At 37.7% G+C, this 138,692-nt stretch overlaps 6 protein-coding genes and 1 pseudogene across 18 annotated transcripts; 2 read left to right on the top strand and 5 right to left on the bottom strand.

The window, feature by feature from the left end:
• The first annotated feature begins 12,614 nt into the window (after positions 1 to 12,614).
• Positions 12,615 to 16,379, top strand: LOC121646123 (annotated as a pseudogene).
• A 1,068-nt stretch (positions 16,380 to 17,447) lies between these two features.
• postnb (periostin, osteoblast specific factor b) lies at positions 17,448 to 28,330 on the bottom strand. 4 transcript variants are annotated; one of them, XM_041993853.1, is made up of 22 exons: positions 27,780 to 28,329; positions 27,188 to 27,283; positions 24,548 to 24,612; positions 24,173 to 24,330; positions 23,918 to 24,082; positions 23,668 to 23,814; positions 23,432 to 23,573; positions 22,586 to 22,798; positions 22,329 to 22,463; positions 21,637 to 21,785; positions 21,355 to 21,491; positions 21,028 to 21,158; positions 20,795 to 20,925; positions 20,436 to 20,538; positions 20,259 to 20,326; positions 19,889 to 19,934; positions 19,754 to 19,783; positions 19,348 to 19,539; positions 19,213 to 19,260; positions 18,858 to 18,938; positions 18,743 to 18,772; positions 17,448 to 18,043 (listed from the first exon to the last, which is right to left on the bottom strand). In XM_041993853.1, exons 1-22 carry the CDS (start codon positions 27,896 to 27,898, stop codon positions 18,015 to 18,017), a joined length of 2,415 nt encoding a protein of 804 aa, XP_041849787.1. In that variant the 5' UTR covers positions 27,899 to 28,329; the 3' UTR covers positions 17,448 to 18,014. The 4 variants fall into 4 exon arrangements, with proteins under 4 accessions (XP_041849787.1, XP_041849788.1, XP_041849789.1 ...); XM_041993854.1 differs by having other exon boundaries at positions 18,858 to 18,935; positions 27,780 to 28,328; XM_041993855.1 differs by lacking the exon at positions 18,743 to 18,772 and having other exon boundaries at positions 27,780 to 28,330.
• Positions 28,331 to 30,125: 1,795 nt separating this feature from the next.
• On the bottom strand, positions 30,126 to 44,588 carry trpc4b (transient receptor potential cation channel, subfamily C, member 4b). 3 transcript variants are annotated; one of them, XM_041993845.1, is made up of 11 exons: positions 44,360 to 44,588; positions 43,630 to 44,032; positions 40,996 to 41,514; positions 34,864 to 35,242; positions 34,488 to 34,627; positions 34,015 to 34,328; positions 33,724 to 33,919; positions 33,407 to 33,601; positions 33,119 to 33,160; positions 32,926 to 33,015; positions 30,126 to 32,821 (listed from the first exon to the last, which is right to left on the bottom strand). In XM_041993845.1, exons 2-11 carry the CDS (start codon positions 44,005 to 44,007, stop codon positions 32,264 to 32,266), a joined length of 2,811 nt encoding a protein of 936 aa, XP_041849779.1. In that variant the 5' UTR covers positions 44,008 to 44,032; positions 44,360 to 44,588; the 3' UTR covers positions 30,126 to 32,263. The 3 variants fall into 3 exon arrangements, with proteins under 3 accessions (XP_041849779.1, XP_041849781.1, XP_041849780.1); XM_041993847.1 differs by having other exon boundaries at positions 44,401 to 44,588; XM_041993846.1 differs by having other exon boundaries at positions 43,630 to 44,588.
• An 11,085-nt stretch (positions 44,589 to 55,673) lies between these two features.
• On the top strand, positions 55,674 to 105,431 carry frem2b (FRAS1 related extracellular matrix 2b). The gene is made up of 24 exons (XM_041993832.1): positions 55,674 to 60,684; positions 61,794 to 61,883; positions 80,753 to 80,899; positions 83,683 to 83,913; positions 85,710 to 85,835; positions 86,400 to 86,651; positions 93,218 to 93,367; positions 94,253 to 94,462; positions 94,571 to 94,768; positions 94,883 to 95,047; positions 95,247 to 95,429; positions 95,526 to 95,656; positions 95,780 to 95,935; positions 96,185 to 96,488; positions 96,654 to 96,785; positions 97,024 to 97,355; positions 99,230 to 99,422; positions 99,547 to 99,651; positions 99,855 to 99,982; positions 100,080 to 100,214; positions 101,639 to 101,765; positions 102,280 to 102,467; positions 102,559 to 102,705; positions 104,803 to 105,431. Exons 1-24 carry the CDS (start codon positions 55,674 to 55,676, stop codon positions 105,304 to 105,306), a joined length of 9,345 nt encoding a protein of 3,114 aa, XP_041849766.1. The 3' UTR covers positions 105,307 to 105,431.
• Positions 105,432 to 107,131: 1,700 nt separating this feature from the next.
• Positions 107,132 to 122,071, bottom strand: LOC121645417 (tripartite motif-containing protein 3-like). Of its 2 annotated transcripts, XM_041993857.1 has the most exons (13): positions 121,926 to 122,070; positions 113,655 to 113,825; positions 113,044 to 113,284; positions 112,748 to 112,899; positions 112,443 to 112,623; positions 111,599 to 112,328; positions 111,202 to 111,305; positions 110,946 to 111,113; positions 110,687 to 110,855; positions 110,108 to 110,167; positions 109,798 to 109,868; positions 109,327 to 109,467; positions 107,132 to 109,230 (listed from the first exon to the last, which is right to left on the bottom strand). In XM_041993857.1, the coding sequence occupies exons 2-13, from the start codon at positions 113,798 to 113,800 to the stop codon at positions 109,078 to 109,080; spliced, it is 2,316 nt and encodes a 771-aa protein (XP_041849791.1). In that variant the 5' UTR covers positions 113,801 to 113,825; positions 121,926 to 122,070; the 3' UTR covers positions 107,132 to 109,077. The 2 variants fall into 2 exon arrangements, with proteins under 2 accessions (XP_041849791.1, XP_041849792.1); XM_041993858.1 differs by lacking the exon at positions 110,108 to 110,167 and having other exon boundaries at positions 121,926 to 122,071.
• LOC121645424 (arfaptin-2-like) lies at positions 120,500 to 138,131 on the bottom strand. Of its 6 annotated transcripts, XR_006011424.1 has the most exons (11): positions 137,675 to 138,047; positions 137,408 to 137,516; positions 136,506 to 136,614; positions 135,998 to 136,060; positions 135,345 to 135,425; positions 135,103 to 135,203; positions 134,190 to 134,411; positions 133,956 to 134,113; positions 133,682 to 133,856; positions 132,289 to 132,730; positions 120,500 to 120,511 (listed from the first exon to the last, which is right to left on the bottom strand). XR_006011424.1 is itself a non-coding variant. In XM_041993872.1 (10 exons), the coding sequence occupies exons 2-10, from the start codon at positions 137,504 to 137,506 to the stop codon at positions 132,575 to 132,577; spliced, it is 1,164 nt and encodes a 387-aa protein (XP_041849806.1). In that variant the 5' UTR covers positions 137,507 to 137,516; positions 138,115 to 138,131; the 3' UTR covers positions 131,437 to 132,574. The 6 variants fall into 6 exon arrangements, 5 of the variants coding, with proteins under 5 accessions (XP_041849806.1, XP_041849805.1, XP_041849803.1 ...); XM_041993872.1 differs by lacking the exons at positions 120,500 to 120,511; positions 137,675 to 138,047 and adding an exon at positions 138,115 to 138,131 and having other exon boundaries at positions 131,437 to 132,730; XM_041993871.1 differs by lacking the exon at positions 120,500 to 120,511 and having other exon boundaries at positions 131,437 to 132,730; positions 137,644 to 138,048.
• Positions 123,459 to 130,254, bottom strand: fhdc4 (FH2 domain containing 4). 2 transcript variants are annotated; one of them, XR_006011421.1, is made up of 13 exons: positions 129,999 to 130,254; positions 129,030 to 129,570; positions 128,135 to 128,196; positions 127,673 to 127,775; positions 127,489 to 127,574; positions 127,296 to 127,396; positions 127,121 to 127,191; positions 126,935 to 127,042; positions 126,764 to 126,834; positions 126,523 to 126,640; positions 126,273 to 126,437; positions 124,763 to 126,180; positions 123,459 to 124,617 (listed from the first exon to the last, which is right to left on the bottom strand). XR_006011421.1 is itself a non-coding variant. In XM_041993850.1 (13 exons), exons 3-13 carry the CDS (start codon positions 129,390 to 129,392, stop codon positions 124,912 to 124,914), a joined length of 2,517 nt encoding a protein of 838 aa, XP_041849784.1. In that variant the 5' UTR covers positions 129,393 to 129,570; positions 129,999 to 130,089; positions 130,174 to 130,246; the 3' UTR covers positions 123,459 to 124,911. The 2 variants fall into 2 exon arrangements, 1 of the variants encoding a protein (XP_041849784.1); XM_041993850.1 differs by having other exon boundaries at positions 123,459 to 126,180; positions 129,999 to 130,089; positions 130,174 to 130,246.
• Positions 138,132 to 138,692: the final 561 nt, after the last annotated feature.

Below are 138,692 nucleotides of genomic sequence, written 5' to 3'. Positions count from 1 at the left end.
AAGTAACCGTTAAAGGCTACTTTAGAAAGAGGGACATTTCCGACAAGTACTTTTCAAAATACAACTTAAAACTCGCCTAAACGGAAATGAATAAATTAATCGCTTATATATGTTTGAAACTGAAATGGGTTAAATTATATTTAGCTGTAATAGACTGGGAAAAAAGTGTTTTCAAATATTTTTGAAAAAGTAAACACAACATAAAAAAATATTTTGAAATAAAATGCAGGCACGTGCACCCGCTATACACACGCGCGCGCGTGTATAGCGCGCGCGCGCACACACACACACACACACACACACACACACACACACACACACACACACACACTCCAACAGATACAGAAGTCATATTTTACACAGAAACTGTGTAGGACCTGAAAACTCAAAAGGTTTGCTATTAGACCTAAAAGATTTCTAAATGTGTGCTGACAGGCAGTACAGCTGATAGTATTCCCACATGATTACTGGGAAAAAAACTCAACACCAGCTTGATTAATGTTCGGGACATGGATTCTTTAATGCATCATGTAAGCTTTGTTGTTTATTGGCCACCCACACCTGTAGCAGAGGAAGAGATGTGCTTAGTGGGACTTTCAATCCCGATGTGACAAGCAGAAAATACAAGACCTTTGTTTGATGGTGTACCCACTGCAGCTGTAAGTGACTGAGAGAACTGAGCATTGCTTGTTCTTTTATTTATTGAAACGTCTTTATATATCTTTTAGGATAAAATGAGATATAACTTTAGAAGCAACACAGGTTTTAAAAAAAAAAAACAGCTTTCAATCCGAGACGTAGTCTAATTTACAGAACATGTAAGTTAAAAAGGTTCACAGCTTTTACAGACACGTTCTGCACTCGGAACTATGATCTCGAGAGGGCGCCAAAACCTTTTTCTAAGACCATCATTAAATTGTGGATTTTATCAAAACCTTTTACGTACCTCGTAATTTAAACATTTTGACCAAGCATGGAAATAATTTGGCCAGCAGTATGGCATACATGTCCCACTAATGACCATTAAATAGACTATTTTTAAAACACACGGTCATCAGAAAGAAAGCTGCATGAAAAGTCAACAGTACAGATCATCAAAAATAATTGCATCATTACTGAAAATATTTGTTTATTCTTCAGATTGCCATCAGATTCTTCTGTGATAGTCGATGTGAGTCTGAAGACAAACATGTGATAAACATCTGTGTCATCTTTTCTCCACTTTAACAGATCTTCAACATTCATCAAGCACAGATGCCACTGTGCTCGGGCCAGACTGAACATGCTCTTCACACACGTGGAGTTAATACGGGGAAGTTTAAGCACACTTCCATATCCTGTTTAACTCTTTCAAACCCAAGGATACCTTTTCATCAAATTCTAATAGAATTTACACAATTTTCCTTAAACTGCAGATACGATATGCACATTACGTAGCACTTCTTCCTCCTATAATTTTAGCTGCACTAAATAAAAGCCAGAGGCAGAAGAAGAGAAACCCTGACCTCTTAGTCTGTTGTTTCTTGACTACTTTTGTACATGAACAGTTGATACATACAAAGAAACCACGTTGATGTTTTAATTTAAACTCAAGCAGCCTGTTTGCGTCCTTTGAGTGAGCAGATGGGAATGTTTTCAGACTTCAGTGCTAGTGAAGGAGGTGACAACACAATGATAAACGAGAAGTGATAACACAACCAGCTTTCAGGTGGCGTATTGCTGATCCTTCAAGTATTTGAAACCCAGTGTTTTATGTTGTTTCAACTTTTAGCATTTTTGTTCTCAGTTTTAATACAAGAATTATAGATAAAATTAAATAGTTGTAAATGTTGGGAATTTACTTATAGAACAATTTATCCACTGAAACCAGACATGAGCCTATAATGAAAGTGCAGCTTTTGCTGACTTTTACAGGCTGCTCTGTGGATCCCTTCCATACAACTACTATTAGCTTTTATAATGTTCAGTGGGCACCTTTAAAAAGAAGTTCATAGTTTCCCTCTGCCTGACCTCACATTTTCCTGTTCTTGGTCTTTATCTTAATTACTGCAGAGATCAAAGCACAACATTACTTTTAATGATGAGTCAGTTAATGTCTTATTCCTGTTTTATGTTTGTTTTGTTTCTCTTTTAGGCCAGATTTCATTATACCAGCTATGCATGCAATTATGTCAGTAATACTTTTATATAATATCCTACTGTTTGCTTCACTGAAAGCCAGACATAGATGATACTGATTTCAGAGCTTCTTGTATCTTGTAATATAATCTTACAGCGTTCATGGAAACAGTTATGTTCAAAAAGTGATTGACGACCATGTTGCCCAGTGGTACAGCTTTATGTTTGGTATTTCTTTGAAACCAGAGTAGGTTGTAGGTCAGATGAAAAATTCTGGATTACAGCATGAGCTGTAACCGATGTAACCAGCTCCAGCTTGTGTGCTAAAATCAAAAGATTTTTTTACACTGACTTACTTTTTAAACACAGCATGAGTAGTTCAAATGTAATAAATCATGAATTGTATTTTCAGGTTCGAAGATCATTCTTATGCAGTTCTGATATCTGTTAGGGTGCCTGTGAGTTAGCAGCGGTAGCTATAAGAGGACATACCTGCATGTGTTGTAATTTAGGTTGTGTTTACTTATTTATGGCTTCTTAGACAACCCCATTAAAAGAGCTAACAGTATATCAAGGAAACTCTGTCACAGCAATGGTGTTTGATTGCAACTAACTAAACATTAACATAGTTTAAAATGTTGATATCAAGAATTATATAGTATGTCATTAAATGTGTTTTTCCTATTTATAAGTAAACAAATAGACTAGATAAGTATGCAAACTGTTCATGCATCATGACTACACTGAACCAGATAGAAGACATGCAACCAGGACTAATGGGAGGACATTAAAAACACAACAATTTATTTAAGGGTCAGATTTATGTTTCTCTTTTCTTTCAGAAGCTGTAAAAACAATACTTTTTTTTAATGAACAGGTGTGTCTGTCGCACATTGTGCCATTTCTGACACTCAGCTATAAAGTATGCTTCTTGTGCACCCACATGAATTTATGGAGTTCTTAACGCACATCACAGTTTCCGCTCAACCCCCCACTGAGGCTCATCATCTGGAAAGTTACAGCTCCCATAGCGCTTGGATATACAGGCTACAAAAGTCACACAACCAAACATACATTTCACTTTCAGGAGAAACCTTAATGTATACCACCGGTGGTCAAATCCATTTTATTAATTAAAACAAAAGTTTTACAGACCAGTTGTTTATTCGGACAATAAAAATCTGCAAGTTAACTCAAGAACCTCCATGACAGGATACAATCAAAAGGATAAAAAAAAAAATTCAAAGAAAAATCAAAGAAATCAATGATGGAATCAAAGAAACATGTTCAAGATATTAAGAGTATAGGTCCTTCACTCTTGTAAGTCATTGTCACTGCACAATCACAAAGTACAGGCAACAGAGAGTTAATAGATGAATGTTCGAACATATGAGGACATTTCTGGAGCCCAGTTTATGAGCAGCTGTGCGGCTCATTAAATTTGAGCACATTAAAACAAAAACATTTGCAATAGAACAAAGTGTGGCTATTCTATTGTATTTTTGAACAATTACCAATTTTTCACTGTTAACATATACATACATTACTAAGAGCTCAATAAAAATGCAAAAATGATGAAGAAGAAGCTGGATCGCACTCTGTTGTAAATCTGTCTCACCCTCTGATTAATAGACGGAGACTCTGTTATTTTCTAACTCCAACAAGCTGCACTCTTAGGCTGTTGTTTCCAAGGCTAAACAAAACTTTTATATTCCTAAGTTTGTTTGAAAGAGTGCTAAATAAGGACTGAGCTTATCTTAAACAATCAGGACAATCAAGTGCATACTGAAGGTTACGTTTTAAGTGCCCCTTTACTTTAAAAAAAGTTTCCAAGTAAATCATCCAGCTGTTAAAAAGTTATCTTTACCAGAGGCTAAAGCAAATCCTTGCAGCAGCCCTACAATCATGAGCACTTTACCTCCGGAGAAACAACTAAGAAAACTGTTAATTTGCTCTAAACTCTGTTTCCTTTAATCACACAGGTAACACCTCAGAGATGTCAGGTCTGAACACTGTTTAGGGTTCAGTCATTTCCAGTTGTAAAACTCCCAAGAAAGATGCTATTGTTTACTTTTTTTTCCTGTCCCTGTTAACATGTTCATAGATTTTTATTTGCATCAGGAAGATTAAAGGGGGTGGTTGTTTGAGTTTTGGCCTAAGTGGTAAATTGTATTTATGTGGTTGAGAAACCTCACGCTTAAACATAACTGCAGCTTGATGGTATTCATAAGTGGAGAAGAACCTTCTTCCTTAGCAACTATTATGATAATGCATATTTTCTATTAGCAGAACTGTACAAACAGACACTGAACCACAGTTCAGTTTGCTGAACCACAGTAACATTTCAAACTAAAAAGCTTTATGAATCATCACAAATAATTGCTGTGCTCCACACTTATTTAGCATCGATCATATTTTAGAGTCATGGCTAAACTAGCAATAACAATGAACCAGATTTTGAAAAGGATCATGTGTGTGAAGCTTAAGTTACTATCCATATTTTAAGAACATTAGTAGAGGATCCACACTAATGTCGAAGCCAGATATGGAAGATTCACAAACACATGCAGACATTACTTGTGCACTTTCCCAAGACAGTAAAATATCATTGGCAGGAAAGTGTAGGAGGAAGGCCAAACATATTGGGTCTGCTGTATCAACACGAGGACAGCCAACAACTGATCTAAGAGAGCGAAATGAAAAACATATTAAGCATTTACTACAATCAGAATTCTCAACTTTACATTGAACATCTTTTTGTAATAGATTCAGAATAAATGTGGAAAACACAAGCCACTTAAAACTGGAGAAATGACAACAGTGTCAAAAATAAAGAAATCATGATTCATGAACTGTGGGGTTTCTGCACTTTGTCATGTCCTGTTTTTGACATTAGATGCATACCACATTGTCAAAGTCAACATCTTTACTTATGCAATATAACCCACAGAGAGGGTAAAAAGCCCATACAATTTTGTGTTGCTACTTGCCATAACACATCACTTAAAACCCTTTTGGCTAAATATCTTAGTGTGGAAAATATAGATGTGCTCAGCATGCCAGCACAGATAGAGGAATTCATCAGCTGCATTTAGGTGTGGCTGCCCTATATTGTCTTATCTCAAGGCGACAACTGAAACAATCAATTCTCACTTCAGAGATTGGAAAATATGATATTTAAAAATGTAATATGTTTTGAGCAACGATGTGTGAGTAACCTGGAAGCCCGTGGTATAAGGGGATTGGGATTTAAGATGTGCCTAATAATGTGTAACATGCCCACTTTAAGGAGAATCATTAATTTTTTCATTATTTCATGCACAGTCTGAAGTTGCTGGATTATCTTGGAAAAGGTTTTAAAATATGTTTGTTCATGGTGAACTCCTTAAACTTTTACATGAATCTTCTCAAACTCCTCTTTCACCCTCCAGCCAAAAAAGTATTAGTCTTTTGTTACTTAACTTGGATGTTTGACCTTTACCATACAGGGGGATGTATGTTCAGAAGCAGACAGAAGACATCTGCTTTCAAATTGGTCTGTTTAAGGGGGAAAGTTTCTTTGTGTTCTCTTTAAGACATGTACTTACAAGTAAGACTTTATGACACCACAACCAGTTTAACAACCACACAAGGTCTAATATGGATCATACAGAGGTAACAATTTAAGTGTTATTTTCTTATATATATATATATATATATGAAAAGATATTTATTATTTTAAGTGACTGCATTTTTTATTTATTTATTTATACAATTTTTAGATTTCATAAGATATATGTAACATGTTTCACAACCATGTTTTTTATTTTGCTTGAGCTCATCACATATTTTATCCTATATTCTCACTTTAACAAAATATTCATCTCCAGGCCACAGCTTTTTATAGACTTCACCACTGCATTACATGGAAATGTCTAAATATCTAGTTACATTTTATATAAGTGTTCCTGTAGTTAAGCATGTCATATTCAGTTTCTCTGAAAACTCTGTTTTAACAGTATAAATATACTTCTATGAGCCTGAAATGTGCTTGAAAACATGACTAATAGGACCTCTGCAGTCCATGTGGCTGGTGAAGAAATGATAGATCAAACATAGCTTTGATGAATTTTGTTTGTCTTTATAAATCAAATTTCTACTGCTCATATGTGCACCTTCCTTTTCATCCAGAGAAAACAACTTACATAGAATTAATAAACGTGACTTGTGTAAGGATATAAAATGAATTATTCTATTCTACATGTAGCTGGCTGCCAAAATATATATTTTTCACATTTTTATGGGTCGGTGTCTCTGTGTTGAGGAAACAGACAGGGCTCTAAGATGTTGGCCACCGCTGTCTGGATAGGAAAAAGGAAAGGAAATAGTAGGGTAGAGCTCTGGACCACAAAAGCACAGGGAATCCCATCTACGTGGCTCATGATTTCCAGAAAATGATTGAGGAGAGGAGGGAGGTGTACAGTAGCTGGCCAACAGCTTATACTGATCGAAGAGGAAAAGAGTAAACTTTTGTTTTCCACTCCTGTGACCAGCAGCACAAACAAAACTTTTATGTGTGTCCTTCTATATAATAAACAATGATTACCTTGTGAATCAAGTCATGCATTAACTTGAAATTGAGTCTTTGGGTTGGAGCCTACCTTATTACAACAAATCTTTTTTTCCATATCCATAATTACATTATAGGCTTTCTTTTGGTTTCCAAAACCAAGATAAGATAACCCTGGTGTCACCACTCAGCTAGTCTTAGCCTAAATAAACTTACACCAAAACCACAATAGATATTATCATTACTCTTCATATTCATCCGTAGTTTGTTGTTGGGGGAAACAAAAGGAAGAAATGAGAATTACTTTATTTATCCCAAAGGGAAATTTAAGAAAGTCAACAGTTTGATATGTACGCTCACAGCATGCTTTGTTTTTCCAGCTGTGACAAGGTGATCTTAATTAATTAATCCCAATCCAAAAAATTATTCTGTTTCTCTTAAGGGATTATGTGAAAATGAGGCTCTTTATATTACTGGGCTGAAATATAAAACTTGAATCTACAAACTGGACATCCTATTTGTCCCACCCATCTCACTCCTGAACAGATGTTAAGTTTCTGAATGTTGAATTTATAATTGTGCTGTGGTTATAAAATCAGGATTTATCAGAGCAAAGTAGCAGTCTGGACTGCCTTGTGCTACTTGACATGTAGGCAGCTTTCATTAACAATTTCTGACATATTTAATTGTTTAAAAAACAAAAAAAAGACAATACTTGAATGAAATTTGCTTTATAGGAAATTGGCAAGAAGTAATAATAAAAAAAAAAAAACAGAAAAGAAGAAAGCTTACGGACTGAAACAAGCAAGACAACTGGTGACAAAACAGGGACTGTCATGTAAACTTGACTAAAACACAATGAACTAAATTAGGAAACAAGTTAACACAGAGGACTCAAAGACAACATAAAAGTAAACTACAACAGAAAGCAAACGAGAGCTGTAACACAACCCATAGACCATGTGTCATGTGTGAATTATCACTTCGAGCTTTTCAGTCATGGCGATGGCAATAAACAGGTCAGACCTAGTGATATGTTTATGGAAATTTTAAAGTTTAAAATGTAGCAATCAAAACAAGCAACGTGGTGGCTTCATCTGGCTTCAGATCAGCTGTTCAGGAGATCCTGTAATTACTTAAATGAATAACTGTGCAAACTTTCCTTCTTCATGCTTTTATCCAACATAAGCTGTACCAACAGGTTGTGTTTTGTGTTGTTTATCCCAGAGGGAAACTCAAATGTTGTAATAAAAGGAACCAATGATAATAATTAATGAACAATTATCAAATCTGGAGAGTGATGGCTGCTGGCAGAAATGATCTCTTGAACCTTTCTGAACTTGAAGTTTCTCACTGAAAACACCGTTGTTTCTTCACTTGGTTGCGTAGAGCAGTGGTTCCCAAACTTTTTTGAGCCACAATCCCAGCCCCCCTTCAAGCATACAGTGAAGATTTCTTTAACAGATATTGACTGTTTTGTCATGTTTTTTTTTTTCTTTTCCAGATTGTGCATGCATTGTACCTCTTTAATATTAGTAGGGTTATTAAAGAGTTAAAATCCTCCTTATGTCATGCAAGCCAGGGCTTATGATATTTCACAGTATTTAGGTTGGCCCACAAAATGAAATGTGTTGAACTTTATATTGCTTCAAACAAGAAAGATATGAATATTGATGTCCTCAGGTCCATGTCTGCTGTCAGATTATAAATCAAATCAAGTTGTCAGGTCAAGTGCACTGCCAAATGTTATACATTGGTTTCCTAATGCTTTAAAGAGAGAGAGAGAGAAAAAAAACCCAGAATGTTCTGATCCCAGAAATAGAGGTTGGAGTTCTTACTCTCAAAAAAACTTCATGCATTTTGCGTAGAAATTGAGCCTCCACCTGTGTTTGTTGGAGACACTCTCTGGGAAGTTGCTGTATGCTGTTGATTGCTCCCATACTTTGACCTTGCCATGGAATTTGGGAAGGCAACGAGACTGCAGCTGCTGGTGGTAAAACTGTCCATGATGTTTTGGTTTTTTTTCACACAGAGATATTAAGTGTTTTAGACAATGTATTAATGTCAGACTCACTATGATATCTATAAAGGACATTTTATGACAGATTAATCTCTAGCTGGAAAGTACAGTTTAGGAGAAAGGTGATGTAGGAAAAAAAAATGACCTGTGAAAAAATTGAGTTTTTTTTTTTTAAAAAAACATTAGTTTCAATGAAGAAGATCTGTCCACAAAGTAATATTTAATACTGCATATTCAGTGATGCAATTTAATTTGCAGGTTATAAAATTTGCAGGTTTAATTAACTAATGATACCAATACGAACTTAGAAATGATATCACCAACAGTGTTCTGAACTAGTGCACCTTGGCTTTTGTTTTAAAAAATAGAAAATTTGTATAAATTTACAATGAATCACAAATGTTAAGTTACAATTAGTATGAAAGTGTGTACCACAAGTGTCTGTAAAATACATGCAGCATAAAATTCAAATATCACTGTGAAAAACACTTTTTTTTTTTTTTTTTTTTTTGGATAGTCATTCAATGCAAGAATTTCCACAACTTGGCAGCTTCCAACTGACATGACAATATTTCCACAAATTCCTGTGCACATACATTCATATGTGTCATTCTAACATGATTTAGATAGACCTTTAATCCAGCACCAGAAAAGAATCCAGGAATAGCTTGTTCTTCAAATATTACTAAATGAGTTATAGGCTCCATGTGGCAGTAGTCCAATAAATTCCCCCATTTGTTAAATATTCTAGGTCCCACTGAACATTTGAAGGTAATTGGGTTAACCAACCATAAGTAGTCAATTCTGTGTACTGGTGTTGTGCCATATTCATCTGTCAGGTGGATGTGCCTGGAAGGGAACTTGTCTTATTTTTTCTTTTTTTTTCTTTTTTAGATTTAAGATAATATTTAATCCACAACTGGATTTTTTTTTATAGCTTTTTATACACAAGAGCCAAAACACTGTAATTGGTACACATGCTGAAATTAATTAAAAACATAACAGAATACAATTTTATTTCTCAAATATTGAGTATAGCACATAATTATGTGTTAAATGACAGCATATGGGTTTGGATCCTGCATGTTTGGGACTTCAGGATCCAACAATCAGGTCATTTCAGAACGTTTTTTTAAATGGTGTAAAATGTCATGGAAATTAGAGTAACTGTGTTTTCAGTTCCTTAAAATGAGCAATTTGCATTAAAAAGCTTTCAGTTTGTAATAATCTCTGACATTTCAAATTAAAAAAAGGAGGACAATATGTAGAAAGAGGCAATATAAAAAAGTAATATTGGTTTATAAAAAGGCAATGAGCATTAAACCTTCATTTACTAAAGTAATGTTTTTTTATATCAGAAAATGAATGAAGAACAGCATTATTTATTATAATCCATTCATTTTTTCAGTTGTGTTTCTCAAACCTGAAAATTTATAGTCAATGACACAGTTTGACTTTGTTTTTGACCTCCAAAAATCTTAAGTATTTCTTTTTTTTTATTTTAATGACTTTAATCTATTTGGCAAGTATTCACCAAATCTTAGGAGCAACCTCCTGAAGTAAAGATTGAACTTCCTGAATGTTGACAATGTACCAAAACAGCAAATGTGATGGAAGGACAGGAAGAATGTGTTTGGAGCTTCAGATAGTGTTGATCACTTTTTCAGTACAAGCAACATAATGTCACACTGGGTCACTGTTTTTTCTTTGATTTGCATAAATATGACCTTGACCTAAATCAGACTTGCATCAAGGATCTTTTCTGAAATGTTGGTGAGTTTCCTTACATGCTATCAGTTCAGATCTTTCTGCAACCCCATCTATTAAGTTGCCACAGCAACCATTAAATTTGAACTTTATTCATCGTAAACCATTCCACTTGATTACCTAAATTCTGACTGATATATCAATGTGTTGTAGTGTCCATGTCCAGCTGGTGAAGGGAAGTAGAGCACTAACCAAATTATTAGGACTTGCAAGTAAGAAATACTAAATATATATAAAAAATAGATTTTATTTTTATTATTATTTCATCCACAAGGTGAAATATAAATGTTTAGGCAAGAAATATTCGATAAATGATCTGATCTGAGCATAGAAAAGATTATTTCTTGGGCTCCAAGTCTGTCCCTCTGGCAGACTGTCAGGATGAGCAGTATGTAACTTCTGAGATTGCTTGTTTTTGTAACCAAAAATGGAAAAATTAAGATTTTTAGGATTTGAGACTGGACACAGGGACAAACCTCAGCTTTAGAAGCCTCAGAAGTGGGTTTTTTAAAGTTAAAGACTTTGATTCCTGTGACTTATTTGTAACTTTCACTTCACGGCTTGGATCACATTAATTCTATAGTAAGTTTAAGTCAGCCTATAAATGCTGAGGAATAATTTTGCTGCCATACAAGGAAAAAAAACATGTCTCTAACATGGACCTCTCAGTCTGCTTTGGAACATAATGTTCAGTTGCACTTCCCGTCTTACGTGGTAAGTTCAGATTTTATTTTATCCTCATTTTATCGTTACTTGTACACATGATGGCACCTCAGTGGAAACTCATGAGTTACTGAGCATGAGGCCACAGTGCCAGAAATATGTCAGTACTTTGTTGCTTTCAAATGATGAGTCATATGCAGCTGCATCCAAAGCAATCACTACAACTCACATTTATTGGACCAGGGTGTGCTTCTGGTATGCGTAGATGGTTAATGTGGGCCATTTAAAAACTAAAGTCTTGCCTCAGTTCCTTCATTTTTAGGTCACATCAAGAACACCTGTATCTAAAGGCAATGGATTTTTTTACATTAAAAAAATAATAATAATTCCTGCATTCATACATACATCAATCTATATTTTTTATCACTAATTGGGTGATATCTCAGCCTCCAGCTACATACTCCAATTTTGTAGGGTGTAAGAGGGTGGACACCAATGCGTTCCCAAGCCAGGAAGAGTTATAATTTCTACAGCAAGCTACAAGTCTGGCCTGAGGACTCTTCTGCGTAAAACATGCCCAAAACACCTCTCTCTGGGACGCATCCATCAATAACATCAACTAACTCTATTGTGATTGCCTTTGTAATTAAAAAAAGGGGGGTGAAAAATCCTTGGAAGCCCATGGAAGAAACTCTTTCTTGTAACTTGTAATTGGGATCTGATTATTCTGGTTACTTCCATTGTTCATGAATAAAAGTTGGAACATAGATATGTAAATTAACGGCTTCACATTTTGGTTCAATTCTGTTTTCACAGCAACAGATGGCGTCACTGCAAGTCCAGCTGCAATCTGCCTGTCAATCGCCCACTCTTTCCGAAATCCACTGGGGAACAAGACCCTGAGACACTTAAGCTCTTCCACATGAGGCTACAACCCATTTCTAACTACCAGAATGGACCTTTCTTTTTTCTTGACTTGGAGGTGCTAATTCTTATTTTGGTTGTTTCCCACACTGCAAACCACCACAGTGCTTTGTAAAGCTCTATGCTTTATAAAACCACTGGTGCTTTAGAAAATGGAAATATCACTCATTATGCAACTAGGTGCAGAAAGTCTCAAGTACAGTAGCCTGACCCTATTCTTCCTGTTCGTGGAAAGCTGACACCCTTACATATGTAAATGCAAACAGGAGATCTTCTGAGTTGTGTAGTGGACTCTTAATTACATAATTTACCGTGCAATAATATAGACTGGTGTTTCATGTTATAGCAAGTTGTTCACTGTTGCCCGGTAACCCCAAGACAGTATCTGGGGTTTCCTGTGGTCTGTCTCCACGGGCGCCTCCATATTGTTTCCAGAAAAGTCTGTTCTTCTGTTTTGAATAAAACGACATGAGTTGTGTAGTTGAAGTGAGAAACTGGCTCTTCGCTTTCTTTCTACAATTTCCACACTGGTGACCCTAACGTGGACGTTTTCCACAAACTCCCCGATCGACGATGACTACGAACGCGGTGCCTCTGAAGCTGCCAGAATTCTGGGAGTCGTCTGCCTCGGTGTGGTTTGCCCAGGCTGAAGCACAGTTCGCCTTACGTGACATTACTGTGGGCGCCACCAAGTACTACTACGTTGTTGCGGGACTCAGCAGTGCTACAGCCACGAGATTGGTCAGTCTTTTAAAGAACCCACCGGCGGACAATAAGTATGCTGCAATCAAAGCTCACCTGCTCAAGACTTTTGAACTCTCCGATGCCGAGCGGGCCAGTCATCTATTCTCGTTGCAAGGTCTGGGTGACAGTAAACCCTCCGAGCTCATGGACAGGATGTTGGATCTCTTGGGGAACCATGCACCCGATTTCCTCTTTGTCCAACTCTTTCTGAGACAGCTGCCTTCCCCGGTACGAGCCGCTTTTGCTAACACCAGCATCATGGACTGCCGTACCCTGGATGAGGAAGCCGATCGATTTTTTCTGGTAAACCGACACCACAGACCGGCTCCTTCTGCACTCTCCACCTTCGCAGCTGCGGCACCGGTCACGGATTTTTCTGCTGCTGCAACGGTCTCCGGCGACATGGCGCTCACTGCAGCGACAGTGCCCCCCCGCCACCACTCCAGACAGAGTTGGTGTTATTATCATGCACGTTTTGGATCCAAGGCCAAGCGCTGCCATGCTCCCTGCGGCTACACGGGGATGGAAAATGCCAGAGCCGGCGCTCAACAGTAGCCATGAGTGCCGGTTCCATTGACAGGCTGCTGTTCATACATGACGTCATCTCAGGACGCCGCTTTCTGTGCGACACCAGCGCGCAGAGAAGCGTCCTGCCCGCATCAAGACTGGACATTCTAGCAGGGGGACAACCCCCCCCCCCCCCCCCCCCCCCCCCCCCCTACAGGCCGCTAACAGTACTCCCATACAAACTTTTGGTACCCGTAAGGTAGAACTGTGTTTTGGCAGACAACGATTCCACTGGGACTTCATTACTGCCAAGGTGGCAGTCCCCATCTTGGGCGCAGACTTTCTGTGTGAGTATGGCCTGCTGGTAGATGTCAAGAACCGTCGTTTGGTTCACGCCACCACCTTCTCTTCTTTTGACTGTGTCCTGAGTGCTGTAGACTTTCAGGGGTGCTCCCACAGGCTGATGTGGAGTGGAGCATTACATTGGCACCACCGGCCCACCAGTCCATGCCCATGCGAGGCGCCTGGACCCAGCTAAGCTAGCCATCGCCAAAGCTGAATTTGGCAGCATGGAGCGCCTTGGTATTATCCGCCGCTCAAACAGCTCTTGGTCTTCACCTCTCCACATAGTTCCTAAGCCCGGTGGTGGGTGGCGCCCATGCGGTGATTACCGCCGGTTGAATGAGGCTACAACACCGGACCGCTACCTGGTGCCTCACATCCAAGACATTTCGTCGCACCTGGCTGGTAAAGTAATTTTTTCCAAGGTGGACCTCGTCCGTGGTTATCACCAGGTCCCAGTACACCCTTCAGATGCACCCAAAACAGCCGTGATTACCCCTTTGGATGAATGCCATTTGGCCTTAAAAATGTGGCCCAGTAGTTCCAACATCTTATGGACTTTGTTCTGTGTGACCTGCCCTTTCTTTTCATGTACCTGGACAACATTTTGGTGGCCAGTACATCAGTTGCCGAACACCTGTCACACCTGCAAACCCTCTTTGACCGTCTCAACCAGCACGGACTGATTGTCAATCCAGCCAAAGTTTGGGTTAACTACCATTGACTTCTTAGGTGATCAGATCACCAAGGATGGGGCTGTCCCACTCCCATCTAAGGTACAAGCGGTGCTGGATTTCCCACGCCCGGCTATGGTGCGGCCCCTTCAGGAGTTCCTGGGTATGGTGAACTTTTATCACCATTTTATTCCCAAAGCTGCAGCTCTCATGCGACCATTACATGCGGTTTTGAAGGGCAGGTCCCCCAAGCAGTTGGTGGACTGGACCACTGAGAGGATGGCTGCTTTCACTGATGCCAAAACCGCTTTGGCCAATGCTACGATGCTCGCTCACCCATCACCCGAGGCCCCAATCGCAATCACTACGGATGCCTCGGACTATGGAGTGGGTGCTGTACATGAGCAGTGGGTGGCCGGCGCTTGACAGCCCCTTTCCTTCTTCAGCCGGCAGCTCCGCCCCAATGAACGCAAATACAGCACTTTTGACTGGGAGTTGCTTGCACTGCACCTCGCTGTCCGACATTTCCGTTCGTTGCTGGAGGGCCGGCGGTTTACTGCTTTTGTCGACCACAAACCTCTCACATTTGCTATGGCTAAGGCGTCTGAACCTTGGTCTGCCTGACAGCAACTATCCTACCATCTCAGAATTCACCACGGACATACAACATGTTTCAGGCAAGACCAACGTTGTCGCAGACTACCTCTCCCGCGCTTTGGCTGGGGCTGTCCACCTGGGGCTCGATTATGCCCGCATGGCAGCCGATCAAACCCCCCGATGGTCCAGTCGCTCAGGACCGAGGCTACTAGCCTTCAGCTGAAGGATGTCCCCTTTGGTGAGGGCAGCTTCACGCTGTTGTGCGATGTTTCCACTGGTGGTCCAAGGCCCACTGTACCGACCACCTGGAGACGGTGTGTTTGATGCGGTACAAGGTCTTTCTCACCCTGGTAGGAAACCCAGCGTTTGGTAGCGTCCAAGTTTGTCTGGCGTGGTCTAAAGAGGGACGTGCAGGACTGGGCGGATACCTGCGTGGGCTGTCAGTGTTCCAAGGTTCACCGCCACACTGCAGCTCCCCTGGCGTTTTTCTTGGTGCCGGAAAGGAGATTCGACCATGTGAATGTGGACCTGGTTGGCCCCCTTCCCCCCTCTCTTGGTTTCGCTTACCTCCTTACCATGGTGGATAGGACGACATGCTGGCCTGAGGTTGCTCCGCTAACATCGGCTACGGCTGTGGAGATGGCAAGGGCATTCATTGGTGTTTGGGTGGCCCGCTTTGGCACCCCATCTGATCTCTCCTCGGATCGGGGCTCACAGTTCACCTCGGAGCTCTGGAACACGGTGGCAAACGGCTTAGGGGTGAAGCTCCACCGTACCACGGCCTATCACCCACAAGTTAATGGTTTGTGTGAACGTTTCCATCGTTGCATGAAGGCCTTTCTCAGGGGCCAGCCTCAGGGACAGCAACTGGGTTGATAAGCTCCCATGGGTCATGTTGGGCCTCAGGACTGCCCCTAAAGAGGACCTCCAGGCTTCGTCTGCGGAGCTGGTGTACGGCCAGCCTCTGAGGGTCCCTGGGGATTTTTTTCCTGACGTTATGACCCCGTGGTCTGCGATCCACCAACGCACGGTCCTCGCGGATAAAGCGCAGCTATTTGCTCCTGTTCCAACCTCCCAGCATGGCCTGCCGCAGTCCTACATTTCCCCTCGTCTACAGTCAGCAGATTTCGTCTTCATTCGCTATGATGCTCATCGCGGGCCACTGCAGCGTCCTTATGACGGCCCTTTCCGGGTATTAGAGGCGGGGGATAAATACTTCGTGGTGGACATGGGCGGTAAGGCAGAGCGCATTTCAGTGGACCGCCTCAAGCCGGCTCACCTGGATTTGAACGGACCTGTCGGGCTTGCCGACCTCCGCGACGGGGGCGTCCTCCGACCGGTCCTGTGTCCCCATGTGACCCCTTGCGGGTTTCCCTGTCCCATACCTGCTCGCCATCTGTTGTTACCTCGGGACCTTTTCCTGCAGAGGTCCCCGTCCCCACTATTGTTCAGCGGAGTCGTTCTGGTCGTGTGATCCGGCCGCCACCTTGTTGATTTTTCTTTCTTTTTCATGGTGGTTCCTGTTTTGTGTCTGTCACGGTGAATTCTGGAGGGACGTGTGTAGTGGACTCTTAATTACATAATTCACCGTGCAATAATATAAACTGGTGTTTCATGTTATAGCAAGTTGTTCACTGTTGCCCGGTAACCCCAAGACAGTATCTGGGGTTTCCTGTGGTCTGTCTCCAAGGGCGTCTCCATATTGTTTCCAAAAAAGTCTGTTCTTCTGTTTTGAACAAAACGACACGAGTTGTGTAGTTGAAGTGAGAAATTGGCTAAAAAAAAGATTAAATATATTGGGTTCTATCTGCAGTTAAATAAAAGAGTAAAGAATTATAAGCATCACTTGTTTGAAATTCATTTCTATATATTTTCAAACTTTTTATGATTTGAAGTTGTTGGCCAAGTTTTGCAGACTATTGACAGGATTTAAAATTGAGTGACCTCTATACTGTATTTTTTATGCAGCCACACAGCAATGTAAGCAGGCTACATTTGCAGGCTACAGGAATCAATGTTTCAATCATATGTGCTAAGTGACTTCAGTGGAATGCTGTAAAGCAAGTAGCTTTTGGCAGCACATATGAAACAGATGTAAACCTAAATGACCTAAATGTCTGTACATAAGAGCTCACTATGATATGATGTTCCAATGATAAACACATCTGCTAACAAACAACCAGAAGTGCTTTCATTATTATTTTCTGACATCTACAAGTTTAATTACTCATGCCAAACTAAAAATTTAAGATGCATTATGATGCAAGTTTTATTTATTTACTTTTATTGTTCTCAAGAAAAGTTCTTCATTTCATCCCAGCTTTATTAATGGTTTCATCTGTCTTTTTCTGATGTTTTCTAAAGGGTACAGCCAATTTCCCTCTTAACATACAGATGAATGACTGGATCACTGAACAGTATGATTTAGAAATTTTGGACAATTATTTAAGGACTTTAAACTTAGAATATGTTGTGACATGAGATATGTGATGTTGTTTTACAAAGGAAAAATGAACTTAAGAACTTTGCAATGGCATTAGAATAACTATTCATTTTGATATTTTAATCTGAACTAAAGCACTTTATTGGAGAATGTCTGAAAAACAGGAGAATGCCAGAATTTGGTTACAACATACCAAATAACATAAGCAGAAAACACATTTGACATGGCATCTTATACAACTTCGAACCAGAGAAATAAAAAAATGTAAAGTGAGAAAATACTCCATTTCTTTTCAATCCTTGAGATTTAGAACTCTTCCCCAATAGCTCCTGAAATCTCATTCACCTCTAGCAAAGCCATAGAGAAGAACTGAACTTAAATGTTTTATGACTAGTCTAAAGGCTTGATAAATTTTCCTGCCTGTTTTTAAATTCATGCAAAAATTTCCATCTGAACTGTAAATATATATTGAATGAAAAAGTCAATATATATACATTTAAAGCACCATTTTGTTTACAAAACAGCTTTTTTGTCAGTTATAATTTTGACATTTTATTTTAAAACTGACACTGTAGGTGTATCCTCAGTATTACAACACTTGTTTCACTCTCAGAGTTTGAAGTCTGTCTCTGCCTTTACAAGGGCGATAGTCTCATCCATCCATGTTTAGTCTCTTCCCCTCCGCCTGTTGCCAGCTGCCGAAAGAAATATGACAATGAACACATGTCATTCACACGGATCTGATTGTTGTCTAAATGTGAGATATGTACTGTGTCAAAGCTTGGTGTCTATGCTCTGATCTCATCTTTCTCCATATGGAAACACCAAGCTCAGCACAGCAGGGAGTGGGAGTGATGATTATAACGTCCCCTACAGGGGAGTGTGTTGACTCCTAGCCTCATGAAAACGTTATATGAACTGCAGCTGCAGAAGCACAGCAAATGTCAGCATAGCATTCAGGTGAGCATTGTAGCAGCAAGCATGACAGTGAAGCGCCCGCAACTGACATCAAGGAAGCAGTGGACTTTTTGGGAAATTTGCTCATGTATTCTTTGATGAGAATTAGATGAGAAGACTGGTATTGCCACAATGGATGGAAAATGTGAAAATATACATCTAGTAATAGTCTGGCTTAACAAGATGAAAACCATATATTTTCTCATCTGACTCTCCGTAAGAAAATGGGCAGTTTGAGCCACTTTTTCAAAATGCCAAACTGTTCCTTTAATTACACCCACCATGATTGATTGGGTGTATTACACATATGATGCAGCGTATGCTATATAAAATGCAGTAAGAAATTTTAATTGAAAGCCAAAATCAGCTCACAGATTGCGTTGATTTTTTACATTGCAGGATTTTTATTTAGGGTGGCTAATATTCTTTTTTTTTACCTATAACTTTCCTGGGGGGAGCTCTTCCTTCTATAAAGGCAAGCAAATTTGCATCACATATCATTCATGGATTTCTTTTCTCAGTTGATGGGATGTACAAAAAAATAAAACTCACTTTGGATCAATTTAGTAAGTCGCTCAGAGTCAAGACTGGCATCCCCTTCAATGGTGGTAATTTTTGAAAGGTCAACTCCTGCTGGAAAAAGAAAATTTCCCTTAAGAGAATCTGCACTATCCACAAGATCACATTTATTATAGTTAATATGTCACACTCTTCTGTGATCTTCTTGTCTGAACATGCACATGGCAATGTCACTATCTCATTTTATAAACAGAGATTTAAAAAAAGAGCAATCAATCAAACAGTGAAACACCTTTGAACATTTTCTCACACAAGCTAGTAAAATCAACTCTTATGCTTGAAATGACAACTTCACTTACCTTGGAGAAATGTTTTTAAATTCACTTACCTTCCAAGTCGATGTTTGTGGTGCCAGTGCTGACTGAGTACTGGGGGCCTGGAAACAAAAGATTTTATGAGCTCTTGAGAGAATTAGTCATGAAAAGCTTCTGACAGGTTAACTGAAGATAAACAATATTTCTACCTGAGACAACCCTGGTAACTTTGGTGATGGTGGGTTCACCTTCAATGACCCTAGTAACCTTGGTAATGGTGGGCTCGCCCTCAATGACCCTGGTAACCTTGGTAATGGTGGGCTCGCCCTCAATGACCCTGGTAACCTTGGTGATAGTAGGCTGCCCCTCAATGACTCTTGTCACTTTGGTTACATCAGGAGCTGTAAAAAGCAGTAAGAGAACATTTCATAACAGTGAATTATCCACAGAAGTGAGATTAAGAAAACTGTTTCACACGGGGTTCATAATATGAATAAGTAAATAGTGTACTACTCATACATTTCATTCACATGAAAAAAAAATGGAAAGATATCAAAGGGAGTGAACATAGTTTTTATTAGACAGTAGAGTGGAAAATCACACAGGAACCATTACCTTCCTCAACAACACGTGTGATGATCCTCTCTAAAAACAATAAGGCATGCAAAACCATTAATGACAGTGAATGATGCCAATGAGGAAATCAAAAACATACAAATATAATAATAGCATAATAATTTCACTACTTACTCATAAATGTTAGGGGTATTTCTTGATATCTAAACCCTGAAATGAACTGTAAAAATGGTTTAAAAAAAACTGTTACAGAAGTGCATTGTATGTGCATTTCTTTTTTGGTCTTTTAGTAATTAATAATTTTGTAAATGCGAGTAATTTAGAAAAATATAATAAACAAAACAGTAAGGACATAAGGTATTCAAGAAGGTACTTGTTGCATATATTCTGTTTTGGCAATCACAGAAGACTACACCTTGCTTATTCAGAAGCACAGGAGCTTTAATAACAACCAGTGATTATTAAAAGCACATTTTTCTATACCTTTACGCTTGAAGATATGGAAAGGCATGAAGACTGAATTTACCTACAAGGCAATCCTCACCTTAATTTGCATATAAGTAATGAGCCTCTGCAGTATCATGAGCAAATCCTGGCTTCCAACAGGGATATCTGGATGAGAGCACAGGGCGTTACGCACAATTAGATTTAAACTGTAATTATAAACGCAAGTGCATGTCTTGACAGATTTATTAATGGGCAAATATGAATAAATTTGTACCTGCAGGGTACAAAACTTGGTTGACAAAGTGAATGACGCCATTTGTGGCCATGATATCAGATTCTGGGAGTTGGACAGAATTCACTTTCACTGTGTTGTTTGCCTGAGGTAGACAGTTAACACAATTATAGACAGAAAATGAGGCGTGAGTGATGGGAATTAAAACTGAGCTGCAGTAAAATCATTAGCTTGTTGAGGTTTTGAACTCAGGAGATTTAATCTGATTAGCTGACTCACTATTTCACAATAATTAATGAAAGTTATTCAAAACACATTTTTAAAAACCGTGCTACTTAAAGATGAGAAAAGTTGTAATGTCTGAATATATCTAGGTAAAACTTTCTGAATTAAATACTTACAAAAATCATTTTTAGGTTGCTGCCCTGGAGCGATTTGAGAAGGTTTGTCACCCCACCCTCCAAACCACCACCAATGAAAACACCATTACTGAAGTGATACAAAAGAATGGTTCTGAGAGCATTTATGTTCCCTGGATTAAAAAAAAGAAAACATATAATCTGTTAATTTATTTTTCAACAATAAATAATTGTGCTTAAAACATTAAAATATAATAACAGTGAAGCAGACAAACCCTTCAACAAGTTCACATCTCTCTGACTTAAACCAGCAAAGGCCTTATCGCTTGGGGCAAACAGAGTGAAATCTCCCTCCTGTTTGAGCAGGTCAGTCAGACCAGCAGTTTCCATAAGAGACAAAAAGATCCTGCAGCACAGAGAAGAAACAAGTAATTTAGCTGCTATAAAACCCACTGAGAACAAGTTATTTCTGCTGACAGCACTTTCTCATTCCCATATGTGCCATATGGATTTAATGAGAAGATACAGGAAGATGTGGTTTGATAATTATGCTACTCTTCAAGACCAAACTCCATATTTTATTAACATAGTCCAGTGCTTACTTGAAACCTCCATTTTCTGTCAGAATCTGAAACATAGTTTTTTCTGCAGGTTTCAACATAGTCCTCATGAGATGAAGGGCCCCATTGCTCCCTTCTTTACTGCCTCTTATCAGACAGGAATTCTCAATGCACACAGCCTGCAGATAAAATGCACAAGTTAAGAAATAGGATCAATGCAATGTCTTAAATATTTTGTAACTGATGAGTAAATGACAGGGTTGTTGCACATAAATTGGGTTTAATCGCATAATTTTGGGTACAAATTTGCAGAAGATGACACACCGTGCGGTAAATGAAGACTCGAAGAATTTTCCCTCCAATGGTCTCCAGCCGCTGGCCATTGTAAAGTTGTCCCAGGCCAATCTTATTCTTTAAGATGTGGTTCTCCAGGATAACCTTGAGGAATCTTTGATCCATGCTCATCACCTCATCTTTAAAGGAAAGGAAAGGAAATTGATGACATATATTTCCAGCTAATGTTTTGGCATTTTTATTATTTTGGCAACAATAACTCATAAGTAGCAGCTGCGATATTATGAACAAAGCTTTCTCTGTTCTTGGTGTGTTGACACTTCTATAGTAATTGTTTTACACCCAGACTCACATTACAAGAATACGCAACTTCTTGTGTTCTTAAGAGCCGCTGCATGTGGCTGTAAACTGGTTTTCATGAACGTATCAGTTGTGTATAAAAATGAATATATTATATCTCTTACTATGATTTCTTTTTTACAAAACTATCCAAGTAGATTTTTAATTTTATTTTATTTATTGCCTTAATATTCAGCATATGTACTGTATGTGAAACAGTACAAAAATACAGGGATGTATGAATCAATATCCAAGCTGAATTAAAAATATTTCCTTTTTCTCTAGACTGCAACTATATGAGAACAAGTCAGCATTCATATTCAGCCACCTGCTGAGCGGAAAACAGATGGTATTCATCATATAATGAGCTGTTTGAGACTCACCAGTGAAGGCAGCGTTGAGAGGGGCCAGCAAAGTGTACTCAGCCTCTTCCCTCATGGCAGCAGAAAGGCCCAGCTCGGACACCATGTCACCAAAAGTTGACTGGGAACTTCCCAACAATTCCATTACCAGCTTAGCTTAAAGGAGGACAGGCATTCCAGATACCGTTAAAATTCGACTAACAGAAAAATACATTAAAGTTTTCAGTAATAAGTGATCTTTGCTGAATTAAAGAAAGAAGAGGAAATGGGAGTCTAACCTGAGTCTGGCATGAGTACTTGATCAATAAGGTGGATGACACCATTGGTGGTGACAATGTCCTTTTTGAGCACCATTTTAATCCCGTTAACTGTTAAACTATCTCCATCACAGCCGATTTCAATGTTGTTTCCCTCCAGAGTCTCATAAGAACTTCCAGCCATGATGGCCTCAGAGCACTGGACTGATTCCAGGAGGTGGAAACTCAGAAGGGCTGAAACCAGATGACATTTTAAATTATCATTGTTAAGTTGTATAGTTAGATATTTATTTGATGCATTGACATTTTTATGTACGTCCCATGTTATATTGCAGCTGAAGAAATAATTGCCAGGAAACCTGCAGACCCCTTGGATCCCTGAGGTCCTTGTGTGAAAAGACTTGAGATGTTGTGTTTAACTTTGTTTAAAGTGGTTCTAATCTCACAGGGCAAGCAAAGAAATGTTGAGATGTTGGCAGTTTTCTTAGCTTGTTCAAAGAGGCAGCTGTTTCTTGCCTTGTAGTGCACATATGAAATAATATCTGATGCTATAAATGTTTATTTATTTTTCAAGGTACACTTTAACTACTTATTTTAAGGCTTTAAGCTTCTGCTTATTAACATGTCATCTGTGCTTTTAACAATGTCCAAAAAGGCAAACCAAACCTGAACATATAATGTGTTGAATTTGTGGTACAGCATTAGCATTTAAAGCTAAATGTGGGTTTCTATTGTAATGTCACACGTTTAAACAAACTAAAAGTGTAAAAAATGGAAAATCCAGTTGTTTCATCATTCAATGGAAAAGTGGATTTGTCACAATTAATTAAAATGTTATGTAAACTTTTGAAGAATAGATGGATTTACCTTTGAGGACCTCCTTGTCGGCCTGAAACCTTTCTAACATATCACCACCAAGCTTATCAAAGGCATCATTGGTGGGGGCAAAGAGAGTGTAATGTCCTGGCTGACCCAGTTTCTCCAACAGTCCAGCTGTTTGAGCCATGTCCTAAAAGATGTTTTCACCAGCTGGGTTATGTTAAGTGAACCTCAACACAAATAAAACAAAGTACAAACATTTGTCTACACTAGTACATACTTACACTGAGAGTTGTCAAGTCATCATTAACCTCAATGTATTCCTGGATGTTGTTTCCAATGGCGCTGATGACACGGTCAATGACATGTACAACTCCGTTGGTGGCAATCTGGTTGCCATAGATAATCCTAGCACAGTTCACAGTCACCACCTGCACGTAACATACACTTAAATGCTGCACCACCCACAAGCTTTTTTTCCTTTAGTACAACTGCAAGGGGACAGCTGTTGTAACACTAAATGGCAATACTCACCCCATTGGAATAATGGTTAATATGTAGACCAAGATCATTGTACATAGAAGTGACTGTCATTCCATTCCTTAAATCTTTGGTCAAGAGGCGTTTGTTGGCCATGTGATAATGCAGGGCATTGTACAGTTCAATGTTGACATTGCTGACCAGTGCATTCCTCACCGTCTGTTAGATAATGAAAATAAAATGTTAAAATGACGCAAACAGAAAAGTCAGAGATTTTTTTTTTTGGTTGTTTGTTTTGTCTTGACTCACCTCATCCAACATGTCCCATGCTTCATTGCTGGGAGCAAAGAAAGTAAAGGATCCTGATCCCTCAATCTCAGGCCTTAGTTTAGAAATGTCAGAATATTTTTGGGTTGACGTAGCCTTCACTATACCCAAACTGCCATAAACATGGTCGATTGGGGCAACTAGAAAACAAGTAAGTGTTATTAGACACAAGCTTGTCTTCAAGTCATTGTTTTAAAAAAATCAAGATAATGTGTCAGCTATTCGGATAGTATGCTATGGCATCGTTCCCTACTTTATTTGCTCTGTTTAAAAAAATACCACACAGCTGGTCTACATATGTAGGGTTTGGCCTCATCTAACCTTCATGCACCCAATACACTGTGGCAGAGACTGTACCTGCAGGACAACCACGCATTCCCTCCAGTTTGATGTAACCTGGGCAGCACTCATACAGCACAGTCCTGCAGTCAACACATAAAAGTCACAAATTGAGTGTTGCACATGCTATTAAAGAAATTATTATTGTTTTATTTATTTAAATTTTTTTTATGGCTGCTACACTGTTAGCCAAGTAATACTTCCTTGGTGTGCAAATTTATTTATTTTTTTCCCAGCTGTTACTCATTATTTACAGGATTTTCTCAGCAAACCATGTGGTCCAGCAGTCTGAGCCAAAACCTAATTGAAGTGGTGCCTTGAGGATTGTGCTACTATTTCAGTAGTCAAACTTTTAGATCTCTCTTTGTTTAAGCCAATCAGTTAGTTTGAATTCTTGTTTACATTTAACAAACTTGAGGAAAAAGTAAGACTTAGAAATGATATTTAGATTTTTGGGGCTTTTTGTTTTTATTTAGCCAACACAACAAACTTTTTTACCTTTTTCTTTTTTCAACAGACTTTTAAAGAAACAGATAATGTTGGGCAAATTATGATTAAATTACATTTTTTTTCTTTTTCTTTTTTGAAAAACGTGCAGTAACCAGTGCTTTATCCTTGTTTTGCCTGACAACATGGCCTGAGGAGAATTGTAAAATTAAAGTGCAGCTGTGAGATGTAAAAATATAACTTGCATCAGCTCGCTTAGTCGTGCTGAAACTACAATACTTTAGCTATGGGAAAACTAGACATGGGGAGATGTACATTTCACCCTAAATAACTAGCAGGTATTCAACTATAAAAACCCACAAGACCTACAGAACAGCCCAGATGTAGCTGTTATGGGTAAATAATACCATATGTTCCTCAGAGCTGGCCACAGGGAGTTCATTTGGATAGATTACTTAGTTTTTATTGTTAGAGAAGTTGCTCCTTCTCCAGTTTTCAGCTCGACATAATTAAAGTTAAAAAAAAAAGACATCATGTGTCTTTTTGTTCTATAAATGAACTTACATTGTGATAAAAAGAAGTAATACATTGTACGTGCAACACTTGTTGGTTTGTGAAACACTGGTTGCCATGGTGCAAATGGTGCAAAAGCTAAGGAGTTCTTTACTGTCAGTTTTGTGCAAGATGTGAATACCAGGAAATCCTCCATGTGTGTTATTTTGTGGAATGTCTATGATTGAAATTGCATGCAAGTAATTATGCAGACAGAAAATATCAAGCAGATTCACCATAAACATAAAATATTATGTTAACAGCCAAACACCATTAGATTACTTTACAATGAGTCAAGACTTCACAAGCAAAGTTAGAGGCCCATTATTCTGTGTCTCATCCATTGCTGATGTTTCTGACAAGGTATAGACTGCTGGTTCTGGGTAAAGGCTAACTGCATGTCTACAACAGCTGTATTTGAATCAAGGTTGAATGGCGTTGCAAGGACTGGAATGAGATCACACAAGGCCTACTGGGGCAGAGTCAGCAAAACCCTTGTTATATTGCTTTCCCACACTGAAGGATTGTCTTTGGCCATGGAAATGGAAACTTCTGACAGTCAGCATCTTTATAAAAGTTTGGTTCCACCACAAAATTTGATAACATTTTATAAAGTATGTTGTATGTAATGTATGTGGTTTTATTCTAATACAACACATTACTAACAGTCAGTCTGGAAGTGTGGTAGAACAACATTTTCTTGGAGACATACCCATTTTAAAAACCAGAAATGTTCACTTGGTAGGTTTGGCTGGCTGCATGAAGTTAGACTTAGTTTATTTTGGAACATCAGGAAAAAAAAATCCTCATTTTGAGCCATACACTGAATAATCTAGGTCAACCAAACAGTTTGAGGTGGTAAAATGGAAGCAATGGAATTTTATTTTCATTTGTTGACTTTTGGTAAGAATTTGTTTTTACAAAAGTAGGATTAAAAAAGACAACCCTCTTAGGAAGGCCTAATATTATCAATTGACAGGTTTAGTGGGCAGAATGTAATAATTATGAATAACTAAGCCTATTTAGAGGGCTATGCATGACTGATAGTGCAGTCTAGCACTCAGGGCTTCACTGTACTGTATGCATATGTGAGGGAGAAAAAGAGTAAGTTACTCAAAAGTAGGCATGGCTTAGAGCCATCTTTAAACTTAAAACTGCTGAGCCAGCTGGAACAATAACAGAAAAAAGAGGTTTTAATGATTGAGCTGAATGTGTTTCCGTTCATGAATACAGTCAACATTTTGCCGCCACATCATATCCTGGAATCAGTGGTTCACCGCTGTGGCATTCAATGATGACCAGTCTTCAAACGCTATGAAAATCCTTTTGCAATTTATGGGATCAAATAGGATTGTCTTCAATACAAAGAGTTAAAGGCTGGGTCTATAAATGTGTTTCTCATTTTATGCTGTAGTGTAATTCAAAGTAAGATAACAGATGTCTATCTGTGTGGAAACATCCAAGTTTCCATGAAAACATTTAAGACAAAGTAGACAAAGAAGCAGACAGAAACTGAGGAAACATTTTCAGACGTTCACAAAAGTGAACCTTGGGTTAGACTTCCTTTTCTTTCTGTCTTTTTTTTTTTTTTTACTGTGCTCTGAATTTGCATGTAATGTCTTTAAGCCAAGTTATCTGATGAGACAAAACAACACTTACGCTTTTCTTCCACAGATGGTCCCTTGATACCAATTACGACAAGTGCTGAAGTACTTCTTGGTTCCCATGACTTGCTGGAGCGCACAGACATTGGGTCTGATGAGATTTGTTGGATGACAAGGGACAACCATTATTCAGCAGGTATAAAATTGGCAGAAATGACATAACTTACATGTAAATGATTATGTCAGAAACAGCCCTGCTGGGTAAGACTTCAGACTGTCAAGTTTGAATAATTATCTGGCAACTATTCTTGTTGCTTCTGAAATCTGGCAGTCAGTTATGAATAATGATCTCTATGCCTGCTGTGCATGAAATGAGTCAATTCTGAGTTATGATTTTGTGAATATTATCTCACTGGTTTATTCCTATTCAAAATATACATTATTTATTTGAAACAGAGGTTACATAGCAAGATAGCAGATTTTCTGCAGAAATAACAAAAACACAAGTGTGCAGAAATGATGGTGAGAACTGATGCTCATTGAGCTCAAGATTCAAGCATGTACAATAAAACAGTATGGCACAAAAAATAAAATACAAAACAAACAAAAACAAAATCTAAAGTAATCATGCATATTGATGGGCTTACCCTTCTTTTTTTGCTCTGATGCGACTGTGGGAAACAATTTTGTCATAAGCTGAGGAGTCAGCATAGTCAAATGTAGAGAGCACAAAGAGTGCAAAGGCAGCTACAAAAAGGAGCTTCATACTTGTTTCCAGCTAGCCCTTCCAGTCCCAGAGTAGTGGGAGCAGACTCACAGCCAGAGTTTATATACCACAAGTCTCACCCTCCACGCTAGGAGGATGGCAAAATTTCTTACTTGCAAGGACCACCCAGAACCTTTGAAATTGCATATTTGTCTTGAATACTGCGCTATATCACCCTTTATGTAATTAAATGCTAACTATGAATTAAATAATGCTTGACAATTTATGCATTTCTGCAAAAACAGAAAGATTTAACATTCTGACTCACCTATTTCTACCATTTGAAGGATAGCCAGCACATTAAATATGTTTTGGGTCAACTTGCAAAGTGTGTTGATATGTTCAGACTTTATAACACATTCATGTACATGATTTTAAATGCCTTCTAAAAGCATTGATAAAGCTAACTTAAATTTGAAAGAAAGAAAGAAAGAAAGAAAGAAAGAAAGAAAGAAAGAAAGAAAGAAAGAAAGAAAGAAAGAAAGAAAGAAAGAAAGAAAGAAAGAAAGAAAGAAAGAACATAACATAACATAACATAACATTTGTTTACTTCTTTTAAAATGCAGTTTGCGCCATCTAGTGGCAAAACAGAGTATAAGCAGGGAGGATCACTGGCGTTAACACATGGATGATGTTATATAATTATTGTTAAATTGGACACAGAATAAGTGATGTAGTAAATAATAAAGAAATACAGCCAGTAACAAAGAAAATCCAAAATAATCTTCCAAGTTTTGAAAATCTGTAAGCATTTTCTGTTCTAAACTAGAAAACATACATCTGTGTCTCTGTTAGATGATCAACACCTCTCAGACCAGCTTCACCACATTTTCAAATGGTCATTAAGTGGGGTCATATTAACTTTTAAAATGCACAACCCAAAGGTCTTCAGTATAGTCATCACGTAAGAGCATTGATACAGAAAGTAAAAGGATCAACACATTTGCATGTTTGTGTAATTGACAGTATCCTGATTGTCTTGCCAGATGTATTATAGCACATAAACAAACTGTCTCAGATATATGCATCTGTGTGTAAGTATGTGTATGTGGTGTAAGGAAATAACGAATGGCAACTTTTAAAAAAATATGAGGACATGTATCAAACATATGTAAGTGGCTAACATAATTTATTTGAGTTCTTTAACATTACAGCTCCTTTGTTCTAAAAAGTAAAACAACTCATTCCATTGCTTGTTTTTGCCCTTAGATAAGTCATATAGTCTACTAGTTGTTAGTCACAGCACACCCAAGTGGCACCAGTTACATTATACAGTTTGCCATATGTTGTTACAGCCAGATGTTCCCAATGTGGCACAAAAATACAGAACCCAGGGTCCATGCGGTACCAATATGGGACTGGAAACTATTTCTGCAAATGTATTGTACTGTCCAAAAATAATGGTATACTTGAGTTAATTTAGGTAATAATAAATGCAGCTTCGCTTCTGCACTTTAGACACAGAATCACACACATTGACACACTGACACAAACATTGTATATGTCACAAAGGGTAAGTCCTAGTTCCCAGTAAGGAATTTTGTAAGCTGTATATAAGAAAGTACTCTTCAAAATATTACTAATGTGCAGTAATATAGTATATGAAATCCTGTACCTCTTGATTACAGGTTAAGTGCAACATGTTCTACCTAAATATAGCGTTTATCTTATTTTCTCACTGCTTCAGAAGTTATCTATAAGCCACTGAACAGTGATGCAGTTGTTTACATATCCTTATAGTTAATTGCGCACACATCAGTGGAGGGTGCTTGAAGCCAGTTAGTTGGAGTACCTTTGGCTGTTTTATTTTCTAACCACAAAAAGCAAAGTTAGCGTAACCTCACAAGGGAGGCAGGATAAAAATCATGCATCAAAGCAGCATTAATTATGTGTGCCTCAGAGCTTCCTAATGCTAATGAGCCACACAGTACGAGAAAAGGGTACATTTAAGCAGCACGTCTCATGCACTATGTTAGCAGATCAGTGGTAAACCATATACATAATTCTTTTCTCTAGTAAAGACAGGAGAGATTTCATAATTGAAGTGAAGTTAAAGTCACTGTGAATTATTTGGAAATTAAAGAGTGTTATAGGTGAGACCAAGAAATGTTAGAAACATTTATTTTTATGAGTGGTTTAAATACATACACTTAACATTTTATATACAAAGATATAACTGCTGTTATGTTAGAGCTAGTTTTATCAGCCTAGAATTTTTGCAAAAGTATTTTCTTTTTTTTCTGATTTGGAGAGTAATTCTCACTTTATTTTCTTCAAGACTTTACTGCAATTGCCTCTGTTCAGGTGTGGTTCAGTCACTTTTGTGCCATCTGCAGTTGGTCTAAAATGCTGCAGCCTGGATGCTTACTAGCACTTGGTACAGACTGCATTACACCAGTTTTGTTCTTTGCACGGGCTCCCTGTTCGTTTTAGAGTTAATTTTAATATTTTATTGTTTGTTTTTAAATCTTTAAACAGGTTGCTCCCCTCATTTTTCTGATCTTTTACTTTCACATGCTCTGTCTAGATGGCTGAGATCTGCTGACCAGTTGCTCTTTGCTGTCCCAAGGTCCATGCTGAAACTAAGAGGGGACAGAACTTCTTCTGTTATTGCCCCCCAATCTGTGGTACAGCCTCCCCCTTCATATTTAAGATCTCACCTACCGTGGACATTTTCAAATCTTGTTTAAAGACTTATTTTTACTCTCTAGCCTTGAAACTAGAATAAGTTTTGGTATTTCCTGCTAAATTATTAATAGTTTGAGGAATGTTTTTTATATTCTTTTGTTGCTTTTATATGTTTTATTGTTGTTAAGTCCCACTTTTATTTGTATTTTTATTTGTATTTTATCTCTTCTCTTGTCCAGCACTTAGGTCAACATGTTTTTAAATGTGCTTATAAATAAAGCTGACTGACATATCACTAGTCCTAGAGTAACAAACTATTTCTAAAAGGCCCATAAGCCTGAAAAATACATCAAATGAAACAAGAGCAAATGGTAAATCAAAGTATTCAAATGAAATATCAAATTAGCTCAAATACTTAGTACAAGGGACATATTTATCTTTTTCTATTAAGCATTTTGATTATCCTGATCTCCCGTTTAATTAATTTCAACAAAAATAACAGCAACAAATGATAAGCAATACTGCTGCAAAGGGAAGAAGCTTGAGGTACAACAGTATTTTTGCATATCACTGTAAAAGGACAGGTCAGTGTGGAAGAGGTATACAAAGCACCAGGGTGTTGGAACTCTTTGGAATTATTATCAAGGTAAAGTATAAATAATAAACAAGTTTCACAATTCCCTGAGCACCAAGTGAGCACAACATATTAAGAGACAAAAAGAAGAAAAGTTGCCACGTGGATTTAACTAAGCAAATCAGTACAAGCCTTCTCTTGGACAATTACTGCATAGGCGATTATCGTTCAGCTGGAAACAAGTTATTTAACTTCAAATGATGCAACGTGAAGCTTCTCATTTATTAAATAACCATGTTGAAAGAGTAATACGTTCTCACTCTGAGGGGATATTTGTAGAGCCAAAAGAATGGCCTGAGGCATTCTAAACTAAAGTTCTGGGTCAGAGAGCCATGCAAGGCTTAAGGCAAGCAATCTAAACCATATATAGAGGTGATTAAACTCTCAGTTGCTAGCATTATATTCACAACCAATTACCAGATCTTTAATACATTTGATGTATGCATCTGATGTTCTTGAGTTTATTTATATTTCATACTGCCCTTGCAATAACAATATTAATGCACACTGTACAATCGGAAATTTGCTTTAAGGGTCAAGAATTATTGATATCAATATCAGTATTGAGGAAAAATAACTATAAACTAATGATATCGTATCACCAGAAAAAATGTTGGTATCGCCCATCCCTAGTTCAGGGAGTATGAGGCATCATTTTCACACACAAATTGGCCACTGAAGGGTCCAGACATGAAAACCATTGAGAATCTTTGAGATGTGCTGGAGAAGGCTTTTTGCAGTAGTCTGACTTTCCCATCATCAATACAAGATCTTGGTGAAAAATAAATATGGAAATAAATCTTGTGACATTGAAGACTCTTATCAAAACAATGCCACAGCGAATGCATGCTGTAATCAAAGCTAAACTTGGTAAAGAAAATATTAGTGTGATCTTCTATTTTTCTTGGCAACTTTTCTTTGGTCCCGCAGGGAATAACTGACAGTTACACCCTGCGTAACTGAAGTGTAAATATTGTACTGCTCATCATAACTGACTTGGGGTTCAATTAAAACATTAGCAATGGTAGATGTAGTAATGGATGTGTATAAACTGAAGCAGAAATGTTTCTTTAGCATGACTGAAAATTTCAGTCATTAACAGATTAATTTTTATATATTTTTGGCCCATTGTTCACTTCCTTAGAATGGAGAGTGCAAGGAAGATCCATCTCCTTAATGTCCATCTGTACTTTTTCTGAGACTTCCACATTAATTTTGTTAGTTTCAGGCCGGTCTTGGTTTTGACCATCAGATTCAAACATATCTGCTTCTGAAAAGGAATATTTTTCATCATAATTCTGAAAGGTGACTTTTCGCTGTCTCTTAGAAGATCCAGCATTTAAAGCGCCTGACATTTTGCTGGGAGGGTTTTCAGTAGTAGATGAATCATAAGAGCCATTAGCTGGTATATCAAAGCAAATAGAGCTGGAGGTGTGTGCGGCTTCACTTTGCAGGGTCGTTGTAGAGGTGCTGGTGATCACATGATGCTTGTTCAGCTTTTCTTGAGGCTCATCAGCAGAGACTTTGGGACAATATTTGAATGGGTTTCCAGGGTAAGCCAAAGTAGAGCTTGCGACTTGACTTGCTACTCCACAATAAGGTTTACCCTTCATCATACCCAGAACTTCATAGCGGAAGCTGGAGATATCTTGCTTAAGTTCCTAATGATTATAGAAAATCAGAGATTAAACATAAGTAAGGATTACATTGGTAAGAAAATTAAATTATTACATATAGGTTTAGATGTTGCATCATTACACACTACCTTGAAATTTTCCTCCGTCAACCCCTCCTCTGTCTTCGCATCTCTGATCATTGCAGCCACATACCGCTTCACAAGGCTCTTTAAAACCTCCTATAACAAAACAGTTGTATTATTTTAAGACAAATGTACAGAGTTACACATCTAAATAAGTTAAAACAGAACATGTCATTTTAGCACTTTATTGATAACAAACCTGATACTCGTGGCTTAATCTGACATTTTCTGCTGCACGTATCTACAGTTAAAGGAAAAAACACAAGTGACTTTATGTCTACAGCAGGATGGTAACTGTTTTCTTGACTTGCCCTTTCTCAGCAGAAAATCTTATGACACACATTAACATAGCCTATTCAATTTCTAAGGAGAAAAACCAATCTAATTTACATGTAATTCTTTGGAGCAAAGCACTCTGAGACATTGAGTACTAATGAAATGCTGCAATGGGAAGACAGATCAGTGAAAATTGCTGGAAACTGCGTACCCCCAAAGTCTGGAAGTTTTCAAGTGTTTTTTTGTTTGGTCTTTTAAACACATGTGTTTTTATCCATCCAAACAGATAGTAAACTGACTTTGGACTTGGTATTATATTAAATGGAGATGGTAAAGTTCCCCCTTCTTCGAAATAGCTCATCCATAATTTTGTTCTTGCAAATTTCCATTCAATATCTGCATGATCCTGAAAAGAAAAAACAAAAACAATGATTAGTACAGTATCAATAACCCCCCTGAAAAAAAGAATTTAAAAAAGAACTATACAAATCAAAACTCTAATAGAAATGGATTGTCCACATCACTCACAGCGATGTGCTGGTAGGAGTTGTTCATCATTGCAATTAACATGTTTAGAAGCACCACCAGGGAGATGATATTATAGGTGCCAAACATAGTAGAGCCTACAAACTCAGTAAATTCATGATGAGGTTTCACATTGGTCACATAGAGGTTAATCAGGCCAAATATAGACCAGAATAATGACTGTAGTGTTTCGAACAATCTGAAATGCAAACAAAAATGCATAAATTTAGTAGATTAAAAAGACTTATTAGTTGAACAAATTTGTCAAGAACTAATCGAAAAACTTTCACTTGCGTTGAAAAGGCGTTGTTTTGGATATTGCAGCGGATACCCGTGCAATTATTTTCACCCGGTGTTGCATAGTAATAGTAGAGCTGATTGAGGCCATTAGCAAATGCTAACAGCACTAGACAGTAGATAAAGAGGAATTTGAGGATGTCGAGAAGCATGCGGCCCAGTGAAATCTGTAAGGGACCCAAGTGGGAGTTGGCAGTGAAGAGACTGATGAGGCGCAATGAGCTAAAGATGTTGGCGATGGCAAACAATGCCTCTGCCACCAAAGTTGGGTGCCATGATCCCCAGCTCTCCCTGGATTTGTAACCATGGTACTGTTCAAAATAAGAATAATTAACAAATAGTACATATGAGTGTAGTTTCTCCAAAAAGTTCCTAATTATCCTAATGTGCTGTTACTGATGTGATATTTCTGTATTAGTTGCAACACCTTAAATGTCAAATATCTAGTCAAATGTCTCGATATACATTACCTTTACATATGCAACAATCTTCAGAGAGATAGTTGCAAGATACAAGGAATTCATTATGAAGTCCATTATGTTCCACCAGTCATCCATATAGTCCTCAAAACCACTATCCCACATTTGTTTGATCTCAGTCCATATAAAGCCTTGGAGAGATAAAGAACAAAAGCAATGTGACACTGTAACATTAACACGCATGTAAGGTTCCATGTTAAATAATTAAATGAGAAGCCACCTGTCGTAGCATACCGTATATATCCATATATTCATACGCAAAAGTTTCACTTTTCATTTAAATATGTGCTTTTATGCAGAGCACAGATGTACATAGTGTATGCTAACGAGAGAGTAAACAACAGGCTGTGTCTGTGGGAATTGTTACCAATCACCCAGGGGAGGATCATCCATTCCACAGTGGTGGGTGGTGGGCCATGTAAGTCCGGGTGTGCTGTAAGGTGCTGTAAGTCCGGGGCTTGACAGCCAGGGTGAGTAGAGTCAATATGTTGTGAGGCCAAGAAGAGCAGTAAAAGGAAGGTCAGGTAAGAAGCAGTGTGACAGATGAACTTGACAAAGGGCTTACGGATAAACAGGCCATAACGAGTTTTTGGCATAATCAAGTAGCAGATGGATAACAGTGGAAAAAGGAGACCAATGAAGATACAGGTGATGAGCTTTCCTGCCCAGTGTCGCCTCCTCCAGCTTGGGAATTCATCGTACCACCGAGATGCCAACAGCTGCTGGCAGTTGGGCTGAGCAACAAACTGAGAGAAAGAGACACACACACACACACACACACACACACACACACACACACACAAAAATCAACTTTAACTAATATCAGTGTAAATTAAACTCTCTTTAATCTTTATGTTCAAAATATATTTGTAAAAGAACAATAAATGCAGCCAAATTTCATACCAGAATCATTACAATTTGCATCCCATATCTAATGCTGGCATGTGACATTTAAGTTGCTCCACCCACAACAAGGTAAATATCTGAAGGTGGGGAAAAAAGTTCCTGCTTCAACATTCTTCACCTCACTGGCAATAAAAAAGCACCATAAAATTAAGAAAAGAAAGTCCAGAGAACAGTACAACAGTTTGTGCTGTTTATATTATTTTTTTATCATAAATATCCAGTTGTAAGAGCTGTAACTGCACATGGTGTGCAGAAACATATGTCGTAAGTATCCATGCAAGAAATGTTCCCTTTCAGAAATGATGTCAAATCAGCTTCCCACACTCATTTTTTCTGCCCACTGAAATTTGATATAAACATCTGATGGACACTGGTAGATGGAGATGGATGTTAATTTCAGTTTAACAGAGTTATAACCAAATGGATCCCCACAATGGCTCTACAGTATATAGGATTAAATTATGGCTGATGAGGTCATACATTTTAATCTGTAATTTATCTTGGCTTTTCATGTGAGATTTTGACAAGACATACTATGACTGAAGGCAAAACATGGCATCTGAAAGGAACAGGCTTTGAAAATCTCCCTTATACTGTCAGAGCACCCTCCATAAGTATTCATTTAGTTTTGATGCCTGTTCAGAAGGAGTTGGTGGAACCATCACTGGAAGAAAAACCCTTGCATGGGATGTACCGCCAACAGATAGCTGAAGTGGGGGATATGAACTAATCCTACCAATGGCTAGAGAGGGCTGGACTGAAGAACAGCACAAAGGTGCTAATCATGGTGGCACAGGATCAAACCTTGAGCACCAGAGCAATCAAGGCCCACATCTACCACACCAGGCAGGATCCCAGGTTCAGGCTGTGCAAAGAGGCCTTTGGAACAATCCAGCACCTCACAGCAGGCTGTAAGATACTGGTAGGAATAGAATACATGGAACCCAATAACCAAGTAACCAGCATAGTGTACATAAACTTCTTTGCAGAATATGTACTGGAGACCCCTAGGTCACAACAGGAAGCATCTTCCAAGGTGGTGGAGAATGAAAAAGCTAAGATCCTGTTGGACTTCCAGATACAGACTAACAAAATGGTAATGGCCAACCAACCGGACATTGTAAACATGGATAAGCAGCAAGGGAAAGCAGCTGTGATCGATATAGCCATCCCTAACGACAGCAATATTGTATAAAAAGGAACACGAGAAACTGGAGAAATACCAAGGACATAAGAAGGAGCTGGAGAAAACCTGGAAGGTGAGGGCAACTGCAGTACCCGTGGTTATCGGAGCACTGGGGTTTAACAACTACAAAAAGCAGCAAATCAAGTGGTGTCTGGGTGGCTCATGACACACAACAAACTAACAAAGCTACTGTCCATGGTGACAAAAGAAACTGCAAGGATAAAATTAATATTATATATTAAATGTATAAACACACAACACTAATGCTAATCTTTGCATTTAAGAAACAATAGGAACCTTATAAACCTTATGAACCTTATCAAAACTATAACCTTAAAGTGGATTATTTTCAGAGATCCCTTAGTGTCCCAGGTGAGTGTTTTCAGGGGATCTGAACCCCCCTTAGCGCCACTGTGATTCAAAGCCTGCTGTCCACAAAGAACCAAAAAGCATCATCCTTGAGAGCCTTGTGTTAGTTCTGTCAGGATGATGACCAACAGCCGGATGTTCTCCTACAACATGAGTGGACATGGCTATGAAAGGGCATTCCGGGCAACTATGTACTTCGTAATTTTTGATGTGTAATTTTAATGTTTTTATGTATCTCAAAGGAATAACTTCTCACTTTTAGAATACTCCAGGATACCACTGTGAAATTGGTATGATAACACCTAACAATTTTATTTAAAACTTTTTTTCTCTTTGTCACTACAGCAGCAGTCAGACAATGGGATGGTTAGATCAGAGATCATCATATTAAATAGTCAAAGATGGTCATCTTAAACACGGCCCTGGATGTTCTGGAGGTGGTAGCTATGCAGCAAATAAATTGTTTTTTAGTTTTAAAAAACTTTTTTTTTTTTGCAGTTTCAGATGTACTATATTTCATCAACTGCTTATTTTCTGATCATTGTTTCTTTGTGGCTGCATGGTGGTGCAGTGGTTAGCGCTTTCTCATAGGTGGAGTCGCTGGTTTGAACCTAGACTGGGTTGTGCATTCCTGGGTTAATTGGGGGTTGTAAAGTTCCCTTCTCCCTCTGTGATGGAATGGTGACCACTTTAGAGTATAGCTGCCCTCTCCCCTAGTAGCTGGATGGATAGGGTCTACCCACTTGCATTGGAATACATGGGGGTAATAAAAAAAAGGTGTCTTTACACCTTTCACTTTTTAATAAAATATAGACATCTGTGGATGTCCTTGGACAAACCTCTTTTGTACATATACGTCTTTTCACCTTTTACTTCTTCAACCAAATCACAATGTTGAATAGACACTGGGTAAAGCTGTCTTGTAAACGTCTGTTTAGCGGACTTGAGGTGGGAGGGTTTGGAATGGGTGATTTCTTATTCCAAATATCAATCCCAACTTGTCACATGCTGATCGGGTGCCCACTCTGTTTTCAACATGCATTGTTCCCCAAAGTGTAGTTTTTCAACATGCAGTGCCTTGAGAGCATGTAAGATTATAGCTGTAGAAATGCATCACAATGGTAATGCAGAATATGTCAAAAAGGCAAGCAAACCAGTCCAGTAACAGTACTCCTCTACTATGAAGCCATGCTGTTGTAACAGATTAAGTATGCTTATGTAGGTCATAAAATAATCCTGGAGTCTATAATTACACCAACCATAATAACACAAAATGTTCTTTTGGGTAAATTCAGTGTTTGGGATCTGTCCCCTAACAAGCATACAGCAGGAGTCAGACGGACTATTGTGACTGACTGGTTATTCAAGAAATCTACTACTTGAGCTCAGTATGGATTAATAAACTGGAAGTCCCAGTCCCACAAGTTCCTAATTCTAATTTGCATTTCCAGTACATATTCTCTTTTATCAGTTTTATTCTATATAATCTCACAGGAATATGACAGTACCTGTGTATGATTTTGTATTGTGTAAACCTCCCGCTAGCCCCTATAACACACTTTCCACAATCTGCCAAGATCGCCAGACACTTTTCTTGTCCTATATTAATTCCCCGGTCTTTCTGCCATAGCAGTTTAATACTTGTGAATTCGTCACTAGTTGAAAGTTTTATTAGTTTATAAAAATTGGAGGCTGTGCAATGTTCCTCTGGTAATTTCAGGTAGTCTAGATGGGGTTTTCTAAGCAAATATGGATTCTAGATTTCACACTGTTTCTGATCTGTAAATATTTCCAAAAGTGTAGTTTCCCCTCTAATTTGTATTGACTCCTTATGTCTTCATATGAATTAAATTGTCCATTTTTGTATAAGTCTCCTATGGTAGATATACCACTTGATTGCTACTACTTCTAATATACTTCTATGAATGATGTGTTAATTTATACACTTGATATACCTTGGCCAAAATGCTTTACTTTCAACATCTAACGTGTTTCGTTTTGCAGTTTATTTTCTTTCTCTTTTTTAAATTTCCTTCTATTGTGTTTTATTAAGCTCACTTAAACACTAAAAATTTCTGATGTTTTAACTAATTTTTTAGATGCTAAGCTGAGATTAAAGGTCTCAAATGGTGCTAAACAATGATAACCTCATCAATGTTTATCTTGTTACAATGTTTTGCAGAGAATTCCTTTGCATTCTTGTGGTCGTAGCTTTGCCTACCACAAGACCATTTGCACACACATCCTGCTAGCAAAAGCACTCCCCAGCTGGCCAAACAAATCCTCCAACTGAGATGATCGCATAGGTTGTATATTTATTCCCTCACAGCCCAGTACAGATCTTTTACAATGTAAGAATCACCCTTGTTTGCTTGTTGCATTAATAATATGTACGTGCAACATGTTACAGCAAATTTAGTGACTGCCTATTTGGATTAAGCTGGTATCTTAGTTTGAGTCGGGTTAAATGTCAAACGAACTTAGTTAAGCTTGAAAAACCACCAATGTTAGGACTAAAATATATTATATTTACAATATGTCACATTTATGGATACCATATTATACTTCACAAGCAGCTGCTCTGACAACCACTAGAGGTGACATATTCTTGAGTATAACATGAGTATAGAGTAATGTACAGTAAAGCTATAATATTTCTCTTAAATAACCGTTTACAGACTGTTCTTGCTGAAAGTCTGACTACACTGTCATTTAACTTTCTCAATTACTTGAGGAAGAATAACTCTACTGTTTTCCCTGTATTGTACATTGCAGTAAGGTATGAGTACTGGCATCTTGAGGTGTATATTAGGACTCCCTAGAAAACAGAAGCTGTTCTGTTTTGGTGGAAAATGGATTAGGAGAGAAAAGAAATCACAGAATGAGGCAGCCTTGGAGCTAGCTATTAAAACTAAACTGCAGTCACAAACAAAGCATTATTTGTGTAGGCCTTAATTAATTATTTTAGCCGTGTATCAATGTTTTTTGTTTCTGTGCCCAGGGTAAATGTGTAGTGTTACCACTTGATACCTCACCGGACTTAGATATTAAGCACCTAGGAAGAGTTAAAAGAAAAAAGGAGTGATGAAAAATGAGTCACAACAAATAGAAATTGCTGATGAGACAGAAAAATACTATTTCATAACTTTTCTTGCTGAGTTTGTGCATGACCCATGCACCCATGAGAATGAAATATTTAGCATTTAGCTCAGCATTATATTTACCTGCCACAGATGCATGATTGGATGTTAATACCTTATGTGTCACTTATTCTTCATTCATTGTGTTTCTCCACTTATTTATTCTAAAGCTGATTTTGAAGGCAGTAAAAGGCTCTCTCCCTAATTAAAATATTATGAGAAAAACATTCCAAGGAAGTGGCCATTACTTCTTCCATCATTATATCCAATTATCTAATCATCATGGGACTGCCAAAGAGGTTCTCTGTAATGCATTGCTAAAAGCCAGCCTGGCAATTATATGTTGTTCTACACTCCCCAAGGACGTCTCCACCCATCTCTGGCCATTTACAGCTCATTTTGGCACTGTCCTTATCATTCAATCTACGGTATGTTGTTCCAATCTTGTAACACCCGTCTCTTATTTTTAATTGTTAAAATTGTACCGCTGTCATTGGATTTCTCTGCCACTGGACATAAAATATTTTGATTCTTTCACCTCCTTCAAATCCCATCTTAAAACGCACATTTTTGAACAGGCATATTCCCTTTAGTACTGAGACTGTTACTGGAATGATGCCACTCTTGCACCTTATTGCTGTTTTAACTATGTTCACTGTATTTTATTAGATGTTATAGGGTTTTTTGTTTTTTACTTCTTTTCCTGTACTTCTATCTTGTTTTTTGTATAGTGACCCTGAGTCACCAGAAATGCACTTATTAATAAATGGTTTGCATATGAAAGTGTTACCACATCTTATTTCCATTGTTTGTGTAACATTTTCACATTTAACTAAGGAAAAATACTGTTGCTGTACAGCTACATGCCACAGCATTCAAAAAAAGAGAACGAGCTTACCTCTTTCTGGCAATATTTGATAGCCAGCTTCAGTCGGGCCAGATCATTGGTGTTCTCATCCAGTAGGGGGTTAATGTCATCACGGTAGTTGAGGATAATTTCGAGCTCTTTGGAGCTCCTGGTCTGGTCCAAGAGGTCCTTGGCAAACTGTTTACACATTTGAGACAGCTCCTCATACTCTGACTTAAACTCGTTTTCCACTGTGCTGAGCTCTTTCAGCTCCCAGCTGAGTTGAAAAGCAGTGAGAAAGGGGTCCTCACTGGACAGGGCAATGAGAGACGGGCTGGAAAGGGCCTTATAGATATTAAGACGAGAGCGTGAGAGGCGCAGGCCGTCCACGTCTGTACTGGACACACATTCCACACAGTTGCAATGCACAGCGTGTGGCTGAGGTATTGAAACACCATGCTGCAGAAGAAGTTTGATGATCTCATAGTTGTTGGTGTGAGCTGCAAGAATGATTGGAGTAATGTCTGGAGTGAAGTCTGAAAACTGCTTGTCCAGCAGAATTGGTGGGATCTTATTAGGGAGCAGAAAAAAAGGGAAAGGGAAAGAGAAAACACAAATATACAGTCATGAGACAGAATCATTTATAGGAAACAAATATTTTATCTGATAGTTTCCAAAGAAGATTTCTTTAAAATGTGATATAGGCAACTCTGGTCCTCAAGGGCCACTGTCCTGCAGGTTTTAGAATGAATGAATTATTGTGCAGAAGTTGACAAGCTGTTGGATTAATTTGATTTGAATCAGGTGTGTTGGAGCAGGGAAACATCAAAAACCTGCAGAACAGTGACCCTTGAGAACCGGATTTGCCCATCCCTGTTTTAAACCCTTCATAGGAACTGATTCGTTGTTTGAATGAACATAATTTCATCTGTGTTCAGACTCTGACAAGCTTGTCTAACAGCAAGCACACAACTAAATGGCTTGTGGTTTAGCTGGCCTAATACTATCTTCCTGGTTGGAAGCAACAACGTTTTTATTTTTTAATTTATTTTTTTTTTTACTTCACTTTACAGACTATTTGCAGAGAGACCAAGCTACAAGAAGTTATCACACTTGCACTAAGGGATACCATTACTGAAGAATTCTTCTGCTGAGGTCAAGTTAGTACAGAGTGGCGTGACATTAACTTAAATGGCGCGTGATGTTCTTGTATTTTAATACTTACTGCCTGTTTTGAGCTGTTGTCAATGAAAAAAAAATCTAATTTTTACCTCAAAGCAGAGGTTATGTTTTCTGTGGTGTACCTCTGTTTGTCTGTTAGCAACATAACTCAAAAAGTAATGGATGGATTTTGATTAAATTTTCAGGATATCTCCAAAATGGAATAATAAACAAGTGATTAGAATTTGGAGCAGATCCAGATCACCACCTGATTCCAGAAATTGTTTTTAACACTAGAACTGCCAGATTGGGTTATTTTGACAACCTGTATATACAGGAAATTAAAAAGGTGGTGTTTACAAAGGCTTTTTTTTCAATTTTTATAATTTAGAAATAGGCACTGCTCCAATAAATAAATAATTGATTGATTAGCAGGATTACTTTGGGTTTCTATTTCAGATAGAAAATGTCAAATACTTAGTAGTTTACAACAAATCAGCTAACATAAAAAATTAAATCCTTCTTAAAATGTATTTATATATTTTTTTATCAGGGGAGAAAGAATATTTTTAAGAAAGCATCATATAATGCTATAGTAACTAAACAGTGCTGGATGTCAGCTAATATTGATTTATTGTACGGCATGCCGACAGCTCAATTATGAACGCACATCCTGTCATGTTGGCATGGATGTAGCTCTGGTAGAGGACCCAAGCATTCAGTGTAATGATGTCCAAAACCTAATCAGACACGACAACAGGCCATCTTTTAGTTGCAGCTACAGATAAATACTGCCTTTGGCATCTTGTCAAGGATGTTTAAACTTGGTCCTATTGTAGTAAGAGGAGCCTCATCATTTCTCCTCCATCTAAGTCTTCCTCATGAATTTATCCAAAGCTTGTTCTGCATTCATTCTTCTGTTTCTGTTCATTTTTTTATTATTATGTTCTGCTATGCTGTGTTGTTTTGTCTGTCTGTCTGTTAGCGACATAAATCAAAGTTAAAGACGATTTTGACTGTTTGATCCAGATCATGCTGATATTCTGAAACTGGTGATCCAGTTGATTAGAAACCTAGGGGTACTGTGCTGTTGGGTCTTTTGGGGTTTTTCTCATTAACCCTATGGCTTGGTGGAGGTCTGCACTCTCCGAGTGCTTCTGTTTCAAAATGTTTTTTTTGTAAGATAATAAAGTACAAAGAAGGAGGGTGGCATCTGGAACTAGTAACATTACAGGAGTCACATGAACAAACTGATTTATGGAAACAGCTGTAAACACTAGCGGATTTAAAATTAATTATAGACAAAAACTTTTCTCTTAATGCTTTACAGTTTTTTTTTTTTTTTTTTTTGTTGTTGTTTGTTTTGTTTTGTTTTTCCAGGCATAAATGCATTTACATTTACAAACTATAGGAGCAGAATGAAGTTTAGAGTACTTAAAATAAAATAGCTGAGACACTTGCCAAAATGTATGCTTTGTAATATTACTTCATGTATTTGTTTGCATAACATCTTGTGTCTGTTACCTGTTTGTCCCCACGTGGCCTCTTGTGGTTCAGCAGCAGTTCAACAGCCCCTACAACTTCTTTACGGATGGCGTGGAGCAGGGCATCACCCACATATACGTTGCAGCTGAGCAGCAGCTCTATGATCTCCAGGTTCTCGTTTTCAATGGCAATAAGGAGGGCTGTGCGCCCCAAGGAGTCAATGCAGTTGATGTTAATTCTGAAGTAGATCTCAGCCTCCTCCAAAGCTTGCTTTACACTCGCATAGTCCCCCTTTTCTACAGCCCCCAGATAGAATTTCTCCATGGCAGAGAGCTCAGCCTCTGCCCTCACAATCCGTAGAGGGATGCGGTCCCTGTATGAGGAATTGGCTGTTTTCCTATAATATAGCTGGGACATTGTTGTTGCCGTATCTCAGTCCCAACTTGGAAATTGTTGGGATAAAAAAAGAAGAGGGTAGAGTTTCAATCTAGATAACTGTGATATACAGGGTTTAAAACTACAGCAAAATATGCAGTTAATTTGGTAGTTAAAACACAACATGATTCAAATTATATCAAACTTCTTGTGAACATGCTGCTAATATTAGAAACTGAAAATCTAAACGTTTTTAAAAGTATGTTTTTTTGTACGGAATTATATTACAATAAAGCATGACAAGACTCAAATATATCCCTATATTTCGCTTTAGCTACTTCAGTTGTTAAAATTAACTGGTTAAACTTAATCATGAACAAAAGAAAAACTTTACCGCTTTCTTGTTGCTTTCTGGTTGTAATTTGCATGAATCACCTCTCAGAGCATCGTGCGCTGCGCCTCCCAGAGAGGGAAGTTGCGTAGATTTTCTTTTTAATCGCAAAAAATTTCTTCAAAGATACTCTGACATGTCTTCAACCTTACCAACGCCCAACCCTTCTGCGCAAGCGACCAACATACAATTTTTCCTCCCAAACAAACGCGTCTGGTGCGGCTGAAGTGACACATTCAATGACCGTCGCAGAAACAGAAAAAAACGGACACCAACGCCCCTTCATTTTCCTCGGGCTTTTACTGTTATTGGATACATAGCATGTGACCAAGAGCGATAGATTATATGTTTTGTTTGTTTGTTTTTGCTGATAGGAAAATATATTTGATAAATATTTTTTTTAATTTCTCACTCAGAAGGTTAATTTAAGTAAACTGTATCGGTAAAAAATGATAAAATCATAATCTTTACGTTAATATAGACAATTCCCACAAATGTGGGTGTGTCAGATGTGTTTGAGGATGCACACCGTTTTGTTCATTTTGAAGTTTAATGGAATAGAGAGACTAAGAAGAAAGAAAGAAAGAAAGAAAGAAAGAAAGAAAGAAAGAAAGAAAGAAAGAAAGAAAGAAAGAAAGAAAGAAAGAAAGAAAGAAAGTTGAGTGAACTTAAAAAATGTAACCAGCTGCAAACTATTTTTGTGAATCAACTCAAGTAAGGCATTCTGCTGTATATATGAATCTTAATACAATAACTTAAATTAAAATATATAAAGTTAGGGGAGCTGGGTCTATACTCACATCTTTGAGCTGATACAACTTGTGTTAAGTTGAAAACATCTCTGAAAAGGTTGAAGCAACTTTTGTTCACAACTGGGTTGCATGAGTAAATCTGAGTAGTAGTGACTAGCTTGTCCAACTTGACACTTTTGATGTACAGTCTTTATTTAGGTTGGTAGATTGACACAACACAATTTTTGTTGAGTTTACACAGACATACACACACAAAAATATGCTTTGCATCTTCTTCTAATGCAGGATGGCAGGGGGCTGCAACATATCCACTACTAGGAGGCAGGATACACACAGGTCACCAGTTCATTGCAGGGCCAACACAGAGAGACAAACAACCATTAACCCTCACACATCCACATGCAAACTCCACACAGAAAGATGACGCTCAAACCAGGAACTTTCTTGCTTCAAGGCAGCGGTGCTAACCACCATACCATCGTGCAATCCATGTAGTCCTTATAAAAGAATTCAAATAAACCTTAAAAATCATAATTTTTCTTAAGAACAATTGTACATTTCCATTGCTAACACTTCTTGTGATAGCATCCAGGTCCTCATTGAGCTCTGTTACCACTGTTAAAAAGATTTCTTTCTTGTGTGCCTATGCATGAAATCTGCATGGTATCTTTTTAACTTATCTTGCTTTTAATTGTTTATTGTAATTTATGATTTTATTGTGATTTTTGCTATTTGCTGCTGGTTTTTACGACTTCTGAATGCTTTCATTGCTACATCTGTAATGCTTGTAATGTTTTATATAAAGCACTTTGAATTGTCCTGTAGATGAAATGTGCCATACAAATAAACTTGCCTTGCCTTGCCCTGTCCTATAAAATATACACACCAACATGAACTGAACAGTTTCAAGATTTCCCAGACCCACCATTTTCCTTTATTTGACCCCGACTGGCAGATTTAAGATTCATTTCAATAAATAAATAATTAAATAATACATAATTTCAAAGGGATCAAAGCACTAGTCACCTTTATCAAATTGTGGTTTAGTTGAGATCAGGCAAACAGCAGTTTAAAAATAGCTTACTTGTCTGTATTTAGAGGGAAAACATTCCTATACATAAAACATTTTTTTCTGTATTAAAGCCTTTGTGGACACTACACAGGTAGTCTATTCCATGAATAAACTAATCAGAAAATGTTGAAATTCTATCATGTGACGCTTGCTGGTAATTATGAGGATGACACAAATGCATAGCAGATACTGAAGACATTAACACACACAGAAGCCCTGTCAACTGATATTTGATCTAATTATATTATTAAGTTACTTAACCACAAAATGTGTCCTTTGGTTATGTCACAGACTTCCCAAGAAAATCACAGAATTGGATCAGTTTATTACAACATTTTCTTTCCTTTCACTATGTCACTTCATGGCAGGAGTGCCCAAAGTCTTTCCCCGAGGGCCGCTGTCCTGCAGGTTTTCAATGTTTCCCTGCTCCAACACACCTGACTCAAATGAAATGGATCCAACAGCCTATGAAGTTCTGCACAATGGTGACTCAGGTGTGGTGGAGCAGGGATACACTGAAAACCTGCAGGACTGTGGTGCTCGAGGAGCTGGACACCCTTGCTGCAAGGGGGTTTCACAGCAATCTGGCATGCCCAAACTTCACACAGAACCTTGAAGTGCTGCATGTTTTTTCTTCTCCTTTTTTTTTCTTTTCTTTTTTTTAATTGTTGTTGTTATTTTTTGAGTAAATATTTGTGAGACTAAGTTACCAAACTAGTCCTTAAAACTTAATGACTATCCAGTAATGCAACACCTATCATTGCCTGTTTCACTAATACCATGCTATGTTGTAAAATATAATCTAATTACATCTGTTTTGAGACTAATACACTGACAACAGACACCTCACACAGGCTTTAAAGATACTGAGGATCTCACCTTTAAAACAAACATTTCGAGCTTATGTCTTTCCACCTTTCCATTCTTCACAACTTTCCACCTTAATTATTTGTTGTAAATAAGAATAAATAGCTAGATTTAAGATAAAATATAGTTACACTTACAATGATAATAATTATTTTTTTGAACCCACAGTCCAACCAAATTGTGAATTTGCTGCAGTCCTCAAATACCCATTTGTGTAGTTGTAAAATTATAATTTAGTTATATTTCTATTATAACTACAAATCTACGACTTTGCAAACTGTGTAAAATGTAAATAAAAATGCAATTATTTACAGTTCTGCATAACAAAAATTATATTCACTATGAAACAAAGAAATCAGTAACTTGGCTGATTATAAAACAGCCATTTAGATAAACAGAGTCTCTCAGAAGTAAAGTTGTACTGTAGCATTAATCTACAAAGAAAAAGAAAAAGCATACAGAAGCAAAGCATAAAGAAATAAAGAAAAGTGTTGAGAAATTTCATAATAATGGTACTGAACTTTAAGTTTTAAAGCCTGTGAATATTTAATCATCTGCAGTACATTAAATTGTCATAAGAATCCAAAAATCTGGAGATGTCTCTGTGCCAGAAACTGTCAAAGATGTCTATGATCGTTGGACCCTCAGGCAGCACTGTTTAAAAAAACAGGCATCGTTCTCACAGAAATTACTGCAAGGGCCCCCCCCAAAAAAATCTACAATCCCCTAAGTTTTTAGATTTTGACATTATTAAGATCTTATTAAATGCGGACAAAATTCTCAGCAAGCGTTTCAAGAGCACATGAATTCATTCAGTGAATCACTGAACTGTTTTGCCACTAGATGGCAGTAAAATATTTTCTTTTGTGACAAATCTTCTCATTTTACCTATTTTAAGATTATGAGGCGATTTCAGACATTTTTCTGCTTTTTAGCTGCATCCACACTTGTAATGTACAAATTAAAGGCACTTCCCCTGTTACTGGGAAAGATTTGCCTTTGAAGGTTTCTAATCAGTGAAAACAGTTAAGCTGATTAAAACCTCCCACAAAGGTTTATGTTCAGTGGGTGTAAGAAAATCTAGGCCAGATTTTTGATAATAATGTTTAAAATTGCCAAAGATTCCTCTGACCCAGTTATTGGCATTTTGATTGTGGTTTCATTGTGGTATTTCTGACTTTTATCTGGATGGAAATTAACAAACAACTGAAATATGCTTTTATGGTTAGTGTGTGAGATCTCAGCGAATAAAGTTTACAAATGAGCTTTGTAGATCTTGCTACGCTCTAAAAACAAGGTGGTTAATACCAAATTCAGAATTTTTACCAGGTTTCAAGTCTAATGTTTGCTTTAACACAATCAAAATTCAGTTGTGTCAACTATATATACTGTCTATCTATGATAAAGAAATATTTCATTGCTTCAAAGTATAAAATCAATGTACTTTTAAAACTTAGCATTGTGCATTAACTACAAATGCCTGGTTTGACATAACAGGACTTCATCAACCTTTACTGTGGCTGCAGAACTCATTTGGCTTTGCTGTCCAGCTCCTTTGTCAATTAGATGTAGTGTGTATCAGCCAGGTTTCAACCCTGCTGCTTAAAATGAACATTGATGCAATAGTCAAGCTAGCGGCTTGACTTTTAAGAGCAAGCTAAAGACTCAGTTGTTTAAGGAGCATTTCCACACTTAGCTTAACTAAATGAGTTAGAAAGATTTGTCCAGCTCTTTGGCTCAACCAAGTACTGAAGAAGCTGTGTGCACTTATGCCCAAGTTGATATTGTGTGATGAAATCGTGATCTTGTGTTTAAACAAAATGACTTAAAAAAAAAAAAAATTATATGCACTGCCTCTAACACTACATGACAGCACTTGTGTCCAACTGGACTCAAAGCAGTCTATCACTTAATTATGACGTCCCATCTTGTTTGAATTCTTGCTTGTGTTGTTCTTACTCTCAAATGTAAGTTGCTTTCGATAAAAGTGTCTGCTAAATGACTGTAGAATAGAATAGAATAGTGGCTGAAGTTCAAAGTCATTAGATAAGGAGTGGAACTAATTAGATCTGCCAGTCTTAAGGCTCTTAGAGTGGTGAGAGAACACAGCCACTGAATACAAAGCTCGACCAGTGTGTTAACCAAAAATTTATAGCAACACTATTTTCACTTCTTTATTGGCCGATCTGAAAACAAGAGGTTATTAACTTCACAAATAGAAAGCATGAATGTTGGTTTCTTACATTAAGATTTTAGACATTATGAACAGTATTTATAATGTTCTGCATTTTAACAAGTAAAATTAAATTGTAAAGTCAAAATTACTTTCAGTATTGCTTTCGTAACATTTTTTAATTGTAACATTTCTTCCTTATTTCAGCCTCTTAGCACGTTGTAGTCATAGCCATAAAAAGTTGTTAATGCAAATGTGGAATACTGGTAAACTAGCTTGCTTCATGGTAAGTCTAATGTGATGTTATAAACTTCTGCCAATGGCACTGAAGTACTACTAAAATGTGTATTTTGTATGCCAATAATATGAGATCAAATAGGTTGCTTCTTGTTAAAAAAAAAAAAAAGTTTCTTCATTACACATAGAAAAGCAGGGTAAGCATTATTTAAGTTAATCACCAAACACGCTGAATTAATTTTCTACCTCTGTTTGCTACCAGTGGAGAAGTAAAGAGACATGTTTTTTTTTTGGGTATGTCTGTCTACAGCTCAATAAGATCAGCAGGACCCACCCAACTGAGAAAAATTAAGATTTTGTCATTTTGTGTATGATTATTATTATACTTATTAAATCCTTCAGCAGGTGTGTGTGTGTGTGTGTGTGTGTAAGTGTGTTTGTGTTGGCCAGGTGGGTGGAGGGCTGGTGGTCAGTGGGTTAAAAATCACCCTCCAGTTGCATAGCTAAAACTCACAGGAAGTATGAAGAACACCTTGTTACAACAGTTAACTTAACAGATGACAGCTGGCTTTGACAACTAAGGGCTAATGGAAAGATTAAGTCAATTACAGCTTAGCAGGAGGTGACTTAGAAATATTTGAGACATTCCCCCAGAATGTTGGAACAGGCACGCACACATGTGCCACCACTCTAAAACCATAAATGTCATTATGTAAGAATGAAAGCCACCAAAATTTTTCTAAAATGATCACTATTTTAATTTGAACTCATTCTTGATGATAACAGCAATAAAGTGGAGTCCAGCTGCAGTGATTGTTCAGTTATGCAGTTGTTGTTTTTTCATGACTAAAGACTACATCTGTTTAATTTATTGCTGACTTAGAATATAGTATAATTACTGGGATATAATGAATATATTCAATGACAGCAGACAGGCGGTCAGATAGCGGGGATCATGATGACAACATTAAAAATAAAGATTGTTAACAAGTTTCAAATCATGAGTCCTAGTTGAGTCTGAAGTCACTGTATAAACTTTAAGTGTGACTTCTGTCCGAGTCCCAAACTCAAATTCCTATATTTGCACTACAGAATTTGTGCAGTTGATTATCTCTGATAATCAATCCAAAATGTATTTTTTATCTTTTGCTTACCACATTTAATGTGCAGATGTCATACATTGAGTCCCTCCAGGTAAATACTCATTTCTTTTTCCTGTTGAGCAGTAACAAGGAGTTCAGCACACAGGGTGGGCATACATCTTAAGTACCTCTTAGTTAGAAAACTCATCAGGGGTAGGAAGGCCTGTGGGGTATCCGGCAGCAATCCGATTAAATCATGTAACCTTTGACCTGTAGGTGACAACATCTCCACACGAAGCCCATGATTTTGAGTTTTAATAACATATGAGTCTGCAGTCAAAAACATAGTTTTCACTTACACATGAATGGTTAAATGGCCGCTGCTTGGAACTGGCTTGTGTTGTTCACTTCCACTGTACTGGTCATGGTAATTAGACTGTAATGAAGTGAGTTTAGACAGTGCCCCAGTACCCCTACAACTGGGTTTGCATTGTTGCTGTTACTGTGCTGCAGAACTTTTTAGTCACATTACACATCACACTTTGTTAAAATCTCTCAGATACATAATTTTTTATTAATTAATAATGCATCACATGGAGAAAGTGATTTTCATGTAGTTGCTCAGACTTCATTCAACAGAGACAGCAACAGCGCAAGAATAATCTAATTTGTATCAGATAATTAACTATTTTAACCACTTCATAAAGAACAATGTTTCTAATATCATCAAAACTAACAAAATGTTTAAAGAAGTCAACAGTCTTCCTCACCTCTATAATACTAACATGCCAATCACATAATCATTTAAGGTCTTTGTTTTAGATGTTACATGCTGATTTCACCAGATATTAAAAAATGTGCCAAATATATTGGATAGTTGCCCATGTATGAAACAGGAAATAAACCATTTTTTACTTTGAATAACAGATAGTTATGAATGGCTACATCTGACAGCTAGAATTAAGTCACGTGCTGACATTAACATCATTCCACACATACATAAAGATTTTGCATTTTGACATTTAACAGGATGATATATTCTCACCCATAGCCACTCGCACATAACTCTTTATTGAGCTATCTGAAACTTTCCATACCTTCTTTTTTCCTCCAGGCCATGCAATCAGATTTTCTCAACAGTCATAATTCTCTGCATTCTTACACCTGCCTATACGCCTGCTCTCATTTCCCTTTAGCCTCACCACGAATATACCTGCCACAATTAATTAATGCCATGCAAGATTGTCTTTTATTCTGTTTACCAGCAACTAGTTCCTATACTATCTTTGCTTGATTCTTTGTGCATAGTTTTTGATTTTGTTAACTAAATTATTTACAGTAAAAAACCAAAAAGCTGAGCTCTGTCTAATACCATTCAAATGATACATTTTTGCTTTTTCCTTTTAATATGTTGCAGACAACAATCTATTTTTATTCATTTTCAATATCTCCTCATAATGACAAATGTAAACCTTGCTACTTACTAAGACACATAAGTTATAATAATTTATAATTATGTAACAAATACAAGTGTAACTACTCGCACATACTTATTCTTTTAATTAATCTTTTTTGCATCTGTGGATTCCTGCAAAGTTCTTTGCAACTGAACAAATAATACTGTTCACAAACCCAACTTGTTTTGTAAGCAATATGATTGCTTTAGCCTATATGTCATAGTCCTAATTCAAGGGTTTGGATACACATGGAGAATTTGGAAGTGCAAATAAATAATATAATTAAACTCGACAGGTTCAGCCGCTTCAGTGTTCTGTAGTGTAATCCCAGGAGTGAAATAAGCTGGAGAAGATGGATTTGGCTGCCAGTAGACTAGGTGTTAAGCCTATAGGTTATTCAGTGTACTTTTAAAGGATACGATTTCAGAGACGTTTCTACAATCATTTTAGTATAAGGCTGTAGATCAGAAGAATTGTGTGTGACAGTGATGAAATGAGCAAAAATAGCCTTAATGAGATCAGTGAGACTGGGGTTGTGGCGTCTCTGGGGAATAACCAAATATAAAAATAGTCCTGCTAAGACCAAGCAGTTGTCAAAATGAAGCCACTTTAGCAAGACTGAGATACTGCTGACAAAATGCACAAATATAGCAAACCTTGGCAATATTATAAAAGATGAGATACAGTATATCTTTAAATCATGTTTAATATAATAATTTGAGCTCCCCCCCCCCTCTCTCTCTCTATATATATATATATATATATATATTTCATTGTTTAAATTAAAACTAAAACTATTTTATAATCACATTGCTTTGATGTCTTTGAAATAATACTGAAACATGACACACATGCAAAAAAGTAAAAACAGTTTTTAGTGTTTATAAAGACAGCATACAGATGTAAAATGGGACAATGTGCAGAGTTTGTTTGGCTGTAGATTTAAGTCCAGACTGAAGACACAGATGGTCCATCTTGCAGCTCCTCATTATCCCAGCATCAGGTTGACTTGATGTCACCCCTCAGAGCACAAGTCGCCTTACATGATGCATATCTCTGTTAACAGGGTTATAACAACAGCATTGTCACTGCCACCAGTGAAATATGAGTCCTTTAGTGTTTGGTCTGTGCTTGTTGTGTAGTGATGACAAGACAGGCCAGGGCTTTCAGCTGTGCAGACTATGAGCAACAAGCAAAACAGAATACTTGCCATTGCATCTATAAATATAGACTTTTTTTCCCTTTCTTCTGAGGAGACAGTTTCATTTATACAGCAGGTAACATGTATTGTTAGTTGTCATCACATCCATCACAAATCAAAACACACTGGGTTTTGAGCATTAATGGCCACAAAAAAAGAGAGAAAAAGAAGAAAAGAAAAAGAGACAAAACTGCTGAACACCTTTCAGTCTTGTGTTGTCAGCACTCAGTGTTGAGAAAACCTTAAACGAATGAACAATTCCAAGTTATCTTTTGTTATTCAGACGAATATGAATGGTGCAAGAAGGAGAGCTGAACAGCAATACTTCATTCTGAGTCCCACCTGCACTACATAAAAGTGCCCAACAATAAATCTTCTGCACATCAGGTGTGTGATTGCAATCTTCAGTTCCTTACAGACTGACACTTCTATCTACTAGGAAGGATTGGTCATTTACAATAAATTTGATATAAATGTGATATGACAGAATATCATCAAACTTCCCCTTGCTTCCAAAATAAGCTTGAAGGTTTGGGTATGATCCAATTCCCTCCATACTATCGCCGCTGTCAGAAAATTCTATTCGTCTTCTTTTTCATTTTCTCTTGTAACTAGAAGCTGTCAAAGCCCGGGGGCTTCGCCTTGCAGTTTGCTTTGCTATATTTATAATTGGACCCTGTCAATAGCATCCAGAGCAAACTCAAGTGCAAGGTTTGTTATGGCAGCAACTGTGTACTGATTTCAGCACATGCCAACTGTGAGATGGTTTGTCTGTCATTAATGCATAACCAAGGAAAGGTGCAGACACAATGGTTGCCCCCACATGCTTGTGGATGGAATGAAAATCATCTAAATGGGATCAAAGGGAACTGAGCACAGCTTAAGTTAATTCTTCCAGGCAATATAAGGCTTCAGGGGTGCTGCACATTTAAAAGGGAGCATATGTATATGTGTACATACACAAAGGCTGTGAGAGATCAAACATTCAGAGCAGCTGTCTCTGTGTGGTACAAAGAATACCACATTTGTTTAATAGAAATCTGAGTTTTTTTTCCTCCCCATTTTGCAAACATCTTTTAATGTAACAGAGTAAACGACAAAAGGGAATGACATTTTTGCATTGCTTCATCCGTCTGCTCATTAGGTGCCTCCCTTAAACATATTTTAAACTGTTCTATGTTTGCACTACTTATCTGGGTTTGCAGCTGTGTTTTTTAGTGTCCCAATCAAATTTTCTGCCAATATAATCCAGTTATTTAGACCTGTCCTTCTGCGTAGCCAAATATATATGTGTGTGTGTGTGTGTGTGTTCTCTTAATCAGCACCGGTTCTGCACATACAGTAAGTGGTGCAGAAAGAGGTTGGATCATGACTGAGCTTGTCAAGAGTCAGAGGAGAATGCTCTGCTTGGAAAGGTGTTTTACACCTTAAGGACAGAAAGAAATGGGACAACACAGCAGCATGAGTCCAATACATATAAACTTTGATTTGCTTAGAACGTTTTGAACAGGGTTAAGCATGTTAAAATTAGATGCAGCATTCTTGACACATGTTTTTGGCTGTACAGAAGGTCAGCGGAGACATATTTTTGAGCCGCCAACTTTACGCCAACTCAAATGTAAACAGTGATATTACTGATATTAAACAAATGTTCAATTCTTGCCACATAATCTCAGGCATTTAATTCTAGTACTTTGCATACCATTCGGGGCATGCTAACCTTATAAATATATGAAGAAATAAAGAAATAAAGAAAAACAAAATAAAATAAAATAAAATACCAAAACTTATCTTCGATTAACAGATTAAGGGGGAAAGGGGTATTTAAAAAATTTGCTGTGGTAATTTGAAAAGGACATCCTTCCAATAATATAAACCAGGAGATGGAGACAAAGATCTCTAAACAGAGTTAGACTGGAGATCATTTGTATTTTCACAGCTCTGCTTCTGGTTGTTCTCATTAGTCTTTTAGGAAGATTGAAGGAACAGTTTAGTCATTTTAAAAACATTTGAAACTCACTTGATCTGCTTGAGGTGTGTGGCAAATAAATGTTTCACACACTATTTCAGCTGCAAGTCAGTCTGTAGCTTAAATGACTGCTGTATCTTAACCAAATATCCCTTTACCTATTTATTTTCCCTTAATCTTTTAAGATCCATCCTACCAAGCATAAGTTTTTTCTGCCCAGAATGACACGAGCCACGTCCATTTAAAACCTGACAAATACATTCCATCGGATATATTGACCAATTGTCTGATAGGAGGGCGTGACTTTCCTTACTCCAGCAAAGCAGGAGTAAGAAGTTGAGCTTAACAGTCACAACTGCCGTGAGAGAATGGTGCACCTTCGTGCTCATAGGTGCATGATATTAACCAACTCCGATCTTATATTCCTGCACCTTTAATCAAGGTACGCAGTTTATAAGATTGTATGTACAAAGTTCAACGGGTCTCCGCTTCGGTTCCGCTCTACAAATGGCTTTGATTATTTTCGCGCATCTGCACGGGACCACCACTGCCTTGATTCTCCTTGCAGTTATCCTGACAGGTGATGCAGTTGCACAGGTTTTTGACAGCTATGGATTATCATACGCCTTGAGGTCTGAGCTTTCAGAAGATACGATATTGGTTGCTAATAATGGGATCCGTGTGCCTTTCGGGAGATCAGCTTTTATTGATCCCATTAACGATTTGGTTATCCAAGTTCAACCCGGTGACAGATGCAGCATAACAGTTTTGGATAATGATCCCTTGTCTCAAAGGCCTGGACGACTGTCGCCGAAAAAGTTTTCGTGTGAATTTGGCCCCAACGACGTGAAATATTCTCACTTTGGCTCCAGGAGTCCTCCGAGGGACCGAGTGAGGTTACAGCTCAGGTATGACACCCAAACGGATACAATTATAATACCATTCATGATGGAAGTGGAAGTTGTTTTTACACAGCTGGAAGTGCTAACCAAAAATATGCCACTTACTGTTGATAAATTGCTCGGCACAAGTAATCCCATCGATGGAAGAATTTTAGAATTTACCTTTGACAGAAGTGCACAACAGTGCAAAATAGCTTCACTCTCCAGTGGTAACGTGCTTCCCAGGTATGGAAGACTTGTGGACGAGGACAGCCTCGGAACAATGCTGGACTGTGATGAATTTATTAAAATGAACACCCGTTATCAGCACACTTTTTCTTTGAAGTCTCCAAACAGAGATTACATTCCTATGCTTGTTGAATTGCATGATAAAGAAGGAAATTTGCTCAAGCAGGAGTTCTTCCAGATTTTGGTGAGAATAAAAGATGGAGAGGACAATACTCCCCCTAAGCCCAGCTTTACTGCTATGATGATGATGGAAGTAGACCAGTTTGTAATGACAGCAATAACCATGGATATGTTGGCTGCAGAGGATGTGGAATCTAATCCTGACGAATTAATTTTCAACATCACATCCCCTCTGTCCTTTGAGGAGGGCTACATAGTCAGCACGGATGACAGAAATTTACCAATAACCTCATTTTACCAAGGAGACCTCAAAGAATTGAAAATCGCATATAAACCCCCAGCTGTGGATTCAGACACTGACAGGATTTTCCAGATTGAGTTTGAGGTTGTGGACACAGAGGGGGCTGTATCAGAGCCCTTTGCTTTCATGATTGTTGTTAAGCCCATGAACACGTTGGCCCCGGTGGTCACAAGGAATACTGGACAGTTACTGTATGAAGGTCAGTCTAGGCCTTTGTCTAGTTCACAGAATCTGGAAATCAGTGATGAGGACAATTTAGATAATGTCAAAATTACTGTTATTGATGGACTGAGGCATGGAGAGTTAACAGCTATGGGCTCAAGGAGGAAATTTTTCACCCCAGCTGACCTTGATGCTGGAGTAGTCATTTATCAGCATGATGGTAGCGATACGTATAGTGATAATATTATTTTCAAAATGACAGATGGCACAAATGAAGTGGAGTTTCTGTTTCCCATCACTGTTGTGCCAACAGATGACGAGCCTCCTATAATCAATGCAAACACTGGTTTGGTTTTATTCAAAAACCAAATGATGCCAATCTCCTCACTTATGCTCAGTGCAGCTGATATTGACTCTGAAGATTCTACAATAAAATTCACATTAGAGTCTCCCTTGTCAACAGTGGGCCAGGTTATGCTGCGTCAGTCTGAGGCACCAGAGGACCCATCTACATGGAAGTTTAATACAGATGATGAAATGTATGAGAAAGTTGTAACCGAATGGTTGCAGCAGGATATTACTGATGGGAAACTGTTCTACAAGCACATAGGGCCCCACAGCACCAGTACAGTCATGGATCAGTTTGTGTTTAGAGTACAAGATGACAACGACCCACCAAATCAGTCAGGCAAGAGTTCATTCATAATCAAAATCCACCCTATCGATGACCTCCCTCCTGAGCTGTACCCTGGCACAACCTTACAAATGACCGTACATGAGTATCAGGTCACTCACTTTCGAAAGAAATTCCTCCGTTACACTGACCTAGACTCGGAGGATCGGGATCTCAAATACACAATCATCCAACCACCAACAGACACAGATGAGAATAACCCTGTTGTGTTGGGAGCACTGGTACTAACTGAAAATCCAAACACAGTAGTCACAACTTTCACTCAGGCACAAATTAACCACCACAAAATAGCTTACAAACCACCTGATCTTGAGCTTGGAATTACCACACGTGTTTTACAGTTTAGGTATGCTGTGGAGGATGTGTCCAGAAATAGTGTAGAAGGATTTTTCACTATATTTCTAAAGCCTGTGGACAACAAACCACCTCAAATAACGAACTCTGGCTTTACTGTGATGGAGCATGGAAGACATATCCTTACAAGAGCTGAGCTGGATACCTTAGACACAGACACGGACAGCAACAAGATTACCTTCACTGTTACCCAGCCTCCACTACATGGTCAGATCCAGTTTACATTCACTGACATGACAAAAGGAGATACTTTCCGTGTAGAGGATATTGGAAATGGTATGATTTCATATGTCCACAATGGAGATGAATCAACAGTGGATTTAATACATATAGATGTCAGTGATGGGGTGCACATTGTTCCAATAACTATAAAGATTACAGTGAAGCCAATTGATGATGAGACTCCAACTATTAGTCTTCCAGCTGGCACAATAGGCTCCTACATAGATGTTTTGGAAAATGGAGCCACAGAAATCACAAGTAATGTCATCCAGGGAAGAGATGAAGACACTGATGACCTCCGTTTGACCTTTATTGTTGAGGACAAGCCATCATTTGGTGAAATCCTGGTGAAAGGGGTTCCATCAAGCACATTCACTCAAGCTGATATCATTAACGGCTTTGTGGTCTATGCTCATACCAGTGGGGAGATTGGCTTGAACACAAAGGAGGACTATTTCAATCTCACTTTGACAGATATGTCTGATGAGTGGACTGTAGGAGGAAATAAAATCACAGGTGTGAGAGTGCATGTAACGATTCTTCCTCTGGACAGCCAGGCTCCAGAGGTCTTTGTGGGGCCACAGTTCACTGTTACTGAAGGAGAGAAGAATGTCATTCAGATTCTTCACATAAGCGCTGATGATGTTGACACCCCCAGTGATGATCTCCTTTGTACGATTATTGTACAGCCAACTTCAGGTTATGTGGAAAATATCTCTCCTGCTCCAGGTTCAGAAAAATCTAGGTCCGGAACAGCTATTAGTGCTTTCACCATCAAGGACATCAGACAGAATCACATTTACTATGTTCAAAGCATTCACAAAGGAGTCGAGCCAGTGGAGGACAGGTTTACCTTCAGATGCTCTGATGGCATCAATTTCTCTGAAAGGCACTTTTTTCCCATCTCCATAATCCCCACTAATGATGAAAAGCCAGAGATTTACATAAGAGAGTTTGTAGTTATGGAGGGCATGAACATAGTTATTGATACTCCTATTTTGAATGGAGCTGATGCAGATCTCCCTTCTGATCACCTCGCATTCTTCATTATCAAACCCCCCAGACACGGATTTATTCTCAATCAGCTCACTACTGGCACTCTCCCTGTGTCTAACTTCACCTTGGATCAGATCAGGGAGGCCTCCAGTATAGTGTATGAGCACGACGACTCAGAAACCACAGAGGACAGCTTTGACATTCTTCTCACAGATGGAAAGTTCAGTGTAGAGAAAACTGTGATAGTTATGATTATCCCTGTGGATGATGAAACCCCGAGGATGGCTATCAACGATGGCCTTGAAATTGAGATAGGTGATGTTAAGACAATTAACAGCAATGTTTTAAAAGCTACTGATGTGGATTCTGAGGATAGCACACTAACTTACATAATTAAATATGGACCTGGTCAGGGATATTTGCAAAGAATAATGCCATTTGGGACATTTCAAAATATCACTGTTGGGATGAATTTTACTCAGAGTGAGGTAGATCAGGGTTTGATTGTGTACACTCATAATGGTCAAGAGGGAGTTCGAGACCTCATTAAATTTGATGTGACAGACGGCATCAACCCTTTAATTGACAGATATTTCTATGTTACAATTGGTGGCATTGACATGGTTTTCCCTGATGTGATTAGCAAAGGTGTATCTCTTAAAGAGGGTGGAAGAGTTACTTTGACAACTGATCTTCTCAGTACTAGTGACCTTAACAGCCCAGATGAACACTTAGTTTTCACAATCACCCGTGCTCCAATGAGAGGACATCTGGAATGCACAGACACCCCTGGGATGCCCATCTCATCCTTTACGCAGCTTCAGCTGGCTGGTAATAAAATTTTTTACATCCATACTGCTGACGATGAGGTGAAAATGGATAGCTTTGAATTTGAAGTGACTGACGGCTACAACCCAGTCTTCCGCACTTTCCGCATATCCATTGCTGATGTGGACAATAAAAAGCCTGTAGTGACAATACACAGCCTGGTGGTGACTGAGGGAGAAAACAAACTCATCACACCTTTCGAGCTAACAGTTGAAGACAGAGACACTGTTGACCCCTTTTTAAAATTCACAGTTACTCAAATTCCAGTTCATGGACGCCTGCTCTTTAATAACACCCAGCCTGTCACCTCTTTTACGAAACAGGACCTTAATGAGAACTTAATCAGCTACAAACACGATGGCACAGAGAGTGCAGAGGACAGTTTCTCCTTCACTGTCACTGATGGCACCCACACAGACTTCTATGTTTTCCCTGACACAGTGTTTGAGACTCGAAAGCCCCAAGTGATGAAGATTTCTGTTCTGTCTGTGGATAATGGGGTACCACAGATTGTGGTGAACAAAGGTGCCCCAACATTGCGGGTTTTGGAGACAAGTCACCTGGGGTTTGTCATCACAAGTAAGACCCTAAAAGCAGAGGACAGAGACAGCCCCCAGGATTCTGTGATTTTTGGAATTACGGTAGCCCCGGAACATGGTTACCTGATAAACCTCGGCAAAGGAAATGCTACTATCACCAGCTTCACACAAGGTAAGCGAGCTGCTCTTCAAACTGCTTTGCAATCTTTGACATTGCTCAACATTTGCAAACTCCTCCAGATAACAAAAGACAGATTTTCATTCTCAGGTGTATTTCATGCTAATCTTAAACTCACTTTAGATTTTCTTGCACTGCAATATGTAATCCTTTTCTAATGCAAAAAATATTTCTAACATAAAGGTTTTTGTTAAGGTTTCACTCAAGAGAGTGTCAGTTTAGGAGAAGTATGTCTGTGCCCCAGGTTTACCAGATCTCCATAGGATTGCATATTTCAAACAGAGCCAAGTGTATTTTTGACTTTGGAAAATAACTGATGATTTGTATATTATTTGTATATTACCAGATAAATGTCCCTGGAGAAACATAAGCCAATATAATTGTATATGTAATGATAGATAATATGAAGGTTTAAACATGTCAAGAAATGATAGACATGTTTGTCTGGCTCAAAGCAAATCCCTGGCTTTGTAAACAACACAGGATAGTGCCGAAGTTACATTTTTAAACAGACCAGACTGGCGTTTTGGTAAATGGTAAATATCAGTGTAGCAGCATTAGTTTTCTCTCAGTGTCTGTGTACTTCCTGCATTTATTTACTGAATCACTGTGAAATGCTTTTGCCAAGAGACTTTAAATATTTCAGGAGTCCTCACAAGAGTAAACAGATACAGACACGCTCTACTTATAATTTTAATTTTTTAGCTATTAATTTTTAATACACCAGTCCATAAAAGAGTGATTTATTGCCAGCACATATTTTAAGAACGTAAGGTAGTAATGATTGAGCCCTAAGAGTCAAGCTATTGTTCCATTCTATTCTACATTCGTTTAGCAGACGCTTGTTAATGTTCAGTCTCATTTTGGAGTCTAAGAGATATACAGCCCTCTTTATCAGGAAGTTTAGGTTTTCAAAATCCCCTGACACTATCAGGATGCATATTTCAACATACAGCCCTAGTCTGCATCATAAAGCAAGCTTTAGGAGTTATCTCTGACACACATTCTGGCAAGAAACTATTATTGTTTTACTTAAATAATCCATGTCATGTTTGTTAGTAGGATAAATTTAGTTATTCATGCAAATCCTTCTTTCTTTTCAGCTGAAATTGATGATATGAGCATATGCTATGTTCTGAGGGATGGTGAGAGGGCCACAAGTGACATCTTTCATTTCTCCATTGAGGACAGTGGTAAGTTTTTTTTTATATTTCAACATCCTCTCCTGAAGTTATTTTATGTGATAACGGTGAAGTTTGCAATGAGTTGTAGATATGCTGATTTATGAGGCTGATAGATTTTAATTTGTTACAGTCTTTTACTTTGCACATTAACAATCTCAGATTTCTCAAACGGCTTACATGCATATCACAAAGTGCCTTATTAAACATAATTAGCATGTAAAAGGCGTGTGCTAAAATTGGACAGATTTCCAAAACAGTAGTTTCATGCTGTATCTCATTTCAGCGCAAACGAGAAAATCGGCATGGACTAAATTAGAAGGAAAGAAATTCTGTTTATACTGTAGATAAGTATCGTCTTTGCTGTGCTCTGCAGATTTCTATTCAACTAATAGCTCAGACAAAAGATTGGAATATCAAAGTTTCATTTCATAATTTTCATGTTAGTCTCACAGCGAATTACTCTACAGGTAAGCCTACCGTATAGCTCCAACCCATATTCACTCATTATATGTTAAGAAAGTAATTATTGATTTAACCAAATAACTAATTAGTAGAGCAATTAGCGAGGCACTCCCCTTTAACATAGATTTGTAATCAGTCAGACTCAATGAAAGGATTGAGGCGATCATGTCTATGTTGCCGATTAGTGGAAGCAGCATGCCTTACAGTGTGTCCTTTCTAGTACCCTTCAGCTGTGATGAGTGAGTACAAAGAACTACTCTAATGGGGGCCCTCTTTTCCCACAACTATCTCAGTGGCCTCATATCCATTTTGTCATTTCCTATTTTTCAGGCTAAATGCATTACTTTGGTTGAAATCAGTGCCAACAGGTATATGGGCTGCTAATGACTGATGACTGAAGAGCAGAAGCTGGCTCTGTGTTACTCTCATTCACCTGAGCTGGTGTTAGTGTTGAGTGCATGCAGAGCGCCTTTGTTGCTGAGTGAATTTCCATCAGCCCCTCTATTATTACCTCGCTTGGTTTATTTGTTATGGATCTATGTGGGCTTTTCTCCCCTCTTTGTCACTCTCTTGATGACATACCTAAATCCCACTCTGGTAATTTGTATTTCCAGAACTTAGAATTAAATTCACTTTCTCATCATTCAGTGCAATCTTTTAAGTTACTTTTAGACTTCATGAGAAACTCAAAATAGCATCTGTCTTATTTTTCCCTCAATAGCAGGTATGGGCTCACTGTGACACACAATGATCTTCTTTTAAAATGTTATCCTTTGACATGGGATTTGTGCTTTATAGTTTAACTTAAATGGCTTATCAGATTGATTAATAGATGGAAGGCCATTCCACGATGAGCCATCACATACTGCACTGCAGCTTATGAGGCAGGCAATGAACATTTATATAAGCTATGCTGGTGGCTGTCTGAGTCCCCAGAAAGAGCCTGCAGCTCTTTAAACAGTCATGTTGTAGAGGAGCTGAATTGTGTACATGGCATACAGCTACACTATATCATTTTAGGCAATGGAAAGCATTCTTGTTCCCATTTCACTGGAACAAAAATTACCAGCTATACTTTGCAATGCTTTTGTTGTAAAAAGTTGCCATTCATGTTGCAGCTTTTTAGTGGTGTTCCAGGAGTTTGTTTCAACAGATGTGATGAACTGTGAAAGTGTGAGCTGTTTTAAGTGCACCTTTCAGTGTGTGTATGTCTGCTGACTGCTGATGTGCCAGAATTTCTTTTTTTTGCCTGTCTGTTAGGATAGTGGTTTTTGTAAACGTGTTTATACAAATACCTCCAGCAAGTTGTCGGATATTGGTTATCTCTACTCAAAGATGTGATTTTGTTATTTCTGTAGAACACCAGTTTGTCCAGTGTTCATTTCATCTCCTCAGTTCAAGATACTAATTCTTTCTTTTTTTTTTTTACAGATTCTTTCTTGTTATTTATTGTTATCACTTTTTTGTACAATAGTTTCAACACTGCAAAACACTTAGGACAGTGTGCTTTCAGTTATACATCAATTAAATATTGGTCCAAAATGCAGTGTAGTCACTAAAGCACTTTATGAATTATCCAAAAGTGACTCATGCTGCCCTAACACTGGAAAATGCTGTCACAAAGCAAGACTGTTGGTGTACTTAAGGCTCAGTGAACCAACAAACACTATTTGCATTAATAAAGTGATCTTGTATCACCTTGGAAGATAAATCTCTTTAATGTTGTAGTATAAAATTCATGTTAGATCATATCTGGAATAATAAATGAAGTGTAGTCTAAAAGGACTAGAAGAGTGCAGAGCCTTGTAATATTTATTTATTTATTTTAACCAATGATTGGAGTTAGAAGCTAATGGCAAAAGTAGTAGTAAAAAATAGTAAAGAATCCTTAAAAGAAATGTCCCTGGATCCAGGCAGTGATCCGGATCACCCGCACGATCTAATCACGTGTTCCTTATTCCATTTCTGAGATTTCCTGATAATTTAATCAAAATCTGTCCATAACTGTTTGAGTTATGTTGCTAACAGAGACAGACAAACAAATACAGCTGAATACACAACCTAATAAAAGAATAATAGAAAATAAAAAATGAAAAAAACACTGAAAGTAGGTATGGGACCTTGGTAATACTGGTCCTTGGTGTTCTGTGTGTTCTGCCAGTGTAGTTGTATATGCCTCTGTATTTTTCCTGTTCATGAATTTCATGCAAACGTGTCCTAATCTATCTATCTATCTATCTATCTATCTATCTATCTTAACTTATCTTATCTTTTCCTATCTTTCTTGTGGAGGTCATGTTTGTTAAGAGTGGGGGTGGGGTTGTACATGTGCTTTGTGTGTGAGAGTGGGTGTGAAAGAGATACTAGGATCAGGTGTGTGTTGTTATATTTCTATGTTTATGTATGTCTATGTCTATGTATGTTGTGTGTATTTGTCTGTATAATTTTTTTTATCTTTTTAAATGAACAGAAAATTGAAAAACAGAAATAACAAAAACGCCACACAAATTTAAGATTTTCTGATAGTCCATTCCTGTGTGTGTATGCTGTCTCTGTCTTCTTTTATTCCAGTTTTTTTACAAAATGTGTTCCTTGTCAGCTGTATGAAATCTTAACTGGAAATCTGCACAAAACAAAAAAGATATAGAATGAGATTCCTGCTGCTATGACAAAACTGTGTGGTCTAAGTGAGAAACATCTGACACCAAAAACACTCTTAATCATAGCAGACATCTAAAAACTTGTAGGACTGGTAAAGCTTCTTGACCATTACAGTTTGCAAATCGTTGGTCCCGGAGACTTTTTATTTAAATAGGTATTATAAAGTCTGCATAAATTCTATTAATTTTCTTTTGCCTTTCAAAATAAATAGCTTCTAGCTAATAATGCTGTCTCCCAAATTACTTGATTAATGATTAATGGTGACTGAACCCTACTGCTGTTAATTCTATTAGGACATAGAAATAAAACATATATTGAATATACTTAAAACAATAGACTGTTATTTTTAACGGTCATAATATTCGTGAACGGTGCCATTTGTGCCATTTTCTTATGTACCTAGTTTCCTTTTCATTTCAGAAACTAACAGTGTGTCTTTTAAGCTGCATTTAAGGTGATCTTCCCAAAACAGAGGTGACAGAGCTTATTACTCAGGACTGCTGGCATGTCTCAATATGTGTCTAGCTTGTCAAAGCCTTGAATGAAGTATCACAGTAAACTAAAATTGCACTTACTAATTGCTGGGTGTCAGTTAACTGTTTTGGAGAAACACTTGGGGATTGAAGTCACTAACAGAGGTGTGGGTCAGAAGTTTGTTTAATTACTTAGAACATAGAAAATGTCTTGTGTAGAACAAGAATTGTATCTGTTTTTGGGGGATTTTTTGTGTGTGTGCTTGTGTGTCTGCATGTGTTTTGGTGATAGGGATGAGACTGCTCTTGTTGTTCTAAATCAGTTAATTGGTGTGTTTGGCGGACTCCAGCACTCCCCTTGTCTCCTGGGGATTCGAGTGCATTCAGGTGAGCTTACCTGAGCACACACAAGCCCTGGCATTCCCAGGTAGTTGTTTATAGAACTGAATCCCTGTCTGCCTCCAGCCAGTCAGTCAGCATTACGGATGTTGTCAACAGGAGACAAAACTGCTGTGTTTTTCATTCCAGGCACTTACTTCCACCTTATTTCTTTTACTTTTACTGAGTTACAAAAAGACTTAAAAAGATTATCAGTTCCTTAATTCTAGAAAATATTCTACCTCTGAAGGTTAAACAAAAGGTTTCTCTCTGTTTTACATTTGTCTGAAAGCATTTCCTCAATATAAGAATCATACACTGCACAAGTCAATAATTCTAATTTCTGGTGAAATGATTCTGCAAAATACAGAATAGAGCAAGTTCCTGACTGGAACATTTTTTCTCTTTTTAAAACTGTGAGGAATTTCTCCTCTTCATTGCACGGCAGCAGAGCCCACCTCAATAACTATGTTTTTTTTGTTATTTCTGCTTCATGTAACAAGATAAGTTGAGGTCACTGTGAGTACCTTGCGCTAATAAATCCTTCAAACCATTTTGGCCTGCAGTAACATTCGATAGGACGGTTGTCAGCATCTTCCATGTTATTGGTGCTTAATCACTGAATGTTTACTCCATTGCCCCTCCTGTTTAATTTTAGGTTTTGAGGGATTAACTTACTCGCCATAGCGTGCTAGAGTACAGTAAAAGTAAGAACATGCGCTCACATGCAATTGTGAGGTTGGTGTATACTATAATATCCCCATCACAGCTCAGGTGATGACTCTGCAGTTTTATTTTTCAGTGTGTTTTTACCCTGTTATTAATGAAACTGTCCGCCCTTTACTTTAGGGATGGGGAGGCTATAACATCCCTCTGTCCTTGGAACCTATGTATTGTGAGTCATGAAGTACATGCAAAACGTATGTTGTAAACTTCAGAAAATTACATAGCTGGTCCAATTGTTTTGTTTTAAGAGGATTTTAGGGTGTTTAGGTTTCTTCACAGTCCACCTGTGCTGCAGCCAATAAAAAAAAGGTACAGTCATTTTATTGCTATGAAGAAATATGTGATAAAACATCTGGGACTTGATTATAGAACTTTTCCTGGGAAACAGTTGCTTTACTGTGGCGATGAAACTGAATGAAAAAGAGGATTTACACTAATCATTTTAATTGGAAAGTGATTTGTGTCTTTTCCCAGTCCCTTACATAACTGGCTTTCGCTTTTAATTTTTCTCACTAGTCTTCATTGAATCTATAATTGCAATATTTTCTTTTTTATGCTGCAGTAGCACACACACACACACACACACACAGCATTGTAAATTATAGCTGAAATGTATTTTACTTGAATATGGGAATACCAAGAGTAGAGGTTAAGTGGAACTCGTCAGGAAAGTGCTGCAGGGACAAGCCAAACGTAAAGGAAGCTGCAGCCAAGGCAAAGGGGATCAAACATTTAGATATGAATGGTGATTAGCTAATTCTACAAACATTTGATTGTATTAGTATGAATTGATATAGTAACTGCAGGAGTTTTTCCTTTTACTGGGGGTATACTTTGCCCTCATTTTCCCTTTAAAAAAAGGGGCAACCCTGGTTGATGATTCTTTTCTCTGTCTTGCTGACAAAGGAAGTGTATAGAACTAAAACTAACAAAGCAAAGGCAAATTCCCGAAAGTATAGAAACCCCAGGCCCAGGCTTGTCCTGTGGATGATAATATGTGTCGTCATAAATGCCTCAGGATATCAGTCTAGCAGAAGATTTTTCCAGGACTTAAAAGCTTCTCGGTTGAAGTTTTTGGCATACTTTATAGACCTGGTCCCCACTATTTCAGTTCTCAAAAACCTGATTTATGCATGGACCAAATGCACATATAGCAGCAGAATGTATTCGATAATTCAGTGGGGGGGCCCACTCCTCAGGTCACCCCAGAGTTATGATGGCATTGATGGCAGCTAATGTCAGAATCTTTATAAATAAGGAGGATAAATTGTGTTTTGGTGGATTATGTTAACAAGGCACCTGTTTGTCCAAAATAACCTTTTCTTGCGCAGATAATGGCAAATTTCGTATTTTTAAAATAGCACCCGTAATAACTTTCTTTATGGTCACGCGATGATAAAAATTCTAAATGTAAGGTTTCATTAGTATTGGAATAAATAAGGAGGATAAAGTGGTTTTTGGTGGATTTGGTTCACTGCTGTGATAAAAAACCTACATGCCTTAAATCAGCTTCTCTCGCTAAGATGATGCCAAATTAAGATTTTAATCCCCTCCTGATTTTCTCACAGCTGTTCACAAAGTAAAAACCTGTGAACAGGTTTTTACTTTGTGAAAAGTAAAAACACACACACACACACACACACACACTTCACTTGACAGACTGACAATGCCTTGAATAACTAAGGAAATATGTAAATATGTAAAAAAAAAAAAATACTGTATAATAAAGAGTAGGAGAAAGATTGGAGGACTCAAGATGCAGCATAGATTAAATTTTTGAGCAGCTGTTACATAACTTTTTATTTCTGTATATTTATTTTTAAAACCTGCTGACCTGACTTAAATAAATTAGTGTTAAAAATTGCTTTGTGTTTGAGTTTGTATTTTATTTTGTGCAACATTGTAATTAAGTAATAAGAATATTATGAGAACCTTTAAGAATGTTCTTTTACAAAAGTAACTAAAAAGTTACTTTTAACAGTAACGCATTGCTTTTAAGTAATTTAGTAAGCCTTAGTTTTTTTTGTTTGTTTGTTTGTTTGTTTGTTTGTTTGTTTGTTTGTTTGTTTCTCATTGGCAACGGGTTCTGTTGTATCAGAACTTTTTTATGAATACTGAGTAAGAGCACGGACTGATTCCTGATACTGGTATCGATGCATCTCTAATGAATCAACAACAGACTTTTCAACAACCACAAATATATAGCAAGTATTATTTTGAACAATATCCCTGTCTTCATACTATTACATACATACTATAAAGTAGTATGATGCTACTTGCAGACTTCTCTTCCTGAAGAGAAGGAAAAGCCAGTTAAGAACTAAAGTACCTAGAAATGAACTACTGTCACAACAGCAGAGTTTTGTTTTTTTACGCAGCATCTGTCTCATCAAATGCTCACCTCACCTCATATAAAGTAGCGTGGGGGGGGGTTGACATTATTATTGTTGATGAAAAGGAGGCTCTGCAGAAGCTTGGGAACCTCTGAGATAATTTGATAAAATGTTTTGATAGAGGTTGCAGACATCTTTTTTTTCATGCTAGCACAACGTGCAACTGAACCACGAACTGAACAGCAGCGTTGTTTCTGTGCCAGTAGCTCCACCTTAACAGTACCATCATTTTTTTCCTATGGACGTACAACTGAAAGGGGTCCATAGATGATACGGTATGGTTCAGTTGTATGGACCCATTTTATAATGGAAACACACAAAATAGCGTACCGGCCCGAACCGAACCGCTCAATGGAAACGTGGCTAAAGGCTGTATTGTCACAACTCTATCAAGATGAGCCTGAGTTTAGATATTGAAACCCACATTAGTGTATGTCTTTCTGTGTGCATTAATAGCTACACTCACTGTTGCACACTCAGAGGATGCACTTCAATGGGGCCATCTGCCTCTTCCCAAAATGAGAGATGATGCTGGCACTGCTAAAATGTACCATCAAGAAGCTAGACACCAACTGCAGTTAATTGCTAACTGTTCTGTCTTTGATTTCAAGCTGTTGACTCTTTTGATTACAGTTATATAAAGCAGACCTGGTAAACACCAGCCTCTTTGAATTTCAAATTAACTGATTTTCAGTATATTGAAAAAATGCAATAGTATGGTGAATTTAAGTTGCTGCAACAAACTGTATACAAACTCTCCTGAGAAAGTTTTCATTTTCAGACAAGGTAGGAGTGTACATCTTGAGATTGCCATAAAAGGTGCTGATGAAACCCCTTGGGAATTCTGTTTGTGGATCAGGATTCCACTCTGCACTACCTTTCCATGAGTGTGGTCTGATAGATAGGATATAAGGAGTCATCTTGTTGAGAAATGGGAGGGAAGAGCAGTCTGAGGAGATGAAAGATGGAAGTAGTGTTGGTCCCAGTACTGGTGCGGGTAAAACTTACGTCTGCTTCCTGTCGTTTGTACCGATGGCATGAATGTGCTGATGTGCTTTTCACTCTCCAAATGCTGCTTGTGCTGACAAGTTGTGAGTGCTAAAATGGTGGGCCCTGCTTGTCGACAGCTTCATTTGCATATGAATAGATATTATTTTGAAGTGTGTAGTGCATGCTCGGATGTAAAGTACATATTTCACATCTCTACATTTCTAAAAATAAAAGACTCCCTCAAACTGTGTGGTTGTCCAAAATCAGAGAAGGTTCTGGTTTTCAGGCACATTATCTATCTAGTACTTTGTAAGTACCTCTGAAAAGTAAACTTTTAAAGAGGGGCTAAAAAAGATGATATCCAGTTGCAGTCTCTAAAAGTGGTACTATCATGTGGCCTGTAAATGTAATTTATATTTTTGTTAGACTCTGTTCCCTGGTGTGGTGTCCATTGTTATGTTAGGTGCTTGAGCCACAATTCAAATTTTATCTTACTTTGTATTTGGTGCAAAATGTTCTGTAATTTTCCAAAAGCTTTTGCATAATGTATGTGTGAGCAAAGTAATTTAACTCTTTCTATATTAAGTTATATTTCTGCCTCCCAGCATTTATAGAAACATAAAAAATACTTGTTTTCTAACAGTGAAATGCTCAGACCTGATGAACCTTTCTCTCATGAAGAATACTGAGAAATGTCTTGCTGACTGAAATTAACTGGACCATGAATGAGCTTATCTTAGTTTTCTAGCACATGGGCTGGGCTTAGAGTGAAGAGTTACATATTGGTAAGCAAATAGGATGATGGTTAAGAAAGAAAGGCCAGAGGGTGCACGTCTAGACAACTGTGCAATCTGAAACACTTGTCACATTTCACTCCTTAACACCCATAGTAATTGGCTAAGGCATTGCAGTAACCATTAAATTGTTTTGTCTTGCTTTAAAGGTTATCACTGGTCACTGAAGGAGCAGATAGTTAAGGAGAGGAATTTCTCTGACTTTGAGGCATTGTGAAACTTCAGCCAGCAGTTTTAATTTGAGTTTTAAACTTAAGTTCTAAATGAAGTTGAATGTATTTTAAATTGATATTTTAGCACAGAATATACCTGCAAGCAAAAATGTGTTTTCTTCCTGCCTGACATGCATTTCTTTTTTGAGATTTATCTAATTGCCCTCAGTGTCTGAAAAATAAAACACATCACAGGTTGTGCATCTTTACCACAGAAAACAAGTAAAATTAGCAGTATACTACACATGTAAGGGGGTGCAGTTGGTCACCACTTTAACCAAAGTCACAGTGGCAAAATCTGCCCCAGTAACAGTAACACAACAGTTTCTCTGATTTTGACCTGAATGTTTTTAAGATTTTGACATTGAAAGTTTCCCAGTTCAGAGCACAGACATCTAAAGGCTGTTTTTACAATGATTTAGATGAAACAAAATGCTTGCAGCTTGAATGTCAGCAAATTTAATTTTGTGAGCATGCTTAGAAGTAGTCCTCTTTTAAGTTACCAGTAAGTATTTTTGAACCAAGAGCTTCTTCCATTGCACAGACTGGCTTCAGTTCAATATTACAAGCTGGAGACAATACCAACACTAAATCCTCAGACATTTTCTTCCACCTTTTCATAATGTAGAATAGCATTCTTATCTTTAACATGCAGGTTTTCACAGTTGTATTTGATGTCTCCTTTTCACCAGTTGTAAACACAGGACCAGGAGTCATTTAACACTTATTTAGGAATTACCATTTCATCTTTTCAGGGAGTATTTTCCTTTCAGGCAAATGCCTTTCTACATGTGAGGATTTGCATGTAACAACTGTGAAATGCAGCAGAAGCATGTTGTTATAAATGACACCAGCCAGCTCTGAGAACAGAGCCGACAAATTCCCAGCTTTATTAGTATGGAGCGCATGAGTCTGTGGGACAGGGATGGGGTTTTATATTCTATGGCCTCACACTGCGGCTTTCAGCAAACAGTCCACCATTATTCGGTCTGACAAGAGAGCAAACACTCTGCATTCAAGGGTCAAGAAAAAGCACGTCCCCCTCCCTTTGTCAAGTCCTGTCTTCTTGTGTTCTTATATTGCTTTGTTTTCTTTTACATTTTCACACTTAGCCATGTATCTCCTTGTTATTTTACTGCTTTTGTTCTTTCCTGTTCAGTCATCTCCCCAGTCAGGCAGGATATGACTTGATGATGTTTATGTTTTAAGATGACCTAAAAAAAAAAACAAAAACAACAGGCTGTCATTTTTCTTTATGGTTGCAGCTATATTTTTTATTTATTCATGCATTGTTTTCACTGGCTTGTTGTAGATTTGCCAAAGCTACAACAACCTATGCATCAGGGTGTTTACACACTACAAAATTGAGTGGTAATGAGCGAGAAACTCAAGATTTTAAATCCACAATGACCTTTATGTGAGTGCTGAAAAAGCCCTGTGGCTGCTAATTCAGCCTTTTGTTGTTACTCCCCTTGTTACTGAGAGTTCAGGCTTTTGCTCTCTAAACCATGTGGCTGACTGTTAATTAAGACACTTGAGACTGAGTCCTGTTTGACTGACAGGAGTGTTATTCAAGGGCAATCAAGGAATACGTTGTCTGACCTCACCTACACAATTAAAACAAGCAAACCCCTCAACAACTGCTTCAATGCCACTTTTATATTTAGTTCAGTGATACAGGAGAATTTGATTCTACATCTTTTCAGTTTTGTAATGCAGTGTGTTTTAATGATGAGATCATTTTTTATTGTAAATCCTTCTAAAATAAAATTCATATGAATTATTAACTTGTCTTACAGTTTGTTTTCCAGTTTGCAGATATAGCCATGATCAGTAAGAGGTCCTGAGCTTGTGCTCTTGGCAGGACACACTTTTTCATTGCATACCACAACAGAAGCAGATTCTCTGAGTTATGTTTCTCAGAGACAGATGTTAATCCTTTTCAAATAGCTTAGCTAAATATACCCAGCCATTGTTTTTATGGTTATATTTCAGACCTTAGAATATTACCATATTGACTTATGCGATGACAGTAATTGATGCTGTTATAGTAAATAAACAAATGTCATGGACATTCTCTTGTTTTTTAGTGTGTACTTTTATAGTTTTTTTTATTAAGTTGAATTTTAACACATTTTAACAACTCAGTAATATCATACCTTCAATCAAAGTGTTCTCTTATGAGTTTTCTCTGCTGACAAATGCCGTCATTTGTGGCAGTGAGTGAGGATACTGGCCAGTGAAGCATGCTCCCAGGACAGTAGTGACCTTTTCCTATAATCACATTGTACAGTATTTCCTCTGCCACATTTTTCCCCTGAGCAACAAATAAAGGAGCCCCGTCTGAAATAAGAGCCCTTTGAATTCTGCTTTGCCTTCCCACACATGTGAGGGGCTCTTTCTTTTTTTAACCTAGAAGAAAGTCACTGTTTGGCTTCTACAAAACTTTTGTGCTTCAGTTTGAAAGTTTTAAAACAAAAGGCAAATGTGGACATCATGAAGGTTTTTTGTTTTAAAAAGTTTGATTCTGGGAGTCATACTATAGTGGACAGTATAGGAACAGTTTTATCTTGGCTGGCTTTTTGCAGATGTTGGTTTGTAGTGTGGCAATTTATCACAATATTATCATATATATAGTGATTTACCTAAGCAGTAGGACCAATAATTTTTCATTCTTTGCTTTTTGTCTTACGAAAAATAGATTATAATAAATTACATGATTTATTTGTACACCTGAAAGCCACCCTAAAATTGAGCTGTAATCACACTTGCTGGCCAAAAAAAGTCACCACCAAAAACAACTTTATCAAGACACAATTTAATATTTTGTTGGATGACCTTTAGCTTTTATTATGGCAGCATTCACTGTGGCATTGTTTCAATAAGCTTCTACAATGTCACATAATTTTTCACCAAGATCTTGTATTGATGATGGGTGAGTCCTACCACTGTGCAAAGCTTTCTCCAGCACATGCCAAAGATTCTCTAGGGTTCAGGTCTTGATTCTGTGGTGGCCAGTCCATTTGCGAAAATGATGTCTCGTGCTCCCTGAACCACTCTTTCACAATTTGAGCCTGATGAATCCTGGTATTGTCACTTTGGAATATGCCCATGCCACCAGGGAAGAAAAAAATCCATTGATGGTATAACCTGGTCGTTCAGTGTATTCAGGTTTATCAGCTGACTTCATTCTTTGGGTACTTAATGCTTCTGAACCTAGACCTGACCAACTGCAGCAACCCCCCACCAACTGGTACAGTAGACACTAGGCATGATGGCTACATCACTTCATCTGCCACTTTTCCTACCCTGATGCTCTGGAACTGGGTAAATCTGGACTCATCAGACCACATGACCTTCTTCCATTGCTCCAAAGTCTGATCCTTATGCTCCCTAACAAATTTAAGCATTTTTCTCCAGTTTCCACCACTAGTTAGCAGACAAGTAAATCGGCCACCGGCAATCAGAAGTTTCCGCCATTGGCAGTTGGCTATATATATACATATATATATGTGTGTGTGTGTGTGTGTGTGTGTGTGTATATACAAAACTCTGGTTCATATTCAACATTTTTCTCATTTACAGTATGCCTTAAAAACTTTAAAAACTCCTAAAGGGTAAAAGACCATAAAATCTATTAACACTAACTGCTTATTGCATTTTTAAACTCCAACTCACCTCTTTAACAAATGTATTAAAGATGTGGTCATTGGGGATGAATGTAATGCTGGCCATTACATTTCAAATTTAAAGAGAGCATAGAAAGCATCACCTCTATATGTAGTTCAGATGTTAATCTTAAAGAACTTTCCCTGCTGAGAGCAAAGCATAGCTTGCCTTAAGCCTTGCATGACTCTGTGACCCAGAACTTTTGTTCAAAAGAACCTCTGGCCTTTCTTTCAGGCTCGTCAGAGTGACCACTGTGTTGGAGTGGACACAGAGGCTGCAGCATCCAGATCAGATCCGGTGGAGAGGGCAGATTTATAGCAGAGCAGTTCCCTGAGAGGGTAGAAAAGGTTTAGGGCCTGTGAAATCATAACCGTCCTAAATCTTTCAAACTATGGCCAGCTCTTTGCAGATATGAGGCTTAGGGTGATTAGACCATATCATGCTCTCTCTGCTCTGCCATGTCCTATTTTTCTGCCTTTAACAGGATTATCATCTCCCTTTTGCCTTAATTGGACAGGTAAAAAGTATGCTGGCATGGTCTAGTAAATTGTTGAGCTCAAAGGCAGGTCATTTATGATATACTGTACATTTATACTGTACTGTTATTTTCTATCACAGTAATGGAAAAATAAACATTGGAGGTTGATTTCTTAGAGCAGAGTACATCTTGATTTTTAACACAGCAGAAGGTCTATCTACATACCCCAAAGACAAAACTGAAATAAAACTGAACCTAATGGAATAATTTTAATAAAACTGACAACTTTCAGCAAAGTTCATCACACAAATTTAATAAAGTCCAGTCTTAAAATAAAACAAAACAGGGAAACATTTCAGCCTTGCTGTTTCACTGCAGATAATAATAGAGGCTGTCAGCCTGGACCATGAATATTTATAAAATTAAGCCAAAGGCGTGTGGCACCCTGACCATCTGTTGCTTGCTTAGTGTCCAAATGTTGATCAGTAACAGTAGAAACGTCTTTAGGTGAAGTAAAGATCATAATTTTCTGATGTTGATAAAAACTATGTTGTTATAGTATTGCAATAAAAACCTCATAAATACAACACAGACTCTTAAGTAAGTTCAAACAGATCTAGATATCTGTGTTTGAAGCGTCAAGGCAGATTTTTATCTCCATTAATATTTTTATACCTACATTCAGTTAAGAGACAGATGTTAGGGGTTGAAGTTGACATGCAGAACCGGGTAGGAATGTGTGTGTGTGTGTGTGTGTGTGTGTGTGTGTGTGTGTGTGTGTGTGTGTGTGTGTGTGTGTGTGTGTGTATCAAAAAGAATAGAAATAGAGGTGTGTTTTTAAATTTTTATTTTAATATTGTGCGAAGGTTTATGTTTGATTTTTATTATGCATAAATTGTTGTTTTTTTATCATCTAAACGGTTTGTGCTGCTTTTTTTGCATTAAAAGCGCTTAATAGATTAAATTTGATATATAGAAGTTAAACTTTTAGCAGCTTGGGGCTTCTTGGTCACTTACACTGGCATGTGTGAGTTAAACTGTTGGAAAAATGAACACAAAAGTCTCCAGTATTTAAATGACTGAACTGCCTCACTTTAACAGATATGAACCCTGTTGGGAATGATGAATTAAAAAAATAAAAATAAAAAACCTGTAACAAACCCATTAATGTTTTGTTACATATCTGTGAAGGACTTAGATAAAATTGCTCTGCTGATATTTGTTTAACTAGCCTTTTATTTCTTTGCATTTTAAGGAAACAGACAAATGTACTGTTTGAAAATCAATTCAGAGTACACAATCATTAAGTATTTTTAGATGTATTGTGTCACTCGAGCAGTATTTACAGGTTAGTACTCATTTATCCAGGCTGATTAATGTGGTGCTGGCTCTGTTGGCAAGGGGCCGCCAGTCTGTCTGCCTGGCTGAATTAACAGACGAGGGTCCATGGGGCACCACAGCTCTACGATGCCTGACGGTGGCCAAATAAGGCCTGACTGCAACATGTATGCAGGGAGGAGACAGGGGCACTAAATTGGCACAGCTCACCCTCTCACATTCTTTTGCCTCTCTCAAAAGGCTTCTGTTCCTCATCGCACAATCTCTATATGAGTGGACAGAACTTTTTGAACTCTACAAGGGGATTTGTGAGATAATTCATTTAACTGTCCATTCCAGTTTTTACACTAGATTTACATGATTTTTACAAAGAATGATTAAAAGGTTAGTATAAGCCAGATAGAGACAGCGTGGGAAAGCAGTCAATTCAATGCATAATGATGGCTGCATTATAAAGAAACCGTCTGAAAGTCCACCACCATCTGCTGAACTTCATCTTAATGCAGAAACCTACGTCTGAGAGATAGCAATATTGTCCACCAAATTCTGTCTTAGTGCTGTGAGCCTAGTTAAAGATTAACTCTGGTGTTTTCCTTGGGGCCTCTTTGAAGTGGACTTACGCCAACCCCTCCTTATCTTAATTAGAAAGAAATTTGGTGGAGTGAAGTGGTCCTCTGGAAACAAGCACCTCTACTCCCCAGTTCCCTAAAGGCCATATCACTGCAGCTTTACCAGGGATTCCAGGCCTCATAAACTAATTGTAATTAATGAGTTTACATGTAGTTTATGGGAGACATCCCCCTCTAAATCTGCTGGATATGAAAAAATTATGTACGTGTTAATTTATGTTTGCTAATACCACTGAAGACAAATAGATGACTTATCTTAACAAAAAGGACTCTCTTTGAGTCTTTGTTTGATGTACAAGCTCTTTTCTTAGTATCGTGAATACTTTTTGCAAACACATAACCATTTAATGTTTAATTAAAATGTGAGATTATCTTTCCTGTTCTCTGTCTGGGCATTTGATTACATGTGCAATCTGTTTTATTAATGTAGCTCTATACTTGGGTTTAAGTATACTAAACTGTAACTGTTACAGTGTCATGGCTAACAAGTCTAAACAGACACCTACCAAAGACCTTTTCTTTTTCCATTGCCTCAGTGGAGGACAAGCTCCACAGCTCAGAGATCACACATGCAGTGTTTACATGTGGCATGAGTGCCACGCTGCTGGCTTTAATCCAAACAGTGCAGTGAGGTCCTGTCATAGAAAGGTCACCTGTCTTCAGAGGAATGATGTGGAACACACAGGAAGCTAAAATCCTACTCCGTGGTATACTCAAGAATGCATGACTCATTAAATAAATCCTTTTTTAAGACTTTATATTTGCTGGTTTAAGCGCATTGTGTTGTACTTGAAAGTCTCCCCAAAGAAGTATTTCCTTTCCACACTGTGGTTTTAGAATTTAGGTTGAGCTGTTTTTCTTATCTGACCTGCCAGCATCTTTATATTGCTACTTCTTATTATCTCAAATGAAGCGCTATTACAAAGAGTTTTTCCTTTGGGATTAATAAAATATTTATCTTTCTGCTTCTCCCTATCCTCCAAGATTTCCTCGCTGTATTTGTTACCTTTTTCTTGTAATTATTTGGAGGTGTAACTACATGGTGGACCTGGAAAACTTCTCATAACACTGTACAAAACACTGTGATGTGATGCCTTAATAGACATTGAGCACCAGCATTCAAAACTAAATCTTCATAAATATGTCACAGTAGCAGATAGAGCTTTTGATTAATGTTAAATATCAAGATCTTATATTTGAAGAGATATTATAAAGATTGCATGAGACCAATCTACTGAATAATATTAAGTGGTAGAAAAACAAATCTTGGAGTCATAATAAGGTCAGAGAGACCATGTAGACTGCAAACTGACAATTTATGGTTGCTCTAACAAAACAAAGACCCTCACTGACTACCAAAGGGAGATTCTCAAAGCATGCATGGGTATATCAAAAATAAATAAAGAAATGAATAAATAAGATTGTTAAACTGGAAATCTGGAAGCTAGAAGATTAAATGGTTGAATGAAATGGTCATGATCGCTGAGCTAGAACAGATCCGCTGCAGCATAGGGGAACAGCCTTCTTTGTTTTCAGAAAATGTGGAAGCCATTCTCAACAATACTCCATGAGGCATAGCTGGAAATATATTAGACATAACCGGATGCCAGATTGCATTTATATATTTTTTTCTTCTCGATTTTTATTAGATAGCATTGTACAATATAGAATAGGTCAATAGGTTGAATTGACTTAAGATGTCCTGACCCTTTCTTTCTTTCTGCTTCCTTTAACCTTGCTCTCCTGTTATGTTGAGGTCCTGGTTGTCTTATGCTTTATTAAAAAATGCTTAAAAGAAAATTTAAAAAAGAGAGATCAAATACTCATTGATACTGTTGCAAATAAATGTATTGAAATACAGTTTATGCTATTAAATTAATCAAAACACGAATTCATTTACCAGGATGGAAAGAATTGTGAAATTGTGGCTCAAGGCTAACAGTTTCTAAAGCTTTATGACCCAATTACAGCTAACATCTGAGTCTAAACTTCTCTCCATTCAAAAAGGATCTTTATGTGGAAGGAGCATCAGTTTGTGTCATCTTTTTTCTTCTTTTAATAAATGTAGAGAACAAACAAAGTTGTCATATTTCTCTCGTATGACTGCAGATGCAGTCTTGACATTTTTAAGTTCTTTGTGAAGTACCTTGATGAGTACATGAAGTTGTCCTTGTCCGTGTGTAGAGCATAGTGTATTCTTAAAAAAAAAAAAAAAAACTATGTTTAGCATTAAGGCCTAACTTCAACACTGTGGGTGTCAGGGACCAAGCAGTAAAGCAACAAGGACACAGAAAGTAATTTTAAAATTGGTTGAAATTACCCCCTATGATCCAGCAGCACATGGTAGAGCCTGATGAACTGGTGCCCAGATTTAAGGCCCCTTAGCCTTTTACCACGCTTTTCATCAACCAGGAAATGAAGCTTGCCCCACCATGGTAACTCAGAACAAGAGAAACATGTTAAAACAAAGTACATAACCTTCCATTGTTGCTAAGTGTGCACTTCAAACCACCAATGCAAGGTCAACATGAAAACAAATAATGCTAATATTTATATGCAAATAAATGTATAATGAAAAATGTGACAAACATTACCATTGTGGGTCTTGAGCCATCACAGTAGGTTTATACTATGTGCTATTACACCAAAGTAAAAAGGTTTGGACTGGTGCATAGAAGGTTTCCCTTGTGCACACACACACTCAGACTCCTAAACTCATAAATGCTTTCCCCTTCACACATAATACAGCTCCCAGGGTGAATGTGTGAAGGTTTCAGTTTGCTTAAAGAGAAAGGAAATGAACTCAGTGAAGTGGTCGGTGGTAGGTGACAGATTTACTGACCATAACAACATGGGCGTGGCAGAGTAGAGACACTTAGCTGTGCCTAACATAAACAACAGCAACCCTGTGAACCCTCTAAACAATGCCGCCACATCCTCCTGGCCATCTCGCTTTTGTTCCACCTTTTTCAGAAGTGACAGGTGTTTAATGGCTCAGTCTGGATTTCACTGTGTTCATCCACTGAGGCCAGCCAGCAGGCCTCACTGTCTGATGAATGTACTTTGACTTTTGCTAACCAGTGTGTTATTATTTAGACTGTTTGCCATTGCTCTGGAAATTACAATATCAAAGTGTGGCATCATTTCTGTATGAGTCAATGTGTGTGCATCTTCACATTTTTGTGTTTGAGTTTGTGTATCTTTGTGTGTTTGAAGCCTATTTATACACTTGTGGTTTGAGCCTTAATGGCCAAATGGTAGCAGTCATGCCCTCCGGTACTGTAGCTATAGCCTTTGAATGCAACTTCAAAAGGCAAGTATAAAATAACCCAGTTCAGACAGGAAACAGACATCCTTTATCTTAATTAAAAATGAAGCAATTAGATAGCATAAACCATATTCCTTTAGTATAAGGGCTTTGCATGCATCATACCTCCCACTGAGTGCTGGCAATGACTGAATTTCAAGTCCTTAAGGTATCCAAGAAATCCCTCCAATAAGGGGTATTAAATATCTGTGCCAGCCCAGACACAGAATGTAGCATTCATTTTCAAAGCGTATTTGGATTATTAAGTCTGGTTTAGGCTGTTTAATTTCCCTTCTATGTTTTCTTTTGCTGTTTGATGAATTCTTGAGAAGCATTTAAAGATTTTTATTCATCATTTGTGTTTGCAGGAGGCAACAAACTTAGAAACCAACAGTTTCGACTAAACTGGGCTTGGATATCTCTGGAAAAGGAACACTATGTGGTGGACGAGGATGCGAAGTTCCTGGAGGTGGTCCTTAAACGTCGTGGCTACCTGGGGGAGACTTCTTTTGTTAGTAAGTGCTCTTTGGCTCAAGTTACTTCCTAATCCAGTATGGTGACAAGTATTATTTGAAATTGCCGGTGATTATTGAAAGCGTGTAGCATTTTCATCAATTCAGTTTTATTTGCATTGTTGCATTATTAAAATTCAATCAAAGACACAAAGATTTTATTGTTTGGAAAGCTAACACACTGATAGATAACTACATCTTTTGATATATTTTGAGACAATAGTAAGGCTGGTCCAGATATTCAGTAGGGTCACACAGGTCATGACCTTTAGCCTTTCTTCTCTGACCAGTGTTTGTGTTCCAATCAGACAATAGCACAGGAAAATCCCACGGGGCTTCTTAAGTACATGCATAAGGTCACCTGAAGTTAGTGGCCATACGGGCGCCACTCTAAATGTTGGTGGAGGCAATTTACTGGACAGAACTAAACTAATTATAACTCTTAGTGCTGCTTAGCGGCAGAAATACTCACCACTAACAGCAATTTCCATGTTTTTGTGCTGCCATTTATTTTTTCAGTGGAGATGAGTTGTGATTAAAAATGACTTGAAGTTAAAGGTCACATCCCATAAAGGATCATTCCCTTCACTGTCATCTCTTATCTTTTTATGCTCCAGGGCCTCAGGGCTAATGAAAAATCTCTAAAATGATATGGAAATTCTGCTAACCTTTACATAGTCACAAGCGGTTTGTGGCTGCTCTACCTCAGTGAGTTATTCATATAAAACAACATTTCATTCACCATTGATGTAAATGTTCAAAAATGGTTCACAGTAAAGAGTGAATCAAAAACTGAAACATGGAACATGCTTACATTTTGTTATGTATACAAGATGCAACAATAAAAGAAAGCGAAAATAAAAACTTTGAAATGCCTGCAAGATGCAAGATGACCTCAGAATGATCTCCCTGCAAGTTAATATTAAACAACAAAGTAATACTGTAAAGGAGATATGGCAAATAATCAAAAATTATAATGTTTTTATGTACTGGAGCAGTGATATGATTTATTTATGGCTGCATAAACATTCAAGGACATGCTATGTTCAACTGTGGATGCACTGTGTTCAATGCAAAGATAAAAACATGAACTGTGTGAAAGAGTTTTGTTTCCTTTTCCTCTGAACACAAGTGAGGAAACCTTTTATGTAAACTGTTTTTCAAGTTTACATCTGCAAGCAGTGCTTCTTTGATCATAATGATCTGTTGTGTTTTGTCAGTCGTAACAGATTCTTGGAAATATTTCTTCTTTAATTTCTAGCTGAGATAAATATTTATAAAACTAACTAAACAGAAACCTGCTGTTACATTTATTTTATTTGCACTTTTATTGTAACCTTTAAATTATTTGATGTATTAATTAAGATATAACCCAAATTATGCTGAAGTGTCTGAAATACAAAATAACTTACATATTAGTTAAAATATAGTAACATCTATTTGATCTATCATCCATTCTTGTCCTTTAACAACATATCTGCAATATTAAACACAACTACAACCAATATCCAAACAGCTAGTTTCAGTTTTCTTCTAATTGTTAAGAATAGAAGGGGGAAAGCAGAAAACCAGTTTGATTTACTGACATAAACCTGCCACCAGAGCCAAATAACACTCAAGGAAACATCTGAATTCATGTCTGTACCTTCGCATGAAGACAAGAGATGTGTTCTCTTGCCCAGCACACTGAAGGTGGCACCAGTGTGGAGGCTGCAGTCAGCCCACCTGCCAGGAATCCCCAGGATGACTGCTGTGATCAGGGCCATTCAATCTAGGCCTTGTTTGGGGCATAGAATTCATGAGCAAATCATGCTTTCTTCTCTCGCAGCTGCTCTTTGAAGACTGCTGATCTTTCAAGCCCCATTGAGTCTGACTGTTTTATCTCTGTTACAATGTGCAGAGGCATTCCCCTATATCTGCACATGCATATCAAAGCCCACTTTCATTTCATCAAAGAATATTATCATAATTTAAGAAAATACTTAAACTCAGCATTCCTCAATCTGCAGACTATTGAAGAAATTGTGCAGAACATGAGTGCAGCCATGCTGTCATATTTCAGTATTTCATCTCTTTTTGTACTGAAGTTCTTCAGTTTTGACCAAATTATGTTTTTTTTTTCCAATTTTTTGAAGACCGTTACAGTTGCTTTAGTGTTTAAAGTTTCATTATTTAAAAAAAAAATGTTTTGTTTTGTTTTTTTTTACATATATGGCATCTTGCAAGATTGCCATGGAATGTGTATTCATGCTTATTTCTTTAGTCATCAAAACCCTGATGCATGTTGTGTGACCAGTTAGCACAAACAATAGAGAGGCTGTGTGACAATTCACTGGCTTCAATGCTCTTGCTCAACAGGAAGCCTGCCAGAGTCACAGCTATGGCAGCTATGAGCTCCATCAAACAGCTCACAAGCTGAAGGTCAGACAGTCCATGTCAGCCTCGGACCACTTCTGCCAAGACCAGGCTGACATGAAGGATAATTGGCTTTATTTCCAGCATACTTATTTTAAACACTGGGGACAGAAACTGAAGTTGCATGGCAGGTGTTAAGAAATTTCAGTTTAAATTTCAGTAGTTAAATTGTCTCTTCTCTTCTCTTCTCTTCTCTTCTCTTCTCTTCTCTTCTCTTCTCTTCTCTTCTCTTCTCTTCTCTTCTCTTCTCTTTTTTTTATAATACTGTATCAAGATTCACATTAAGTAAAGAGATCCACAGTGCATGTACATGTGGGAAATACATATTAACTTTATAATTATAATAATCCTTCCTTTCCTCTGTCCTTCAGGTATTGGCACAAAGGATGGTAGTGCCGAAAAGGACAAAGATTTCCGCGGGAAGTCTCAGAAACAGGTGCAGTTCAACCCAGGCCAGACCACAGCCACCTGGAAGGTCAGAATCCTGTCAGACAGCGAGTATGAAGTGTCAGAGACATTCCAGATTGTGCTGTCTGAGCCAGTGATGGCAGCACTTGAATTCCCAGAGGTTGCTACTGTGGAGATCCTGGACCCAGATGACGGTCAGTTTGAAATTACAACGATTACTAGAGAAACATATTTTTAAAGAGACAAAGATTTTAGTTATGTGTTACTGTAGAACCCTTACACAGCAATGACAAAGTACTTTGCCTTTTTCAGTTCCACCAACACATAAAAGATTTATTTTACACCCTTTCTCTGCAAGGTAGAGTATGAAAAACTGAAAAAGACTATGCATTTATAGAGTAATCTTAGAAAGTCTTGTACACTGTGAATATCATAGTAATTTGTGTATTTTTCAACCCCTATCCAAGCTTCGGTCATGTTTAAGTTGATCATGTTTGATCAGTTTAATTCATCTGCCATGTGCCTGAAGGCATCACAGCACCATGAATTTTACATTAATCTACAAAAAGAGTGACAGCTGAGGGAAACTAATAATACTGTAAACACATTTTCATTATGAGTATTTCTGCAAAGTGAAAGAAAAAAAAGAGTGAGCTTGGTGTTATTATCTTTCTAAAAAAATGTTGCTAAAAAAGTCAAAAGAGTGTAACATCTGTTTGCCAAATGGGTTGTGCATGCAAAACATTCACAGTGGTTAAATGAAAGATATATTGTAAAAAGGTGCTTTTAAAATCTGCTGGAGTGCATGAGAACTGCGATACAAAATACCAGAAATAGATCTCATAGGACTTTACTAGACGATAAGAAAGAATTTTCTTTAAACCATGTATACTAACTAGCATGTTTAGCTGGAGCTTGTTTCTGAAAACACCAGTCCCTGGAGGGTAATCAGAAAAACTGCCATCTTTCTGCAAGATGTAAAATTTTATTTGTGGCACTGTATGCCTTGAGCACACAGTGTTGTCTGACAGCCAGGTCTATTATCATATCATTACGCTGTTTGTGATTTCTAAAGTTTGAGGATATTTTGGCCTCTCAAGGTCAAATAAACTCTGAAGTCTTATAAAAATTTATGTTGTGGTTCTCTTTTGTCAGAGTAGAATAATCAAATAGCTAAAGGGCTGCTATTGTGAGTCTCTGCGAATAAATTGTTTTATTCCGGACTGACTAAATTAGCACTGACTTGGAAGAACTGAGAAAAACATGGTGCAGTTTGTGGCTATAATTTGCAATGCATTATTTATTCAGGGATTAGAAAGGAGAAGTCAAGTTTTGTTGACTTACCAGCACATTGTTAATGTTGCCATCCATAATGCTCACTGACTGGAATCCAAAACTTGTTTCTAAGCTTTGAGAAGTTCATTAATAAAATCTTGTAGGTTCTTTAAGTTTTTATTTGTCACAAAAGACTTAAAACAGACAAATAGCTGAAATATGAGAAGAGGAATTTGGTGGTTTAACTTCTATGCTTGCAAACAGAATTAAAACACTTTATCATTTATCGAAAAACTAACAATAAACTTGAATAAAACAAGAGGGATATCAATTTTTTAGACCTTTAAAAAAAAAAAAAAAAAAAAAAAGCAAGTTATATCTTGCACTGAGCATTTTCCATATCCATCTGTATCAACTACCAGGCCAAAGCAGCACCATGTCTCTTATGATAGATGATGAAACAAAAGCACCAACCACAGACCTGTACCGAGAGCTGTCACTGTTCCTAGTATACAAGCTTATATAATAAAGGTTTCTAATGTACAAAATGTCAGATGTATCTGAAACTGTTCCTTTTTCGTTATCTTCAATAAAAATTAGGTTCACTTAATTTCTCAATCATTTATCGATTTGAATGTCATACACAAAATATGTCCTAATGCCAGAATTCAGACCAAATTTAGAATATTAATATTCATCTTTTTTCCACATACAGAATCAACAGTCTTTATACCCTCAGCTGTGTACAACATAGAGGAGGACATCGGCGAGCTGCTCATCCCTGTAAGCAGAAGTGGAGATGTCAGTCAAGAGCTCATGGTCATATGCTACACACAGCAAGGTGACACACAAAACCTTCCTGCATGTGTTGAATTTAGGTGATGAACTGGTTCTTGAGTTAGTTAGTGCTGCCCTGCAAAGTTGACAGATCCCAGTACTTTTTACTAAGCTTTTGTGAAGATCTTACCAAGGCTCAATTTGTCTGATTGGCATCTTTGAAGCAGATGAGGAAGGTTGCCATATTGATAAAAGCTGGAGTGTTAATGACTTCTGGTCTAGTCTTGTCAGTACTGTGTCTGACAGAGCTACTTTATCACACATCAAAGGTAGGTGTGAACTTTCACACAAGGAACAGGTAGTCGATGCAAGAAAAAATGAAGCACTCGCATTTAATCAATTACTTGAATTAATTAAAATGTGTTTTTATCTAAAGGTTTTTTGTAAATGAGAAAATGTTAATGATTAGTATTGCTCTTTTTTTAACAAAGAACAAACTTGTTTGTGAATTAAGGAAGAGTTTGATTTTTTTTTAATTAGAAATAATAACAGGAAGTCCTAATCTGCATTGTGGTACAGGTTTAATCAGTAACTTTGTTTTTTGTAACTCTGTTTTTTGCCCCATCAGTATCGGCCACAGGCACTGTCCCCACCACAGTCCTGTCCTACTCCGATTATATCTCCAGGCCTGAGGACCATCACAGCATCCTGCGCTTTGACAAAGGGGAGATAGAGAAATCCTGCCGGGTGGTGATCATTGATGACTCCTTGTACGAAGATGAGGAAAGTTTCAATGTCACCCTCAGCATGCCCATGGGGGGCCGCCTGGGCTCAGAATTCTCTACAGCCAGAATCATAATCATTCCGGATATGGATGACGGTAAGAAGCTGTTACACTGATTGTAAGTGTGCAATGGCATGCAATCAGTCTACGAAATTATAAGGCTTTGATTGTTGATTCAAATTTTAATATTTTGTGCTTTTCTGCCTTTAATTCTAATTTAAGTAATCAGAAAGGCTGAATTTGTCTCTTACAGAGATTTTTTTACCAGACTTGAAGTTTAAAAGTATGTGCAGCACGTTCATTTTGAAAAAAAGTTTGCAAATGTGCTTGAATAGGCTAGTATGCATACAGACAGACCACATCTTGATATGAATAGGAGCTGTGGGTTCTTGTTTGGCCTTTTTTTTTTTTTTTTTTTTTTTTCATGTGTACATGTTATCACTTCTCTGCCCATGTACCAGCGTCAAAAGCATTTGGGTGTGTGGTCCTCCTTCCTGGAGGCAAAGAGTTTATCTCTTATCTGCAGGATCAGACTGAAAGGCTGATAGTCTCCCATTTCTTATGGAAGCCTCTTTGTTCCCCAACACCTGTCGGCTTCTCCTCACTTTTCCATCGCTCTGAAAATCTCTAGTGAGGACTCTGTGATTGCAGGCGGAAAACAGTAGAGCTATATATATATATATATATACATATATATATATATATATATATATATATATATATATATGTATACATATAATGTGCAGCTAGATAATTGAAGTGATGATGCAATATGGAGAAAACCATGCTTTGATGATTAAGTTAGTCAGAAAATCCTTAACACTTGTAGATCACGTTACCATATGTCACTTAAACATGGAAGCCTTAGTATTCTAAATGCTGTGATTAGTTATAATTGGGATATATATATATTTATTTCAGGACTATAGAAGCCAGAAAAAGTCTGGCTGAATATTTGTGGCACTTAGAAATAAATCAATACTTTCAGTTATTTTCTTCTCTTTTATTCTCTACTCTGACCAAATACATCAAACGATCTTGTCAATGTAGTGTTGAGGCTTCAGAGTCAGTTTTCATTTCAGTTTAAAGTATAAAGCTGTGTAACTGGCTATGTTTCCCCTCTGTTCACAAGGGACCTGAAGTAGAAACGCTTTATGTATAAACTTGACCTGCATGAGGATGGAGGAAATTATGTTTGCCAAAACTTGATCTTAAATCTGTGTCTTATGTAACATAAGGCTTTTTTGGGGGGGCTTTTTGACCCCTACTGGTCCTGAACAGCTGCCTAAACAGCTGATTAAAATCTGCAGTCAGTTCTTACAGCATTTAGCTTTCTTTACAAAGAAACATATATTGAAATGGTCGTTACTGATGATTCTAACAGCTTAAGACACGGATGTCTTTAATCACCATGTGTATTGGAGAGACTATTGACTATTTTCCCCATGTCTGTCTGGCTCTGACACATATTGTCTCTTGTAATTTACACTTTGAATTAGGACTGAGGATGTTAGAAGATAAAAGATAAGATTAGCCAATTTAAGATTTTCTCTGAAAGTGGGCTTAGATGGACAAAGACAAGAGATTAATGGCTAAAAAAATAATCTTCTACTGCGGCTCAGTTTCTTTTACCAATAAATAGCATGTTCATGTTTGTGCATTTCTGCATTTTTAAAGAGCTGTGGAGAGAAAATTAATATTTGTTTTATAGAGAGTCAGCATTTATGTGTTATAAATATTGGCTTGCCTAAGTAATCTTTTTTTATAGCTCAAAAGATCAATTCATTATAACCCTACAGACTCAAGACTTGCTGGTATGCCGTGATTTCATGAGTCCTCAGTGTATTACCACTGAAAGGACTCAGTGATGAATAGAATTAGCTTAAATCTGATGGTTTATTTCTGCTTTAATTGGAATAGGGATTTCTTTGTCAATAATTACTTTGGTGCAGCTGAGTTACAGTTCAAATCTTATGGATGTGGGCTGTCAGATCACAACCAACTCATGCAAAACCATCAGTTTTGTGCATGTAGTAGTTTTTGTAAAATGATTGTCTGAGGATTTCTAAAAGAAAACTACTTTTTGAGCTAAGTTGTTTCTTTGTCACACTAAAACCAGTATCTTGCATTATACTGGCTACTTTTACCCTACATATATACACAAAAGGTGCATATTCACACACAATACATGGAAAAAAGGGGGAAGCAAAACTTCAAAGGTCTAATTGTAAGAATCGGCACTGGATGATGCTAATAAGGGTTGGAACAGTGGTTATCATTATCATCTCCTCACTCAGGGTTCCAACCTGCTGTCACTGGCCAGTTTTTTTTAAATTGATCATGGCAATTAATGTTAATATTCTCTATTTAAGATGGAATTGCATCCTGTTCAGAATTATGTTTATTTTTTAATCTTGGTAAGGATGATAGTGATGTCAAACTTCATGTGTCCCTGAAGCAGGTGATAATAGAAAAGCTTGAGCTCTGATGCTGGGGTAAACAGTGACTAGCTATGAGGCAGGCAAGACTGATCTCATACCGGAAAGAAAAGAGGCAGCAGAAAATTTATTCCTACTTTTAGTTCAGCTGTTCTGGCTAAATTCAAGGAAGTAATTCAAGTTCTGTTGCCTAAGTACACATACGGCGTTTAAGAAAATGGGGGCATCACATCTTTCTCGGTCATCCCTCTTTAAGAACTGCTGTCAGCTGCTGCGCTGTACATGAGTTTGTGCCTGGCCAAGCACCTGGCCCTGCCTGAGATGTCTACGCTGGAATTCCTCAGGAGGGTTTTCAGCTCCTTTGCAAAGTTTGTATATTCAAACAGTTCTTCAAATGCATGTTAATGATGACACATTTCAATGATTTTTTACAACCAAAAATACTAATTAATATTATAAAATTAGATGCAGATTAATTATATCCACTCTTTGCTCTTTCCAACACAGTCTTTGCTACGTATTTAAAATAAATCACACAAAATAAATAAATAAAAAAAATCACATGTTAGGTAAGTTCATATTGCATCTGACAGTTCATTGGATGGTAAATGCTAAAAGTCTTTAGCTTTTCCTTCAACATAAACTAAAGTGATCTGCTCAAAGTGATCTGTAAAGAAGAGGGCATTTCACTAATTATCACAGTAAGTCACCCAGGAAGCAATGAGTGTGATCAGCTTGGCCTGGAATAAAAACATTTGGAATCTTATGTAACACAGATATAGATTTTTATAGAAAATTGTCAGCAAATGGTGTTCTGGAGGAAATTAATTCTTTACAATATATAATATGATGTGGGTTGACACATATTTTGTGTTAAAACACTTAGTTATCAAGGACATTAATATCAGTTATTTTTGGTCTTTATACACATGTTATTGTTATTTTATTATGTACTAATCCATGGCAGCCAATCTTTTTCTAGGACCTCTTTACCAGAAACAAGTATTCTGGAAAGAGTGAAAAACAAACTAAAACTATGAAACTTAGCTGTTAAGCATGTAAATAAATGTCTAATTAATTAGTGTAATTAATTGGCAGATAAGCTTGTGCACATGCCTTTTTTTTGTCTGTCTCCCTAAATCAGAATTATGTTTATTTTTTAATCTTGTTGCTACTGAAAAGTCCATAAAGTTTACAAGCTGTCCGTGCGTTCTACATTATCTTGAACAGCTGCAATCCTTAGAATACCTGCTATTTTCTCAGTGGCAGACCGTCAAGCTGCCGCATCCCTACAATTTCCACTCTGTTTTCTGCTTGCAATGGGTTTGAAAAAACTTGTCCTTTCTTGCAGAGGTAATTGCTGTTTGATATTGACTCTGCATCCGGGAAAATATTTTAGTGGTCTGAACTGAAAGACAAGAGGATGCTTGTACATCAGGACTTGGCTGGTGTGTTTATAGTCTTGTGTCACTTACCTGTAAATTTCACTCTGTCTTTAAAGGTATGATTATGAGCAGCTTTAAAGATGGGCAGCATGAATTGAGGGGAAACTTGCAAACACTGTCATTATGTCTCACCTGGATTCCCACTCTCTTTGATATAAACAGATGTCCACAGCACTGAAACAAAGAAGTGCTGACTTGAAACAAAAGTCAAATGTTGCTGTCATTACATGCTAAATGTCTTGGTTTTGTGTATTGAATATGAAATCTCTTGAACTTTTTCTGTAGGAGAGAAAATTGTCTGTCACACAGTGGGCAAAAAAGCATTTGCCAGGGCTCAATTGAATCCCGCCATTAGTGAAGCGACACTCTGTGGGAATGTCATGTAAAGTTCAAGTGAAATCAACCTGTCAGTGGGAGCTTAATAGTTCCCTAGGGAAGTCTGTGTCTCTCCTCATGTCTAAACCTTTTTTTTTTTATATTCACAAATGTAAAACATTAATGGTATTTACTTTTTCCGCGTTATTCTAGTGCTTTGCTAAATAAAGGGACCAGCATAATTGCCACATGCAGGTGTTCTTCCAGTGTGAAAGTTATCATTTAGGCCTGCACAGTAGTGTGGTAGTTAGCACTGTTGCCTCACAGCAAGATGGTTTTGGCTGCCTTTAGCTGAAGCAATTCAATGTGGAGTTTGTAAGCATGAGTTTTCTCACCAAAAACATTCATATCAGGATGACTTCTGTTTCTAAATTCTCCCTAGGAGTGAATGTGCATGCAAATGGTAGCCTTTCTTTCAATTTTAGCCCTGTGATGGACTGATGGCCTGTCAAGGGTGTACCTAAACTTTTCCCCTATAACAGCCTCCAGTGACCCTAAATTGGAATAAGCAAGAATAGAAAATGGATGGAAGTTATCAATTATATAAGACCGGTTAAAATGAGATATGTTAAATAAGCCCAATGTGCAGCAGAGCACATGCATTTATACATTTTTTTCTTGTTCTTTTTCTTTTTCCTTTTCTTTTTCTTTTCCTTTTTTTGGTTTGATGAATGGAATACATTGAGTATTATACAACAAGTTTGTCCAAAACTGAATCACCTACACTTACATCCACATAACCTTAAATATACTTTGTGGCGTCAGAGACTGCTGCTAATCTGATAGAGCTAGTGGTTTAGCTTTCAGTTAATGGGTCTTAGGACTTTGAAGCTCTCTGTTTGGCTGCTGCACAGACCTTATCTGATTACTGGACTAGTACAACAGGGCCTGAGTTCCTGGCTGCCAACCTCGGCCTTGTAGATCTGATTACTCTTCCAGGTAGGGACCCAGTGCAGGCAGCCAAAACCATCTTTGTTTAGTTTTTTGGTGGGGAAAAATTCTGGCAGCTGCAAGCCTCATGGTGCAGCACTCATTATTCCAGCCATTCTCTTATGACAGATTAAAGCACTAATGTTTTCTGCCCCTTGGTTGAACTTAGGAGTAGCGCTATTTTACCTGCATACAGTATGCTTTGTTGAGAACTACAAATTCCAAAAATTTGCATAAAAGCATTTTTTTACTTGTAGAACCTGTATGTTTTTTATGGTATCAAGCTGTTCTAGTTAAAGCAGACAGCACTGGAATATGCAATGTTATCTCAAGACTCAGATTACTTGGAAGAATAATTTAAAAGTGTGTGATAGTAAACAATTTTTGGTACAGTTCAGTATTTATGCCTAACAACACTTTTGGCTGATGATTAATCATTGCCTCTGTCTACATTTTTTTCTTGTCCCTGTTGTTTGGTTTCACCAGATAACACAATCATCTGTATGGATTTGTTTTAGTGCATTTATCTCCCAGTACCATATTTTCCATTTTGCCCCATGCTGTGTGCAAAGAAAACAGCTAAGCACCGTTTCATAGGTGCTGATATTCATTGTCATGGAAACAACAACTCTGCCAATGGCCATCCCCCTTCACTTGATTAATTCACTATTTTGTCACAGCTGTTTTCAAAAGCACAAACATTTTTAGACCAGTTATGGTCCAGTTTATAATAACAATAATTTATAAATTAATGTATCCCAATATGAGCTTTTTGTTGGGGAAATATCCCAAATTGATTTATGGTTAACTTTTGCTTGTTTAGGTTTTTAATTAGCCAAGTTAATTGTTCCTCCCAAAGGGAACTCACAGAAGATCAAAGATCTTAAACAGTCATTTCAGAAACAGCATGATGTGTTGGATATATTTGAACTAAGAAAGGCTCTTTAGGGGTTAAATATATCAGTGGGTGAGCTTGACTGCAGTGGAATCTTAGCTCATAGAAACACTAATTGCAGTCAGGCAGGCCTTGGCTGGCACTTCAAGCTTTACATCCCCTAGACCTCCTGTCAGGCCTCCTGTCTGCCTTTTAGAGCCATCACTATCAAAGTCAGCTCCACCACCAGGCTCATCCAGAATAGAACCAGGAAATTCAATTTTGCCTAGGGGTTGCTTTTTGTCTATTAATCCTTGTTGCAGTTCTAGAAATACCTCCAAAACATTGTGCCAGGAAGTTAGAAAGTACTTTTTGAGATCTAAAATTACAGTGCTGACTAACGACTTCTGATTCCATGGAAATTATGTTTCAGCTCTCCTGTAATTAGGTATAATATGAAGGAGTATGGTAGCTATTAAAGATTCAACTCTGCAATTACATCAAGCATCCAAATTTTCGGTTGTGTGTTATGAATGTCATCCTCCTGTGTTCCTGTCTTCATCTGTTTTACTTCCTCTGCTGTTGTTTTTTTTTCCGCAGATCCTGTTTTCTACTTTGACAACACAGAATATCATGTGGACGAGAGTGATGGCTTTGTGGAAGTGAAGGTTTGGAGGACAGGAACTGATCTTTCCAAAGGAGGAACTGTCACAGTGCGCTCTAAAAAGACAGATCCTGTCTCAGCTGAGGGTAGGGTTCCTTTATAAACATACTTCTCTCACAGCTCATGGTTAGATAAATGTAAACCAAACAAAACAATAGGTTTTAATTAACACCCTGCCAGTCTTTGTATTCTTGAGCTCAACTGTGCAAGGAGATTTCCACAATGGATATGTTGAGTGGATGACTTGGGGAATGTAAACATTGTTTTAGTTTGGGGAAAGAGAAGCCACGACTTCTCACCTGAGACCTTGTCAGATAAGCACCAGATCTACACATTGTTTTTACATTGATGGTACTCTGACTGCAGATCATTTGAGGAATGCATACTAATTATTCTGCATGTTGGCAAGCTCTTGGGACTTTAAGACTTACTGTGTCCTCAAGCCTTTCCTACAGCTTTTATTATCTCCTGCCCCCAGGCAGTGATCTCCTCTTCCACAGATTCTTACTCTTCTCCTGCCTATACTTCAGCTGTAAAACCGACTAGCAACTAATCATATGCAGCATGATAGAAATCCTAGTTCACATATATCTGGGTAATAAATACGTGAAAAGGCCTTCAGGCAAAGATTGAGCTCCCAATTCAAAGACTTTCCAAAGAATGGTAAATGAAGAACCTGTTTGTGCTCAGGGAAATGTCCAGTCTCTTTCAGTGCTGCTTTATTCATAAAACAATCCCAACTGTTCATAGTTATCGACTATGTGATGAAAAATTTGGCAGCATACAGGATATGAATTTTCATCTTGCTCACAGCATGACATTCACGTATCATTTGTGAAGTAACATTGAAACTGCTGTCAAAATATGATTAAGTCCTGTAGTCTGGGGGGATTATAGCCACTGTATCCTATAAACATTCTTTGAAACACATTATTTCAAACATGCCTGACCTATATTTTGTTGTGGGGCAGCTGGTGTGGATTATGTGGGGATCAGCCGGAATCTGGACTTTGCACCAGGGGTCACTATGCAAACGTTTCGCGTGACCATCCTGGATGATCTTGGTCAGCCAGTACTGGAGGGTCCAGAGAAGTTTGAACTAGTACTACGAATGCCTATGAATGGGATCCTTGGAGAGCCAAGCAAAACTGCCATCCTCATCAATGACTCGGTCTCTGACTGTGAGTGAAAATCTTGGTTGTTATTAAAACATATTTAAATGATTACACAGTTCTTTGATGCTCATAACTAACTTTTGGTTTTGATTTTTGAAAATAATTGTGTTCCAGTGCCAAAGGTGCAGTTCCGTGATTCTGTGTATGTGGGCAATGAAAACTCAGGAGAGATCTCAGCTAGTGTTTACCGTAGTGGCGATATCAGCTATAAGTCTACAGTGCGCTGTTACAGCAGGCAGAGTACAGCCCAAGTCATGATGGATTTCACTGAGAGGCCCAACACAGATGCCTCCATCATTACCTTCTTGCCAGGTGTTGTAGCAAAACCTAACACGTCCCCTTGGTTGGTTTGTGTTTCCTTGCTTATACAGTAGAAAGACTTATGCAGGAGCCTATATAAATTTTATATTACTTTCTATTTTTCAGGAGAGGTTGAAAAACCTTGTGTACTGGTGCTGGTTGATGACTCAGAACATGAGGAGGAAGAAGAGCTTCGTCTTGTGTTGGGAAGCCCGAAGAGTGAATCCCCATTTGGAGCATCTGTTGGAAAGCAGAATGAAACACTCATTAAGATAAAAGATGATGCAGACAGTGAGAATGCTTTGCCTTCTTGTCATTTATTGACAGTTGCAAAAATTCTACTTAAAATGTTCTTGTGGATAATTTAAGTTCTTTCAAATTTGATCACATCTATGATGTGATACCCATAGCAGCTGTAATACAGTATGTAGTGTTTTTGCAATGTTACAATTCATTAGCATGATCAAAATGGTATTACATGCATCCACAGGACCTGTTATTAGTTTTGGAAAGCCTAGATTCAATGTTAATGAACCAAAGGAAAGCGGGGAAGTCTTTGTGGTGAAGATTCCAATATTACGTGTTGGAGACACCTCCAAGGTCTCTATTGTTCGAGTTCATACCAAAGATGGCTCTGCCACCTCTGGAGAGGACTACCATCCCATATCTGAAGGTAAGTAATAATGTCAGGCACCTTTATCAGACCACCAACCACCTGAAATTTGCTAAAAGAGGATAACTGTCAAATGCCTCTCCTTTTTCTCTGCAGAAATTGTGTTCAAACAGGGTGACACAGAACATTATGTAGAAGTGGAAATTTTATATGACGGTGTCAGAGAAATGAGAGAAGCCTTCACTGTCCACCTGAAGCCTGATGAAAACATGGTGGCAGAAATAAAGGTGAACATTAAGTGTTTTTTGTAAATAATTTACCTTTCAAGTAACTGGCAGGATGTTGCATTATGAACAACAGTTTGATCCCCTTTAACATGTACTTAATTGTGCTTATTTGTCAATCATCAGGTGAACAAAGCCATCATTTATATTGAGGAAACCAACAGCATGGCAGATGTGACATTTCCCTCGGTGCCCAGGGTGGTTTCTTTGTTTCATTATGATGACATCGACAGAGCCAGGGACTCTCTGCCTGTGGCTGGATACCCTGTCATTTGTGTCACTGTAAGTTTTAACAAATAAACTAAAATTCTAACCAATAAATTCTTGTTGCTTATCAGTCATCAAAGAATAAATAAAAAATAAAAAGCTTTATGTACCACAAGTTGAGTTTAAAAAACAAGTAATGAGGTGCCACACATGCACACTTTGCTTTATTATTAGTCCCTTCAAAGGGTTATTATTAATATATAGGAATAACTTTGGTTTTGTTTGTATTTGACTCACAAATGTATTTTATTCTATCTTCTCCAGGCTTGTAACCCTAAATATCCAGACTATGACAAAACAGGCTCCATCTGTGTAAGCGAGAACATCAACAACACACTTACTCGATATCGTTGGCTTGTTAGTGCCCCCACTGGCCCAAATGGTGTCACCAGCCCAATGAGAGAAATTGACTTTGACACTTTCTTCACCTCCTCAAAACTCATAACTTTGGACTCAGTCTATTTCCAGTCTGGCTCCAGAGTCCAGTGTGCTGCAAGGGCTGTGAACTCTAATGGGGATGAAGGTCTAGAACTTACTAGCCCCATAGTGTCAATCAGCACAGATGAGGGTGAGTTTAGTCCATGTCCTCACTTCAACTATCTTGCCTGTGTCATGAAAGTTGCTCAATATATAAACAGCTGCTGGGTTGTATTTTTTGTCCCACTACAGATGTGTTTGTCCTTGTTCTAACAGAAAGCTGAATTTGTATGGTTTGTTTTTTGTGTGGTTGCAGGAATGTGTCAGCCTCGTGTTGCAGGCACAGTGGGGGCCGAGCCCTTCTCTGCCAAGCTGCGATACAGTGGAACAGAGGACACAGACCACCCCAACCTCATCAAATTAATTGTCACTATGCCTCATATTGATGGTGAGCATCAAATGGCAGATTTAAAGTTTTGAAGACTTTTTATCTGTGAATATAGAGGCATTGTCATTTGAAAGCCCTCCCAGTTTTGTGGGCTTTAGTGTTGGTGCCATATTCCACTAATACAACACTAGTCACCCAATTTTTGTAATAATAAGATACTTCAGTTGCTAAATCATTTATTGTTAATCTAACAATCCTTCATTTCCATTTCATGACTTCTGTTTGTATTCTCCCACAGGAATGTTGCCTGTAGTGTCTACACGACCCTTGTCTAACTTTGAACTCACACTGAGCCCTGACGGCACCCGTGTTGGCCATCATCGCTGCTCCAATTTGTTAGACTACACCGAGGTCAAGACTCATTATGGTTTTCTTACTGAAGCCACAAAGAATCCTGAAGTCATCGGCGAGACTGCGCCTTACCAATATAGCACATCCCTCAGGGGATCTAATGCATTACGATTCTATAGAAACCTCAACTTGGAAGCTTGTTTGTGGGAATTCACAAGCTACTATGACATGTCTGAGCTGCTCAGTGACTGTGGAGGCACCATCGGTACTGATGGACAGGTAAACAGCTCTACCTTTGAGCCTCAGTTCACCTTTGACCTCTTAATTCATCTGTTGACACAAGGTGCCACAGTTGAGCTAAAAGAAAAAGCTGTCCCCTTCTTGATAGGAACATAGACTCAGCAGTTACTGGCCTCTTTAAAAAATAAAGAGTGTAGCCTTTTTCCAGTTTTGATTAATCATTAACAGCCATATTAAACTTTACTTACCTACTTGTGTTCTTTTTTAAAGATCCTAAAGTAAATACTACCTTGTAAAGAAGTAATCGTCTCTAGTCTCATATTAACCTCTGCAGTAATGTCTAACCCAGCACCTGGCCACTTCGGATCCTGGGAGGACAAGTTATTTGTCTTGTCAAACTAGCAAGTCAATAGCCAGCAACCTAATAAAAATCCCTACTGGTCTTTTTTGCTCCATGCACCATGTGCTCTTTGCAGCAGCAGATGTTACACAAAGTGCTAGAGGGAGGAAATGTCTCACCCCCTGGCACACATGCCTTACAGCCTTCAACATTTGCATTCACCTTGGAAACTTGTTCTTAGTTCACATTGAGTTAATTAAGGTAGAGAGTTGATAAAGAAAGTCTGGAAAAATGTAGGGGACACATCATGGGGAAAATTTTAACTGCAATCCCTGTTGTGGATTATTAATTCCAGCCCTAAAGCACAGGCAAATATACTTTGACTTCTTGTGCCTATAAGTAAGTACATGCATATTGGTTTTCAATTATTCTTTGAGATTCTCATTTTACATAGCTCCAGGTTTGTTTAATAACAGAGGCATCACCCAGGTGATAATAGTCATTTTCAACAAGTGGAACACTGTTGCTTGTAACCACATAATGTGAAAATGAATGTAGCAGTAATAAACTTGTCTTAACAAGTAAGCAGTCTGCTGACAGTACTACCAACTCTACCTCTGTCACTAGTAATTCCTTGAGGTCTGCAGTCAAGTAATACATTAACATCTAACATAGAAAATTTAAAAATTGATGAACAACTTGAATGTGTTTTTCTTCAGTGATCACTGACCCTTGACCAGAAATAATCCAGGTTAATAATGAGTTATTCTTAACCATGTATTGTGTATTTATTTTGATCAAGAGAGAAAATGATATACTTATAGCTTCTCATTTGTTTGATCAGAAGATGGCCCTCAATGTAGATACACAGAGTGAAGCTTCACAGGTTCAGGGTCTGTAAGACCAGATCAACAGATAAAAGGAACAGCCTTTGTTTGTCAGTGCCCCTTGACCCAAGTACTCCTCTAAATAGGCAACCAGGATGACTGGAGACTACTCAGTGGAGGCTGGGGCCAGTGTCATGTCATGGTGGAGAGCTTAGTGCCCGACTTAACAGGACCACAGGAATCTATTAAAGCCCAGCAGGATGTGTCAGAAGGCCATTCAGCAAATCATTTGCCTGGGCCCTAACTGCCCAGAGGCGAAGGCACATCTCTACATGAACACAAAGCTAGTGCAGGCAGGTACCGCTCACAGGTCAAAGGAAAGAGCAGATACCAGAGAGTGCTCCCTCTAAGGACTTTGGCCACTTTATCTTTTGGAGAATGAAATGTTTAACAAAAGATCCACACATTAATAATTGCTTCTGAAACGGTGTGAATTTTTCTCTTAACAGTGAGTTCCTACTCAATGTTTAGATCATTCAGTAAACATTAATGATACCTGCTTAAAGGAAACATAGCATAAGCATAATTTCCCAGTAAACAGTGATTTAAGTTCCCTAATGCTTGTTCTGCAAGGCCCCATAAATCTGTTGACTTAATGAAGCACAATTCAGAACAGAACATACATCAGGCACAATAGCAAGTGAAGTTTGAATTGAGCACACATCTCATGCTGTTTCTCACTGCAGGTTCTGAATCTCATCCAATCGTTTGTGACCCTTCGAGTCCCTCTACACGTGTCATACGTCTTTCACTCCCCTGTGGGAGCAGGAGGATGGCAGCACTTTGACTTACAGTCAGAACTGAGGCTCACTTTTGTGTACGACACCGCCATCTTGTGGAGGGATGGTATTGGTAGCCCACCAGAGGGTGAACTACAAGGCAAGATTTGAGCAGTGATTTGGCTGTAGATATGTTAAATGTGTGTCATGATCACCAGAGGGAATGCTTTAAATTTATCACGTATTAGTTAATATAAAGTGGTTTAAAACTGGTTTTTTTTTAGGTTCCCTTTACCCAACCAGCATGCGTATCAACGGCAAGGGTCAGCTAGTAGTCAACTTCCGCACCGAGGCTCGATTTAGAGGCTTGTTTGTGTTCGCACACTCAGGTACAGTATATCAGTATGATATAATAAATGTGTGATAAGACAGTTTGTCATAAGATTTACGTAGAAGTTAAAACAAACATGATGTAGAAAATTAGGCACCTTTAAATGTTGAGTTTTTATCTGTGACTTTTTGTTAGTTGTTATGAAATATTGTAGCTCACACTTGAATATACCAGATGTAAACTGATGTATTTTTCTATCAGCTTCATCCCTCACCTCCATGGTTATGTGTCCGGACCATCCTGGATTGACCTTTAACCTCAGCCTTGTGAGAAGTGAGCCGACCTACAACCAACCAGTCCAACAATGGAACTTCATTTCTGATTTTGCTGTGAGTAGATCAGTCAAATTGTTTAGGTAGTCCTTTATTCTTGTTTGTTTTTGTTTTTTAACTACTGATCCCTTCTAAACATAATTTTCTATTTCAGGTGCGTGACTATTCTGGGTTGTATACAGTGAGGCTGATCCCCTGTACTTCCCCTCCAAGTCTGGAGTACACCATCCCCCCTGTTTGTAATCCTAGAGAGCCTCTCACCTTTGACCTGGATATCCGCTTTCAGCAGGTACATTACCCTTGTCTAAAAATTTAAATTTTATTGGCAAGATCACAAGGAGGTCAATTTAAGTTATTTAAATGGACATTGTGTAAGAATTATTACCATCTAACATTGGAATCGTGTATTCATTCTAACGTATGGTGCATTCTGTCGTCTTACTTTGTCAAACATGTATTGTAACAATGGTAGCGGCCAAGGGTGGGGTGGGAGGTGTGGGGTGATCGGGGAGCAGAGAGTGGGCGGGTCGGGATAAACAGGCAGAAATTACTGACAGAGAGCAGCTCAGATCACTGGCAAGATGCGAAGTGAGTTTCACAAAGCAGCTACGCCACAGAGCGGTCTTTGAGGTGGAAGACTTTTCCCCTCCTGAATCTCTTCAGCTACACAAGAACAGTCTGAGCCATTAGCGCTGTTACGCTGGCCTGTTAGCAGCTCCAGGTCTACGTCTACCTGGAGGGAGGGACTGTGGGGTTTTTAACATTTTCTTGTGACGTAGATAACCTCTCTATGTCACGAAAAACATAACCTGGTTTTACCCTGTAGAGAGCGTTATGAGCATTTTTACCCACAAAATCAAATTTTTAAAATAAATTTAAAAAAAATACAAAATTTATCAACAGTATATGTAGTTTTTATCACAATTAAGTAATACTGAGATGTTTATAGCTCAAAAAACACATTTTTGGATGCACTACCCCTTTAATGCCCATTTATGCTCCTTTACATAAATAACAATGTCCATTTCAAACGTTTTCATACGTCGCCGTCTTTGTACTTTCAAGTGTGTTTTGTGTTGCCATGGTTGTTAAGTCAATTCCTCAACTAGTGAGCAGTGCTGGGCTCTGAGTTCACTCCCTTGCTGTAGTTTGTAGGCTGTAGTTTCAAAATGGCAGACAATCATGGCACTACTGGTTTTCCCATCATATGTATGAACAAAACTAAAATTTTTTACTTACGAGAATGTGTCAGATCATTAGTAGAGGTCATAATAATACACCAATGATAACACATATATACATGCAGACATTGATTTTGGTCAGTAAACAACAGAAAATGGTAAACAATGTTCCTTTAACATTGCATGCGGTATATTTATTTATTTATTTTTGGCGGTCAGTCTGTGTAAACATGATAAAGTTCTTGTTATCCTAAACAAGGGATGTCAAGCTCTGGTCGTTAATGGCCACTGTCCTGTAGGTTTCAGATGTTTTCCTGCTTTAACACACTTGATTCAAGTCAACAGATCTTTAACAGGATTGTGCAGAATTTGCTGACCAGTTTAGAAAGTGACTCCAAACTATAGTAAATGTCTTTAATAGCAATATGTTGTCAAATAAACTATTTCACTGACAGTTCACCATATATTTTACTTTGCCTTATCTTTATACAAACTGTGTCCTTGTTATGTTCTTTCTTTGGTGTAATTTTAGGTTAGCGACCCAGTAGCTGCTGAGTTCAGTCTGAACACACAGATGATTTTACTCTCCAAAAGGACACTTTGGCTCTCAGACGGCTCCATGGGCTTTGGACAGGACAGTGACACTGCTTTCTCACAAGGTAAAGGACAAACATTCAACCTACTTCCCATTAAAATTGTGTGAATTAAACAAAAATAAACAAGGCCTAAATATTCAACGAACAGATGGCTGCATGTTTTTCTTTGCTCAGCCCTTTGGAATTCGTTGCATTCTCTGGATCAAAAAAAAATCTTCCATATTTATTTTTGTTGATTTAGCAGGATTGTTCCCCATTATTTCCTGACTCAACGAGTAAAATGAAAGGAAAATTAGGCCTTTGCGAAGTGCCAGTTTCACAATATTCACATCTTTTTTCCAAACAACCCAATTATAGGAGAGCAAAAATTGAATTTCTCTCCAAAAAGTCCTTGAAGAACTTTCGAAAAGTCATTGGGGCCTTCCCCATATGAGTGTAGGTGTTTGAACTGGGTTTTAAAATGTTTCTATCATTATTGTAGAGGAACTGATTTAAGAATGTATTAATATACTTTACATACTGTTTTGAATATCAGGTATGTTTTGCAGTGATGAAAACTGAATTTGTCTTTCATTAGGGGATATAGTTTATGGCAGAGTGATGGTGGATCCAGTGCAGAACTTGGGCGATTCTTTTATATGCAACATAGAAAAGGTGTTTCTGTGTACTGGAGCTGATGGATACGTCCCCAAATACAACCCTAGCAACTTTGAGTTTGGCTGTTTGGCTGATGCTCCATCACTACTCTATAGATTCAAGATTATTGTAAGTAAGAAAATGATGTCATATCATGTTACATGTGCTTTCTATCAATTCCTATCTCAGTGTTCTTTCCTCTGTGATTTTGTCATTCCAGGATAAAGCCCAGCCAGAAACCCAGGCTCGCTCATTTGGAAATGTAGCCTTTAATGCCTTCCTGGCAGTGGATGATCCCAATGCTTTAGTTTTGGTGAGACAACCTGGATCAGATGGTTTCAGAATGGATTCTGCAGCTCTCTTCCAGGTCAGAATAAAGGCAAAGTACTGTAAATAAGTTTAGTTTATTCCTTTAAACATTTCTCCTTCATATATTTTACCAAATCTTCTATGCTCTCCTGTGTGTTTTTATTGTTGTTTTAGTTGACTACTTAATGCATCCATGCAACTTTATGAAACTGATGTGTTTATGATGTTCTTTTTAGTTAGTGAGCAAGTAGAAATAAATAAGCCACAGATTGTAACTACAAGGTATATTTTTTTCCTACTGACATTTTTCTTTTTCTTTTAACAAGCTGAAAAAGATTCACTGACTAGACAGTTTCTGTGCCCTTGTGGTAAGCTCCCTGGGTGAGCAACGCTGTCACCATGTGGGCTGGTTTTTCTTTGGCTTCTTGTAACAGTCGATTATGACTCATAGTCTCAGCCTTTCTTTGTGTCTAGATTGCTTTTTCTGATCAATGTGTCTGTGTTTTATGCCTTGTTAAAAAAAAAAAGATTCATGCTGCTGGCAGGAAGTATTTGCTAATTTTTTCTGCATTTATAACTAACTGTACAACAATTGGCCATATATGTATGTTTGAAATTATTCCTCATTGTTTCTATTTGAACAAATAAAAACAATAAATAAACACAACAGCAAAATACAATAAATAAATAATTATTCTATAAGAGTTCATTAGAATCACTTTATGGCTAATGGTATAAGAAGGAATTTATTATTATTATTATTATTATTATTATTATTATTATTATTATTATTATTATTATTATTATTATTATTATTACTGTTATTACTGGATCTGTAGGCAAAATGTGCTATTTGTTTTTTAATAGAAAGAATCATAACGCACCCTGGACTTATAAGGAACAGAAGGCCGTGTGAATGACTTGTATCTGTGATGTCGAAAGGTCCATCCTTTTTTATACTATACTTGCTCAGAGTAGTGGGGGGATAGGTTACCAGCCCATCATAGAGTTAAACATTATGTTTTGCATTTTGCAGTGAATTCTGAAAGAGTTCTTTGTTAAAAAATGTACAATAGAAATTGGGAGTTTTTGATACAAGGCATAGCAAAGATAAAAACAAGGCCACAAAATCCAATTCATCTGTCAGGGATCTTTTGTAAAATGTTTTTAAAAGGTCAATTGTACAATATTTTGAAGCTGTATTAATGTTCTTAGTAGAGCTTACAGTCCTCTCTGTGCCTGCTTTTTATTTTTCTTATTAAGCTTTTTATTGTAGCCCAGGGACGACTGAACAGGTATGTTTATGCACGCATGGCTCATTTGGAGAGAGCAAATTTTGTAGCTTTTCTTCCACTGAATAATTCACCATGAGAGACAACAACCTCTGTTGAAAAGGCCCCAATAATGAGAGGTATAACAACCAATAGGGATATTCCTCATATTCTCCATAGATAGTTTTTTACTTAGATATCTATCTATCTATCTATCTATCTATCTATCTATCTATCTATCTATCTATCTATCTATCTATCTATCTATCTATCTATCTATCTATCTATCTAATATCTAAGAGGAACCCAAGTTGTTGTTCTTATATATTATTTATTTTTTTGTTCTTCTAAGTTTTATTGTATTTTGCTGCTCTAGTACAGCAGCCAGGGTTTTTCTAATGTACCATTTCACCCTGAAAGACGCAGCACTACAGAACAGAGAGTGTTGCAGCATTATGTTTAATGCACATTATGTTTAATCACAGGTTAATTTTGTCATTCTTTTATTTTATTTTTTTGTTTTTCTTCAAGAAGCACTCTGCATCCACTACATTGCTTATACACTGAATAAGCTGCGTGTACTTACACCCAAGACAAGATGATATTGTCTGTTGAAATCATGATCTCGTAATTAAACAAAGGACTATTAGAGAGAGAGAAAAAAGCACTGCCTCTAGCACTACATGACAGCACCTGTGTCCAGCTGGACTCACAGCAGTCTGACTATCACTTAATTATGATGTCCCATCTTGTTTGAATTCTCGCTTGTGTTGTTCTTACTCTCAGATGTAAGTTGCTTTGGAGCATAGCATCTGCCAAATGACTGTCGAATAGAATAGAATGGCGGGCTCTCTAAATAATATTTGTTGTGTTTCTCTTGTCAGGTGGCTGCAGGGAGAGAGTGGTACATACACACCATCTACACTGTCCGTTCCAAGGACAATGCTAACCGTGGCATTGGGAAGAGAAGCCTGGAATATCATGTGATAAGCCAACAAACAGATTCTCCGACAAAGAGTCAAACTCGTGCCAGAAGATCAGCCAATGATGTGCCAGACATAATAGAGGAGATTGGGGTGAGCAATAACCGTGGCACCAACATTCTGCACATCGCACTGGACCAAAGCAGCCAGCGCAAAACAAGTCCAGAGAGGGAGATCTTCACCAAAGGAAACATCCCTCACAAGCTCAACCAGAGAGACAGTGATGACAACCTTGTGTTGATCATAGGGATCTTTGTTGGATTGCTCCTCACGGTGCTTCTTATCATTGTATTGGTGTTACTAGTACGGTCTAAGCAAGAGAAGAAAGAAGTACCCAGGACCTCCAGCAGTGCAGAGCCAATGATGACTCGAGGCCTCAGCAACAATGACAGTTCAGAGGTCTAACAGACTGAAGACCGAGAGAAATAGTTGATATTTTTATTTTGCAAGTGCCTCACATTTTGCTAAAAAAAAAAAAAAGATCATCTGAAACAACACAAACTACAAAAGCTTTGATTCTTTTCAGAAAACTACTTGAAATACTGCATCACTTCTACAGCCAGGAAGTGATCCGGACACTAAGTAAGAGATGGACAGTGTTTGTAGCTGTTTCAAGGTACTCATCAAATTGTCATAACTCATTTATTGTTATGGATTAACTTCTGATGCTATTTGATCCAAAAAGGTGTAACTACATTTCCAAAGGTGCTACAGGAGATCCCTCTTAACTTGAATAGCATTGGCTGTTTGGCTGAGTAGGTCAAGAAAAGCTGGATACTTTGCTCACTGATGTGGATATTAATAACAGGCTTTGTACATTTAAGTGCATAAGAGACTGTCCACAGTTTCCTTACACAAAATCTGTCTCATGTAATAAAAAATAAATTAGTTTCAGTGTGTGCCTAAGAAGTTTGCAGGATTTTGAGGTTATGTTAAATGTTTGTCTTATATGTAATTTCAAATGGGAAACAAATCATTTGAATAGGTACTGTTTTGCATGCTTTTTTTGTTTTTGCATGCATTTTAATTTTTGTGTTTTAAAAGCCTAAATGCTGATTTGAATTTGTGACAATTGTGTCTGATCTCCTGTATTTTCACCAGTTTGTATATTACTGTATACGCCAGTATTTATCAATAATAACTGCCATTGCTACATTTCCCTTTATTATTTTTGTTGTTGACATACTGTATGTTTTCATAGCTACATAAATGATTTATGGCACGAAGTCAAACAATAGAAGAGAAACTTTTCTGTGAGTGGATTGGTAATGAAGCTTTTAAGACAGCTGGTCTGCAGTCTACAGCATATTATTATAATGGTTCAAAATCCACTATTTCTAAGTGGAACCAGTTTCCCTCTTGGTACAGTTCATTTTCAAGTGTTGACTGGTGTCGTTTTGTTAAAATAACTATAAAACACTTTTAGAACATGGCTTTGTGAAGACTGTGCTGTCAAATTTTAATCACATTTCATATAAAGGGAATTAAATGTTTTATCTCCAATTATTATTGTCAAAAATTCTTTCATGATTCATTAGCAGTAAATACGCTATTTTATGGTGCATTGTTACTTCTTTCTCAAATAGTGTAACATGTTGATCATTGTGAGTTGATTATGCTACTGAAAATGATTGTGCCATGTTTCTATTGAAGCATTTTGTACAAGGAGACACTTTCTATAAGTGTTCCATTTATCTGTGTTCTTTTTCCTTATATCTGGCAACAGATTGCTACAAAATCTGATTACCTCTTTATATTACAGTACACACTTCATAGTCAGCTTTACAAATATTAGGCTTATTTACAATTCCATGAGACTTAAAACAATTCTATGCAACCTGTGACATATACCTTCATTAAATGTTAACCCTTAAGTATGTTTTTCTCAGTACACAATCTGCTTGCTGATCTAGATTTGACCCTATATCTATTTACTGTGGTTCTTTTATTACACTATAATGCTCTGAGTGCATTCTGAGTGTTCTACGCACACTTATGTATTTGTGTATATACATATATGTTACATATAATTATACCATTTGGATGTTTTGGGATTGGTTATTGTTTAAAATGCATACTGTATGTGCTGTAAGTATTTGTAACATAGGCCAGAAGCACAACATGGTCTGCAAATAAATAATTTTTCAAGAAAACTGCTTTAAATGTTCTTGTTCTGCTGAGTAAGTCAAGAAAAGCTGGATACTTTGTAATCACATTAATTTAAAACAACTCAGTAAACCATGTGCTTTTATTACCAGTGCATATTCATAGAGAAAACAAAATATTGGGTATGGTGAAATACTTTAGACACATCTCAAAATGTGAGCAATTGACTCCAAAAAGATGTCTTTGCTCTTGTTTGGCAACAAGTCAAACAATAGATCAAATGCAAGTAAAGACAGCAGCTTTCTGGCTGACAACTGGTGATGTACAATCCCACTCAAATAAAAGCTCCACAGTATGAAGAGCTAATGTTACGATGTTAAACACAGTGCTGCAGATAATTAAGTCAGACCAGGACCCTGTCTTTACAGCAACCTTTCTCTCGTCCATTGTGGCACCATGTTTTCTTATGAAATTACATAAAATGAACATGAGGGGGAGCAAGAGCAACAACAGCCCAACAGCCCAGGTAGAAACTTAGGTCTAAAAGACAGATAGCTTACAGATGTATTATACTGAGTGGATTCTCAAGCGTGGATGTGTTTACTCGCCAATGTCATCTAATAAATGGTCATTTACAGTAATGCATGTGTAACTGTTTCCTGTGAAGCCATACAACACCAACCAGTAAAACAGAATTCATATTCAATCTCCATAATTTCTGTGATCTCTGATGCAGATACATTTGTACAAATCAACAGTTTTCTCAAAAAGTGACCAATCTGACCTGCAAATGCAATTAATAATATTTGATATTGTTATACTAGCACTGTATTCAAATTTGAATGGATTTCCTGAGATATGTGTAAAAGTTTTTGTCGGGTGGTAGCACTTCAAAGAATAAAGCTATCAAATTGCTAAAGGCAAAAACAATCAATTCAGTTCTTCAGTCAAACATAAGAATTTAAACACAGAAAATTGCTTTTTTTTGTTGGCATCTAAAAGGAAAACAAAAATGGTTAAGTATCATTGGAAAAGAGCTGCTCATCTGTACAAATGCTGATCTACATTTTCAAGATGATGGTGGATACTGAATTCTGCTTTAATAGGAATAATCCCCTTAAAAGTAGGGAGTTCCAAAATAACGAAAAGGGGGGGGAAAAAAGCACATAAAGAAAAATTTTAGAAAAATAATTTGTAAATGCTAAGCTAGTACAAAGTACAAATAAAATAAATTAGCATTTCCATTGTTTTCCCCCTTTAAAATAACTGTTATAAACAAAACTATTGTTGTGCTGCTTACATAAGCAATAATATGACACTCTTCTTCTTTAATGCATGTGCTGGGTGTGTTTAAAGAGCTCACTCTTTAACAGCTGCCATACACATTATTAAAATCCTGGAATCCTTCATTTTCTCCTGCTCTCTGATTAGGCAGAAATCTGTGTGTTTTGAAATAATAGCACATACATAGAGAGTGATCTAATATACACAATATACATTCATGTATATACAGTACATACAGCAAATCAATGCACAGATGGTGATGACATTTTTATGCGAGGTGCCAGTAAATGAGAAATTTTACATTTCATTGCTGGAGAAGCATAGCACTGTTTATTTCACTTTAAGCATTTACTAGCTCATGATAAAAGCAAATGACGGGTACACTGCGTTGTTGCCTAGGTATTGAGAAAAAATTTCAACTTCATGCATCTGCTCAAGTTATGGCTGATTAAATACTTCAGTCTATCTCCTAAAGTGTCAGGCTTTACAGAAAGTCTGCTGTGATAATATTTTCAATAGCATTTTCAATGAAGCACAAAAAGCTTTTGCAAGTTGTCTAAAACCAGTCCAGTCATTTATCTCAGTATTTGTCCTGTTCGCTACATTATTCAAACTTAAAAATTAACCTTCAGTACACATCATACAGGGAAAATGAGTTGACAATTATATCTGGGATATAAGCTGATGTGCACATCAAAAGGCTGTGCTGGAATATCATTGCACCCTGTGGAATACATTGGTTGTGTCGTCAGTGCTTGCTGTGGTGAAGGTGGCTGTCTTGGGTCTTTACTGCAGATAGCGGTAGACCTTAAAGCAGTGGTTCCCAGAGTCTGCCACTGCCACATGGCCATCAGAAGTAAGGGCCAAGCCCTGAGGGCCGTAAAGCGGGTCAGCTGATGTGTTGATGTAGGAGAGAAACGATCCTGAGCTGTCGAAAACCTGTAGCATAAAAGGACAGATTTTAAGCTATTAACACTGTTACAAAGCTGCTCTCCGCACTGTGCATTCAGAAAACTCTAATTGTGTCAAGCTAACCTGGATCCGACTGTTGCCCCAATCGGCAACAATAATATTACCATTGGCATCCACAGCCACTCCTGTCGGAGCATTGAACTGGCCGTTGCCCTCACCATGGGAACCAAATTTAAACAGGAACTCCCCATCTGCATTGTACACCTGTCAGCAAGATAAAATGTGAGAGAATGACACTGTCACTGTTTTCATTATGGAAAATATGCACACAAACACAGGATATAAGTTTAAGTTTAGTTAAGCTCATCGTTCCTTGTTTTATTAAAACAAAATATATATTTGTATTTAACTTTTATTTTTTAATATGCATATCTGGAAACAATTTCTTTAAAATAATTAACATTTTTAAGGGCAGGATTTACAAAGCATAGTATAGGTTGCCTGTACATTTTTTCTAAACAATTTACTCATAATACTTCCAGTGCAGGCTTACTATGAAAAATATTGTACACACATACTTGCAACAAGTCATACCTTGACTGAATGGTTGTGAAAGTCTGTTACCACAATCTCATTTTTGTTATTCACAGCCACAAAGTGAGGACCTGAAAACAGTAAAGCGGACAGAGAGGGAAAAGGTAACTGTGACTCATGTACTGCTTTACAACATACAGGAGGAAGTTCCACACTATTTAAGGTTTTTGAAAACAAGACAGAAAATGGTCACAGAGACTCTGCAAGTTGATGTGTGACAAGACGAGAGACGTAACAGAGATGATGAATCCACATGTAAAAAAGAACAGATATTTTCTCATGTCACACTCACAGTGAATTAATTACTTACTGAAAACAGGGCCAGATTTACTAAGCTTTGATTCCAGTGCAATGTTTGCACCACTTTTCTCTATAAGAAAAGAAAAGGTCCAAGTGAGAAATGAAAGAAGGGTGGGTTTCAACTTAAACAACACTAAATAGCTGAAACCCCTTCACAGAAAGGTTACGGTAACACATGCAAATTATTGTTTTTTGCTAAATCTGAGTGGCAGGTACATTGTTTCTTGCATTAGTGTGAATCATGAAAAAATGGCCACTTACAATAATCACTCTATTTTTTGATGAGTGTAAGCATGTGTACAGTTTAAGGTGATCAATGCCACAATGGCAAAAAAAAAAAAAGCATCCACTGATGTCTTGAAGTAAGCAAGCAGCTGTACACGCAGACACTAATTTGACACAAATCAAAACACCGTATAGGAACATGCTGATCATTGGTGCACTCCTGAAAAGAAACAATTTTGAAAAGTCTGTAAATCTGGCCCAATCATATGACTATGCATGCTTTATTTAACTTCATCCCAGTCTCTTCCTGCAAGAAATATTGAAAATTATAACAATATAGGTCGCTTGTAGCAGAACAAATTACCTGCAAAGTGTCTGTCTGAAGTTCCTCTGGCTCCAAACTTCGTCACTAGCTTCCCATTTGCTTGGAAGATAAAAACGCAGCAAGCTTTATTATCAACTGTGATGATATGTCCATTCTTATCCACAGCAACACCTTTGGGTCCCATCAATCTTCCAGCACCTATTTTATTCTGTGGCAACCAAAGAGACAGATTTGTGATTTAGTTATTATCCCTTTTTATACTTATGTGATGACATTTTTCCTCTCCAACACTTCTCACCTTAAACTTGCCATCTGAAGAGAAGATGCTAATCCATCTATTGTCATAGTCAGCTACAATTATGTCACCGTTCATGTCTACTGCAACACCAGTGGGGCGCTGCAGCTGTCCTGGTGAACGACCTCTTACTCCAAACCTCATCTTGAATTGGCCATCATTAGAGAAAACCTATAAAAAAAGAGAAAATTTATTTACTGGATAATCTAAATGAGTAAGTAATTTATAAATATTTTTTGGCTGAATATGAGACAATGACCTGTATGCACTGGTTGTTACTATCTGCCACCACAATCCGTCCATTACCGGAGGCTGAGATACCTTGAAGATTTGTAAATTCTCCTTTGTCTCGCCCTCTTGTTCCTGCCAAAACAACCATTTATCCAAATGCTTTAGCACCGCATGTGTGAAAATGTAGTTAATATCAATTCTGTTCTATAACATTGGGGATTCCTCTCAATGGGCTTAGCCTTATTTTTTTTATATATTTTTTGCTTTAACATTGTGATTGGAAAAAGGATAAAGAAAAGCTAATCATTTTGTGCCACTAAAGCATGCCCCCCACCATCAGGTGCTAACAACATACTCCTCTTATTTATTATTGCTAATTAAAAAAAATCAGTTAGCAAAAATGACCATTGAAGTTATTCACTCACCAACTCTGTAGATCAGCTCATCCTCTATTGGGTTTTCTTTTTTCTTGGTGGTGCTGTACATGCTGGAGGGCCTCCGCACAGCCTTCTGTCGAACATGACCTCCTCCTCCACTTGGAGACTTCACTCTTCTCTTCACATCGTCTGGTGACTGCAAGACATCAGATGGCTTGACGACCCGCAAACGGAATGGACTCCCCCTCACAGGCTGATCATATAGCAGCAAAGAGAAGGTGAATTCTCCCTCAGAGCGGATGGCATATCCAACCTCATAGGTACCGTTTTTGTTGTCCACCACCTCAGCTTCAGTGCACACTCCATCTGCAGAGACAATCTCTGCCCTCAGAGCCGCATTCCCAGTTTTCACAAGTTCTCCGTCTTTGTCTTTAGTGGTGACTGTAATTGTTGTGTGCTGGCCAACCAAAGCATGTCGCAGGCCTTCACCAGTGGCAACACTAGTGTGGCCTACAGCTCCTGTTGTGATGAGGACTCCCAGATTCTGAATAGAGCGCCTTAACCCATCTGTCTCTACCTGGCATTCCAGGTGTCCATTTTCATGGGGATGTTCGGGAAAGCTGTGTCTGGCCAGAGCGCTGACCCTCTCTCCCATTTGTTTCTGGACTAGTAGGACTTCTGTGGCACTGCCATGGCTGAGAGCATGCTCTGTGAAATTGCAGCTGCTCTGAATGTTCTCTTTGCCCTGAAGCAAAGAGGTCAATTGAGTTTGAAGCACCTAAAAATGTCCAAACAGACAGCAGCAGACTGTTAGTACTGCTTCTGCTAAAATGTGAAACATTGTGGCATTTTTGCCTTTCCCACCAAAACAATTATTAGAAAGATTTCTGACCTTCTGCTTAGAGCTGCAGATGTTTTCCACTTCAGTGATGAGAGCAGTCTTGCGTTGGTGTAAGGCCTTCTCCAGCTCATCAAAAGTACTACTTATTTCGGTCACTGCTTCATTTTTCCTCCCTGTTAGTTGTTTGGAGATCTCATTTACAAGCTCAATGGCAGCTGTTAGTTGAGGTAGTCTGCCAGACAAAAGATATAAACATGAAAAACTTTCAAATCTCAGCTCTGTCTACTTTCAGCACATCCATGATTTTCTGAAGGCATTTATTAACTGATTATCGATTCAGGACCTGAACATTATACCTGTTGCGCACAGTGTCCAGCTGATTTTTAAGAGCTGACTTATGCTGCTCCAGCACATCCCTCAGGGGAACCGTCACATGCTCCCTGTGTTCTCCTTCTGTACACTCCAGACACATAGCTGTCTCACATGACTCGCAGTAAAACTCCATCACCTGCAGATGGTGCAGTGGAGCACAAGATAAAACAACATGTTTTTTTAATGGGATCTGCTAATGCTTGATGCAGTCGGCACAAATTTATGGGTCATATGATGGATCTGACCCTCTACCTAACACTGTAATTTTGTTTTGTCTCACCTTGCCCTCATGGTTAGGGCAAGAAAGGGGCTGACAGGTTGTAGCTGCATTGGCCGACTCAAGTACATTGCACGCTTCAGGTTGGTTGCATTCTGGGTCTCGCTGCAACACCTCCATTAGGTTTGTGATAAAGAAGTTGTTCTGGAGGGCTGCTACACCCTTCTCTGGCAAGATAGAAGTCTGTCTGCATACTGGACAGGATAGTGTCAAAGACTGGGGAGGGATGTAGTTCTGGAGACATCTACAACAAAACAAAACACAAATATGTTTAGAGGAAAACACCTGTAAATAAGTATCTACTTCAGGCTAAAAATGTTGTTAACAACATAACGGTAAAAAACATTATTTAACCAGATGAGTCAATTGAGAACCAGTTTTGATTCACAATGATAACCTTGGCATTGACTTAGGTAGAACATGTCTAATAGTTAAATCTTCTTTTAAAGGATTCATGGTTTTTGTAAGGTTAAAAATCTTTCATATTGCTGCTTTTATCTTCAACTGCCTTTTACTGTCATATCGATCTGAGTTATATTAGCCTTGGTTTGCTAGAGACCTGTATTTCTCTTTATAAAAAGGAAAAAAGTCTCATTAAATGATTCAGAACTTACTTCTCACAGAAAGTATGCAGGCAAGGCAGAACCTTGGGGTTGTGATAATGATCCAAACAGATGCTGCAGACCAGGAACTGCTTGTCTATCTGCCTGACCACAGGGCTGGTGCTGCCGGTTTCACGCTTAGCCATAATGACTGACATTCAAAAGGGGCAGGGACCACTTGACCTGGATATGAGGTGGAAGAAACAAAAGAAAAGTTAGGATATCCTTGAGGAAACACTCAAACAGGGTGAGGAGGGTGTATGCGCTTGAGCAAATGAAGGAAGAAATGAGTCATAATTCTGTTTATATTATAAAACCTTCACTAAATCTTGTATCCACTGTTATTTTATGCTCTTCTTCAGTATACTGTGTCACTAATGAGAGCTTCTCAACCCAAAGTCATGTGACCTTTAGAAAAAAAAATTCTCAACAAGTTAATTCAGTGGGGGGGGGGGGGGGGGGGGGGATGCATGAGATCACCGCAGGGAAGAGCAATGAAAAATGTGCTCTCTAGATGTAATGCCTTTGCTTAAAGTGATCCATATAAACATGCTGCTTTCAGAAAAGGCTGAGAAGCATTTTGTTTTTAATATCTGGCAATGTTTTAACAAACATAGTTTAAATGTTTATATGGATTCCAATTTAGTGGATGTCATGCTGGCTGGCTCTGCTCAGATGGCAGAGTTGTTGTCACATGAAACTGTATCACTGGGTCAATCACAGATTACCTCAGCATCCCTATGATATGTTGTACATCTGTCACATGAAGGATTAAATTAACTTTGAAAACACATACATGCTGTTTTAATGTGCTGGATAGCTATGCTTATTAAAAGCATCAAGCTACATTTAATAATGCTCATATATCAGCCAGTAGTTCACAGTTTAAGAGAAGAAGTAAACATAAAACTCCTAGTTTCATGTATAAACACTTCATTTTTTTTTTTTTTTATAACATCAGAGAGAAAATATCCCATCTGATTAGCCTTACCATGATGTATGATGTTGGCAAGGCTTTTTTAAAAATAAATAGTAATGGATCCACACTTTCAACAAATCTCAATTGATCTAACAAAAACACAGCAACGTTTCTGTATGAACGAGATTACATTAAATTAATGAACAGATGCCAGCACACTCTACCTATAAAAAAAACAGAGCATCAGCTGAATCAGGTAAATAATGTCACTAATATAATTAAAGTCAGCATGAGATGTCTCTGAATCTAGAGTAAAATGTAAAACATCTGTGTGTAGAAACTATGTAAAATAGTAGATCATCATGAGATAAGAAACAATCCTGATTACTGCTGCAAAATATACAAAAAAACAAAGTTGGATCCAGTTAAAATTACTATTAATTTTAATGTTTCATCATCAGATTTGTTAATAGTCTAGTTTATAAATGTTCTCTCAGGCTGACCTGGGATGAAACTAACTGGGCCTAAATCTAAGCCTAAATAAGCAAATGTTTCCTACTCTGTCAGCTCTCAAATGTGTCTTAAAAAGACCTCTAGGTGCCTTTTCTTTGAGAGTAAGGAGGAAGAGGAAGCTTTGAAATGCCACTCCCCAAATTCCTTCTAGTTCCTTCCCTTGACTCCTAGCAGGCTGAGTTCAGGAACCACCTGTCTTTCTGTATGAGGGGGGACTGGTGAGCTGGGTTGCCTGTCTCACATAAGCAAAGAGGACTCAGACGCAGCTGTCCCTCTCTCCAATACAGAGCAGCAGGCTTTAACAATAGCATTCCAACTCTGCTCACAGCAAAGCCCACATTTCCTTCACGCCCATCTTATTTTCTAACTTTTATTAACCTGTTTATCCTGTATTTTCTCTTCTCTCTTTAAATTGTATAAATGCAATCACAGCAACTGTAAGCCTCATCTTAACCACACACATCTTGTAAATGGAGATTTTCTCAGGCATGTAGATTCCATTGTAGCTTCTTCCCACATGATTAGAGGGCCTCTGCTGAGCCCTTTCACTGTCCACACAACAAGCCCTCGCCCAGCTCTCTGCCTCCCCCTTCCCTTCTCTCCCCTCAAAGGCCCTCCCCTCCCTGTGCTGTATTCCTTTTGCATGAACTCTGCTGAACAGTGACATCAGGAGGAAGCTGGATGAGCCAAAGCCCTCAAGCTCCTCCCCTTCTTGGCTTACTGGCCACTGCCTTTGGGATTGCAACAGTCTCCCCCGCCTTCACTTCCCTTCCTCCCTGCCAGTATGCTCCCCCAGCAGCCCTTCTTGGCTCAGTTACTCCCACTTGCCTCACCACAGAAAGATGATCTTTCTTTAAAAACAGTCTCTCACTGACAGCAATCCTTAGTTGGTGTTCATGTGATTTAAGAAAAATTAGATAATAAAAGCAAAAATGCAATGACAAATAAACAATATATTTTAAAAAAATCAACAAAAATAATTTCAGATGGTTAAAATATGTAGGTTTGCAAAGTTTTGCCATGAAGCTCTTATGCAAAAGCCTCATAAAACCAGTCAATCTAAAAGAAAACAAAGGTGATCTGTGTGCTTGAAAGTGAAACATGCCTCTGAAATATCTAACCTGCCACAAATGACTTTAGAGCACAAAAAGTCTGCAGTATCCTGTAATGTTTGAGGCAGCATGTGATTAGATATCGACTGCAAGACTTTGTCACAGAAAATGCACGATCAGCACTTCATATATTAGTTCAGTTGTCCCGTCAGTGTGCCACGGAGTTTCTCACATTGTCCCATATATGTCATGGTTAGACATGTCTCCTGCAGAAATCCACAGAATATGAATGTTTGCTAATTCAGCTTTATGACTGTAAAGTATCACTTGCCACTCTCACTCTGCATTACAGTTAAGTGGCTTAATGTCCACCCACAGGGTCAGGTCCTGTCTGCCATCTGGATTACTGAGTCTTCCAGTTTCAGACAACACCACCATGCCCAGTCAACTCAAATTTGTGTTAAAGCAAAAGCTCCATGTGCACATAAAGTAATAAATGTCAGGTAATGGTTCTCATTAGACCAGATGGTACAGAGATATTTCATGTGCAAGTTGTTTCTGTGCTCAACACTCTCCTGAGGAAAAGGATGTCTCGTATAAATTATTTAATTGGATTCTATCGACATTCTGTATAATTACAGAAAACAGTGTCCTCAGCTTATCTAGTCAGATTGTATCTGTCTGCTTCTTGTTTGTGATTTAGTTGCTAAATTTGTCAAACAATCCACATACATTTAAAGGAAAATAATAATTTTGTGCCTACAATCAATGACAAATGACTTAATCATTTTGAGTCTTTTTAAATGTATTAAGGTGGACTCACTGAGGTATAGTTTTTTGATGAGAAAATGGTCAGATTGAACAAATTACTTGCTACCCTCACATCCCTTGTTCCCTTAAATTTAGTGGAAAGGTTGATATAATGCAACTGCTTTCAAGTGTGAGTCCTCAAACATTTTATTTCCAAAATGAATTGAAATGTGATTTGTTTATTTGTTTACTTTCAATTTGTGGCAATAAATCAGCTTTCTTGCAGGAAAATGACAATAGATAAGTCTTTTATAAAGACATGACAGACAGTTTTAGTGAAGACTTTTTGCCAGATGTTTTTCCTCCTATGTTCTTACAAATGATATCTTTTACACTGAACAATGAACTTGAACACTCAAATTGAGCTACAGTTATGGCTCGAGTATGAATGCATGCAAGGGGAATTAAATTATTGCCAAAGTATGTCAGATGCTGTAATGCACTGGACTGTATGTAAAAACTACATGTTCAAGACACTGCTGTGTTTAACATTCACTGTAGGAGATCATTGTGCATGTAAATAGGGCCAAATTCACTCCATAGATATTGTGTTTTTGTTACTTGAATGGTGATTTTGTCAGATTTGTGACAGTCGGGACATACTTTAAGTGACTGCGAGCTGAAAAATAATCTTGATGGCTGCAGTTAAAATTTCTAATGCATTTACCTTTCTGACAAAACAAACAGAAAAATGTTACTGAAAGCAACTATTGAGAATTTACACTCACACAACAATGTTTTCCAAATGTTTTTCTAAATACTGGATGAGAACCATGGAACATACCTAAGGGCTTGGTCCAGTCTAGTTGACTATATACATGCAAAGGTAATGTACCGTCATTATCTGGGTACGTTAACCTGGCTTTAAGGAGCATAATTTAATCTTAATTTAGCCAGGATAACATGTTTACATGGATTAATTAATTAATTTCTTTTCCAGTGTGATGTGAAGTGGGTTTGGTAGGAACACCTATTATTTAAATCAAATAATGTTCATTAAATTGGTCAGGAAATTTTTCTAGAAAGCCAAATGCATGCAAAATATATCAATGCATGTTAAAGCAATTTTCTTTATTTCAGTGTTATGCACATTTCCCCTATATGCCTACCAAAGTGATCTGATTTCGTTAAAAGTTCATAACTGATAAAAAAAAAAAGATAAATGGGATACTGCCCTTTTAAGGAGACTGCAGTTTACAGAATGTTAATATCATTCCTTTTGTGTGAGTATTCAGGATTCCAGGGTGTGTGTGCTTCTAAGGCCATAAACAGTGGTTTCATTTTCTCTTCCTCTTCCCTTGTTTTAGCAAGAATCAAGTATTTTTATCCCAGCAGTCTTATAGGACTATGTCTAACAAATCACTGTAACTGAGTTAGATAATTAATATTATTATAAGGAATAGGACCACTGTAGTTGTTTTTTCTCCAGTGATGTCAACTGTACAGTTAATTTTATAGAGCAGCAAGGAGACTTTGGACAGTTTATTGCAATAGCTGTCTGACAAACACTAAAGAAACTCTCACTGACCTTAGGTCAGCCATTTTGGCCCTTAATGATATGCTGTCAAGATTGTGTTTAAATATAGAATGTAGTTTACATCTCCAACCACTTGCTCTTGTGTTTTCATAATTGTTCCTACACTACCTGGACTGTTTTTAGTTTCAGGGAATACTGTAGTGGGTTATAAATAAATAAATAAAAAAATTTAAAAAGTGAGAAAGACAGTTAAGTAGGAAAAACTTTTAAGAGAGCTTAACCTCAGACTATTAATAAATTATATAATTGAATATTTTAACTGCTTTCTACTGTCCTGAAAATATAAAACATGAGCTGCATTGCTGGAAAATATTTTAGTTATTTGACATTCTGCTGTTAATGTCTTTTCAAAGCATTCAGATCTTTTTATGAGGTCATGAATCAATATGCAATATCTAATGGAATCCAGATGACTGATTGCATTGTCTCATTTATGTTACCAATAACAATCCAGAGACCAGCCCCTGTTTAGGGATAGATTTTTTTTTTTTTTTTGGCATATTGAGAAGCTCAGCAAGACAAAACACACATACCTCTATTCAAACTAACAAGCTCCTCTTACACTTCACTGCATCAGATGAAGGAATCTGTCTCAATGCATCAGCCTCTCAGAAGGGTCATAGCAGAGAACGTTAGGTTTCTCTGATAAAAAAACAGTCTCTGGCATTTTGGATAAGGCGTCTGCGGACTTTCGGCATGAGACAGTATTTGATCCACTACTATCATGTTTTATTATTCTAATGAGGTCTTTCTAGGGGAAAACTGGGCTCTACATCTATATTCATCGTTCATTGTGTTTCCTTTTTCCTGACATCTATATCTAAATGCAATGCAGAGTTCACACACCAAAATTACAAGTGTGTATATAATAAATTATAACACGGTGTAACATTAAACTCTTCTTCAAGTACGAATAGTAAAAACTTAGAAGGTCAGTCATTTTTCTGTCTGCAGACATTAAATTGGTTAGCTCTGATAACTGAGTGGAACTGTGAGAAAGTGACCACATCTGTGTCTATCCCTGTGATCCTGTTTTAATAAACACCAGCAGAAGATGATGCAGACACTCACTGCAGGCATGTGGTGCCTGCAGTGAGTGTCTGCAGGCACCACATGCAATGCAGAATTTACAAAAGGTCGATTAGTGCACAAACAAAGCCTGCAACGCTTATTCACTTGCAGCAGGAGCAGCAGAATATCATATAAGAACATCTGAGTTCTTATTTTATTGCTCAGACTGTCACATTACTGTTGTGTTCTGTACAAATATGCAAGCAGTTTTTCACTTCGTGGTATGATGAATGGTCTTTGTAGGCCGTATATGAAGTATTGATTGTCTTGCGGTGTAGAAACAAACAAACAAAAAGAAACTTCCAGCATGACAATTTAATGGTCACAATGTATAATTAAATTGATGAGTTGTGAAACAAAACATGTGGTTTGATAAAAATGTTCTGCACTAGGGGTGTATGGTCTCTACAAAGCTCATCTATATTATCAGTACAATTTTTGAAAATACCAAATAATTAAATTGCATTGTGGTTGCTTTTATAAGTTGCATGCCATACAACATAGCATATGCTGCAGTTCATTAGAATATAACATCAATTCAGATCCTGAAATTTGAAGATGAAACACATAATCACCACTGTAACTCTTAGTGCAATGATGGTGTCTGAAATTATTTATGTGATACCAAAACTCAAAATATTGCTGTACAACCTACAAGAGTCCAAAAGCAATATCTAATTTATCATTATATATCTTACATAAAGTCTGATGTGGCTGTGTCCTGTTTGATTATGTTATGGTACACTCACAATACTACAGGTACAGAAATAAAAAGAAACTGGCATTACAGAGTAAAAATGACTGAGACAAGTGATTGAAGAAAGTCTTTATGAGCTGTGAATCTAATTTCACTCTAGGATGTTTAGTTATTTGTTTAATTATGCACCTTTTCATGGGCCAGTATTACCACACTACAATGAAGTTACAGTTAGAAGTTTGTAGGGTATTTAACAGACCTCAAGATGACCTCCCAAGACATGTTAGGAGGGTCATAAAGATCTAATCTCTGTTATCATATAAAATACAAAAGAGCAGTTTATTGGATTATTTAATCTCATTCAGAATTCAATTTATCTGGTTTTTTAGGGTTTGATAGTAGTGCATTAAAAAGTCAAATTAACTGTCATGCACCTAGATAATGTGATTTAATGTGAATTCTGTGATTCATTTCTAACGTACCTGTCTATAGTTAGGCAAAGGAGAGTTGACAACATGCAGAGTCCGTGTTGCATCGTCATTACTGCCACATGTCTGCTTTTGATGAAATATGTATTCAGAGGCTGCACTGTCCAGTCATAAGCTATTTAAGCTCTGTTTCTGTTTGTTTGGACTCACTCATTAGTTTAGAGTTTACAAAGATGCACTAAGTCAGTTTTTAATGTTCTGCTGTATGGCCAACATATCACTCTTGTTTACATCTCAATGCTCTTACATGTTGGAGGCGTTATATTTCAGAAAAAACACAGTCTAAAACTACCACCCCATGAATGCAAACTCCCTGGTGAAGCCCTGGTGGTACATATAACCCCTGCTCGGAATCTGCCCTCTGGTGCAGCATCCAGCACCATCTGGCAACATCATGGTGAGCCAGTGCAGGCAGCCAAACCAAACCAACACCTCTATTATTCACATTCAGCATAGGAACATTTTTAGATAATGTTACACAAGGAGAAACCGTCTTCATGAGCAAAGATCAGTCTGTATGTAACCACAAATCTATCTGCTCACTATCTGCACCATTGGTGTAAAAATGATGCATTACCTGCAGCTGCTCCTGCAGTTAAATGCAACACAAGAGTCACAGTCGACATAAGCAAGCAAGATGCTGATTCACATGTGCTTCACAGAGCTTCCCAGCAGTACACTCCATACAAATTCAGATCAGAAAAGCTATGAAAGATCCTAATCCTCTAAACAAAAGAGCATCTATGGTTGATTACTGAGCCCAGCCCTCAAACTGCAGCAGAGATGCCCACCTGCCACAGAGCCGGCAGCCAGCCGGCAGTCAGCTAGGAGCTAAAATGGAGAAGTGTGTGGGCTGATTGAGGAAGCATTAGAGAATCAGAGCAGCAGAGCGTTTTAATGTAACAGTTGCTTTCATAAAAGACGACAATAAAATCCTTTCACTAAATGTTTGCCACTTGGTGTATTGTCCAATCATAACAGAATATATGCTATAACAAAGAAGGTTACATCATGGTATATATGTACAGCCCCTCTGTGATTTGCCAGTGCACAGATGCTAGTTGGGATGGTGTAATCAATTATTCATCTGCTCTAACCCTGAACATTGTATTATGAGGACTCCAGATAAAGGCACAAACAAGATGAGAAAGCAGAAATGAGATCCCACATAAAGAGAATGGCCAGATTGTACTCACATAAAATCCCAGGAGGGGGAACTGGAGTGTCAGCATTGCAGGCCACAGAGAAATCTTCCCATTGTTAGTCTCCTAGTCCTCTACAACAGAATCCACAGACAGGGCGACAGAAAGGAAAGGGCAGGGTCTGTCTGGGAGAAGACGGGGACAGTAAGGAAGAGAATAAGGGAAAGGAGGAGAGTAGGGGCGTGGCTTACATAATGTATTGGTCGGGTGGCTGGTGGGAGGAGTTGAAGAACCCAATAGCACGTGAAAGGGGCAGGGATTATGCAAAAGAAGCGACATCTCAGGCTCTGACTAAAAGAGAAGTCTGTCTGGTGCAAAGGGGTTTGGCTTCTTTAGTTACCACCCAATACCCTTAAAAGGGACAAAGGATGCAGTTGATTTAATTTAAGCTTTGAATCATTAGGATGAAAAGTATTATTGGACCATGAAGAAAATATTAAACTATCTTGCAAAAGTCTTGAAACTATAATTCAGTAAATTAACAAGTTCACAGTCTTTTTGATAATTACTCTGTACAGTATATGATGAAAGGGAGATGAGAGGGTTTAGCAGAAAGTAGAAGGAGGGGTGTGTTTACACAGGGAGCCCTATTTCTTGTAGTAACAGTGTTCTTTGGGCAGTAGTATGGTATTTTCTGTTAGGACACTTGATGAGTCTGATGTAATATATAAAATATTGTAGGATAAATTATTTAAAATAAGGTAATAAAATCAGATGTACCATAGAGTTTTGAGAAAATGTTAAGACAAAATGCAATCTGACAAACAACACAAGCTCAGGCTTTCAGCCAAAACATCTTTCACCATGAAGGTTTATTTGAGGGGGTGGTCATTGTACTGTATGTGCCCTAAAGGCAAACACATGTGAATGAAAGATTATTACAATATGATGCGTTGTGCTGTCTGTGGCAGCTGTGGCATCGCAGAATGAGGAGTTTGTCGGGGGTGGGGCTCAGGGTGAGGGGCAAGCACAGTCATCTTTGGGTTTTATTCTGCAATGTGGAGTTGCCATGGAGACTACTTCCAGTTTAGTCAAGATGGCTGCTGCAATCTAGCATCAGCAGTGAACAGAGCATGCATAGCTAGCGTAGGCCTCACTGGCAGTACCAACAGTGCCTTAAGAGCTCTAAAAATAATTTGCATCAATAAATAAAGAGTCTAAATTCCTTAAATGCATCATATGTTTATTTTACTAAAAATGAATTAAATTTACTTTAAATGAGTCATTTCAATTTGCTGGCCCCTTCTTTTACTGATTTGTGTTTTCATGACATTTTCTTAGACATAGATATCCTGATGATGCAATCTAATCAAATAATGAACTGTATGTTTTTCATTTTTTAAGTATAATGTAAAATTAACACTCGAAAAACAAATTTGTAATACAGTGTGTTCCCTCATCATAGATCACAAGCATATTAGAAATCACTAAATGTGTGTATTTTTGTTTATAAACTATAACAAACTCATTTAGGTGGGGAGCAGAGTTACCTGGAAACCTCAGCAATTTCTTCATATGTGGGCATAATACAAACAGAAAATGATTTATTGACTATTATTTAATGATACCAAATACAAAGACCAATTTTGAAACAGTCATATTGCTACCATCAGAATCGCCATGCAACTCACTTTCATAGATATTCTATCACAAAGAAAAATAAAAAGCATTCACATTACTATCCCCAAATATGGATTCATTACTTTATAGTTACACTTTGAGAGCTTCAAACGTCAGTACTCTGGTATCCATAAGTGAGGGCAGTAGTGCTACAAATACATTTGCTTGTGCTGTAGATTTATTCATTTTACACTAAATGTGGGCCCTTCAACCATGAAACTCTCTTCTTAAGTTAGTGTGGGATCAGCAGCCGTACTTTTACCACAGACTGTCCACGGTTCAGCTCCGTTCAGATACAGGCAGCCTTTGTAACACTGACCCATTTTAGATCAAAACAATGGCTGAATTCAGTAAAAGTATGAAAGCAACCATACAATTCTGATGTGCCTCTGGGACAAAAGAGACAAGGAATTACTACAATCAAAACGCATATTTTGTTAGCCTCATAGCATAATTTCTTTGAAGTCACATTTTAAGTGTTATATCATATTTCAAGTCATATTTTAATTGGGATAATTCAGTGATGTCAGTTGACAATATTAGGAGAGGACAGTTAGACAGATATCCCAGTTTAGCCAAAATATGACTTAGTCATTATGCTATGAGGCTAACAGCATTTACTGCAATTGGTATATCCATCATTATACAACTGGAAATTAGCAACACTGCATACAAGCATACAGTACAAGCAAATACTTATCTGATATACAAAGAAAACAAATATTCCAACACAGTTCCTTCCTTCTACATGCTGAAATCTCTTTTATCTTCAAACTCAACATCATCAACACTTCCTCTGTACATTCATTTTGACAAAGAACACAAACTGTAAGGATTAAGTCAATTATCCAACTTGTGCACATTGTAAAAAAATACGTATGGCTAGCAAATAAAGACAAAATATCTTACAGCGAGTGTGTCCATCTTTCTTTTGAATATCAGCAATATATAAATTGCCTGGGAATTCACACCTAACTTACTGTTAAATCCTGCCATCTAGTGGTACAACTTGCAAGTATCCTTCTTCAGCAACTTTCCTAGAACTTTCTTTCTTACTTACTTTTACCTTATTACCCATCCATCCATCCATCCATCCATCATCTTGACCGCTTATTCCACTACGGGTCGCAGGTGAGCTGGAGCCTATCCCAGCATTTTAACAGGTGAGAGGCAGGGTACACCCCGGACAGGTCACCAGTCTGTCGCAGTACCTTATTACCAAAGTTAAAAATTAAAAAACTTACTGATACATGTCACTGCCATGTTACTGTAACTAATTATATCATTTTAAATAGCCGTTAGGTAACGTGAGCTTTAAATTAATATGTAATTATCCAATAAATTTTTAAATATTTTATGACTACACACTAGAATCTGTGCCCTTATGAACAGTCACCTTGCTGTTCTGTGGTTTGCTCATATCTCCAAGGCGTCTGAAAAAACTGAAAAATAGTCCAGAGGACTCAGTCTTAAACCATGTGCTCCTGGGGGGAGTATTTTCGTTATTTGTCTGTGGGTGGTTGCCCGTGTGCTCCACTGATTTTTCTTCTTTGCTTTGCTCCAAAGACTCTCTGTCTGAAACATGGGCCGAGGAATTATTTGGTTTACTTTTCTTTTCTGCTGATGGAGAACTCAGGTCTTGGCCATCTGAATTTTTCAAGTTCTGAGAAATGTCAGTAAAATCCAACTCTTGTCTTGAGGATGTGTCTCCAGCTCCCTCTCCTGGCTGTGTTCTTTTGTCGTGTGCCACTTGATTTTGACTTTTAACTGTAGGCTGAGACTGCAGATTGTCGTTCTCTTCCTTAGTTTTAGGAACTTTGGTAGGTAGAGTATGTCGACGGCCAAGGTTGCGTTTAGAAGAGGATTCAGTGTTGAGCAAAAATTGAACCAGATCCTCATTGGTGGGGTCTCCAGGATACCTTTGGGTTTCCTCATCAAAGGTGAGCTGACGACGAAGGGTTGTAGTTCCAGCAGGAGATTTCTGATTTTCCAGAGCATACTCCCCAGATGAGACACTACTACGGCTTTTCTGAAAATGCAGGACTCTTTTAGATGCTTCACGCAACTTTTGGGCTTCCTTCTCATTGTTATCTTGCACATCTTCCTCAGTGTCATCAGTACTGGCTGAAAAAGATCTGTCATTGGAGAACATGCTGTTCTTTCTGATTGGGTGTGTCGAGTCCTCTTTTCTCATAGTTTTAATCTCCTCTTCATGGGTAATATCCTGTTTTGCCTTATTTTCCTCAACTTGCGAGTGGGTTTTCTCTAATGTAAAGTTTTCTGTGAGTTCATTTGCTGAGTTCCACTCCTTTTTGCACATCTCTTTGACTCTGAATATCTCTCCACAATTCTGATTTCCAATGGGGAGATTCGTCTGAGAAGTGATTTCAGTTAGGCTCCCGTTCGTAGGGCTGCCACCCGTGGGACTTCCATGAGCTGATGAAGGCCTCCCAGATCTCCTCCTAGAGACACGATTGGTAAGGAAGTTCTGCAGTATGTGCTCTAATGCAATACCGTCCATTTCCTTTTCTCTACTGGAGCAGGTAGCTGTGGACCTGCGCTTGGCCGAGTTTTGTAGCTTGTCTATGTGTCGATGTTTCACCTCTGCAACCTCTCTGGCCTTGTTTTCCTGAAAATAAAAAAATAATCAGTGTTAATGGGTCACAAGGAGTCTTCTTTTCCGTTTTTTCAAGCCAAGAAATGTGTCAACGCATTAATCACCTGCATGGCCCGCATAAACCTTTCACAGAAAGAGTTGAAAATGGAGCAACATTCCTCCAGTTTGAACTTGCTGGAATCCTCACAGTAGTACTCGGCCACAGAGTCACTTACTGACTCCAGTTCTTGAAGACTAGTCTCCATTTCTGCTAAGCAAACCTCAGCATCCTAAATGGAGTCCAAACCAAGACATTAGAAAAATGTTTTCATCACTGAAATCTGCACAAACTGGACTGAATTCTCCCCTCCTCACCATTAAAAAATCTTGCATTTGTGCCCTTAGATCTTCTTGTTTCAAGGTGTCTGCTTTGGCATTCTGCACTTTCTTCACTTGTCTTTCAAACTCTGTTTCAATCTCACTTTTTTTAATTCTAAAATAATCCAAACGTAAAAAAGGTACATATTATCATGGTATAGCAAATTAAATCGCATTAAAAAATATTGAGATTTTTTTTTTTCATTTTGTTTTTCTCTTTTAAGAAAAGTTTGTTTACCTTGCTGCAGCTTCAATGTGTTTGAGTTGTTCTGCAAACTTAAGCAGCGCCACATCTGCCTTCTGAGCTTGCTGTTGTAAACATACAAGGTGGTATATGAATCATATTTTACGTGCATGTCTTAAAATATAGAAAAGAACTTCACACTGCAATAAAATTTAAAGTACTTACCATCACAACATAATGCATAAGATTCATTCCAGGTTTGTTTGCTTTGGTATCTGCTAGCTTCAGCAGGGAGGCCATTCGGAAGCCGATTGCACTGCCTGCGTAGCCACCCTTTGATCAAATAAATATATCATGAGATATAGTAGTGCAAAAGGATTCAATATCCCAGCATAACAAATATACACTCACAGCATTCATGTAATTTCCAGTCTTCAGCACCAAGCGAATGACAGAATGGAGATTTTCACACTCTAACAGCTCTAGCAGAAGACACATGGCATTAACAGCAAAATTAAATGGTTTAACAATCCAGCTTCATGAGTAGAAGTCGATTTTATGAAAAATTAAGGAAAACCAACAATACCCATTCCTGCAGCTGTCAGAGTGCCAATGAATTCTTTCATTTCATCCATGAGGGGGAAAAATTCCTCTTTCAGCACCAAGCAGGTCAAGCGCTCTTCATAACTAATAAACACCAATTAAACCACCACATACATTTGTAAGCCACCACTCACCCTGACATGTGTAGATCATGGCTTTATATTTAGTGTGCTTACCTGGGAATCTTTACCAGCAGTAGCATAAAAAGATCCGCTTCAGGGAGAGCAGATAGGTCACCTTTAAAACTAAGCAGCTGCTTCACCTGCATTTATACAAAAATAAAAGCAGACATTGATTTAAAAAAAATGACGAGCATGATTTGGATAAAAAAAAAAAAAAAAAAGTAACTAATGTCAATACCTCTCCTTCATCTGGCAGCAGCCTGCACAACTCTCTGAGTTTTCCGGACCCAAAATGTAGGCCTCTTCCTGTTTTAATGTCCTTAATCATGTCTTTTACAGGCCTGTGGACGGAGGTGGAGACTCAGAAAGGATCCAGTCCTGTAGTCATCACCAATCACAATGTTTTTACTGTTTGTGTATGGGGATTAAGAATATTTCTCCATTTCCTGTTTATGCTTACCAAACAGCCTAGGACGTTTTATTTACAATAACTCTGAGTTACTGATCAAACTGTATCCCACAGGGAGGTCATCGGGAGCTCAGACCTGTCTGAACATGCTGGCTTTCAATGGTTTGTGAGTGTGATGCAGAAATGTTTCAGACTAATCCATCCGCCTCATTTTGTGTTGTTTAACATTGTGACGTGCATAGATTATTGTGCAAAACCAATTACACCTTAAGAGCACTACCACTGACTCACCGCTTGAACTGCTTTAGGAAAATTCCAATGTTCATACTCCTCTTGGAGCTGAGGATAGTAACCTAAGAATGGGAACAGACAGGGACTTGAGTATAATCAGCTTGTTAGTTAAAATAAGTTCACTACTGTCTTGAAAAGTGTCTTTTGAATCATAGTGACCTCAGTTGCTGATTCCAAAGGTTAAGGTTTCTGTGAGATGATTGTATTGAACAGTCTGGACAAAGATACTATTTTGTACCAGCGATACATTTTCTTAATGTACCTAAAAAAGGTACATAGGTCAAAGGGAAACTGTCCAATCACATTTAACCCACTTTTGTTTCACAAAATTAAGTTGATTTGCAGTCCTTTAAATAACTGCCATCTACTTTCTACAACAGCATAGCTACAGAGAACAAGTAAACTACTTTTCAGACTTCTGTTTTAAGGACATAAATGTACCTTCCTTTGACAAACAAACATGAAGAATAGCGGGACTCCACCCTTGTATAGAGTAATTCTGCCTTCGTCTTTTCTTATTGTTTTAATAATACAACATATGAAAAACCTGAAGAAAAATAAATGAAAAATAAATTCTTTTAAAGAAATTTAAGAAAAAAATTTTCCAAAAAAGACTGTAATATCCTGAAGAAATCAATATCATAAATACAGCTGAAGGTTTGCTGCAAAAGCCTAATGTTTGGACACCTGAGAAGAGAGACGTTTTGTGAAGACATTTCCTGTTTATCTCAAATGCATGCCTAAAGCAAAAAAAAAAAAATCAATCCAGGTCAAAGGAACACATCTTGATATCTGAGCACTATACTGCAAAGATTTCAATCTACTGCTACAAATGTTTGGGGTTTGGGCTTCACATGTGAACAGATGATGTGAGACTAGGCCCAGCTGTACTCACCATTTCCCCTCCTGTGGCAGAAGATGGCAAACCCCTCACACTTGACCGATTCAGAACTTTGTGCTGTTGCTGCCCCTGGTTGTGGCTAAACAACTCCTCCATGTGATCAGTGTCCAGTTCATATTCCCCATCTGGTTTGTCTGCTGTCCAAATGTTGTGCTTTCCTATCACACTGTGTTTAGGAAGGGTTTCCCAGTTAAAATTGCGCATCCTGGAGCGCCGACGGTTTCCCTTACCAATGAAACCTGGTCCATGTTGGGATGAAAGAAGTCCAGGGGCTGGAGGAGGTGGTGGTGGTGGTGGTGGTGGAAGAAGTGGGGGGGGAGGTGGAGGTGGTGGAACTGGAGGACCTCCTGGATGCATCTTCCAATAAAAAGTCTCAGCAGGTTTGACAATCAAGAATAATCCTTGTGTCACATAAAGGCAGGATATAAGCTTATAAAGAATTTGTAATGAAGCATAAGTTGTTTGTAGGACTTTTGGGGAGCCGTTGGTACTTGAAAGAATTGTCCAAAATGTCAGCCAGGATAATGAATTTAGGCTGAAATAAACAGAGCAGGGTATGGACACGGTTACAAACGTTCCCAGGTTCACCACAAAGCTATAAGCGTTTAGTAAATCATACCAAGAGCAGGAATATCCTGAACAACAGCTTCTGAAATCTATAACATGAGGCCTACAAATAACAGCAGTCCACCTTAAAACCACAACACACAGGTCACTCTCTTTTATCTAGCATTTTAGTCACAAGTTGTTACTTGTGGGAGATGCATGAAGAATGTATACAGACATGTGACCATGGCCTGAAAGGCTGTTTTTCAACAGAAAAAGTTAAATCCTAACTTGTACATCCTTGGTGTTTTATCTCTGCAAAGTACTTACTGTCTGTTAGCCTAATGAAGAAACGACTTAAACAATGCTGCAAGCTTTATTTTCAGTAACAGATCAGAAAATCTAAAAACAACTTACTTTCTACAAAATGAAGGTCAGCAGCAGCTCCTCTTTTTGTTTCTCTTGAAGTCTTGTTGTTGAAGATTTGAAAACACCGACTTACGTCAACCTGGATATTGCAAAGAGTTTCGAAATGATCCGTGGGTTTGACGACACGCCCAGATAAATCACAAATGTCCATGGCAGCACACACCTTTCCACCAGGAACAACTCTGGCATTTATCCAGTACTTATATTTCCTGACATGAGTTTGTAGCTGCGCTGCATTTTTTCTCCAACTGTCAGCTGTTAAACAGTCCTCTGACTAGATAGTCCAGACTAGATAAGGAATATTGATTTCTTGAATGTCTAAGCGTTTGCTACCAGCCCATTTAAACTAAATATAGCTACCTTGGACAAATACAAAGGCTGTTTCCTCAAAATGAGTCCTTAAAGTTCGCATATTGTGGGTACAGTATTAATTTATCTTCATGATATTCTAAAAGAAACCTTAAAAGCAATAAATGAAATATACGACTCTTAAGCAGCAGTGGTAGGGGAGTGGGGAAGCCTTACCAGCTCTTTGCATATTATTTTTCTGTAAAAACAAAATGTGTGCCTTTAAGTCACATATACTTTTCTACACAACATTTTCAAATACAGAATTCCAAGTTTACCCCCTTTATACATGTGTGCTTTTGTCTTTCCATGACAATAGTAAGTGGAACTGCAAACTTTTTAACTAGGAAGTGTGGGTTTTAACATTTTTTGTTGGATAGACAGACACTGAACAAGGAGGCCTCTAGAGAGCTAAATAAAACAGCACAGAAGAGATTAAATTTATAGCAGTTATTATAGGGAATATATCAGTGGTGTGTTTATGTGATCGTGTTCTAATCTGATGTGGAATTTGATCCAAAAGCATTCTTATCACCCCTGAGAAGGTTCACTGGTGGGGAAACATGGAAAAGGGAATTGGCATTTAATATCTTTGTGGTTAAAATGAGTCATTTTGCTGTTTAATTGTATTTGACTTTATTTTATTCTTCAAAATAATTTACTTTGGGTTAAATTATATTTGTTTTATTCTTCTAGAGTAAAAGAGCCAGCAAATTAATGGTACCATGTGCAAAGATTTAATTAGTATTCTTTTCATCACTGGTGTTATGAACTTAATTTGAGGTGGTGTTAGTGGATGAACTTGGGTGAAGTATTTCCAAGGGCAACAAAATTAAACTCATACAAAGATCACCAAAAATAAAGTGCAGTGATCACAGTGATTCAGTGTAAATTAATTAAGCAAGTTACATGAATTTGACGTGATATTCTTGAAATACTTAAGTATATAAAAAAATAACTGGAAATACTGTTATCTGTATATTCTACTGTTTAATCATGTTCATAAACATATAGCATAAGCTTGTGTTTTTGTGAATACACATGAGACTGGCAGACCTGTGTCAATTACACAATAAGGTGAAATAAAACATCCAGCACTTTATTGAATATGCAGAACAAGATAAACACAACCAGCTGACTAGAACCTTAAAGAAATACCAGTAACATACAATGCCATGTTACAAAGAAGTGAATGAATAACACAAAATATGACAAATGTACTCATACATTCTATCTTGGAAAGACAGAGATTTGTAAATGAAATGTGCATGTGGCACTGAGACTTGAAGAATAAGACTTCATAGTTGCACAATGGCACCTTCTATTGTAATATAACTAAACAAATAGTGGCTATGTTTAGATTTAGATCTCTTATAATAGTAAGGAATTTAGCATTTTGTATTCAAATATCAAACAAATACACTGATGCCAAAAACTGGAAAACATAAATTGTACATCTGCTTTAAGTCTGTTTCAATGTGTTTCCATCTGAAGAGAAAAATAAAAGAAAAATACACGTTGCTCCATTCATAACAACATAATGTATCTGAGAGTTTCAAAATTTAGAAGACCAAAGTAGTGAGTTAGACAAAATGAATATATTGCCAATATATTTGATCTTATACATTATTAGAGCATTTAGGCAGGAATTCCATAAAAGGGAGAGTAAAAAGCAAGTAGGCTAATTTTAGAAAAAGATGCCATATTCTGATATTTTTTTCAGTGAAAACTGCAAATAAGTGGAGAATAAGTTTCAGAAAATAAGGGCTATATCTCATAACAGTGTCTCACTTATTCACTAATTCAATGTGGAGTTCCTCCAATTTGATATACACAGAAAAGACAAAGATATCTTTAGACAACATAAAAAAAAAAAAGCAACAACAAAATAATGTGCAAAAACTGCATAGGGGAATCTCCCCTACTAGACCATGATCTCGTACTTAAATAAAGTGATTTATGTTCAAATGATTGTGCTAACTATAAAGAGTAACAAAATGACAAAAGAAAGTTGAGATTTAGACAAAACAAATCCTGTCATCAATGTAATAAATCATAGTGGAAAAACATTACAAAAACGAGAAATCTCCAGTTGCTTCTGATCCTACAATATACTCCTTTTACCATTTCATTTTTGTCCATCTATCCACATGTCACGGTTCTCACTGATCAGGGTGCAACTGTATACGCTAAGCAGCTGAACTCTTGTGTGCTCATTACTGCTCCTCCAGCCAGGATGGTTTGTCTGATCCTGGGGGCTTCACCTTTACATTGAATTGTATTAAAGTTTGTTCCAACTGCTGCTGGTTGCCAGCAAAATAAGCTGAGATTGCATTATGGAAGAGAAGAAGCTGCTTATGCATCACCTTCACCTAGAACACATACAGAACAAGCACATTGTTACATTACAAAAAAAAAAAAATATTCACAGGGAAGCATCAAGTACTTTCCTAAAAATCAGGTTCAATGTTACTTGAACTCTTTTCCAATATGTTGCTTTATTTACATTACAAAATGTAACTCCTTATTCTTATAATTGGCAACCAAATGCTTCTTGCTGCACAAACATGTCTGACTCTTTCCAGTTTGATCTGTTGAACCAAATTAGAAAATTCTCCAGAAATTTCTTTACTTTCCTCCTTTAAAAATGACCTCTAATTACCCCATTAACCACTATGCCATTAACAAAGGAACTACAAAACAAATCAATTACAGAACTGAAAATGCATCATGTAGTTTAAATTTAATTTAAAACATGTTATGATATTTTTTCAAATACAAGAGTGACTGCAAAGCAATCTCCAATGAAAATTGAAATGCAATACTTTATTAACTTACTGGATTTAAAACTATAGCTTGTTTCACCTCAGACCACAACCAGCGTCGATCAACAGGTTGGGTGTGGTCGCATTTGTGTTGTTTTGTACAGTATGTATAACATCATCCTTCAGTGTTGTCATAACGCAACCACTTCAGAACATTAAAAGGTTAACAGGGTTACAACAATATGAAATTTATCAGCATTATCAGGTATGATCTTTCAAAGAGTGACAAAAGGAGGAGTTATTTTTAGGCTCAACAAAAGCTTTGTTAGAACTGAGGGACTATATGTGGCACAATATAATGAGTCTGAGAGGACATAAACATGGAAAAGAAGCACCAGCCATTTGCAGTTTTTCTCTCCAAAAATAACCAAAAGTACTCCATGATCTGATACTTTGGTGTCAGTATAAACTATGAAAGTGGTATTTTGCTATAATTCTGGACATTAAACGACTGGGTTAGGCAAATTTCAAATACATGCAAAAATGCATGAAACAAACCTTATTTTCTTCCAGGAATTTAAGCTTAATGGTGACGTCACTCCGAAGCCTTTCATATTTTTCTCTGTGGATCTGGAACTCATGCTGAGCCATCTCAATACGAACCATGGCTGCTGCATCCCTTGGACCCAAGCTCAGCTCTTCCAGATCAGAACGATATGCATCAAACTCAAGTCTGAACACAAGAACAGTAGAAAAACATTTTTCCAGTGATCATCCAACAAGCTTTAAGCTTAGATGCTTTAACTTTAAACACAATGTCAGTGTTACTTACCTTGCATTTTCATACAGCTTGATAGTCATCAAAGTGTCCTCCATGGTTTTATTAACCAGGGTATTCACACTGGACACAAAGAAGTTAATGGCACCAAGCAGAGCCTCACCATTCTTACACAGCAGCTTTTGTGTTTCTGCGTTATACCCAAACTCATCCTGTAGAGAAACACACATTCTTTACACACCTGCTTCACATTACATAACATTAGAGAGCTTTGCTGATACTATATACCTGTAACTCTGGAGACTTCTGGCTCAGGTCAGTGAATGTGTCTCCTAGAGCCTGTTGCGTCTGCACCATATTTTGAAAATGGGTGACGAGTGCAGTTGCCAGGGTTAGGATGTTTTCGTACTTGCTCTTGGTGTCTCTCAGCACATCAATCTGAGCCTCAAGTTCCAGGTCTACAGTTCGTGAGCCTCTGCCAAACTTCTCCGAGAACATCTGCTTTGTACACTGAAAAGTGTGAATAAATTTAAATTGAATTAAGCACAGTGTTGGGCAAATGTGATGGAATTAACAAAAAATGAGTGTTGATCCATAAAATCAGAAAAACTGTTTAATTAAAGCCATTTCAGTTGTTGTGCTTCTGTTTTTTTTTTGTTTGTTTTTTTTTAATGCATGTTGAGGACAATGTTAATGTTATTGGCCAAAATCTGTAAAATGTCAGTTTTACAAAAGTTTGTGCACTATTTGAAAAGGTATGTGATAAATAAAATACTTAATGTGGATTTGGACATATGGAAGTGCCTACTGCAAATCAGTTCTGATGTTGATCACATGACCTGAATTATCAGCTGTTTCGGAGAATTAACAGAGCAAAAACTGGCTGACCAGAAAGAATAATCAAAACTAAGTACAAATTAAACAAAACACTGATCCTAGCCCTTACATTTTTATATTGCATACCTATAGGATTAGTTTTGTTTGCTTCTTGCCAGAAATATTATTTCTTGTTAGCCACCATGACTCCATTCATGACAACCATTCGGCATACAGCCTATACTGCCACCTACTGACAACACTATGGACCTAAGTTTAACGGCAACGTAATGGAAACAGCTAAATTTTACTTTTGGTAGTATTAATCAATTTACTTAATAAATCTTATTTTAAAAACAAAATATCCACACATAGTCCACAATACCTTGTATGTATTAATGCCCCATTTCTTTACACTGTCCAATTTCTCCACTGCCACACCACGAGAAAGCTCTTCAGTTGAATTAGTGTTATGATTTAAAGACCCTTAAAGAGAAATAGAAAATAGAAAACAAATAAAGTAAATGTAGCTGTATGTTGTCTTGTCAAAGTTTCCCATCTGATAGTTTCCAGAATGGATTGTGACAATAAGTGACAACAGAATGGACATGGTGATGTTGGTGGTACCTGGATGCTGGTCTGCGTGATGAACAAGTCGACTGGTTGAAGAGTTAGGCAAGTTAACACCCCTGGATTTCATGCGAATGTCTGAAATGAGCATGGTGGTGATGGAGAGTGGGAATGAGAAGAGGGTATATAAAATGAGTGGAGTGAAATGTGTGCAGATGGTCTTGGCAGTGAAACAATGCTGAGCAGCAGAGAACATAGACTGAAAGAAAGAACCCAGGCTTAGTGACAGAGGATATGTAATAAGCAGGGGTTAAAAAGATATTGAAGATATGATAAGCCACCATGCAGGCTCCTCGTGCAGCATAAAAGAAGTTGTAAATGGACAGCATGACATAAAAAGTTCATGCCAATAATGACAAAACAGTTATCTACAATGCATTTTACAGCACAGAGGAAGACGTTGGTATTGGACATCAACACAACATAATAAGTGACAGCCCTGTAATATCACATTAGTGCATCCATAATTCTGAAAGCTGCCCAAGCATTCATTGCTGTTGAGGTTGTGAGTTGAAGAGTTACAAGCCAGACTGCATACAATTCCCTATATAGTCAAGCAATACAAAAACCTCTTATAAGAGGGCCAAAGAATCCAACACATAAAGGTTAAGTAAGAAAACAAAAAGATGGTTGTCAGAATAAACAGCCACCTGGTCCTGGTGCAGAGGCTTGTCTTCTGTCCAGATACTCAGGATTGAAGCGAATTGCAGGCCCTATGGAATATGATGTTTGTAATATAAACCAGCAGCTTAGAGGTCAGCAGCTCCCTAGTGACACATTAAAATACAAGGAGGAGAGGTTCTTGCTTTGCTCTGGTTTCTTAAAGGTGCATTAAGCATTGACCTCTTTCAATTACTGAAGGATTGCTACAATACTGACAGATCTCTGGCACAGCTCATGGCAGCTTGCATCTGACTATCAACAGGGTGTGAAAACAGAGTGGCTGGTACAGTGTGCAACATGAAGACATAATCCGGGAAAATAACTGCTCGAAACAGATGTATAGTTATTAGCCATGTACTAAGTTATGAAACAAACTCTTGTTTGATTCACCTTTAAATTTGTGACATGGTTACATTGTATAATGTGTCTGTACACTGAAGACTCAAAAACACAGTGAGACCTGCAGAGGATGGCAGTCTGGTGTGCTTGCAGTACCTTTGATAGAGCTGGTAGGAATGATACCTCCTGCAGGCCCCCCATAACCTCCCGATACAATGCTGGTTTCGTTCAGGTTGGGTCCAGACACCATCACCTGCTGCAGATCCTGGTAAATTAAAAAAAAAAAACGATCTGAACTGCAATAGAGCTCAAATATGGTTTAAAGAGCAGGAAATATAATCACATTTTATATCCACTTTATAAACAGTGATAAGTTTAGTGAAGACCTTGGATAAAATAAACCCTTAAGAGCTAAATAGCTGCAAGATTATTTGTCTGCTTTATGTTATTTTTTGCATTTTAAAAAGAAATATTATACTTATTAATAATGTTATTTAAAATGTTAAATTTTAAACTATATTTCCCTAACTCTAAAAGAAGTTTCTTTCTTCCAATAAACAAAACTTGTGGTTAAAATGCAAAAATACATTTTTTTTTTAATCTAAGTAACCTGCACAAATGCCACATAGAGGACCTGTCTTAACTATGAGCTTGTTTATTATTTTGTAAAGTGAATCACTGTATTACTCAGTGTTACTTTAATTCTTAAGAAGTAAAATTATGAGGTATGCAAAATGACTCAATCTTCCCAGGATGAATATCAATGTTGCATCAAAGAATTGAATCTTAGTGACAGGCTTGCGTGACAGGAGAGAAAATGCCCAATTCTGCTTTTTCACCATTCATGTCACCATTTGTTTGCATTTATTAAAGGTCTTGGTGGAACATGGTTCCTGTAACTGGAGCTGCAGGCCTGTGCATGGTTAGGTAACATTTGGCCCCAGCAGCTTTAGCCCTAGGATTATTAGAGGGTTAATTTAAAGGAAAAACACAAACTGAGCACAAAATGATATTATATTTGTAATATAACGAGTGAGGTTAAAGAAAACGTGACTGACCTGCTCCAAGCTGTCATCCTCTGGGAGAGTCCCTGTATCTCCATTGCTATTAATGGGGATCTCCATGGTAGCAGCCTTGCTCATGATACTATCTGCCATAATGAAATCTCTAAGAGACAGACGCAAAATGTTAAAACAAATGCACTTTGGCTAAATTCTATTGATACAGCTTTTAAACCCACATCGAAGCAGGAAAACAGCCCACTAACACTGATGCTACCACGACTTAGTAATACCAACGGTGCTGATGTGGCTGCTTGTCGCTACCTGACCAGCTAGCTTCCAATCTTCAGCACTGAATAGGAGCCAAGTCCAAGTCGCGCGACAGAGAAATAAGTCGTAATTGCACAAATAGCTGACTTGAAATGTGGAGTCTGTTCAACGGAAAATAACCATTATTTTTTAAAATTATTATTCCATGCAGCAAACATGATTATTTATCTTTCAATCGTTCACATGATTGTCTGCCTGCTGCCATTTAATTTAGACAGAAAATCCCTGCTGCATCCAGCCAGCCTGAAGCTTTAACGCTTCGAAATAAAGGTTTCCTACAGATTTATTCGCATTCGCATGACATAGATGGGATGTAAAAGCAAAACGCTTCTTTTAAAGCATGCACTTTTTGTTGTAAAGTATGCAATGTGTTATAAAAGAGATGCTAGAAGGTATACGGTAAATTGATATTTTTTTACTTTGAAGGGTAATACCTTTAGCATAGCATCACGGTGAAGCCTCCTCCCCCTCTCCTCCCTCCCCCACCATCGTCCACGTAGTTAACTGCTGACGTAGCTTTATGCATCAATTGCAGCGAGCCTCCTGAAGATGTCGCTAGCAGCTCATAAACTATAAGACTAAAAGTCCCCTTTATGGCCAATGTTAGTTAAAGTATTAGAATGGTGCATTTTAACTGTTGCACAGATTACAATTCTTCTGAGCTCAAACTGCATGAATAAGTACTTTGCATGCTAGTAAACTGCCCACATTTCAGATTATTTGCCCCATTTGTTTTAATCAGGGATGGAAGGGAATTGCAAGTGTTCTCCAAATGTGAACCTCTTTTGAAATTACTCAAGCACTGAATAGAAAATACTTCTCACACATGCACACTACCACAATGTGTTATGATTAGCTTTCATGTGTGAATTACCTTAAAATGAATTGTTTACAAGTATCTAAAACCCAGTGGTTAGAAAGTTCCCTCTTTTCAAGAACTTGGCTTAAGCTGAATTTGACAAGTGCATTTACAAGATAAAGGGCTGGAAAATGGCTAGCTAAGCTGTAAGAT

The sequence above is a fragment of the Melanotaenia boesemani genome, chromosome 9, assembly GCF_017639745.1.
Source record: "Melanotaenia boesemani isolate fMelBoe1 chromosome 9, fMelBoe1.pri, whole genome shotgun sequence".
NCBI classification, from domain to species: Eukaryota; Metazoa; Chordata; class Actinopteri; order Atheriniformes; family Melanotaeniidae; genus Melanotaenia; species Melanotaenia boesemani.
The sequence above is the reverse complement of the archived record's forward strand: the minus strand, read 5'-3'. Positions and strand labels throughout refer to the sequence as shown.

Excerpts from the sequence above, each read along its gene's own strand:
- fhdc4 (XM_041993850.1), bottom strand. The coding sequence starts at position 129,392 with ATGCATCCAGGAGGTCCTCCAGTTCCACCACCTCCACCTCCCCCCCCA. Across the intron at positions 126,438-126,522 it reads AAATGCAAGATTTTTTAATG|GATGCTGAGGTTTGCTTAGC; the intron begins GTGAGGAGGGGA and ends GACTCCATTTAG. Across the intron at positions 126,181-126,272 it reads GGTTTATGCGGGCCATGCAG|GAAAACAAGGCCAGAGAGGT; the intron begins GTGATTAATGCG and ends TTTTATTTTCAG.
- trpc4b (XM_041993846.1), bottom strand. The coding sequence starts at position 44,007 with ATGTCCCAGCTATATTATAGGAAAACAGCCAATTCCTCATACAGGGAC. Across the intron at positions 33,016-33,118 it reads GATTAAGCCACGAGTATCAG|GAGGTTTTAAAGAGCCTTGT; the intron begins GTTTGTTATCAA and ends GTTTTGTTATAG. Across the intron at positions 32,822-32,925 it reads TGACGGAGGAAAATTTCAAG|GAACTTAAGCAAGATATCTC; the intron begins GTAGTGTGTAAT and ends TATAATCATTAG.
- LOC121645417 (XM_041993857.1), bottom strand. The coding sequence starts at position 113,800 with ATGTCAGTCATTATGGCTAAGCGTGAAACCGGCAGCACCAGCCCTGTG. Across the intron at positions 110,168-110,686 it reads TTCAGACAGACACTTTGCAG|AGAAAAGTGGTGCAAACATT; the intron begins GTAATTTGTTCT and ends CTTTTCTTATAG. Across the intron at positions 109,869-110,107 it reads TAAATCTGGCCCTGTTTTCA|GTCCTCACTTTGTGGCTGTG; the intron begins GTAAGTAATTAA and ends TACTGTTTTCAG.
- postnb (XM_041993853.1), bottom strand. The coding sequence starts at position 27,898 with ATGAAGCTCCTTTTTGTAGCTGCCTTTGCACTCTTTGTGCTCTCTACA. Across the intron at positions 24,613-27,187 it reads ACCATCTGTGGAAGAAAAGC|GACTGTGCTGTATGAGTGCT; the intron begins GTAAGTGTTGTT and ends TGTTGACTGCAG. Across the intron at positions 24,083-24,172 it reads CATGGGACATGTTGGATGAG|ACGGTGAGGAATGCACTGGT; the intron begins GTGAGTCAAGAC and ends ATTATCTAACAG.
- frem2b (XM_041993832.1), top strand. The coding sequence starts at position 55,674 with ATGGCTTTGATTATTTTCGCGCATCTGCACGGGACCACCACTGCCTTG. Across the intron at positions 94,769-94,882 it reads CATCATTACCTTCTTGCCAG|GAGAGGTTGAAAAACCTTGT; the intron begins GTGTTGTAGCAA and ends TCTATTTTTCAG. Across the intron at positions 100,215-101,638 it reads TGGATATCCGCTTTCAGCAG|GTTAGCGACCCAGTAGCTGC; the intron begins GTACATTACCCT and ends GTGTAATTTTAG.
- LOC121645424 (XM_041993872.1), bottom strand. The coding sequence starts at position 137,506 with ATGGCAGATAGTATCATGAGCAAGGCTGCTACCATGGAGATCCCCATT. Across the intron at positions 136,615-137,407 it reads AGGATGACAGCTTGGAGCAG|GATCTGCAGCAGGTGATGGT; the intron begins GTCAGTCACGTT and ends TTAATTTACCAG. Across the intron at positions 134,412-135,102 it reads GGGGCATTAATACATACAAG|TGTACAAAGCAGATGTTCTC; the intron begins GTATTGTGGACT and ends CACACTTTTCAG.